The following is a 143,233-nucleotide window of genomic DNA, read 5'->3' as shown; positions in this document are numbered from 1 at the left end:
TTTGGCCTGACAGGGACGAGAAGTGTATTTTTTGGTAGAGTAACTAATTTAAGGTATTTTTATTTTCTCTTTTTTTATATTCTTTCTCATTCAATTATGAAAAAAATTAAGATATAAATATGAAATGAAATCTTTTGGTTAGATACATGTTGGACTTGGTTTATGTAAGTATAAAATATTTATGTACTTTTAAAATACTAATGTGATTGCAATTTTTTACATAATTTTGTTTTATATATAAATCAACATAAATAGAATTTGTTTTAGGAATAATAAACCTACTAGTACTAGTATTATTTTTATAATATTATTTTATTTAAAAATATATTTATTTTGGTTTTTAAATTTTTAATATTTGAATAAACCAAAAATATCGAATTAGCCAAAATTTTAAACCTGAATTGAAAAACTGTAAAAAAAATGAACTTAATCATAAATTAATTATAAATTTTGGTTTGGTTTAGTTTGATTCAGATCAAATATTCGGTTTTCGGTTGCTTTGCTCACCTCTAAGCTCAGTCCCTACAAGAAATTTTTTTTGCGTCGCCACTGCCTTTGCTAATGATACTCCACCCCTTCCATCATAAGCGAGTTACTTGTTTTTCGGGATGTCGCACAATAAGTGAGTTATTTCCATTTTAAGCAAACAATCATCACTCTTACGTACTTTATTTTCTCACCTTTATTTTTTGTGCTCCTCTACTTTTACATCTCTCATACTTTACATTCTATACTTTAACTCTTTAAATGGAGTACTAATTTCTTAAATCTTGTGCCCAAAAGAAGTGGATCTCTTATGGCCGAATGGAAGGAGTATTAAGTTACTCACTCCGTCTCAACTAAGTTTCATATTTCTCTTTGGGGGTTCCCAACAAAGTTGAGTCATTTCATTTTTTGACAAAAAACAAAACAACTCTTACTTTACTCCATCACCTACTTATTCTCTTTTATCTCTCATACTTTTTTCCTCTCTCCTATTTTATTCTACTATCATTTAATTCATTCAACACAATTTCTTAATTTACGTGTCCAAAAGAAGTGACCCAACTTAGTTGGTATGGACGGAATACTCCATCTATTTTTTAAAAATAGCAACTATTTCCATTTTTGAGTCGTTCCTTAAAAATAGAAACTTTAGAATCTTTCTATTTTAGGATATGGACTCCACAATACACTAACTCTAAATTCTCTACTTTTTCTCTTCCTCTCTCTTACTTTACTTATTTTTCTTTTCAGCTCTCTTACTTTACCAATTGTGCATTAAAGCTCATATCGTTTCAAATGTTTCTATTTATTGAATACGGAAGGAGTATTATACAATATAGCCCAACTGAAATCTTCAGGATCTTATTGGGTCAACCCTATACGGATCAAAACTCTAACGTATGGTTGTTCGTTTAATTTCGTGTGAATTCGTATTGAATTATTGTGTCGAATCAAAACTTTCCAGCCCTAAATTCAACCAAGTTGATTTGGTCTCAAGTAAGTTTTTTTTTTTTTTGGTAGAACGGAAGCTTTTTTTCATTTTAACCAACTGATGTATCTAATAAATAATTTTGAAGGAGGCAGAATTGTGAGTGAATGAACGAGGGTGAACAGACGAGAGGAATTGTTTTTTTTCACATTAATGGTAAAATTGTAATTTCAAAAATTAAACTTATAAAATCTAAAAACGACATTGTTTAAGGTCTTATTCTTCTTTAAAAAAAACCTTTCGAAATTAGAAGAATTTCAACTTCATTTATCTGTATAATGCCTCAGACATAATGATGTGGATCCATGTATTTTGTGATCCATTTCCCAAGGATTTACCCAATTTGTAAGTGATTGATCTAATATTTTTTTGTGAAGTAGATTTTCTATTGTTTCATTAAAGGCAACCCAACAAGAATTAAGGAAACTAAGATGATCAAAATAAGAAGTAACATTGGATAGAGTGGAAATTGTGATACATAGTCATTGATGAAGCAAGCTAAGGCACTTACAACATAACTAACATGCATCCATGGCTAAATCTTCAAGGGAACCACAAACCTCAAAGCATACCTCTACTTGATCCATGCTTGAACTAGCAATTGATGGAAATCTCATGCTTGAACTAGCAATTGATGGATTCAAGCAACCTAAATCTAGGAATTGGATAGAAACCCTCTCCAAGAGGAAACAAAGCTCTCAAGCATATAATTCAGCAAAAACCTAAGGAAAAGAAATGATATCAAGAGGTATTTATACTATGGGTCCAAAAATAGAAAGTTGGCCCACAAAATCTAAAAATCGGCATAATCGCCCGGTCGGGCGTTTTTCACATGCCAAAATGCCCGGCCCGGGCGTTTTCCCTGTCCCCGGGCGATTTTCACAAGCGAAACGCCCGGTCGGGCGTTTTTCCCGAAGCTCCCGGCCTTCTCTGCGCGACTTCCGTAAAACTGCCATAACTCCCTCATTCGGACTCCGATTGGGATGTGCAAGATACCCACGTGAAGCCGTTTCCAAGACGAAGACAATGGTGGTGGTTTCATAGCTTTCGGATGTCATCTCAATAGAACGATTTCCAGTTGAATCCAACTGTAGTTGAAATCCTTGACGCACGGCTTCCATGATCGTATCACATAATCTCAAGTTTTTCAACTTATATTGATTAAGGTGTTAATCATTCTTCCTTCTAGCATAAATTACTCATCTCTCGAGTCTTGTACAAAAATTTAATTTATTAATAAATTGTCAATCAATTAAAAAAATAAAATCAATAACTATTAAATCAATGGCATGAGCAAAGAAACACAATTAATTATATTTTTTAAGGAACAAAATTAATTAATTTTATAATGAAACGCGATTAATTATATTTTAATAAAAAATACCCAATATTGGTTAGGGGATTAGGCGGACCTCTAACCTGTGAATAAACTCAAAGTATGTCGTCCCAAACCACGATCCAAACCCAGAAGTGACTTGGATCCAACAACTATCCAAGCCCCACAAGTCGGGTACAACCATGATGTCAAAATCTAAACAATAACATCAATGTGCAAATGAATAAGGTAAGTAAAACAAGTCGCTAGGAAAGGCTATCAAAATAGTAATGTCAATCCACATCTCTGTGTCGGAAGAAGAAGTTAGGATACCTCAACTGATCCATCCTAACAATTACCTTCAGGTACCGAGTAGTAGAAATCGAATCACAAAAGGACATGACAGAGGTTTGGATAGGGGTGGATCGGTACGGTATACCGTATCAAGAACACCATACCGCATACCTTACCAAAAACTGCGGTATGACAAAATATCATATCGATACCATACCGAAGTTTCGGCATTTGTGGTAAACCGAAAATTCGGTATCGTTAATTTTTTATACTGTTACCTTACCGTTATTGCAGTATACCGTACTTTTACGGTATACCGAAGTCCAGTGCTGTATACCGTAGTACCGCTATGCAAAAAAAAATCTCTTTTATACACAAAATATTTAAAAGTAGTATTTTCGAAGATTTTTTCTTTTTAATTCTATTTTATATTCATATTAAATATAATGTAATATATATAATGTTTCAACATGTACCGATTTTTTGGTATGCACCGAGGATTCGGTATACCGTGGTATACCGATTCTATGTTATATACCAAATATGCGGTATATCACGGTATACCGCAGTATAGGAAAATTGATATCGTTATTGTACCAAAATCTTTCAGTATGATATTATAACGTACCGAAAATTGCGGTATACCGAAAAATCAGTATTTTCGGTACGATAAGTATGATATTTCGATGTTTCGGTATTTTTGTCCAGCCCTAGGTATGGGCCCCTCTCCCTACAAGGTAGTTGGCAACACAACTTCTATCTATGTGTAAGAATCGAATTTGAACCATAGAATGTCTAATATTCACAGAACCACACTATCCAGATGACAGTATAGAAACAAGACTCATAAGCTTCACCCCAAAGCTCGAAGCCACAACAAGAAAAGTACTGAAGGCCCTCAAATGACATCCATTAGATCCTCGAATGATGCCTCCACCACCAGCCTCTAGTATAGATGTAGAAAAGGCTCCATCTATGGTCAGCTTCATCCAAGGGGCATCGGGAGGATGCCCAGAACCACGAGCAAATACAAAACACGCATTCTGGAAGGTGAGGTAGACATAAAATTCACGGACAACAAGCATCTCCTATAGTGAATCGGGGTAAGTTTAGCAACCAGCACATAGGTGCGCAAATGATGTCCAACTTGCCAAATAACATGAGATCATAATGGAAAGGAAGGCCACTGTGCTTGTGGCCATTCCTCTCCGTCCAGAGGAACCAAAAGATCAAAAAGGGAACTAAAAAACTAATGTCCATGGCGAGAGCCCTTGGGAATGATATCCGCTAATAACTAGTCTAAGTGCAATATCAGTGCCAGTGAGAATCTGTGTGCGGGAAGATGAAAACTACGCACTGAAATACTCCCACACAGAAATTGCTGACTACCTCGAAATAAAGACATGACTCAAAGACTCGACAGAAAACGACTGGAAACACTGATGACTGTAGCTTAATATCAAGCAGATTCAATCTATTACACAACAGCATGCATAAGAACACTGAGATGGTTGGGTCACTCATCCATTCCAAATCAATCTAAAAATATGATACTTTGGCAGTCTCGTCCTGATTCTCTCCCATGTTGAGGTCACCGAGAACTCATTGTGGATGGTCAGACTCTAACGCATCACTCCGTTCACCCCACCTCGATCGGCGTTGTTCTAATTTGGCCAATCACATCGGCAAGAACATCAAACCTTAAACTCATATCATGCAACATATTATCATTCTATGCATTGTCATTCCAATATGATGCAACGGCCTGGGAAGGGGGAGGATCATTTCCCGGGATACACAAGCTCCGGATAGGGCGATCCCCAAGCCAAATGTGAAGCTGATTTTCCCCTCACCCGAGGACCAACAGATATAGTCATGCATGAATGGCCAAATACGACAAAGACAACACCAAACAGGGCTATCATAAGATAAACATGCAGATGAATGCAACTGTCAAGGAAAGATCCTACACGAAAGAAGCGACCACCAAAGCTTGAACCTAAAGGCCACCGCCATCTCACGAAATCGCCGAATCCCCATGCCCCCTCATCTACAAGAAAGCATATAATATCTTTCTACAAAATATCTTATGCGGATTCCTCTTCTCTCCAGTAGTACCCTAGAAATATCTTGCCATAATCCTCTCAAGCTCATCAAGGAGACCAACAAAAGGATTCATGACCTGGATTATGTGCAGAGGAATCGCAGCCAGCGTGCTCTTGATCAGAGTCAGGCGACCCCCAATAGCAAGGTGCTTATATGACCAACTGTGTATCCTGTCCAACATCATGCCGTAGCGGAAGTAAATGACCCCCACCAACATGGACGACGTGGACCTTTTTACGTTTGAGATAGTCCAAAAGATTAGACAGGTTCGAACCAAGCTCAACGACCAACCCCAAAGACCAATTGCCAAGTATAACTCCGAGGCCATGCCACGCGGTACATGGAATACGGTGCTCGGCGCGCGCGTGTGGGATCTACCGCCCATCTTAGTCCGCTATAATTATTACATGTAATAATTCATCTTACTATCTACGTCCCACAGAAATAGGTCATGTTTCATTTTTCGCCCGTCCTATAAGATAAGTCTATATCCATTTATGACAACATTTTTCACCTTCTATTTTACTTTATCATTTATAGGCCCCACCATCTTCTGCACAATTTCAACTATGGGACAGGGGGAGTATTAAATACATATATAATAAAGTTCTTTTGGTTTCTGATGTGGGATCGTTAAAAATTGGATTAATTAATCCCTATGATTTTTTCATAGCCCCTTTTACGCTTTATTATGACTAACTTTAATCTATTATTTCTCATTCACCAGGAATAGGATTTGAAAAAATGAATTTAACATGGCCATCTACTCCGAACAAAGATCGACGCTATATCATTCAATTTCAATAAATTAAATGTTTTGCCACATTTATTCATCATCAAAACCGTTTGACCAAGCATATGATTCCAACAAAAACAAATGCTAACAAAAAAAATGCATCGAACGAGAGTGGTACTCATATAAGATGCTCACATAAGGTATATAGCACATCGTTTTTCTTTATATTCGTTATGTGTTAAAAATAGTTGCATTATCATTGTAAACCAAAAGTAATTGTATAGTTTAACACTCCCTCCGCCCAATAGAAATAGACCATTAGAATTGGCATGAGTTTTAATATTTGATTGGTAAAGTAAGAGAGAAGGAGAAAAAGTAATTCAAATTGTGTAGTGGGTGGTAGGGTCCATAAGTGAAAAAGTAAAAGAGAATGAGAAAAATGTTGTCATAAATAGATATAGATTATTTTTATAGTATGGATGAAAAATAAAATATGATCTATTTCTATGAGACGAGATTAACTGATATCCATTGGACGTATGTTTTGAGAGATGTGATTTCTGCTGGAGTTGCAGTAGAAGAAAACCTATGTCGCCACCGAAAACGAACAGAGAGATGACATTAACAAAAAAGAAATATGATGGTGCAATTTTGGCTGCTTAATTCTTAACTACTCATAAAGAAGTAATAATGGTGCAGTTTTGATTGACTGCTTGATTCTTATTTTTAGTTTGGGATTGCATTCCTACTATACATGTGATGAAACAACTGACCCAAAGAGCCATTGCTAATATTTGTTGGCTGCTTAGATATTCTTTGGGATAATATATGCAAACTAATGTATTTTTCTTCAAATTAAAATATAATGATATAATTGATGAAATATCAATCTTCTCAATATGTCCATTCTTGGGGTAGTACTTGCATCGCATCAATTTTGTTTGGTGGCTCCACTTCATACTTTGTATGATTATTCCCCTGCCCTTCCGATCTCATCTTTTCATCTGCAAAGCTTCAATGTTATTCCATCCGTTCCATAATAAAAGTCACATTTCATTATTACCATAAATGGTAAATAGGTCACACATTCCACTAACTCGCTTCACTCCCATTTTATTATAAAATCAAAATATAAAAGTGGATCATATATTTCACTATAACCCACTGTTTTTTTCATTTCTTAAAACTCATGTCCCCACTAAATATAACTCTTATTATGGAACAAAGGCACTAAATTGTTTGCATTTTATATGTATCTAATAAGTAGAGTGATCATTCAAAGTGTTGATATGAATATTACCTCTAAGTGAAGAGTGACATGAAAATGCAGACGTGGATGGTGGGGTGGTGGAGTCTGTAAACCTCGCAAAGTGAAGCTTGAGAGCTTCGAGAACCCTCGTAGGAATCAGAACCGTTGATAGACCTGTTCAACACATGTAAGCATGTTTGACATTTTTGTTCATAGAATTTCATCATATAATATGTTTTAACAGATATATTTAGTGTATGACATCTGTTTGATAAGCATGGTCTAATAAATTATTACTATAAAATTACTATTGGGATTTGGAGAAGTTGCTTTCAGTTGTGGTTTCAAAATGTCATCAACAATAAAGTAAATGATATAAGGACATTTCATCCATACACCTAACAAAAACTATCAGTTATTCGAAAGTCCCCCTTTTCAATCAAAGTGAATTTAAGCCCTTAGTTGTCCTACTCAACATAATTGCTTGCCGATAATTATAATATCAACATTTCACGACTTTGTTATAAAAATATATAATTTCGATATCACATTCAAGTTTTTATTATATAAAATTCATTGTTGATTCTTTTATAAGAAATATTTGAAGAAGATATCTCACTTTCATTCCAAACCGTCAATTGTCTCGAAAAGAACATACTACTACTCTCTTTATAAAATAAATTATTGAGAAAATAAAAGAGTTAAAAAAATTAAGAATAAAATAGAAAAAAAAATCAACTAGAAAATCAAAGGACTCAATTGTCTTGGACGACTCAAAAAAAAGACTCAACTACTATGAAACGGAGTAAGTAGTAAAATGTAACAATACCTGATTTCTTATTTTGGTGAACCGAGTTGTTAGTCACTCGAGGCAAGAAGACACCGGTTCCAGATGGTGCATTTCTCGACCCGGGTCCACCAAGAAAGATGGCCTGCATGCCCGAACCACTATGCCCCTTTGTACCCGAACCACTTCTCCACCTGCCGTCTCGGTATCGACCATAATTTAGCTCGGGTTTTCGTGTCAACTCAGCTCCCTTAACTCTTCTTCCTCTCGAAACACCAATATGATCCCCAACTCCCGATTGATCCTTCAACTGAAAACACATAAACTAAAACATTATTACTAATTCACAACCACAAGCATATACTCCCTATTGCGTTTCATTTCTGCACTCTTTTTGGAAAATAATACTCCCTCCGTCCCACGTAATTTTACCCAGTATTCTATTTTGGACCGTCCCACATAATTTTACCCATTTCACTTTTACTATTTTTAGTAATGGACCTCATATTCCACTAATTCATTCCTACTCACATTTTATTATAAAACTAATACTTTAAAAGTAGGACCCACATCCCACCAACTACTTCAACTCACTTTTCATTACATTTCTTAAAATCCGTGCCGGGTCAAAGTGTGTAAAATTATGTGGGACGGAGGGAGTAATAAAAAGGTTAAAGTAGAGAAAAAGTAAAATAGGAGAGAGACTACTAGTATAGAAAATAATCTTTTCTATATTATTCTCTCTTAATTTACTTTTTTAATGTTAACTATTTATTATTATTTTTTCAAAACAAATGTAGAAAATGAAACACCTTCATTAACATTGAACGGAGGAAGTATATTTTGCTTATGATAATCAATCACCTTAGTAGTATGAACTTCGGCCTCTTCTTCTTGAAGCATGCACTCGGCCATTTGCCGACTCAACTCGGCAGCAAAATCGGCCTCATCGTCGATGTCAGAAGCAGACGAACTCGGACTCGGACTTGGACTCAGACTCCTCCATTGAGGCATAATGCTTTCCCGAGTTTCTTGCAACTTGAATAAATCAGCATACAATAAAGTTTTCCTCTCTTCAAAATCGAAACCCATATGATCTCAACTTGTTCGACTACTAAAAAGAGGAAATATTAATGAGGAAAGACGAGTACGTTTCGATGGAGTGGGAATAAGGATGTCACGTTCTATATATGTAGATTTTTGCATATGAACATATATAAATCGATATGTGATTTTTAATTAATTTGTGTGTATTTTATATTTTGTTGTTGGGTTGAGTGGTTGGACGTGTGTATATTAGGTCTAACCCAACTGCCAATTGTTGGAGCCTCAATATCTAAATCCAAGCTATTATTGAAATGGAACTACTCCTATTTAATACGTATTTGAATTATACTACTCCATGCTTTGCTGTCTTAACCAACCAAGGTTGATGTTCCTTTTATTAGTTGACATGATTGGAACAAATATTGTTCTCTTTTAGTTGAAATTTGTACGAAACTATTTTTAAATTAGTATTATAATATATTTTCAAATTCGAATCTCCCATAAATTAAAGTTGAACTCTTTCTTAGGATACTATTACCATCCCACAAAATTCAATTCTAGTTTTTACTTACTCCTTCCGTCCCTAAAAGGTATGAACATTTGGTTCGGCATGGTTTTAATGCATAATTGATAAAGTAAAAGAGATATAGAAGGAAAAGGTTAATAAAATATTGATAGTGGAGAATGAGTCTCACTTTATTAGAGAGCAAAGATTTTCAAAGTTAGAAAGTTGATATTTTTCAAAAACAGACTAAAAAGGAAATATTTCATATTTTTGAGAGTATAATATTTTGATTTGGGAAATGTTGGGTAGAGAAAATGGTTGTGGTTGTAGTTAGTTTGGGATGTTAGTGACCTACATGGTTGACCCTTTATTGTTCAACCGCCCAACAATGAGTTTTACTTAGGTTTTGGTTTGTCTTCTTATATATAGTGCGATTGCATTTATATTTTCGACGGAATATTAGGTGCTATTGTTTCAAGTTTCAACTTCTGTCCCTCTCATATTTGAACCTATTTTTTCTATCTTTTCTTCTCCATAATCTACGATATCTACCCTAAATGTTAAAACAAAAAAAAAATCAATAATAATTATAACCGTGATTTTGGAGACTTTAACTCCACAACCTACAAGGTGATTAGTTTAACTAACAATTCAATGACCATTAAATTAGTTATAAGATTTATTGCGTACATATCTATCTATCTTAACCTAGCTAGAGTTATAACTCAACTTGATTGCAATTAGTTATGTGTTCCGTGCATTTCTCTAGTAGTAAGCCTACTTTGTTTTTCTATTCATATATGATTAAGAATTGCATTCTTCTTCGTTTGGTAAATTCCCATGGCGTTAAGCTTGACAGTGTGTTTTCTTGGTCAACTGGCAAATTGTTTGGAGGAAAATGATGATATGATTGGATATTTTTAAATATATAAAACTACATAAGCATAGGTGTAGTAAATATCCATTGACTTGATAATGTGAACCTTATGAATCAAAGGCGCATAAGACTACCAAATATTTGTTCTTAAAATATTTTCTAGTAAACCAACACAACAATTCTACTCTTATCCCTTAAGTTATCCATTTTTTCTCCTCGTCTTTTTTATTTTACCAATTTTTGTATTAAAACTCAGGTCATTTTCAAAGTGCATATTTAAAAAAAAAAACAGAGAGAGAGTATATGATTAAGTTATCATATAAGATGTTTTAAACATTTTCTCTTATTCTTCTCTTAAAACCCAAATTTTGTAGCCAAGTTTGTTTATTCTTTATTTATTTATCCAATCTAAGCTTTTCTTAATCCTTTCACTTCTAGGAATTCGGTCTTCTATAGTGTCAATTTGGTATGGGCTAAACATAATTTTTCACAAATTCAATAATAGGAAAAAAAAAATTAAAAATGAAGAAGTTGGTTGATGCAGTAGTGGTTGACGCCGATGACGCCAAAAATGTCACTTGTGTTGGAATTACTTGAAATACATACTATACTTTCACCATGACATGCGAGAGATTGTGGTCATCTGACATCGTTTATAAGGTCAAATAGTCATTTTATTATATTTTTTATTTTTGGAATTTCGTTTTAAATAATGGCTTCGATTGTTTTACAATCAATAATTTTTGTTCCTTCATAGCTGATTCGTTTTCCATTTCAGAAAGTTGTTTTATAGTTGAGTCATTTCTGTATATGATATTTATCTTCCTAGCCTAAGTGAGACATATTCCTTTTGGTACATCATAATCTAAGTGAGACGTTTCCTTTTTTGGCAATTATTAACTCACTCCTCTTTCCTACTTTACCATTTTATATTTTACAATATCGTCTCTCTTATTTTATTCTTTCTTTCTCTTTCTTATTTTATCCTACCTCTTACTTTATTCAACCTACTATCAATAATTTAATTCACTAAACACAACTACCTAACTTCTTGTGTCAAAATAGAAACATCTCGTTTAGATTGGAAGGAAGGGAGTAATAATTAACTCACTTTTTCTTTCCCATTTCATTTTCTCTCTTAATTTATTTTCTCTACTCTATTCAATTTTCTTAATTAACTCATTTTTCCTTTACTAATGTATTTTCTTTCTTACTTTATCATCTCAACTTTATTCTCTTTTACTCCCTCCGTCCGCGAATAGGAGTCCCTTTTTTCATTTTTGTCCGTCCGTGAATAAGAGTCCCGGTTCACAATTACCATAAATGGTAGAGAGATCCCACATTCCACTAACTCATTCCACTCACATATCATTTAAAACTAATATATACAAGTGGGACTCATATTCCACTAACTTTCTTCCACTCACTTTTCTTAACATTTATTAAAACCCGTGCCGAAATGGAATGAGACTCCTACTCGCGGACGGAGGGAGTATTAAATAACTCGCTTTTTCCTGCATACTTCATTCTCTTTTACTTTATACTCCCTCCGTCCCACTTTAGGAGTCCCGGTTTACTACTTTTGGATGTCCCACTTTAGGAGTCCCGGTTGGAATATTCCATAATTGGTAATAGGCCCCACATTCCACTCACATTTTTCCACTCACATTTTATTATAAAACTAATATATAAAAGTAGGACCCACATTCAACTATCTTTTTTCACCAACTTTCTTTTATATTTTTTAAAACTCGTGTCGAACTCAACCGGGACTCCTAAAGTGGGACGGAGGGAGTATTTTTTATTACTTTATTTACTTGTTACATACGCACTTAACACAGGAAACATCTATTTCTTAATTTGCATGCTAAAATGAAATGCTATGAAGGAACAGGAGGAGTATTATTTATAAATTTCAAATTCAAGAAACTAGGATATATGTGTTTTCTCCATCACTTTCAATCATTCTTATGACATGGTCGCGGCATTGGAAGCATCTCTCATATTATGTGTGTCTGAGTATGATAGCGTTAGAAGGCAAGACAATGCAGCGACTGAAGCTGACAATATTTAGGGCATCCGCATCGCGGCTCGATGCCGTGTCGGTCTCGTCTCGACGAGACGAGCTGGCATCGAGACGGCGATGCGGCATGCATCTCGTCCCAAAGAGACGAACACTACACTCAACTATTCTTTTCTCTCCAATTGCTGAAAGAATGTCCGGCGATGGAAACTCCAGGGGCGGCGGCTCCGGCGGCAGCTCGCAGCGCTCCGGCGGGTTCGACTTGAACTTGTTTGACGATTGGGCGAGCATGTACAACTATTTGGGTACTCCCGGTTCGTCGCCCGGCACCCAAGGGCCAAGGCTCGACGATTCTGCCGGCGTACCAAACACCACATTTTGATGTGGATGCATACTATCGTCCCTCCCCCCCTAGAGGTACGGGAATCGCCGGAATTATCCCAAATTCTAGAGAATTTTACGGCTGAACGCACTTTGGAATATCGGCCGATAGGTGGAGGCTCCGCCAGGATCAGCGTCAATGCCGAGGAGGAAGAGGGCGACCACTAGATTGTGGGGGACGACACCCGTCATCCATACAGCCAAAAGGAGACGTTAGCTCTGTACGACGCTTGGATCAGCGTCTCGTACGATCCTATCATCGGGAATCAACAATCCCACTTGTGTTTCTGGAAAAAAGTCACCGAAGTTTACAACGCACGAAGGCCAAAGAAGACCTTTGCCCGCAACATGAAGATGCTCCGCAGTCATTGGGACCGATGCAACAAAGATGTCAAAAACTTTTGCGCGATATACAGGGCAGAAGAGGCGAATTACCAAAGCGGAAACAGTGGAGCCGACATTCTGAGAGCGGCGTTGCGGGTCTTCAAAGATGACGTCGGTAAAGATTTCAAGCATGTCGATGTTTGGTCGCAAGTCCACCACCTTGAAAGGTGGGCTGGCGGTGTCGACTCGGGCTCGAAACGCACAAAGCACACGACGCGTGGCCACCGTCTAGTGATGGCGGCGAAGGCAATGTTGGAACATATATACTAAAAAGCATTTTTCGAGTTTTTGAATTTGATAAATTGCTTGTATATTGTAAACACTCTTCATTTAATGAGAATAATAAATGTTTTCTTCACACTGTGTATTTTACTTTAATGGGTATTGACCGTATTTAATTATATATTAATTTATATAATTAAAACGCCGGAAAGTAAAATCAGTATAAGTCTTCTACATTGAAGGTTGGGTCGTGGAACAGGTCATCACAGTAGGTGGCCCAACCGGTACCTTGTAGAAGTAAAACTTTTTCACAACCTAGATAGGCTTTGGCTACCTATCGTGAAAGGTTGCAGTGTCCATCCGAAAGTCGTCTTTACCTTGAGAATGACTAGTGACACTGGTGTGGTATAGCATTGAATGGATCTAAAGTATAGACACGTCTTTGTTGCTATCTACTGTAAGACGATGTCTTGGAGATTTAATATTTCCTAATCTTTGTAATAATATAGGACACACGTTAGTTAATCATACGCTGCTTTGACTTATCAATAGGTGCGGGTTTTTCGTAACCCAATATTCCTGATATCTTGGGTAGTAGTAATTAATAACTAGAATGGTGTCAGTTTTATTATTACATTGAATCGTGTGCCTGCGCGGTTTGACTATATCCCCAAGAGGTGTTCGAGAGAAGTTCTATTATTCGGAAACCCGGCCGGTTTGGATTTAATCCAAGAATAAATAGAAAAGGAAAAGTATATTTTTAATATACATCTCGTACTAGACAAACTCTTGGAAATAAAGATATTAATTACTTTAAAGTCTATAGCAGACTACAAATTAATTAATGGATATAGAAAGTCTTAGACACGGGAAATAATATATTAAAGAGGTTAACCCGGATTGCTTGTAATCACGGATTGGATGGGCGGTCAATATTTCTTCTATAGTGGCACAAGAAATATTCCATTGGCCTTATATTAAATTATGGGTTATAATTTAATTAGTAAAGAAGGTCCAATTGGGGAGGCCCAATCCAAGCCCCATAGATCCCTAACCTAGCCCATCATAAACTCTATAAATAAGAATGTAAGGAGGAGACACATAATGTTATCACAAACCCTAGCCTCCACACTTGGCTTTCTTGTCTTCTCCTTCAAGATTCTTATAATTTCTAAGAGATTCCTCCCACAAGGAATTTAGATCTATAGAGTTAAGGGTCATAGGTTAGAAGATCTTTGGTCTTGCATTCACAATCAAGCGTCAAGATCTACACGTGGAGAAGTAGCAAACCACTTCGATTCTTTGGAGAATCATTGTTGTAAGTATTCAACAACATAATTTAAATTAAATTATGTGATTAATTACGCAATTATATATCTCTACATGTTCAAGCATGAAATTGAATCGACCCACATAATCACCTAAATAGATTCTTATGTGGATTTATTTGTTTTGCATTTTCCGCTGCGATTATCCCCAACAACTGGTATCAGAGCCATGCTTTTAGGCTCTGATTATGTGGGTTTAATCTTGTTTTTTCAAAATTACATGGATCAATGAAGAATATTTTAGATCTATAAGTGAATACTCTAGATCGGCTAAAGATCATTCTAGATCTATGAATTTTATTCAAGATTGATGAAGAATGTCTTGATCTACAAAAGAGTACTCCAAGATCTATAGAGCATATTCTAGATCTATTTTATATAGTTGTTAAATGGAATATTCTAGATCTATAAGAGTATTCTTGATTAAGAATATTGTAGATCTATGATAGTTTATTCTTGATCTATGTTTATTGTGTTCTACGTGTGTAGATCTACATGTTTGAAAAATGTGATGGATGATTGTTTTCATGCTTGCAATATTGCGTGATTGTTGAATCTTGTTGTTCTTCGTTTTATTGTAAACCCACGGGGGTTGACCATGGTAGATTAGGATTTGTTTTTCCCTTGTATATTTCTTTTGTAAACAAATGTAATAGTTAGAATACAAAGAAATGTAATACAATGGAGCAAACAAAACGAAGAACGGAACCGGCGACAATGACCTAGGCGGCTGGTGGCGACAGGCGGCGAGCAGCGGCTGGCGGCAGTCTTGGCGACGGCTTATAGCCGCACGCAGATCGAGACGGCGGCGGAGCAGTGGCTGACGGCTGGCAGAGGCTGGGCGGCGGCGGCTGGGCGCGCAGCCTTGGCGGCGGTCGAGACCCCTAGGGTTCGACCGCACGCAGATCGAGGCAGCGGCGGCTGGTGGCTGACGGCGCGGCAGCAGCTCCCGGTGCTCGGCGGCGGCAAGGCAGCCCGATGAAGACGACGGCGGCGCGGATCCCTAGAAGGCGGCGGCGGCTAGTTGTTTTTATTTTAGGGCAAAACCCTAATTAGGGTTTTAGATGGCCCGATTAATAGGCAAGGCCCAATGTGTGGTCTTGACCTAATTTTTATACCCTAGATATTTGTTTTATTCAAATGGGGTATATATATTTTTTTTAATCCCTTTTATCCGGAGTACCATGGTTCATGGAAAGGATAAATTGTGATTTATTTTAATTATTTGGTTTTAGACACTTAGTGGTTTAAAATCAAATGATTTATTTGGTTATGTGTGATGTGACAAAGTGTGCAAATTTATTTGCCTATGTGATTTACATCTTATGTGAGTTAAATAATTTTTTGCTTGCATGATAATCAAATGAAAACCATTTTAACAAAAAATGACTAAGCGATAATTACGAACAGTCATGTTGTATATGGTCTGTATTCAAATGTGAAGTAAATTATATAACATTTCGACCTTTCTTTAGAGGAGCTATGTTATTAGTAATATTTACAGATTTCATAAGATTTGAATAACTAAAATGGTTCTTTTAAATGAAAGGCATGTTTCTGAAGGAATATTGAGTCCAGTGGGAGCGATATTATCACGAAATGAGCATTATTTAAAAGATGTTAACCATGGTCTTAGAATCTTGTTGAGTGGCGTGCGACCTTTCTTTAGAGGAGTATTCAAAGCAAGATAAGATTCTTGAGGACTAGAATTATGGTACTAGCTTAGGCAATATTAGGCAGCCATGCCATTCTTATGGTCTCTGGACTATCTGTCGGTATTGTGACCAAGAATTTGTTTTTTAAAATCTAAATAATCCATGACATCCTTTTGGTGCTTGTTTATTTAGCGTTTTAATAGCATATGTGATTTTCGAATGTTTTATGGTTTTTACATTCCTTTATCATGTATGGTTGTGTGATGGATACCTTTTATTTTTCTCAGTCAATATCAATTATGTCGCTCATCTGTGATCTTGAAAGAAAACAAACTCGAGGGGCCTAACTATGTAGACTGGAAACGTAATTTGGACATTGTCCTTATCGCTGATGATTATAAGTTTGTGCTTGAAACCGATTGCCCTGCAAAACCTGCTGATAATGCTTCTGCGGAAGATAAGGCCGTGTACAATAAGTGGATTAAGGCAAATGAGATGGCGAAGTGCTATATTTTGGCTTCTATGTCAAATGTGCTTCAACATCAGCATCATTCCTACGAATCCACTTATGAGATCATGGAGAACCTTAGATCTCTTTTTGGGACTCAGAGTCGATCTGCTAGATCTCTAGCGATTAGGAGTCTCATGAATAAGACGATGAAGGAGGGCACGCCAGTCAGGGACCATGTCCTTGAAATGATGTGTCATCTCAATCAAATTGAGGTCTTGGGAGGATCGATTGATCCAGATTCTCAGGTGGACATAATACTCCAAAGTCTTCCGGCAAGCTTTCAACAGTTTAAAGTCAACTATGAGATGACTAAGCAAGACCTTAACTTGGCTGAGCTTCTAACTGAGCTTCAAAACGCTGAAGGCATTTATGCCCAAGCCAAGCAAGCTATGTTGGTTGACCGCGCCTCCAGTTCCAAAGTCACTAGACCTAGGAAGGATGGCAAGGCAGAGCAGGCTGCCAAGGGATTGAAGGCAAGGAAGGGCAAGAAGAAGGTTAAAGCAAGAAAAACTGGAAAGTGTTTCAAGTGTGGTGAAAAGGGACATTGGAAGCCTGATTGCCCCAAGAAGGGTAAAGGTCCAAATGGTCAAGGTAAACACCAAGCTCATGTTCTTGAAACTTACTTAGCAACTGTTTCTACCCATCAATGGGTAGTAGATACGGGAGCAACTGATCATGTATGTTTCGATCCCGCTTTGTTGCAGGATTCAAGGAAACTAAGTGAAGGGGAGATCATTGTCCATCTGGGGGATGCTACTAGAGTGGGAGCGATTGCAGTGGGAGCTGTTTATATTCGCTTTTCTAGTAGTAGAGTTTTGGTATTAAACAATGTTTTATTGATACCTTCGTTTAGAAGGAACTTGATTTCTGTTTCTAAACTGGTTTTTGATGGATATTCTATTTCTTTCAATGATGCTTGCATTATAAGGAGAGATGATTATTTTATCTGTCAAGGTATCATGGATAATAACTTGTATACGATACGCTCTACGCATCAAGTTGTTGAGTCGAATAACATATCTATTTCTCGCAAGAGAAAGACTTCACCACATGATATGAATGATATGTACGTATGGCATCTAAGGCTTGGGCATGCCAATCCGAGAAGGATCCAAAAGTTGGCGAGCCTTGGCTCAATTGAGGGACTAAGCTTAGACCCCTTTCCAACTTGTGAATCCTGCTTGGAAGGCAAGATGACCAAAAGATCCTTTAAGATCAAAGGAAATAGAGCCAAGGTAGTACTAGATCTCATTCACTCGGATGTGTGTGGTCCATTCCAAATTCAAACTAGGGGAGGCTATGTGTATTTCATCACCTTTATTGATGATTATTCAAGACTAGCCCAAGTCTATTTGATGCAACGCAAATTAGAATCTTTTGAAAAATTCAAACTATTCAAGGCATTTGCAGAAACGCGTCATAGTAAGACTATGAAAGCCTTACGATCTGATCGAGGAGGCGAGTATCTTAGTGATGAATTTTTGGGCTACTTAGCGGAAGCTGGGATTGAATCCCAACTGACTGCACCTGGCACTCCTCAACAAAATGGAGTTGCGGAAAGGAGAAATCGAACATTTCTTGAAATGGTTCGATCAATGATGTGTTATGCTCAGTTGCCAAAATTCCTTTGGGGGTTTGCGCTAGAAACAACGTGTTACACCCACAATAACTTACCTACAAAGTCAGCGCCCAAAACACCTCATGAGTTGTGGACTGGGCGTAAGCCCAACCTCGAACATCTCAAGATATGGGGTTGTCCGGCGCATGTGCTACTTAAAGATCCAAGTAAATTGGACTCTCGCACAGAGGTATGTTTGTTTGTGGGATATGCCAAAGGAACAAAAGGCTATGAATTCTATAGTCCTCAAGACAACAAAGTATTTGTAAGCACAAATGCAAAGTTCTTGGAAGAGGAGTATATTAAGAATCAAAAACCCAGAGGTGTAATCACTCTTGAAGAAATGAGAGATGATGACGTTCCAATTACACAAGAGAAAACTCCACAAGAAAATATTGCACCACGTAATACAACTTCTTCTACTCCTACGATTGTAGAGCCTCGTCGTAGTGGGAGGGTTTCAAAAGAACCGGAAAGGTGGATTGGTCTGGGAGAGTCTTCAGACTCAGCTTCCGGACATCTAGAACCTGACCCCTGGAACTACAAAGAAGCAATAAATGATTTCGATAGTGAAGTGCATTGGCCTAGTTCTTGGTCCTCGATGGTTTCGTATGTGAAATTGGAGTGTATTCCAACTGATCAGGAAGAGATTCCAGACCCAGCTGAGTCGTTGATACGACGACCGAGACCTGACTTCAAACAAATTTTCTCAACCCACTTCTACTGATTAGTATAGCGGAGGTAAGGGTCGAATCCCACGAGGATGGACACGTTTAGATAACTGTGGTGACTTTCCTGGGTGTTTGGTTAGCTACCACGCTTGGGTTGAGATTTACCTAGACAGGAAACAAAGGTAGTACTCTACTGACTAGTAGGCGGGAAAATAACAGACATGTGGGAGTGTTCGTGAAGGGGACAAGGTGTATCAGAGACATGTGGAAAGTAGACAGTTACTAAAAGAGGAAAGTTAGAAAACAAGTGTATCTGATGGCTGGGGGCTTTCTGACAAGTCTGGATAGTACCTCTGAAAAGTAGGGAACAAAAGTAAAAAGTAACTTAAAAGTAAAAGTGGTTCAAACTAAAGTTGATTTTGACGTTTTCTTCTTCACCAAGTATTGACAAAAATCATATGAACACAGACACCATAACTAAACTTCAGATTCATGAATTCAAACTCGAGATTCATTGATTAAAATGCTTAAACTTAAATTAAACGGTAACTGCAGCTTTTGCTTCTACTGACTGACATGCAAGGTGGTAATCACTACGCAGAAAAGAAACTCATGCACGAAAATTTGACTAACTTAGCTACAACTTCAAATCAACAACTTCCGAATAGAAAACACTTAGAAATTGAAAGCAATGACTAAATCTAACTTTCCTAGGCAGAATGAAGCAAACTCAAACCAAAGTGACATGCGAAATAGAAACTTCATAATGTAAAAGCTGGAAATTAACAAAGTACTTCAAAAGAGCAACAGCGATGAGTGTTTGCAGAATAACTAGCGATGAAAACAAGTAAACTTTAACTAAGAAAGCGATTAAGATTGTTTGTGCCACTCCGGGCGATGATACTACTATACTACTGCGACAACTGGCTGGAAAGGCGAACTGATGACTTCTCCGGCAGACTCTTGGACGTTAAGTGACCATGGCTGTGGCGAGGAACGAGAGGTAAGATAATGCTGAAGGATGGATCTTCTAGAGAGAATTCTACTAAGTGTGTTTTTCAAACTCCGAACTCCCCTTTCTCTCTCTCCAAATGGCTCCTTTTATAGGGAGGCTTGCCCTTGCTTTTAGGGTAGACTTCTCCCGCATCTTGACCTTTTTGCCCTTGTAAAATAATCATCCCAGCTATCCTCCTTCTCCATCTCGAGCCTTTTCTCTGGCATGCATTCTGGTCAGTATCACACCCTTCTAGTGCCCTTTTCACTTGCGTCACCCGAATCGCCACCCACTGGCTTGGATCCTTCAATCCTGCACACTTAAGCAACTGTTTTGCAGATAATACATGTAATTCACGACATACTGACCAGTAACCAAGGCTTAGAATACGACTTATCAAACTGCTCACACTTACCACATGCTTGTCCTCAAGCGTGAAGACAAACAAAAAGAAATAAGTCGAATTCGAGCCTGGTTACTCCCCCTGACCGACTCTACCTAGCTAGACTTAAGACTCTGACGCAAAAGAAAAGAAAACACTAACGACACAAACACATACACATATAGTTAACTTTAACACATAGAACATGCTATATTTTCAACCACCCTTCCCCTCGAGATCAGGTGCAATCCGGCCTTAGGCAGCCTTGAACTTCCGCCGCCCCCCTTTTCTTCCCCAGCCAGTATATCTGCTTGTCAAGATCACCCAATCCTAGGCCAAACACTGGGTTCACTCAGTCATTCATTCCTCACAGGGGATGTTAGGACTGTTTTCTCTCAATGCTAAACCACAGATGTTTCGGACTCAGATCTCAAATGCAGCTCCCGAAGGTCTTTAAGGCTTGTAATGGGGCTAGTGGCTTGTAGCGTTTGGGGTAGTTGTCCCTAAGGCTCTAAGGTTCAAAAGCTAACTACTTATTTTATGAGGGAGAACTGTGTGCATTCGGGCTTCTGGCTAGGGCTTCTTCTTTGGCTGGACAATTTCTAACATTGGCTTCCAACTGGTCAGTAGCTTCTTCGTGGCTTCGCCACCCTTATTCCTTCTTCTCCTTTCTCTTTTGTGGTCAAGTATCTGCGACCATTTTCTTCAATTTTTCTTTCTGTGACTTCGCCACCCTTATTCCTTCTTCTATTTTTTGGATCTGGAAACTTCAGATCGATTTTCTGCTTCTTTCTTTGTTTTTTTTCTTCTTTAGCTGGTTCCTTTTTGTATGTCCTCCTGGTCAGTTGTCTCCTTGCCTCATGCCTTGCACGCATACAGTTCCAGTGGCTGATGGTTTATTTTGGGGTATAAATCAGGCTAGAAAGTGGGGTTCTAAGGGTAGGTTTTTTTTTTCTTTTTCTCTTTTGTTTTTTTTTGGGGGGGGGGGGGTTTCCTACTGCCTTCAGGGTTTGCTACACGCGGTCACCTTGCCCTAGACATCATGTGGTAGCCTCTCTTCTTTTTTTTTCAGTATTTAGTGGAAAGTGGTTCCACCTTAGGCCTTTAACTCACCTTTTAAGAGGGCTTTCGTGTCTGACCTAAGGGTTGGGTTTTTCCTTCATACTCGCATCATCTATACTGACTAGGGGTTACTGGAGGGGTGGTTTCCGTTTTTCGGCATGTCTTATCTCCCTCAATTCCCTTCACCGTCAATTCGAGGCAGTTGAGTTTTAAGCCCATTCATAAAACATAGCACATAATTCCTAGACCTAAACAAACCTAAAAAAGAAACTAACATGTACTGACTCAAATAACACATATATACATGTCATACTGGCCATTTGCTCCCCCCTCTCACTTCACAAGTGTCTGCCCCAGATACGGGCCGTGAAGTGAAAAGTGGGAATGGCTAGTATGACGGACACACACTTATAACAAACACATATTATATCTAAAAACTTCTCACACTTAGACTATGCAATAGGCTAAGTGGGAGAGTTTCAGATATAAACATAGATGTACAAAATAAAAAAATAATTTACAAACATGATATATAACATATAAACTCCTCACACTTAGACTACGCAGTAGGCTAAGTGTGAGGTAACATGCTCACGACTAAACACAAAGAAAAAACATAATAACATATGCACCAAAGAAAGACATAATAACATAATAAAAGAAACACTAAAAAAATTAAAAAGAAAAACTAACTGGTCAGTTGGGGTGGTTCGATCAGATGTTCCTCCTGCTCCTTCGTGGTGCAGGGTTCTGTGCAGGTGGGTCCGTTGGTTCTTCCTCAGCAGGTCCGATTTGGTTGTCGTCATCCTCCTCTTGCTCGTCATCTTCCTCTTCCTCAGGTCCAGTGGTTCCAGCATCTTGTCCTCCATGTCCGCTTGGTCCAGCTTCATTGCTTGCTTTTCCTCTTGCCAACTCCTTTAGTACGCTCTCCATCAGTGCTGTCAGTTTCGCCATCTCCGCCCGCGATTGTCTGTTCTCCTCAGCCAGCTCAGTCACTGCCCGCTCCAGATTCTCTTGCCTCAGCCTCTGCGCTTGGTCGATCGGGGCAGCTTGCACCTCCTGGCCTTGTTGTGCCCTTCCCCCAGGGGCTTCTCCCATTGGGTAGAACTGGGGTACTCCTTCTCTATAATATACCAAGTTGGTGCGGACAGTGACTGAGCTGGCTGAGGAGAACAGACAATGGAGACAGGTCCTCTGCCTCTGTTATAATGATGTTGTTGCGCACGAAAGCTCCTAGGATGTTGCAGAGGGACAAGTTTCTGGCTGGGTAGGTGGCTATTAGATGGCATTGGTAGGCTGTCCAAAATCCCAAGTGTAGTTTTCTTCCACGCTTAGCACACCACACTAGGTACAATTCTGTCATGGACGTTCTGGCGGCTGAGTTACTCTGCCCCAGCAGGTTGTAGCCTAGGTAGAGCTGCACCAACCGTAGCATGGAATTGTTGAAGTGGGTTGATCTGGATTTTGTGGAGGCGAACTGGCCAGCATTGGGGTGGGTTAACTCCTCCCAGGCTTCCTGGGGCTCAAATTCTATATGACGCCTCGGTACCCCCCTCTCACGGCTTCTCCAGTCCGGCCCTATAGCCTCCTCCAGGCTACACATTCCCAATCTGACAGTCCACTCTATCAAACTCATCGACAGTTCACCACCGAATATCCTAAAGGAGATTGACACCTCGTCTAGGTCTGTGGTTACTTGGAACCTAAACGTGGTGAAAAACTCCTTCGCTAATCTCACGGATATCTCTGGGTCCCTATTATCTAACAGCCACTCAAAGCCCAATGCCTCTATACTGGCCAGGAAAGAATCACGAACAGACAACTCATCCAAAGAGGGTATATGGAGTACCTTTCCGCATTTGACTTGCTTGCTACTGTCATCCTTGTCGTCAAATGCATCTTGAAGCTTTTGGGTGTCGAAGTGCTTCATGTCCTCCATAAGCTCATCGGTGAGCGTTACCCTCCACCGCCGGTACACGATCCTTTCTACCGGAGGGTGGACTAGTTCACAGTGGTTGTCTGGGAGCTGCTGCTCGTGATAGTCTTCTCCTTCCAGAGAGATATCACTCTCTGAGTCAGAATCCTCGCTGGAAGTGTAGTCTGTGTCGCTTGATCTCTCTTTCTCTTCTGGCTCTCTGATCACTATGCTTGCATTGGCAGTGCGCTGCTTCTTCTTTACTTGTTTCTTCTTGACAGGGGCTTTCCCCTTCCTCTTCCTTTCTTGAATGTACTTAGTCTCTTCGACATCCATTGCCTCTACTTCCTTGTTGGTTTGTGTTGAAGTGTCCTCCTGGGCGGTAGGCTCGGCCACCATGCGGGTACTAGTATCACTTCTTGCTGCCTCCTCCCGACCTACTGACTCTGATGCGAGGTCCAGACCCTCAGCCACCTTATCAGTATTTTCCTCCTGGTCAGTCGGCGTTGTCGATACTGTCCCTGTTGCCAATTGGGTGTCTTCCTGGCTAGCATTCGAGGGCTCCTCCCCAGGTTTTGTAGGAGTAGTCTTCTCGGCATCACTCGAAATCTCCACTGCATCTGCGGCGGTGTTTGCTCCTGCCTTGTTGGACGTCCACTTTCCCAAACATCTTTGTGACACTCTTTGGGGTTTCTGCCTTTCCGCCTTGGGGTCGTTTTTCAACACTAGCCTCCTCTTTACTGGTTTGGGTTTAGTCACCACTGAGGCTTCCTCTTGAGGTGTTTCTGGGTCTCGTCTCTCCTCTTCAAGTTGTTCGGCTCTTTTCGGTTGTTCGTCTGTCTTCTCCTCTACTGACTGGTGGGCTACCCCTTCCGACCTTTTCGCTTTCTTTGTTGCTTCCTCCTTCCCTACTGCCTGGGATGCGAGGTCCAGTACCTCAGCCACCCCTTCAGGGTTCACCACGATTCGATCCCCTTTACCCAAAACCGCTTGAAATTCTTCCTTTGTCATTATCCCTTGCTTCCTGGCCGTTTCGTTCAGATCTATCTCCTCCTTCGCTGCATCGATATCTGCTTCAGTGGCCCTAATCTCCTCTACTTCATCCTTCTTGCTCTCGCTTGCCTTCCCTCCACCTTCCTTATCTTCCGTTTCTCCCCAGTTGGGATCTTGATAGGCGGAAAGAGGGCTGACGTCCAGCGGCTCTGTTTGGTGTGTGAGAGAAGGGTGGGAGGGTTCTGCTTGTGCAGCAATTGTTGGGGAAATATTTTCGGACGTCGGAATTAAGGTTTTTGGGGTGGTGGTGGGTGGATTTTCTGTGGTTATGGTTGGGGTAAGGTTTGATGTCGCCAGCACTCCTCCGGTTAAGCCAAATCCGGCTAGGGTTGCTGCCCAGTCTCTGTTGGGGTCCTGTTGGCTTAGAAACGCCGCCAATGCGTCTAAAGGAACCATCGCCGGAGTTTGTGTCGTCGGCGGTGGTTGTGCTTGTTGTGGGCTTGGCGGCCTTGATTCTGCTGCTGTCTGGGGTTCAGACGAGGCCCCGCCGGCGGTAGATGCTCGGTTGACGGTTGCTTTCTTCTTTGCCATGGCTGTGCCGGTGTGGTTTGCGGTAGTTTCTGTAGTGGGTGGTGGTTTTTCGGAGTGGGGGTGGTGGTTGTGAGAGAGAGAGTGCAGGTAAGGGTTTGTAAAGTGAAGGGGAGTAGGCGGTGGGGTGTTTTATAGAGGGGTGGGCAGTTGAGGGTTTTGACCGGTTGTAGGCGGTCGCTCAGTTGAGACGCTTCGTGTGGGAGGCGGTTGTGCTTGCTTACAGCCGATTGGACGTTGCTTGTCACGTCCTTGCTTCACGCGCCTCCCAGCCTCTGCACCCGCCTGCAAAGCTGCACAAACCCAATTTCAAACTTTACTCATTTCCCTCTCTCTCAATTAGCTAGAAATAGAAAAAGTAAATAAAAGGTTCTTTAATATAATTCAGAGTTTCACCTAAGTGGCATCCTTGTGGTCAGTACGAACTCCGAATTAATATTTAAGATCCGAAAAAAAATCTTTTTGTTGTTTTTCTTTCTTGATTTAAATTAAATTACCGAATATTTACAATATTTACATCATTACTAAGGGTATTTGAAGTTTTACCTGGTCAGTAAGTACATTACATATGACGTTAACCAGGTGGAACTTCAAATCCCTTTCCTACTGGTCATTTAGATGCTCTTAAAGTGTAGTGGAATTTCTTCCACTACACACACTTCTTCATTTTCCCTATATATTTTTAATCTATGTCCATTAACGACAAAAGGTTCAGAGTTAGGGATACTCCCTGAAATCTCGACCGCTCCATTGGCACGTAATGCAGTGATAATATAAGGTCCTGCCCATTTTGATTTGAGCTTCCCAGGCATCAGCTTCAATCTTGACTGGAAGAGTAGTACTTTCTGACCAACTTGGAGATCCTTGGTTCTTAGATTTTTGTCGTGCCACATCTTTGTTTTCTCCTTGTACCACATGGCTGAGTCGAATGACTCCAATCTGAGCTCTTCCAGCTCTTGCAGTTGCAGCTTCCTTTCCTCTTCACAGGCCTTAGCGTCCACATTAACCTGTTGTACTGCCCAGTATGCTCGGTGCTCAATTCCCACTGGCAAGTGACACATCTTCCCAAAGACGATGCGATAGGGGGACATCCCTATAGGAGTTTTGTATGCTGTCCGATATGCCCACAGAGCATCATCCAACCTTATGCTCCAATCTTTTCTGGAGGGGTTGACTGTCTTCTCTAAAATGCTCTTTATTTCCCTGTTTGAGATCTCCGCCTGTCCGTTGGCTTGGGGGTGGTAAGGACTGGATAGGCGGTGATGAACTTCGTACTTCTTCATCAATGCTTCGACTGTTCGGTTGCAGAAGTGAGTCCCTTGATCAGAGATAATTGCTCTTGGTATCCCAAACCGGCTGAATATATGACTCTTGAGGAACTTTGTGACTTCTTTAGATTCACAAGTGCTTGTGGCCTTGGCCTCTATCCATTTCGACACGTAGTCAACTGCCACTAAGATGTAGGAGTTTCCATAAGATGAGGGAAAAGGACCCATGAAGTCCATACCCCAGATGTCAAACACCTCACAAACTATCACTGGAACTTGCGGCATTTCATCCCTTGCGGAGATTCCACCGGTCAGTTGGCAACGGTCACAACCCTTGCAGAACTCGTATGCATCTCTATTCAGGGTTGGCCAGTAGAATCCGCTATCTAGCACTTTTCTGGCAGTCTTCCTAGGCCCGAAATGCCCTCCACATGCCAAGGAGTGGCAGTGCGTCAGTACATCCCGTTGCTCCCAGTCAGGAACACATCTTCTAATGACCTGGTCTGCTCCTGCCTTCCACAAGTATGGGTCGTCCCAGAAATAATACCTTGCTTCGCTCTTGATCTTCATCCTCTGAGCCTTTGTTATCTTTGGTACCATTGGCAGTTCCCCTGTTACTAAGTAGTTTGCCAAGTCCGCATACCAGGGTTCCTGTCCCACCTTCTCCTTACCCTTGGTTGTTGCGTCCTGACCAGTAAGTCTCATCACTTCTTCCCAATTGATCTTCCTTGCGGAGAAAATTACTTCGCATAAATGCTCTTCCGGGAATCGATCCCTTACATCTTCACTGTTCCCTTCTTGTATTATTCTGCTCAAGTGGTCCGCTACCTTGTTCTCGACTCCCTTCTTATCTTCTACCTCCCAGTCGAATTCTTGTAAAAGCAGCACCCATCTGATTAGTCGAGGCTTTGACGCCTTCTTCGCAATGAGATACTTGATCGCCGCATGATCAGTATAGACGACAACTCTGGATCCCAGTAGGTACTGCCTGAACTTCTTGAATGAATAGACAACCGCCAACATCTCCTTCTCGGTGGTGTCATAATTCCGTTGGGCTTGATTCAGGGTTTTTGACGCATAGAATATCACGTACCTTTTTCCGTCTATTTTCTGACCCAGCACGGCCCCCACTGCATAGTCACTAGCATCGCACATCACCTCGAAGGGGTGATCCCAGTCAGGAGCCTGAATGATTGGTGCAGAAATCAACTTTTCCTTAAGGAGGTTAAAAGCAGCCTTGCAATGCTCATCGAAGACGAATTCCACCTCGTTCTGGAGAAGCCTGGTGAGTGGTTGGGCAATCTTGGCGAAATCCTTGATGAATCTTCGATAAAATCCCGCATGGCCAAGGAAACCTCTTATTCCTTTCTGATCAGTAGGGAAAGGTAGTTTGGATATGACATCCACCTTAGCTTGATCCACCTGGATTCCTTTTTCCGACACCACGTGTCCTAGAAAAATTCCTTCTGTAACCATAAAATGGCATTTCTCAAAGTTCAAGACCAGACTCTTTGCTTGACACCTCCCTAGCACTACATCCAAATGTTGCAAGCACGAGTCGAAAGAGTCTCCATAGACAGTGAAATCATCCATAAAGATCTCTATACAGTCTTCAATCAAGTCCGAGAATATGCTCATCATGCACCGTTGGAAAGTACCGGGGGCGTTTCATAGGCCAAATGGCATACGCCTATACGCATAGGTTCCGAATGGGCACGTGAACGTGGTCTTATCCTGGTCCTCCGGGTTCACATAGATCTGAAAGTATCCACTGTATCCATCCAGAAAGCAGAAGTACTTCCTCCCAGTCAGTCGCTCCAGCATTTGATCGATGAATGGCAGGGGGAAGTGGTCCTTCCTGGTTGCAGCGTTCAGCTTCCGGTAATCTATACACATTCGCCAACCAGTAACTAGTCTGGTGGGCACTAGTTCATTCCTCTCATTCTTAATCACCTGGATCCCTGACTTCTTGGGGACCATATGGATTGGGCTAACCCATTCACTATCTGGCACCGAGTATATAATGCCCAGTGAGAGCAACTTCAAGATTTCCTTCAGTATCTCTTCTCGCATGTTGTTCACCTTTCTTTGAGAGTCCCTATGCACTTTAGCTCCATCCTCTAGCCTAATGTGGTGCATGCAGACGTCCGGGCTTATACCTACCAGGTCCGTAAGGCTCCATCCAATAGCCTTCTTGTTTTTGCTCAGCACGGTCAGTAGTCTTGCCTCTTGTTGTTCAGTCAACCCGTTGTTGATGATTATGGGGAATGAGTCTTCCTCCCTTAGGTAGGCATACTTAAGGTTTGCTGGAAATTTTTTCAACTCCACTTGCGGGGGTAGTGTGTCTGTAGGTAAAGGGTTCTTCTCTGAATCCTCCTCTTGTTCCTGTTCAGCATCTGATTTTTCCTCCCTACTGACTGGTACCACGGCCCCTACGGATCCTGCTAGCTCTGACTTCTGACATAATTCCATAATTGCTTCCTTGATCTCTTCGTCAGTCAACCCTCGACTACTGATCAGATCACACCATGCGGCTGCTTCCACATCAGCCTGGGCATACACATCCAAGGCTTGGAGCTTTTCCTGCAATAATTCGGTCTCAAGAAATTCTTGGACTAAGGGGTCAATTACATCAACATAACATAGATTTTCAGAATCTATTGGTCTCTTCATGGCTTCGTTGATGTCAAAGACAAACATCTCACCATTAAAGTCAATGCATATTGTCCCTTCGGCCATATCCACAATTGTCTTAGTTGTTCTTAAAAATGGTCTTCCTAACAATATCCCGCTAGACTCCCTGGCTTCTGGTTCACTCATTTTAATGACATAAAAATCAGCGGGATAAGTAAAGTTTTGTATCCTGACCAGCACATTTTCTAACACACCCTCAGGGTTAATACACGACCTATCAGCCAATTGGATTAACACCCTAGTATTCGACAATTTTACTCCCTTTAACCGATTATAAATGGATAACGGCATAACATTGATATATGCCCCTAAATCACACATTGCATGCTCGATTTTCACATCTCCAATCGTTATGGGTAGGGTAAACATACCTGGGTCGGCTCTCTTGGGTGGTAGCTTCTCCTGTACAATTGCTGACGCTATTCCCTCCACCATGATCTTTCCATCCTCCTGGGCTTTCCCGGCTATGAACTCCTTTATAAACTTCCCCAGGGGGGGCAGTCTCACGGCTTGGAGAAATGGTATGGTTACATCCAGCTTCCCAAAGATTGACATGAAATCCACAGGGTTTTCCTTCTTCCTCTTTGTCACAAACCGGTATGGAAACGATTTTTCTCCTTTAGCCTCTCCAGTCAATCCTTGTGGATTTCCCGTTTGAGCGTCCTGGGTTGGAGGATCCGATGTGGGCATTGCTCCTCCCAGTTGCGTTTCTCCCTCCTTTTCTTCCGCGGTAGGCTCCTTGTTTAGAAAAAACGGATCCCCCACCTGAGGCAGAGGCCTCTTGAGCTCTTCCGCTGGGATGACGTCGCTCAGCACCCCTTCTTCACTTGACTCCCCGACAGGGTTCTTGAGCTGAGGTCCATTATAGGCTGTCCTGGACCGCAGTGTAATTTTGCTCACATTTGCCTTCTCCGGTACATGGACTGTAGATGGGAGTTTCCCTGAGTTCCCCTTCATTTCGCCCACTGAGTTAGCGAGCTGGGCCAACTGCCTGTTCATCATATCCATATTTGCCCTATGCTCCTTCTGGGCACTTTGCATTCCTTGCATCGTTTCATTACTGGACTGCAAGTCATTTTTAATGCTTTGCTGCGAGGCAAGCATTTCTCCCATCATGTCCTCCACGGACCTCCTCGACCTGTTTGGGTGATGGAATTGGTTCGAGCTCTGATGCTGGTTATACTGAGGTGGTGGGTTTGACTGGTAGCCTGAGAAATTCTGTTGGTTTTGGTTCGGTGGGTACTGGTTATACTGGGCAGGAAGGTTATACTGGTCGTTGTTGTGCTGGTACTGACTTTGGTTTTGGTGGTGGGTGTTATGTTGAGGCCCTGGGTTAAATTGGTGCTGGTTCTGGTTTTGATTGTGGTTTTGGTTTTGGTAGTTTTGCTGATGGGGTGGCTCATAGGTAGGGTTCGGGTTTTGGTTCTGAGGATGCTGATTTCTTCCTACCCAGTTAGACTGGTAGTCAGGGTTTGTTGGGCCACGGTTGGGATATTGATTCGGTTGGGGGTTGGGTTGATTTGGAGCCTGATTTTGGTTCTGATTCTGATTTCCATCTCCCCATCGGAAATTTTGGTGGTCCCTCCACGGTGCATCTCTTTGTTTCCCCGGAATCCAATTGCCGTTGGAATTGTAGTAACCTGCGGCATTCGATTGCTCCACATCCGGCGAGTCGTGCGGCTGATCATACGGTAGTGCTGGGGCTTCCTGGCCTCCAGTTGGAGAAGGTGGTGGAGTGTTCTGTTTGATTGCAGTCAGCAGTTCCTTCTTTAATTCCTCCATCTTCAAGTCCATCCGTTCCTCCTGGTCAGTAGTCGAAGCACTCGCTACCCTTTCTCTGCTGTACCCATCTCTCGCGTTATCGTACGTCTTCTTCGCATTCAAAAACTTGCGTAGCACCTTTTTGGCTTCACTCACTCTCAACTGGGTGAAATCACCTCCAGACGATGAATTTGCCAGATCCTTGGTTTCTTTGTTCATCCCCTCATAGAAGGTGTGGTGCACCTCTATCTCCTTCATGCGATGGTTGGGGCATGACTCCAGAAGGCTCATGTACTTCTCCCAGTACTCGCTCAGGGTTTCATCATATTCTTGCCTTATGCACAATATTTTCCTCTTCAATGCACTTGTCTTCGAAGATGGGAAAAATTCGGCTAGGAATGCTGACTTGAAATCAGCCCATGTATTGATAGAGTCGGCTGGCAGGCGCATGAACCAAGTGTTGGCCTCTCCCTTCAGGACAAAAGGCAGGGCCTTCAGTCTGTAATCGTCCTCGCTCGCTCCTGCTGGCCGCCTTTGTGCCTTACAGATTTTGCAGAACTCATTTAAGAATTCGTATGGTCCCTCGTAGCTCTTCCCACAGTACGTCGGTAAGATTGCGATCACGTGGGGTTTCACATCACAGGCGGTCTGGCCTGGGGTGACCACTATGGCTTTTGGGGGATCTCCGTCGGCATGTGCGGTGAGTGTCGCGAGCTCGGGATCGTCCTCACCATGGTCAGCCATCCTCACTAGTGTCCTTACTGGTTGGGGTGGAAGCTCCGGGAGCTGGTACTCTAGCTCCTCTTTTTCTTCGTCGCTACTCGTGCCTAGGTCGGACAGTGCTGTCGACAGGCCAGAACGAGTGGTAACAAGTATTGTTCCTCTGGGAAGTATCCTTGGTCTCCACTGGCCAGGAGCCGAGCCACTTCTCATAAACTGAAAATAAAAAGAAAAGAAAAATTATAAACAGTATGTACACCAAAAAGATCACACACAATAACAGGTATGAACGCCATCCATCCCCGGCAACGGCGCCATTTTGAAGTGCATTGGCCTAGTTCTTGGTCCTCGATGGTTTCGTATGTGAAATTGGAGTGTATTTCAACTGATCAGGAAGAGATTCCCGACCCAGCTGAGTCGTTGATACGACGACCGAGACCAGATTTCAAACAAATTTCCTCAACCCACTTCTACTGATTAGTATAGCGGAGGTAAGGGTCAAATCCCACGAGGATGGACACGTTTAGATAACTGTGGTGACTTTCCTGGGTGTTTGGTTAGCTACCACTCTTGGGTTGAGATTTACCTAGACAGGAAACAAAGGTAGTACTCTACTGACTAGTAGGCGGGAAAATAACAGACATGTGGGAGTGTTCGTGAAAATAGGGGACAAGGTGTATCAGAGACATGTGGAAAGTAGACAGTTACTAAAAGAGGAAAGTTAGAAAACAAGTGTATCTGATGGCTGGGGGCTTTCTGACAAGTCTGGATAGTACCTCTGAAAAGTAGGGAACAAAAGTAAAAAGTAACTTAAAAGTAAAAGTGGTTCAAACTAAAGTTGATTTTGACGTTTTCTTCTTCACCAAGTATTGACAAAAATCATATGAACACAGACACCATAACTAAACTTCAGATTCATGAATTCAAACTCGAGATTCATTGATTAAAATGCTTAAACTTAAATTAAACGGTAACTGCAGCTTTTGCTTCTACTGACTGACATGCAAGGTGGTAATCACTACGCAGAAAAGAAACTCATGCACGAAAATTTGACTAACTTAGCTACAACTTCAAATCAACAACTTCCGAATAGAAAACACTTAGAAATTGAAAGCAATGACTAAATCTAACTTTCCTAGGCAGAATGAAGCAAACTCAAACCAAAGTGACATGCGAAATAGAAACTTCATAATGTAAAAGCTGGAAATTAACAAAGTACTTCAAAAGAGCAACAGCGATGAGTGTTTGCAGAATAACTAGCGATGAAAACAAGTAAACTTTAACTAAGAAAGCGATTAAGATTGTTTGTGCCACTCCGGGCGATGATACTACTATACTACTGCGACAACTGGCTGGAAAGGCGAACTGATGACTTCTCCGGCAGACTCTTGGACGTTAAGTGACCATGGCTGTGGCGAGGAACGAGAGGTAAGATAATGCTGAAGGATGGATCTTCTAGAGAGAATTCTACTAAGTGTGTTTTTCAAACTCCGAACTCCCCTTTCTCTCTCTCCAAATGGCTCCTTTTATAGGGAGGCTTGCCCTTGCTTTTAGGGTAGACTTCTCCCGCATCTTGACCTTTTTGCCCTTGTAAAATAATCATCCCAGCTATCCTCCTTCTCCATCTCGAGCCTTTTCTCTGGCATGCATTCTGGTCAGTATCGCACCCTTCTAGTGCCCTTTTCACTTGCGTCACCCGAATCGCCACCCACTGGCTTGGATCCTTCAATCCTGCACACTTAAGCAACTGTTTTGCAGATAATACATGTAATTCACGACATACTGACTAGTAACCAAGGCTTAGAATACGACTTATCAGATAGTCTCAACTGGATTGAGGCAATGGATTCCGAATTACAATCAATGGAGGATAAGGACGTTTACGACCTTGAAAACCTACCCGAAGGCTGCATTGCCATTGGGAGTAAGTGGGTATTCAAGCGTAAACGAGGTCCGGATGGAAAAGTTAAATTGTTCAAAGCTAGATTAGTGGCAAAGGGTTATACCCAAAGAGAAGGCATCGATTATGATGAGACCTTCTCACCCGTCGCTATGCTTAAATCAATTCGGATTCTCCTATCCATCGCAGCCTACATGGACTGGGAAGTTTGGCAAATGGATGTCAAGACCGCCTTCTTGCATGGTAGTCTTGAGGAAACCATTTACATGAAACAACCCGAGGGCTATGAAATTAAGGGCAAGGAGCACATGGTGTGGAAGCTTAAAAGATCCATTTATGGACTCAAGCAAGCATCCAGAGCATGGAACATGTGCTTCGATAAAACTGTTAAATCATTTGGTTTTGATCAGTGCCCAGAAGAGAGTTGCGTATATAAGAAAGTTGAAGGTGCAAATGTGGTGTTCTTGGTACTTTACGTGGGTGACATCTTACTAATTGGAAACAATAATAAGATGTTGTCGTCCGTAAGAAACTGGTTGTCTACCCAGTTTGAGATGAAGGACTTGGGAGATGCGGGACACATTCTAGGAATCAAAGTGATCAGAGATCGCAAGAAAAGAATGTTGTGCTTGTGTCAAGAATCCTACATCGATACTGTACTACAACGTTTTAGCATGGAAAATTCCAAGAAAGGTTTCGTTCCTTTCAGACATGGAATTCATCTATCAAAGGAGATGTGTCCTACGACACATACAGAGATAGAGGACATGAAAAAGGTTCCATATGCCTCGGCAGTTGGAAGTCTCATGTATCATATGTTGTGTACACGACCTGATATATGCTTTGCCGTAGGCATGGTGGCTAGGTATCAGTCGAACCCTGGCCAAGGACATTGGACTGCAGTAAAGAATATACTCAAGTACCTGAAGAGGACTAAAGAGTATGTTCTAGTTTACAAGGCATCTGATCTATGTCCGATGGGGTACACGGATTCAGATTTTCAATCTGATCGTGATTCGAGGAAGTCTACTTCTGGTTATGTGTTCACCTTGGGAGGTGGAGCCGTTATATGGAAGAGTGCAAAGCAGAAATGCATTGCGGACTCGACCATGGAAGCCGAGTATGTAGCTGCTTCTGAAGCTGCAAAAGAGGCTGTATGGCTCAAGAACTTCCTAAAGGAGTTGGGTGTGATTCAGAGTTTGCCCAAGAGCATCACGGTATATTGTGATAACTCTGGAGCTGTTGCAAACTCAAAGGAACCACGATCCCATAAGGCAAGCAAACACATTGAGAGGAGGTATCACATCATTCGGGAGATTGTACAGAGAGGTGACATACAAGTAGTCAAGATTGCAACAGAAAACAACCTTGCTGATCCTTTCACGAAAGCCCTCTCGGGTGGGACGTTTGATCGTCATATGGAAGGGATAGGTGTTAGATGCATTAAAGACTCAGACCTGCTTTCTCTATAAGTGGGAGAAATTGAAGAAAATTGACAGTAGTATACTCGAAAGCATGTTTTGAGTATAAGTGGGAGATTGTTGGAATATATATACTAAAAAGCATTTTTCGAGTTTTTGAATTTGATAAATTGCTTGTATATTGTAAACACTCTTCATTTAATGAGAATAATAAATGTTTTCTTCACACTGTGTATTTTAATTTAATGGGTATTGACCGTATTTAATTATATATTAATTTATATAATTAAAACGCCGGAAAGTAAAATCAGTCTAAGTCTTCTACATTGAAGGTTGGGTCGTGGAACAGGTCATCACAGTAGGTGGCCCAACCGGTACCTTGTAGAAGTAAAACTTTTTCACAACCTAGATAGGCTTTGGCTACCTATCGTGAAAGGTTGCAGTGTCCATCCAAAAGTCGTCTTTACCTTGAGAATGACTAGTGACACTGGTGTGGTATAGCATTGAATGGATCTAAACTATAGACACGTCTTTGTTGCTATCTACTGTAAGACGATGTCTTGGAGATTTAATATTTCCTAATCTTTGTAATAATATAGGACACACGTTATTTAATCATACGCTGCTTTGACTTATCAATAGGTGCGGGGTTTTCGTAACCCAATATTCCTGATATCTTGGGTAGTAGTAATTAATAACTAGAATGGTGTCAGTTTTATTATTACATTGAATCGTGTGCCTGCGCGGTTTGACTATATCCCCAAGAGGTGTTCGAGAGAAGTTCTATTATTCGGAAACCCGGCCGGTTTGGATTTAATCCAAGAATAAATAGAAAAGGAAAAGTATATTTTTAATATACATCTCGTACTAGACAAACTCTTGGAAATAAAGATATTAATTAATTTAAAGTCTATAGCAGACTACAAATTAATTAATGGATATAGAAAGTCTTAGACACGGGAAATAATATATTAAAGAGGTTAACCCGGATTGCTTGTAATCACGGATTGGATGGGCGGTCAATATTTCTTCTATAGTGGCACAAGAAATATTCCATTGGCCTTATATTAAATTATGGGTTATAATTTAATTAGTAAAGAAGGTCCAATTGGGGAGGCCCAATCCAAGCCCCATAGATCCCTAACCTAGCCCATCATAAACTCTATAAATAAGAATGTAAGGAGGAGACACATAATGTTATCACAAACCCTAGCCTCCACACTTGGCTTTCTTGTCTTCTCCTTCAAGATTCTTATAATTTCTAAGAGATTCCTCCCACAAGGAATTTAGATCTATAGAGTTAAGGGTCATAGGTTAGAAGATCTTTGGTCTTGCATTCACAATCAAGCGTCAAGATCTACACGTGGAGAAGTAGCAAGCCACTTCGATTCTTTGGAGAATCATTGTTGTAAGTATTCAACAACATAATTTAAATTAAATTATGTGATTAATTGCGCAATTATATGTCTCTACATGTTCAAGCATGAAATTGAATCGACCCACATAATCACCTAAATAGATTCTTATGTGGATTTATTTGTTTTGCATTTTCCGCTGCGATTATCCCCAACAGGCAACACCTCACAAGAGGGCACGCCAACCGATGATGCAAGGGGGTCTTCCGGTTCACGACGTCGGTCCCAAGGGACCAAGGCGGCGAAGGTGGCGAGAGCAAGGGGGAGGGGCCGCGGCGAGGCGGGCGAGGGCTCGGGCACGGGCACGGGCTTGAACACCCTAATATCCATGTACCTGGTCCCCACGATGGCTGACACTTCAAAAATGAGTCCTCCCCAATTTGAAGCCCATATGGACGGAATTGTGCATTTGAAAGCTCAACTTGGTATTCGGACTCCATCTAACTTGGGTGCACCGCCGACTTCGGGGGATGATTCGCCGGCGGAGTAGTTTTTATAATTTAATTTAGAGTATTTTAATTATTGTATTTTTAATTTTTTTTAGGATTTTAAATATGTATTTTTAATTTTTTTTAGGATTTTATATTATGTATTTTTTATTTTATTTAATGAAGTGTGTTTTTATTAATTGAATTTGTTGGAAATAAAAATAAAAAAATGAAATTGAATGAATAGTTAAGGGATGAGATGGTTAAGAGATGGAGGGATGCAGGTGTTGTCTCTTAGTTAAGAGATGAGTTGAAAAGTACAATGGGACCCATGAATAGTGAAGAGATGAGACGGTTAAAAGACGGATAAGAGACATGGATGCGAATGACCTTACTATCCCTTGGAGTTAGTAGGAACTCTAAATATATACTCCCTCCATCATAATCTAAGAGCATTTCCAAGGGAAAAGGTATATAGGAAAGGTATATCCTCTATATGTCTCCTCAAAAAGTGAAATATACCCTTCTAAAAAGAAACATACTCCAAAGGAAAAGGGTATATAGAAAGGTAAATGATTTTTTAAACATAAAATAATAGTACAAAATGCACTAAAAAAACATAAAGTGTGATACCTTCTCCCTTGGAGAAGAGTTTTTCATGAAAAAAGACAAATATGGTAGTTATAAGATTTTACCTCTCCATTAATAGAGAGGTAAAAATACCTCTTCAAAATAGGAAAAAGTATAATACCTTCTCAAATACCTCTCCCCTTGGAGAATGATTTTTTATAAAAAAAAAAGGTAAATATGGTAATTATATTAGTTTACCTCTCCATTTACTTCTCCCCTTGGAGATGCTCTAAGTGCAATATTCTCTACCCGGCACAAAATTTTATACTCCCTCCATTCTTTGTTAATAGAGACATTTTTTTCGGCACGAAGTTTAAGAATAGTGTGTTAAATGGATGGTGGAAAAAGTAAGAGAGAGTAAAGTAAGAGAAATGAAGAGAGAATAAAGTAAAAAGGAGAATTACTTTTTGCCACAAATAGAAATGACTCAATTAACTTGGAACTTCCAAAAATAGAAAAATGACTCTATTAACGTGGAATGGAGGGAGTATAATTTTGTTTCATAAGTTAAGTGATGAGAGAATAAAGTATTGATAATGATGTTTACATTTTCTGAATATGTCAATTAAAATAAGATATCAAAGAGAAAAATGTATTACTAAAACTACTATTCCCTTCGTCTTCCATTAATTGTCCACTTTTGCTATTTTCATCCCCCAATTAATTGTCCACTTTCACTTTTTACCATAAATAGTAACTAAGTCATACATTCCATTAATCTAATATACTCACATTTTATTATAATTATAATTATAATATATAAAAGTGAGACTAATATTTTACTAACTTTTTCAACTAACACTTCTTTATATTTCTTAAAACTCGTGCCGAAATCAAAGTGCATAATTATTAAGGGACTGAACGGAGTAGTATGATGCGGACGACATTCGTATGAATCGATCGCCCGAGTCCATTGAATCTGTGTTTAGTAGTATAATGAATAATGATGTAATTAATTTAAAAGCATAGAGAATTGGGAGTGAGGAATGTCACTAACAACGTTGTGACAAATAATTACTAAATCCCACCCTGGCTTCTCTCTTCCAACTCATTCCAATGCATTATTGACTCCCTCGACCACGAATAACGCCCATTGATTGCCACACTCAATCAACATCATTTCATAATTAAATAGTGAGAATATGAATTTTAATTAATTTGGTACACCCCATTCAAACATAAACACCTTCTCTTTTCCCCTTCGTTTACTCCGTTTCTTATTTCCTTTTTCGGTTTTAATCCCATTTTCGCTCGAGATCTCTCCTTCGCGGTAAGTCATCATAAATCTTCTCGATTCATACGCAAATATCTTGTAATTCTTCGATTCTTTTCCAGTTTTAGATGATTCGAAAGGGTTAGATCTGATTGCGCTCAAAATTAGGGTTCTTTTTATTCAGTCTGTTTTTTTATGGTGGTGTTTTTGCGTTTAGGCATGTGAGGGAGTAGAGACGGAGGATAATCGAAGAGAAAAATAGCAAGAGGTGATGGCGAGTAGAGTGGATCATGAGTACGATTACTTGTTCAAGATCGTGTTGATCGGCGACTCTGGAGTGGGGAAATCCAACATTCTTTCCCGTTTCACCAGAAATGAGTTTTGTTTGGAGTCGAAATCGACCATCGGAGTTGAATTTGCCACCAGAACTCTTCAGGTGAGTCATCAATTCTGTGTTTCACTGTTAATTGTGTACCTAATCTGATGCTATGTATCGATTGTGCCCTAACTGTTCTATGCTTTTTGTGATTTTATTTTGTATGATAATATTTGTTTCTTTACATTCTTTGACAATTTACTGCTTCAAAACCATGATTGTAAGCTTGTTGAAGTTTGGAGATATATATTTGGGCCTAGTTGCTAGGTTTGAATGTAGTATGATGATTTCGGAGTTGGAATGTTGCTTGAACATGTTTAATCGTGTGATTATCAAGGAGTTAGGCATTCTTGTATATTGTTAGTTACTTGGTGAATGGAGTCCAGATCTTCTCAAGATCATATAGGCATATACCTATTCGAATCAGTCATATAAATTGTTCCTTTTCATGATCTAATGTTGCTTTAGACAGTTGCTGATTATTAGTCATATAAATTGTTCCTTTTCATTATGTAATGTTGCTATGGACAGTTGCTGATTGTGAAGTCTTTTTCGTTTTGAATCTTCTTGGGAGCGATCATCCTCATATATTTTACAGTATCTGGATATCATTGTTGCCGTGATTGCAAAAAGGTGTTATTCTGTATCGAAAACTATGTCTTGAGACGAATCTGATGCATCTGTTTTGTATGGTATAGATAGAAGGGAAAACGGTGAAGGCCCAAATCTGGGACACCGCAGGCCAGGAAAGGTATCGGGCGATTACAAGTGCTTACTACAGAGGAGCCGTTGGCGCGCTCCTTGTCTACGACATAACCAAGAGGCAAACCTTTGACAACGTCCAAAGATGGCTTCGTGAGTTGAGAGATCATGCAGATTCTAACATTGTCATCATGATGACAGGGAACAAATCTGATCTCAATCATCTCAGAGCTGTTGCAGAGGAGGATGGCCAAACTTTGGCCGAGAAGGAAGGGCTCTCGTTCCTCGAGACCTCAGCGCTTGAGGCGCATAACATTGAGAAGGCGTTCCAGACTATTTTGTCGGAAATATACCACATTATTAGCAAAAAGGCACTGGCGGCACAGGAAGCTGCTGCTTCGACAGTGGTTCCTGGTCAGGGCACTACCATTAATGTCGGTGATTCGTCAGGAAACGTGAAGAGAGGAGGCTGCTGTTCTTCTTGAAATTTTCGGGAACTATGTCGATATAAAACTTTTGTTCTGTTTCTCTTTAAAAATTTGTTTCTTTTTCCAGAGGTCTTGTAGAATATACTGAAATGTGACGGTGAAAAGTCGGTATTCTTGCCTGAAAATGTCTCAGTTTTTTGGCCTATATTTGTTATGTCGGAATGATGAGCTACTGCTAATTTTTGTTGCCTTGAAATGACTTCATATTACATCCTACTACACTTCTTATTGTTGAATGTTGAGAACTGTCATAAATTTTAAATGATCATCTGTTGTAAATTAAATGAAATGCGCAGTTACTTCATCTGGTTTCAATTTTAAAAAAATGTTTTCCTGCAATAATGCATTGCAGAGAAGGAATACAGACATCAGTATATCACGCATGTTCAACTTGTATAGTAACATGAGATATTTTGTAGGTTCTTTCACAGTATTCCTTAATCTCATGAAGTATTCCTTGAGGGCTGACTTCAGCTCCAACCACAACATGACACGATAACACGTGCTTACCCGACGTGATGGCCCAGATGTGAAGATCATGAACGTCGCGAACTCCTGTGATTAGTTTGAGGCCATTTCCAAGACGAGCAACATCAATGTCAGACGGTGCTCTCTCCATCAGCACGTGAAATATATCCCTCAAAATGGTGAAGGTCGTGCTTAGAGCGAACGTGGTGAACAAAAGCGTGCAAATCAGATCAGCCACTAGCCATTTTGGTTTTATCCATATAAAAACACCGGCTACCATTGCAGCAACGGATTGTATGCAGTCACATATTATATGCAAGTATGCCCCTCGGATGTTGATGTTCAACATGTGACTGCTCCCATGAGGACTTGAGATGAGATTCGTACTTTCTTCATCTCCAGTTGTTGATTCCTCTTTCTCATGGCTATGGCTGTCATCCTTGCAGTTCTGGTGAGAATGGCCGTGATGAGAATGGTCGTGACCGAGCCATAGAACCATGATAACGTTAACCACCAAGCTGAAGGCAGCAATTACAAACATGAGTCGGCCATTCACTTCTGTCTGCTTCATAACTAGCCTTTTGATCGCTTCATAGATCAAAGATACAGACATGACCCATATTAGCTGCACTGATAGAAGTGCTCCAATAACTTCAACACGGTGGTATCCGAAGGAATGTTCTGGTGTTGCTGTCCAACCGGATACCCAGACCGTGAAGAGAGAAATGGAGAGTCCAGCAACATCAGATAGCAAGTGAGCCGCATCAGTAAGAATAGCCAGGCTGTTGGCTTTCAAACCTCCAACAGCCTCGATTACCATGACTATAAGGTAACAGACTATGAGCCCACAAAGTTTAATCGCTGCCTTTGACCGTTGTGCTGAATCTGACTGGCTGTAGCCGTGCTCTATGAACGGACATGTGCTGCTGCAGGAGAACTTGTGGACTAGAGGGAGATTAGTCATTTCTTGCCCAATGGCTACCCCCAAATCTATCTTGACTTGTGATGATTCAATTGAGTCCGAGTTCTCCTGTCCCATCTGCAAATGAGAATTCATCCAAGAAACATATCAACCATCAAACTACTTCCATAAAAGGACCAAACAACTAAGTCTATTCCTTGTGTGATTCCATACTACCAAATTTATCACCAGGGCAAAAAATGTAAAACTAAAATTAAAACAAAAAGGACATACAGCTACCAGATTTGCTAAGCATTCTGCATAAGCGAATACACTCGAATCTTTTACTATAAGTTACGTATTATCCAAAAAGCAGGTCATGTAGCTTCATCAGCCCTTTGCTATCAAATGCAAAAGTCTTACCTCAGCCTCTTTTCCTTGAGAATGAGATGGCTGCAATGCTGCTTGATCAAATTTCACAATTGCAGCCAAATTTGAAGATTAAGATACCTCGGAAAAGTTGAACCGGCCAACCTAATCAAATCAATACAATGCATAAGCTAACAAATGTAGAGCAGATTATAAGGAATCCGACACAGAATCACATAAATCAACCACACAAGCGCTCAATTGAATAGGCAAGCTATCCATCATACATAAATCAATCCGACAAATGCTCCAGATTATCGAGACACGGTTTCAACATCAAGTAAATAAAGGCTACCAATATATGATCAAACATAGATGAGCAAGGAAGCCTATAAAGATTAACAAAAAAAAAGTAAGCTACTAACAAACTCAAAGAAGTGCAAGTGCTCTATTTTATCACATAACTTATTCAGACAGGTACATGAATTCTTAAACAAACAAAAGTCATCAACACAACTGATTCAGACAAGTAATCATCAAAACAAACACTGATTAAGAATATCATCAACATGATCATACATACAATAGACAAAAAATTGATGCCAAAATCAGGCCTTTTAGGTTCTACAAAGAACTGAATTAGGGGTTATTTACAATGGACATCCCGACATCCTCAACAAAACAGAATCGCAAAAACTTCAGCAATCAGAAATGGAAAAAGGAACAAAATCACAAATATTTATAAAAAGAAAAAAAATCGCTGATTATTACGACTGACGAAATCGTTCAGAGAGAAGTCAATCAAGATCGCACCATTCGTTGAAAGAATGAGCGGAAAAAACAATGTTTATATAATCAATCAAAGGAATCAAGAAAAGAGCATTCACGTGATGCGACAAAAGTTGATATTAATACTTTATCTCCTCCCATTTGCAAGGACGAGACAAAGGGCGGCGACTGCTGAGCCTGAATCGGAGAAACTGAATGAAAGCAGAATATATGCATTTATTTATACTTTCCGAAATTCGATTTACATTCATTCAGGAGTTGTTCGTTTGTTGATTAGTCGTTGAATTTAATTTTACCTTCTCCTGGATTTCAATTTTATTTATTTTACGAAATGATTATTTATTTATTTATTTATTTTCATTCATTTATAAGTGTTTAATTTTCCCTCTGGTGACCAAACGTATTTCATTAAAACAATTATTTCAAAGGCACTGCTCTCTTCGTCCCTCAAAAATGTTACATTTGTGGAATAATATAGAAATTTAGGAGATTTTGTTATGTGTATTGAGTGGAGAGAGAAAATATACTTTTATATAATGATGTGAAAGAGAACTTTTTTCAAATGTGACATCTTTTGTGGGACAAACTAAAAAGAGAAATAAGATACTCCCTCCGTCCCAAGATAAGTGACCTACTTCTTTTGGGCACGAGATTTAAGAAATGATATTTAAATAAGTTAAAGTGGAGAGAGGAAAAAGTAGAGGAGAGAAGAGAGGATAAAGTAGGTGGAGAATAAAATAAGAGAGATGACTTTTTGCTAAAAATGGAAATAGGTCACTTATAGTGGGACACCCAAAAAGGAATACAAGTCACTTATCTTGGGACGGAGGGAGTATCTTTTATGAGACTGATGAAGTACTACATTTTTTAAACAATCAATTAAAATAGTATTACATCTGTCCCACAATAAGAGTTATTTTAGGTGTAAGCATGAGTTTAAGAAAGGTAAAGAATAATAGATTGAAAAAATTAGTGGAATATGAGTTCACTTTTTTATATTAATTTTATAATAAAAAAAAATTAATGATAAATAATGGCAGTGACATATAAAGTAAAATAAGTTGAGGCTAATTTTAGAGTTGGCTTATTGTTAGAAGAAGAAAAATATAGTGTGGAAGATTTTGAAGCTTATATTTGGGATCATGTAGCGGATGCTCTAATACACTAGTCCTTTCATCATGTAAAAATAAAAATAAGAACTTTTGAGGAACTGAGATTTATCGCGTAATTAATAAAATAAGAAAATAGTAGAAAGGAAAAAATTAAAGAATGAATCTTGTCGAGAAAAAATTCATCCATGTTATAATTTAAATGGATAGACTAAATAAAAATAATTCTTATTATTGGATGTACTGAATGTGTCTAGGCATGCCCCACCGATGCTTTAGAAATGATATCTTGGGATGGATTGAAACCTAAACAAATTGCTTTTGCCCTAAGGACCGAAGACTGTGTTGGTTGTAAGAGTTGCAAATCGGCATCTCCAATAGATTTTTTGAGTGTTCAGGTTTATTTGTAGCATGAAACAACTCGGAGGGGTATTAATTATAACTAAGGTACAAGGGGGCAGCAGCTTTAACCCGTCTCCACGATGATCCTGCTTCAATTGTGTATACGTGAAATCCGGATTCAGGATAGTGATAGACAACCTTATATTGTCCGCTTATTTTGCTCATTCCGAATCCAAAACTATCTCTCCTGTCACGGCGGTACGTAACACAGCATATTCATGGGTGATCGGATTACCTAGACAAAAATGATGACTATTCCATTTTTTTAGGAAAAGCAAAGCATTGGCAGATCCGTGTATTATTAAATCTTTATGGAAATCAAACTTGGTGATGGGTTCATGCCTGTCTTCCAATTTGAAAACATTGAGCCAATTTGAATTATAATTATGCAAGGTAACAGCTAGGGCAGGGGCGGATTTAGAAAGATGGTACTTAAGAAAATTAGCACTCTCAATCAATTCGAGCCATGGTTTGCAAACACATTTGCAAGCAGCAGTGCTTTCAATAGACAATCGCAATAGTATATCGGTCAAAATTTCTAATGGTAGATAGCTCATCAAACATTTTTGATGGATTTTTTTAGTCAGCCTATAATCAAAGAAAGAACAAACCTTGATAATATGCTCGCTTAAAATAAGTGAATATATTATATCCATATGTCAAATCAGTGATATTGAGAGTATGGCTGACTACAAAACAAATCTGAGATCCCAAATGCTTTTATATGAAAAATAAAACCCTAATTCTAATAACAAGCAAGCAAGCAAGCCTCTCTCCAATACAAAATCAGATATCCAACTGATTCTTGTAGATAAATACAGATGATAGAGATTACCTTGGACAAAAGTTGAATTTGGTGGAGAAAGATAGCAGCGCCTGCGGTAGATTGTAAAAATACTACTTCTTATTATTTCTTAAGGAATGTATTGCACCAAACCACGAAATTCCAACCTACTTAATGATATAAAATTACTTTACCATATTTTAATATTAACTTGTGAAAGAAGATGATGTACAACAAAATTACATTAAGCTTAACTAAGAATATAATTATTATCATAATAAATATTATACTAATACTTATTATATTTATAAGAGCATTTCCAAGGGAGAGGTAAAGAGAGATAGATAACTACCATATTTACATTTTCTTCATAAAAGTCCATGCTCCAATAAAAAGCATATTTAACTCTTCTTTCATTTTGAGAAGTATTTTTACCTCTTCTTGATATGATAGAAAAAATATAAAGTTAGTTATTTTGTCTTTTTTGTGAGAGTCCATTACTTTTTAAGAAGGTATAATAACCTTTTTAAGAATACCTAAAAGAACCTAGAAAGTAAGGATTTTAAAAAATTAAACTTAATTGTGTACAAGATTCATATTAGTACTTTCTAATTTAGATAAATTCAAAAAATTTAAGAATCAGATTATTTTATTCCGGTCAAATAAACAAACTCTAGTCATCTCGTGTTTTGCATTCTGACTCTCTTTTTGCAGAGGATTGATGATTTGGTTGATGGATCAAACGCTACACATCTTAGATCAACACTTTATACATGGGAAGAGAGACGAGAAGACATCTACGACATGCTCGATACTCTCTACAAATTCCCATTAGACCTTAAGCTACTTTTTATTAAGGATTATAGTAATTTAAATCACAAGGTTAGTTCAAATTCTAACTTCGAAAACTTATTCTAACTTTTCCAAATTGACCCGTCCGTGTATGGATCGATGTCTTGTGGTGATATTTTATTAAGAAAGGGGAAAAGAAAATTAAGAATTGAGAAATTTTGAGACTTCATTTTGTATACATATGAGACAATTGATCCAATTTTGATCAAATTTCATGATTTAAATGGAATTTATTTAAACCCTCTAAGTAATTGGTCGTGGTTTGATCTACAGACATGATCAAAGGGATGAGAATGAATACGAGGAAGAACGCAAACATTCTTTGTTGCCGAATCATAGGATTTATAATGCAGTTCTATGTTATAGACTTTACAAGCATTCTTAGAGATGTGGATTCATGATTTTCCGAACTGATCCTATGATGTATTTAAGGTTATACACGTGTGATCCTCCCTCTTTCTCTAATCTATCTTAGTGCATCAAGAGTTTGGACTCGATTGATAGGAATAACTACGATAACCGGATGCAGAGCCAAGAAACTACTCGCCTTGCCTATAGCCATGGGCGTACCCAAGTGTATTGAGGGAGGGGCTTAAACCCTCAATTAATTTTTAAATTTTTTTTCTATTAATTATTTTTATTTAGTGTAACTTATAATGACAAAACCCCTACAAATTATCTAAATTACTTTAAAACATACATTAAAACAAAATTTAGAAATCTCAGCCCCTATCGATAAATATTTCTGCATCTGACGCCTGCCACTGCCTGTAGCATTTGGGTAGATCCCGGCAGACAAAACCAACTATAGTCCATTATTTCTCTCATAGCAACCCACATTTTAGCTTTGTTTCCTTCATTAGATTTGATGTTGTTTATATATAAACGATTACAGTTAATATAAATCATAATGCATGAATATAACTTGCAATGATCATCATCATATTCCAAAATACAAAAGTCAGTATACAGACATGTTGTGTCAAGTTACAATCCTTTTCAAAAGGGGCATGGATTTATTTAATCAACCCGTCAGTGCAGAACATAAAGATCAAATGACCATATTCTTTAATAGCAAGAACAAAAATATGTAGTATTACAACACCCACTAAAAATGTTTAGGAAGTACTACAAGGGCATTAACAGTGGTGGCCATGTCTAATGAACTTGGCCCTCCCCTTAAAAACTTGGCCAATGCAATGATGCGTGATGACCCACTAGTCCCAAATTAAAATTAATTTTTTGCATTTTTTGTAGTACTTTTTAATTTAACTAAAATAAATTTTATTTGTTGATAATAATTAAAACAAAAAATGCATAATTTTAATTAAAAAAAAATAATAACAACATCTTCGTTGTATTATTATAAAGGAGAAAATTATACAATGAAAATTATTGATATCACAAAAACAACACCGAGAACCCATATCACGGTGCGTCTGCGCCCCCTCTACGGTTCCAGACTTGTTCAACAAAATCAGCATGCAGTATTGTATGTGATATTTCCCTCCACATATCGGTGAACTGCTGAATCAAGTATGTATTACTAAGTCTCCCCTCTACAAACTTTCCCATTATCTCAAAATGTGTTACGCAGTAAGAAAATGCCCAACGCCTTTGGCAAAATTTTTAAAAAAATGTCATATTACTTGATTTTTCAAAAACATATTTTCAGAGCATGTAGCACCTTTTGCATAATTAAAAAAAAAAAATTTTTGTCTCATTTAGATAAATGATTATTCGGAATCGTGAGCAGAAGCGGCTGAGTGCAGTGGCATTGTGATTAATTTAAGACAAAAGAGAGAGAGAGGTGAATAATCATCGATCGTTGTAACCCTAGATTTCAAATTCAATCAAACACCACCACCTCTGTTCCTCTCTCTCTCTCGACGTGCTGCTCCATTGCAAAATACTCCATCCATGCCAACGCAATTATTAGGCACCGGCACCGGCACCGGATTTACCGATTTTTCTTTCTCTTTGCATGAGGTTTAGTCCTCTCCGCCGTGGCAACGGAACGGGGGGGATTTTCACTTGTTTTTCCTTTTCCTACTTTTCATTTCCTCAATCTAGGGTTTGTCTGGGAGGGCTATGGAGCCCGCCGTGCTCGACGACATCATCAATCGCCTCTTGGAGTTCCGCAACGCCAGAACTGTGCGCCAGGTCCAGCTCTCTGAGAATCACATCCGTGCTCTCTGCTCCACCGCGCGCCAAATCTTCCTTTCCCAGCCTAATCTCCTCGAGCTCGAAGCGCCTATCAAGATCTGCGGTATACTTTCTTTTCATTCCCTTTTCACCTTCTCAAATAAATTTACAATTGTTGAATTTTTATGGACGATGTAGAATAACTAAACAAGTGTGAAAATGTTGATGATGCTACTCTGTGATTGGATATAAGTTTTTCATTTGCCAAGCTCATTAACTCGCTGTATATTGGAAGTAAAAGCTTCATTTGGAATTTCAGCTGTCGTATTATGCTGATCATTTCACATTTTAGAATTTCAATGCATTTTAAGACCCCAAAGTATGAAGAACGTGTTAGTGAGACAAGACACCTTTTGCAAGAAGTACCTACACACTTTAAAAAAAAATTTTCCCTCAGTCAACTGAATCTTTTGGCTATTTATGTTAGCTGACTCATTCTTTTTGGGAAAAAGTTAGATCCAGAGTTACTGGTATTGTTAGTAACTTAGTATGCTCACTTTTATTGCTAAAATTTAGGCAAGTTGAAGAGACTTTTTTTTTATCAAGAAAATTCTACTGGTTTAGCACAATGTAAAACATGCTTGTTGTTTGCAGTGGTGGAGCCAGGAATTCTATTTAGATAGGGAAAAAAATATATATGAGGAAATTGTGATGGTTTGAGAGGGAACGTACATAAGGAAATTTGATTTTATTTAGAAATTAAAGAACAAAATAGCATGTGTGAGCATTTTTCCCTTGTGGAATTTGGGGCTCAAGTAGCCTCCGCCCCTGCTTGTTTGTGGCATTAAGAAAATTTTGCTGGTTCTGTCTACTGTCCATGACTAACTTCCTCCTATGCGCCTTAGTAAGATTCTAGAGTTGTTGGCATAAAACTAGATTTTTATATTTCTGCATTGTGTAAATGTCTTTTATGTAGTGATATGGTGATAATGTTCTGCTACATATATGTGAGCCATCTCATCTAGCCATTCTATTCTTATATGAGCACTTCAATTTTTCATTCAACTTTCAAAAGTCTGTGATGACTTAGAATATATTCAATATTCTTTGAAATCTAAAAATTCTATGGATAAGAATGCAACAGTGCTGCTTGAGTAGGCATTCAATCTGTGTAGGAGTTATACAAGTTCATGATATTGGAATCCAAAAAGGCAAAAAAGCCCAAATGCCCAATCAAAATGTTATTATGCCACTTCTCCTGGTTATACAGAGATAACTAGCAGTTTTCTTAATAGAGGAAAGAGTGATAAAAGTGATGCAATCACCTTTGGCCCTTTGCATATCCTTCTAAGTAAACTTTGTCCAAAAAATTGAAGATTTCCTTATTGCACCCAAGTGAGAAAAGCATGCCTCTTATTTATGAGTTACCTCATCTTTGAGTTATGAATGTGACTCTTCTTGAGTCTTTATACGCTAGGTAGTTCAAACCTAATTACCCAATGCACATCCTTGCCATTTTTTTTGTCGGGTTGCTCTTTTCTTTTTCTTCTATTTCAACCAGCTTTTGAGCACTGCATACATATTATATGAAGTCAATTGTGGATAGTGCTCCTTTGCACTCATACCTGAGACTTAAATTAATAATCACTTCGTCTGCACAATCCTTTCCTTCTATTGGTAGATTACTGCTTACCTTCCTTGTGTTGGTATATAGCCTCGTAAACAGTGTTATTTCCCTGAATAGATAGTTTATTTGAATCCACTTATCACTATTTGCTATAAGTCAAGAACAGAAGCATGCTCCTTTGTTAATTGAGTTGGAGTCCTTTATTTGGTGTTTGTCGAAGTCTCAAATTTTTTTATTTACTCATTTCTTGTGGATTGCAGGTGATATTCACGGACAATATGGAGATCTTTTGAGGCTTTTTGAGTATGGTGGATTTCCTCCGGAGGCCAATTATCTGTTCTTAGGAGATTATGTTGATCGAGGCAAGCAGAGTTTAGAGACAATATGCCTTCTTCTTGCCTACAAGATCAAGTATCCAGAAAATTTCTTTCTCTTAAGAGGAAATCACGAATGCGCATCAATTAACAGGATATATGGATTCTATGATGAATGTAAACGCCGTTTTAATGTTAGGTTGTGGAAAGTTTTCACTGATTGTTTTAACTGCCTTCCTGTAGCGGCTCTTATAGACGATAAGATACTTTGCATGCATGGTGGTCTTTCTCCTGATCTAACAAACATGGATCAAATAAGAACTTTACCTCGTCCAACTGATATTCCTGAGTCTGGTCTGCTTTGTGATCTACTTTGGTCAGATCCTAGTAGAGAAGTTAAAGGTTGGGGTATGAATGACAGAGGAGTCTCATACACATTTGGTCAAAATAAAGTGACTGAATTTCTCACGCAACATGATATGGACCTCGTTTGCCGTGCCCATCAGGTATGGGTGCATTTTTTCTTTCTTTTAATACTCCATATTTCGATATAGCATCTGATGATATGATTTTTTTTTGAGCAGGTTGTAGAAGATGGTTATGAATTTTTTGCTGATAGGCAACTAGTAACCATATTTTCTGCACCCAACTACTGTGGCGAGTTCGACAATGCTGGAGCTATGATGAGTGTTGATGAGAGTTTGATGTGCTCATTTCAGATTCTGAAACCAACTGATAAAAAGCAGCTCTTGTGAAGCAAGTCCTCTTGTGGCTCTCGGAGATTATCCAGGTTGGTTTGATTTTCTTCTCTTCCTTCCATCTTGGATTTTTCGTTAAAGCAAGATAAGCAATTTTTTTGGTTCTCTGTATTTCTTTCGTGATATGCTATTCTTTTATTTTTGGATGGTTATCCTTTCCATGTTGAAATTGTTATGCAATATGGTCAATCTGAAAAGGACCATCATTTAGAAAAAAAATTAAATTCTTAATCTGGAGGGAGTTATGTTAATAAGAGCCGTTGTCACTTTTGCATATAAGTTGCCCTCTTTATATTTTTTAAATTGAAAATTGACCTTATGCTGGCATTTGATTTATGATTTTGGTGCCCTGTACCATGCATGTGCCTTCTCTCTTTCCCAGTTCATTCCTGTACTGTTTTTGCTACGCATCTCTAGTTCCGGACTTGCTCATTATTATAAATAAAAAGAAGACTTTATGTACCATCTTTTGTATCAGTCATTGGATTCCCAATGGTATAATCCCTATAGTGAACTAGTTGCATGTTCTGCCATATTTTAGCGAGATTTTAATTTTGCATCTCAAAATGACCCGGGACATTCTTTTAGCTGGTACATAATCCCAATGGTGTACTCCTTGCATGATCTGCAATAGTTTGGTAAATATTCCCTTCTGCATGCCTGGGTTCAAGGGCCTAATTGTATATATAGTATCTGGATCTTATTTTGTAAATAATATGCATTGTATTCCATAAAGGCTTGCTGGACCTGTTTGTGTTTCTAGTTTCTTGACTGTGGTGTAGTCCTAGAACATTACAGGTTTTAGATAATATCTTCAAACCCCTCCATTGGTTCTTGTATCCCTTTGTATTAATTATCTTGTAGAGACAATAGAAATTTACTTAAAAAGAAACTCCTTTGAATTTAAATTTTCTACTCCAGTTAAGTATTGTATCTGTAGCTGGCGTAGTTTAACAAACTATAGTGACCAGGACTATTATTCAAGTGTGATTCTTTTGAAAACACCATTTGTTCTCTGCCCCTTATTCTAGTAGTGTATTATCAGAGCTATGAAAGACAGTGAAGAATCAGTAAATGACGTACTCTTCATATTTAGCATATAATGGTTCTTTAGCCGCTTATCATTGGAGCTTAAAAGAGATCAATTGAGACTTGAGTGATGTTTGGTGTAATGTGATGTTTGTTATACTGGCGTAAAGTTTGTTTCAGCCTTGCAATTTGTTACAATCCTTGATATAACTGAATAGGGATTCATTGTTGATTAGTTACCTAAATTATGTATACTGGTTTCTTTCAACTTTGTAGAACTCGGAGACATGAACATGGTACTAAGGCACTGTGCAATGACAGAATGTTTAAGAATCTCGTTCATGTATTGTTTCTTGAGGTGGATACGGCCCTAAAGACTGATTCGGGGGAAACTATGATCTAACGGCCCCAAGTGCTGTATTTTTGTTTGGTCACCTCTTTCTAATATATTTCAGAACGCAATCTATGATTCGACTGTGTACATCCACTTGTCTGGTAAATTTTGATGCAAGTGTAGTTTTGTTGCTAAAATTCTGTGTTGCCTCATGATAATTATTTAGATTAATTTTTCATTTTCTTACTCAAATTTAGCATAGGAATTTTTCATTGTCATGTGTAAAAAAATTTAAAATTATGAACTAGTTATATTCATGTCATGGGTAGGAAACTTTACAATTATAAGGACTATATGAACCGGCTATATTTGACGTGTTAGAGCATCAGCAGTACTGTGATTTTAGGCGTGAGCATGCAAGATCAATGTCGGAGTACGACACTACAAGGCAATGAGCACGTATAGTTCAAACATTTGAGCTTACTTGAGCACGAGTTGAGTCGTTTCTCACGACACTTGATATTTATTACTCTCTTCGTCCGCTATCAGCGGTCTCAATTTACCACTTTACTTCGTTTGCGATTAGGAATCCCGGTTCACTTTTACTTTTACTATAAAAGTGAACAAATTCAGAAGTGAATCGGGACTCCTATCGTAGACGGAGTAAAATGGTAAACCAAGACTACTATTAATGGTTCTAGCCTTTTAAAATAATTATAGTTCTCATTTACAAATACTTCACTTGCCCCAGTTTAATTTTAGGCATGTCCAACTTCAAAAATTACGCTGCTTGTTGTACGTTGACATGCGATAAAAAACCAATATAATTTGGTCAATTTTGGTCCCCGTGATGGTTGCTGTAAAATTGAATTTCTTAAAGTGATGGTTGCTGTAAAATTGAATTTCTTAAAGAGCGAACGCCGACTATGTATTTCGTTATATTATCATTTTTTATTTATAATATTTGATATCTTTTGAAGTTCAACTTCAACTTAATATCATTTGAACTTATTTTTTTGGACAAATATAACCTTAAAACCATGAAGGTTCTCTTTTTCATTTTAAATACTACTTAATTTCTTTCCCTTTCATTCGTCTTCCCTTCTCTCTTCTTTCTCATCTCAATTGTCCTTGTCTAAGTCGATTCTTTCACCAATTTGAAGAATTCAAAGAATGAAAAGTAAGAACCCAAATTCACTTTTTCCTACCAATTTGAAGAATTTGATGCTTTGAGTTTTTCAAATTGGGTGTGTGAATCGACTTGGATAGGGACGATTAAGATATAAGATGGGGAAGAAGAAGGGAAAGAAGAAAGAAGGGAATGAAATTAGATATTTTAATGAAGAAAAGCAGAAGCTAGTTAAGGGTGCGCTGTGCAATATAAGCTATTCCTGGGGTGCATTTTGCAAATTAACCAAAAAAAATCTACATGTTCATATGTTTAGGGCCACAACAGAAGCCCACATAGAAACACAAATGTCCGAATGTTCCAAATCCAAACTCTCCATCCGACTCACCTCCGTGCACCCTCACGCCACCGCCTCTCCACCGCCTCCCTCGTCTCCACTTCAACCCTCACAGTTCCCACCTCCACCACCAGCAAAAACCACTCAATCCAGACCCTCTGCCGAAGGGGCAAACTCAAACAAGCAATCCAATTGCTATCCCACGAGGATAATCCCACCCAACTCACCTACGAGCTCCTCATCCAATCCTGCGCCCAAAATCACAGCTTATCCGACGCATTCACTGTTCACACCAGCCTCACCCAAGATGGCTTCGCTCAAGATCCTTTCTTGGGCACAAAGCTCATCAACATGTATGCGGAACTCGGCTCGGCCCCTCACGCCCGCCAAGTGTTCGATGAAATTACGGACCGAACGATTTATGTTTGGAACGCAATTTTTCGCGCTCTCGCTCTGTTGGGCGATGGAGAAGAGGCTCTGAGATTGTACAGGAGGATGAATTCGATCGGGATGCCCTCTGATCGGTTCACTTACACTTATATTCTCAAGGCGTGCGTTGTTTCGGGTTCCGAGCGCCCTCTGCGGGGAAAGGAGGTTCACGCGCAAGTTCTGCGTCGCGGATACGAGAGGCATCTCCATGTCATGACTACTTTAGTTGATATGTATGCGAAATTCGGGTGCGTGGAGAGTGCTAGGCTGGTTTTCGACTCGATGCCGGCGAAGAATCTAGTCTCGTGGAGCGCTATGATTGCGTGTTTTGCTAAGAATGCAAGGCCGTTGGAGGCGCTGGAGGTTTTCCGGGAGATGATGCGGGAGAGTGGCGATGACGTGCTGCCTAACTCGGTCACGTTGGTTAGTGTGATTCAGGCATGTGCAGCGCTGTCTGCTCTGGAGCAGGGGAAGTTAATACATGGCTATGTACTTAGGAAAGGGCTCGATTCGATCTTGCCGGTTATGAATGCCCTTGTCACTATGTATGCTAGATGCGGGGATGTTGAATTGGGGGATAATGTTTTCAATCAGATGGATAAGAGGGATGTTGTTTCTTGGAATTCCATGATTTCAGGTTATGCAGTTCACGGCCTCGGGTCAAGGGCGCTTGCGACGTTTCAGGAGATGGTGAAACGAGGCGTGTCGCCTACTGCAGTAACGTTCATCAGCTTGTTGGGAGCTTGCAGCCATTCTGGACTCGTTGACGAGGGAAAATCGTTGTTTGATTCGATGAGGAGAGAGCATGGGATTCGCCCTAGCGTGGAGCATTACGCTTGCGTTGTGGATCTTCTCGGCAGAGCGAATAGACTAGAGGAAGCGGCTCGGATCATAGCCGATATGCGGGATGAGCCAGGGGCGATGGTGTGGGGCGCTCTCCTCGGATCGTGCAGGATTCATTGCAACGTGGAACTCGCAGAAAGGGCGAGCAGGATGCTGTTTGAGCTTGAGCCCACAAACGCAGGGAACTACGTGCTTCTTGCTGAGATATACGCGGAGGCGAAGATGTGGGACGAGGTGAAGAGAGTGAAGAAGGAGTTGGAAGAGAAGGGGCTGCAGAAGGTACCGGGATGCTGCTGGATTGAATCGAAGAAAAGGGTGTACTCGATTAGGTCTGTGGACGAGGTGAATCCTCAAATCGAGCTGGTCCATGCTTTGGTGGTGAAGCTGTCGGAGGAGATGATGGAGCAGGGGTACGTGCCGGAGACGAAATCGGTGCTGTACGAGCTCGATACGGAGGAGAAGCAGCGGGTGCTGTTGGGGCACAGTGAGAAATTGGCAGTGGCGTTTGGTTTAATAAATTGCAGGAGAGGAGAGACGATAAGGATTAGCAAGAATCTGAGGCTGTGCGAAGATTGTCACTCGTTCACTAAGTTCATGTCCAAGTTTGCAGATCGAGAGATTATGGTTAGGGATATTAATCGGTTCCACCATTTCAGAGATGGGAAATGCTCGTGTGGGGATTATTGGTGATCAACTCATTCTTTTCTATATGTATTCAATCTACAATAGGTCGGACATAGAGGATGTGCTTTTTTGCTGCATAAGAGACTTGTGCTAACATCACTTTGCAAATATAGTGACATTGAGATATAAGTTGTCCAAGTGACTTGTACATTCGATACAAGTTGATTACTCATAGATGCATTGCAAATATAATACTTCATCGGCCTTAATTAAATTGAGTCTTATTCTTCTTGGTATGTTCCAATTTAAGTTAAATCATTTTAAAAAAAAAAAAAGTACTCCCTCCGTCCCACTTTAGGAGTCCCGGTTTACTACTTTTGGGTGTCTCATTTTAGAGTCCCGGTTGGAATATTCCATAATTGGTAATAGGTCCCACATTCCACTCATCTTTTTCCACTCACATTTTATTATAAAACTAATATATAAAAATAGGACTCACATTCCACTATCTTTTTTCACCAACTTTCTTTTATATTTCTGTAAACCCGTGCCGAACTCAACCTGAACTCCTAAAGTGAGACGGAGGGAGTAGAACATTCAATCACGTTTATTTTATTTGATTACTTATTTTACTATCTTTTTATCTTTCTTACTTTATTCATCTCTTCTATTTTTCAACACAATTTTTTAATATTTGAGCTTAAAAGTTTTGACTCAACATAGTTGGGACGGAGGGAGTAAATATTATTGGCTCATAACAAAATTCTCTTTAAAGTAAGAGTAAATATGCTTGATGGGGAGTGATCAATTGCTAACTCATCATTTAATTGCTAACTACAACTAATTTAAGACCATAGGAATTTAGAAAACTTATGGTCTATAATTTGCCACATGTAATTTTCATTTTTATTAATTAACTCAAAAAAGATTGAAAAAACTACTAAATTAGGGTTTTAGATGAAAATGTCAATATAGTGTTTCGTAAATATCAACATAATGCTTTGAGAATGTTAACACATTGCTTATATTGACATTTTACATGTATTATATTGACATATTTTACATACTATATTGACATTTGTGCTTTACGAAAAAATTAAAAAAATTTGAATTTTTTTTCAAATTTTGACATTGGAACAAGTGAGATCTCGTTAGAATCCTTATGAAATTATCTTTAATTTGATATATGTTGTGAAAAAAAATAATTTAAATCGAGAAAGTTATATGCGTTTTAAAGTTATGGAATATTTTTCAAAAGTTAGTTTCAACTAATTTATTGTAAATTGACCTTAATTCCTTCATTTACGTTTTTTATTGATCGTATTGACATGTCGGGGTTGATGATCTAGGTCTTTAATTTGAATATCTAATGACTATTATTTAATTATAGTTAACAATTAAGTATTGAGTTAGCAATATAACAATTCCTAAATCCATCCTCCCACTAAAGTTGACGTGTATATCCTTCTATTTTTAAAGAGGGTGGGTAGTTATTGCATTCCCACTTCAAAAGTTTGGAACAACTGACTTCGAAATATTTCTATATTTTAACGTGCTTATTGAGCTTTTTTATTTAAAAAAAGATGAAAAAGTGGTTAGGTGAAAAAAATATAAAAAATGGAGCCAGATCGAAGGACGAAGGTTCCGAATTGGACACCGTAGAACTCAGCAGTCGGCTGGCATGTCAACGGGAAGATCGGAAGTCGTCCAGCGGTCCATCAAATTAGACACATAGTGAACTTAGCATGAGCTGGTCACGCTTATACGATTTCATTCAATATTATTCTCTACAGTCCAGACTTATCATGATTCAAAGAGGATGATTTTCAACCATATAAATTATGGGTGGGTAAACGGTTTTCGATTATTCGGTAAACCGAGAATCGAACCAGAATCGGTCGGTTATCGGTTAACCGATAACTGAAACTTACGGTGTTCGGATCGGTATCGGTTATATGTTTTGCTTCAAGTCGGTTATCTGTTATAACCAATAACCGAAATTAAATTAATTTTAATTTCAATTATATATTTATTTAATACAAGAAGAAATTGTAATTTACTTTCAAACTTTGTCACAATGGAAGAAATTGTAATGTATATCTAAATTTTGTCAAAGTCTCGTATTGCAATGTCAAAAAAGTCCATTTTAATTTGTGTCACTATCAATTATAGTATTATACTTATAAATTTATATCTTAAAGTCAATAAAGCTCTTAAGCATTACTATTTTAAAAATAGAATATCCCTTCACTTATTATTGGAGGAGAGTTTTTAAACTATAGATCATGTAAAGTTTAAGTGTTTTAAAGTGCCTAAACAATTTATGTATTACTCGTAAATAGGTTTATAATAATAATAATAATAATAATAATAATAATAATAATAATAATAATAATAATAATAATAATAATAATAAAAGTAGATGAAAAGTTAAAAGTTAAAATCATAAACAATTTTTATTTCAATTATATTTTTAGTTAATAATAGAAGAAATTGTAATTTACTTTTAAACTTCGTCACAATAGAAAAATTTGTAATTTACTTCCAAATTTGGTCAAAGTCACATATTACAATGTCAAAAAAGTCTATTTTAATTTGTATCACTATTAGTTATACTTATACTATCTCAAATTTATAAATATTATAAATATTATTTTAAAAATAAGATCTCTCAAAGTCAATAAAGTGCTTAAGCATTACTACTATTTTAAAAATAGGATAATCCTTTACTTGTTATTGGAGAAAAGTTTTTAAATTTTAGATCATTTAAGGTTTAACTCTTTTAAAGTGCTTAAGCAATTTATTTATTATCTGTAAATAGAAATAATAATAATAGTAATAATAATATAGTATTAATAGTATTAAGTGGATAAAAATTAAAACCATAAACAATTTTAATTTTAATTCGGTTAGTTCGGTTATCACTGATAACCGACCGGTTCTAACTGAGTCGGTTAATAAAGTAACCGAACTTGAGATCGAGTCGATTCCGGTTAATTTTTTGATGAAATTTTGGGGTCGGTTAACCGACAAGTCGATTCGGTTATTAACCGAACCGACCGAATAACCACCCCTAGTATAAATACCCCATTGATGATCGATCATAACTTAACATAATTCATTATTCATGTCAAATACTCCATTCGTTCCACTAGAAATAAGACATTTTCTTTTATGACAGCATAACAACACCCTATCCCTCTTACTTTGTCATCTTTGCTGCTTTTTGTCTCTACTTTTTTCTCAATTCTGCTATATTCTTTCTTCATTTAACCACTAAACTACTACTTGAAAACATGTGCCCCCCCAAAAGTAATGTCACATGTAATGGAACGGAGAGAGTATCAAACACTCGATTCGTCCCAATTAAGTTGGAAAAATCTTTTTAGATACGAAGATTAAAAAATTATGTTGAATGAATTAAATAAAAATAAAATAAAATAAGAGAGAGGAATAAAGTAGGATCCATAGATAACTGGTCCGCAGGGAGCCTATTGCGAATGCTTTTAGTGTGGAAATTCTAATAAAGATACTTAATAACAATATAATAATAAAGTAAAGAGTTGCGTAGGGAAGGGTTGGGTTGTTTTATGGTCGAAGAAGAGCTGTGACTGTGACAGAAGTGAGCGCACTATATATACATACATTGATTAAATAAAGAGAAATCGTTTAAAGTAAGTTCGCCAACAATTATAACCCAAACAAGTAAGTCCATCGTTTACACCAAAAGCTAAACCCAAAAAAGAGAAGAAGTGAGTACTATTAGAGGTGGATCATTCATTAGGTTAGATCAATAACAAGTACAGTAACGTTGTCCGCACTCCTCCGCGCGAGAGCCAGCTTAGTTAGCAGCATGGACGCATCATTGCACGCCTTGTCCGAGCTGCCTTCCTTCCCCTTGAGGCACATCCTCGCCACACCACAGGCCGTGTCGTTGGACACCACATCCCACAGCCCATCGCTGGCTAGTATCAAGCACTCGTCCTCTTCGCTCCGCTCCGTTATCGTCACCTCCGGTTCACAGCTTACGTATGGCTTCAAATAATTATCACCTGCAATCACCACCTTCCCTTCGTTATTATTCATATCAAATACTCCTTTCGTCCCTAAAAATTTGTCACTTATTTCCATTTTTGTTCGCCCTCAAAAAATTGTGACCTTCACTTTCACTAAAATTTGTCACTTATTTCCATTATTTTTATTTGTGGACAGTGGACCGCATATTCCACTAACATTTTATTATAAAATTAATATATAAAAGTAGGACCGACATTTCATTAACTTTTTCAATTCACTTTTTATTGCATTTCTTAAAACTCATGCCAGATCAAATGGTGTGACAAATTATTAGATTAGAGAGTACTTAATTAGTCTAATAATAAATATCTCACTTTATTATCTTGGATTTAAAGAATTTATTTAATTTGATAAAATAATAAATAATGAAAAAGTGAATCTTATTTTTATGTTAATTAATTTAATAAAATTTGAATAAAAATGAAATTGGACCTTTATTAGCAAAGAGACGAAAAAAGAAAAACTAAAATTAAATTTAGTAAAGTTACCAATGGCCCTGGACATGGCAAGAACACCAAGAACCCGAGCCCCCTCCCAAAATATGACTCGGCCACCAGCGGCCTGTATCCGGTTCATCTCGTCCGGCCGGTCGGGCTACAATTAAGCACACACTTATTTAACTATTCCTTGAAACAAAATAGGAACCAAAAAAACTCACTTTGTGGTCGGTGGAGAGTGGAATAGCCTTGCCGCTCCGGCACAGCACTGCCCTCGAATCACCGCAATTGGCCACCACTATATTGCACGGACTGACCACAGCAACCACCGCCGTGGATCCCACTGCGTCGCACTCCGGCATCTGCAGCTCGCACCGGCAGCTCGCAGTCGCAACGTTCTCATTCCATGCAACCGCTTCTTTGTCCATGCGCGTGAAGCTTCGCTCCATCACGCACTTCCACCAGTTGCTACTGTCGCGATCTTCTCCGACGAGTAACTCTTCCTTCACCATCTCGTGCAATCTCTCCTTACATTTCGTAGCTACCTGAAGTTAACATTCAAATTATATAGCAGAAAGTGAATGGAAAAGTGAGTAGAATATTGATCCTCCTCCTTGTATATATTAATTTTAATTTTATAATAAAAAGTAAAAATATCAATTAATTAGAGAAAGACGAAAAAATATTAATTTTATAATAAAAAGTATAGATGGACGAAAAAAGAAATTAGGGAAAGAGTAATTAATTTACATGAGAGCATCCGTGGCCGTCGTAGACGCCGAAGTAGTGTAGGCCGGTGGAAAAATCGTCGTCGGAAAAATTCCGGCAAAAGGAAGGATGACTGGCGACGGCGTCCTCCATGTCTCGGCGGCGCCCACAAACGGAGGCGAATCCGAATTTGGGGAGAATATCATTTTTATTGTCGCAATGTTTAGGGGAGGAGGAGAGTGAGAGTTGGAGTTGGAGACGACGACGTTTAACGGTGGGGTCCACTCTGACGCGGCGGAGCTCCATCCTCCGTCTCCGAGCCGCTCTGCTGCTGGTCTCGCACGAACCCTCGCTCTCGCAACAGATCTCTGCCATCCCTTCGATTCAGAAGAGAGCATAAAAATGCAAATGCGAATAAGAAAGTAATTGGAACAGGAGGCGAATTGAAAGCGACTGGAACAATCAATGTGGTATTTTAATTTTATTTACCAAGTTGTTGGAAAATACTTGGAAAAGAAGAAAAGAAAATAGAAATAATAATTCATATTGAAAAAGAGGAAGCGCGGCGGAGAAGAAGAGTGGCGATGATGTTCCACCCGTCGGCTCGAGCTCAACGCGTGTACCAGCGCTGCTTTAGGTGCCGGAGAACGTGGACCAATGGGGGCCAACCACCGCAATGCTGGAGACCTTGCTTTTCACTACACACGTGGCCGCCCCTCCTTTGCTCTCCCGGACACGTTTCCAGTTTCCAACCCCCTCCAGCCTACGGAGTGATTATATTTCTAAGCTTGTTTCCCCCCTAAATTTCGATTTATTATATCATACTCTCTATGTCCCAGATTAAAAGTCACTTTTTGCCATAAAAATTCGTCCCAGTTTAAAAGTCATTTTTAAAATTTTTCATATTTAGTCATACAATTTTACCCCATTCTTCATCAAAATTACATAAAAATGTCATTATCTACATTAAAATAAATCAAAACAAAAATCAAAAGTCAAAGGGGACCCACCTTCAACCAACTCCATCATCTCACTTCATTTATTACACACTTTACTATCTCACTTCATTTATTACACACTCCACCATCTCACTTTATTTATTACACACTTCAACTCTTTCTTAAAACCCGAACCATAACAATAAGTGACTCTAAATGTGGGACGGAGGAAGTAATCATTACTCCTATTATATTAATTTATTTATTACACCTATAATACCTAATTACCCCTCTATTTAGCCTTACATAATTTATACTCCTTTAGTCCGCTATTATGAGTCTCATTTCTTGGCGATACGGATTTTAAGAAATGTTAAGAAAAATGGGTGAAGAAAACGTTAGTTGAATATTAGTCTCACTTATATATATTAGTTTTAAATAAATTGTGAGTGAAATAAGTTAGTGGAATGTGAGACCTATTATCATTTATGGTAAAAGTGAACCGAGACTCTTATTTCCGAACAGACTAAAATGGAAAAACAAAACTCTTATTCACCGACGATATACTCCCTCCATCCCATAAAAATAAGAATATTTTCCTTTTTGGTTCGTCCCATAATACTCCATTCGTCCCATTTTAAGAGTCTCATTTGAGTTCAACACTAATTTTAAGAAATAGAAAAGGAAAGTTGGTGAAAATGGATAGTGAAATGTGTCTCCTACTTATAAATATTAGTTTTATAATAAATTGTAAGTGTAAAAAAATTAGTGGAATGTGGAACCTATTACTACCATTTATGAAATATTTAAATCGAGACTCCTAAATTGAGATATCCAAAAATGATAAACTGAGACTCTAAAATGGGATGAAGAGTGTAGTATAATTATTTTAAACTACAATCTCAACATTTGATATATTTTGCTATTTTGAATTGTCGGCAATTGAAAGACAGTATTTATCTTTTTCTTTTCAATTTTTATAAATGGATTTATACACCATTAATTCATTATACTTATATTTTATTATACAATTAATATATAAAAATTAGATTCATATTCTACACATTTTTTTCCACATTTTTTTTTATAAAGTTTAGTGTCATTTTTCCGTGATAACCATATCTTATGTGATGTAATAACAAATATAATGTAGCTGGATTTTGTTGTTGGTAAGAAAAACTAAACAAGTACTTAAATTCGTAGTATATCAAGTTCAAAGGTTGTGGAAATTTTTTTTTTTTTTGAAATGTTTCCTGATATTAAACGCCAATATTTCTTATCTTTTTTGTCTGGTCCCAAATAAACGTTCAATTTCACTTTTATATTTTTTATACGTGGATCTCACATTTAATTTCATCTCATTTACATTTATTATAACACTAAGAATGAACTTCAAATTTGATTCTCAAATAATGCACTCTGCACATTTTAGGTCCTTATATTGCGAAAAGTCTCTTATTAGGATTCAATTCAAAATTTAACCTTTTATTCAAAATATATCCGTTACTCAACAGAATTATTCCCTTTTCTTTATATATTTTTTTACCTTCTAATAGTTCCTACATTCATCTTTAAGATAAGCACTAAGACCTCGATTGTAAATTCATAGAGATCTTGCCACGGAAAGGCTCGTCGAGGACTATTTTGCAAGCAACCGCGATTTATTTTTGCACATAGTGAATACATTGGCGGCTTGTAATGAATAATTTAAAAAACAATCACGCAACCTTGTAAGAAGTTCGGGCATCTCCAACAGATACTTACACACCGCATAGTCCACTAGCGGGGGTGCTTGAATTATCTTTAAGGGCATTCGTGAGGCCTTCGGTGTTTAATATTTTAGGTGTGCGGCCACCATTCTATGAACACCAATGTCGTTGAGAGTCGTCTCAATTCTGTCGAACAGAGGTATAACGATATTACAGTATGTCGTACCGTATTTTTGTATATTGCAGTAACAATATGGCAATGGTATATAAAATTTATCATAATGAATTTTTGGTATACCGAATAATTCGGTATAGTAGATGTATGATATTTTTATTATGCCACAATTTTCGGTATGAAAAGAAATATAGTACTCCCTCCGTTCCATAGTAATAGAGTCATTTTGTCATTTTGGTACGTTCCATAGTAATAGAGTCATTTCCCTTTTAAGTAAAAGTCAACACATATTTCCACACCTACTTTACTCTCTTTTACTTTTTTTTTTCTCTTCATCTCTCTACCTTTTTTTATTTTTTACTTTATTCTCCATTTACTTAACTCACCTAACACAATTTTTCTTAATCTTAATCTCCGTGCCGAAAAGAAACGTCTCCATTACTATGGGACGGAGGGGGTAGTATTATCGTTTTGGTGTACTGTACCGCCCCATTTCTAGCCAAAAGGGGTGTTTTAATTTAAGAAAAATATCCTCTTATTTGCGAATGATACAAGTTTTAGTGCGTAATTGATGAGTTAAGAAAGGAGAAAAATAGTTGAAATAGTGTAGTGGATGATAGGATCCATAAATGTTAAAATAAAAGAGAATGAGAAAATATAATTGAAATAGTGTATTTAAACAAAAAAATTCAACCTGTTTCAACGTGGCGGAAGGGAGTATAGTAAAACACACATTTTCTAAGAAATAAATGGAAGTTTGTTGATTGTATTGGCAATGAGATATGGTTGGTTAAAGAAGTAACTCTCTGGCGCCACAATCCCTTAATTTAACTTGGAGAGCATCCTCATCCACCTCATCCACATCGCAGCACTCTCTCCTCCCTCCATCCTGTTGCCAATCCAGCCTCTTCGAGGGCGAGAGGATCCGAATCACGGTGACATTATCAGCAGAACGGCCGCCGGGGCACCCAGGCAGGCCCCGCGGGGACGTTCTTCTGTAGGCGGTGACCCGACCCGGTCCTGGCGCCAAGAAGTATTGACGAGGCGCGTCGCAGGGGCCCGCGGAGACGGGGCGAGCATTGAACATGTACGGCGGCGAGGCGCCCTTCATCCATTGCGCGAAGGTCTCGCGAGGGCGGTAGAGATGGCTCGGAGGGAGAATGGTCTCATATAGCTCGACCGAGTATCCCCACGCGGCCGAGAGAGTCCAGTTGTATTTCTTCAGATAGCATATGCTCTGCTGCAGCAGTCGCGATTCGTCGACTGCTGCAGCTTGCATCAGCAGGTTTAGTGACTCGGCACGGTTGGTCGAGGGGAACAGCGGCTCCACTGCGTCCAGATGGTGGAGTGACACCAGAGGAGAGTGGGGGTGGGCTGATAGCAGCCCTGAGATGTCGCCTGTGAAATCAATCTGCAAACTCATACCACATCGGAGAATGAGGGAAGTTGAAAGATTTGCTAAGATGAATTAAAATACCTAGATATAATAACTATCATAAATTGATAACCGATAACTATGTCAACAAACCTATGTTATGGATGTCAACATAAGTCAACTATATTTAGTTGACATGTCTTCGTGTTGACATAATTATCAGATATCAATTTAAGATAGTTGTCAACCTAACAGGACCATCAATGTACCTGGTGGAAACCTGGCTCATGAGTGAGAGGGACTCCCAAATCAGCAATACAAAATTGGAGAATGAGATCACTTCCATAGAGAAATGGATATCTCTTGAGGCACAAATCCATGTTCTTAGCCATAGCCTTAGCCAGGGGATAGCTCAGGGCATATCCACCTCCACCAAATGCCATCCCAAATGAGTGAACAACATTGCACACAAAGCACTCTGAGTTCATCCCAACATAAAAATACTTGTTGTGATCATACTTTGACAAAACTCCAACCAAGTTGTCAACAAACAAAACTGTGTCATCATCTGTCATCACAAACCACCTAGCCTCCCCTCCCCGCTCCGCCTTGAACGTCTCCTCGATCACCCGGGCCATCCGTATCGCAGATGGAATACGGTGCCTGTTGTACTCCTTGTACCGCGAGTTGTCATCCGAGACACGGTAGGGAGGGTGCATTGCAGGCCATGGCAGGTGCTCCGTAGGGGGACGGTCCAAGAACACGAAGCCTCGGCTCACATTAGGTCTCCACCATGCTTGGATGTAATCTCTTTTGTCTCTCCACCTGTTTGATGAACTAGTAATCCCAAACACCAGATGGCTGACGTTTGTCGAAGAACGTGAATCGCTGCGTCTCCTCCATTTCGGTTGGCTTGACACCAGAATGTAGGTGGCACATACTAAACAAATCACTACATATTTGCATATGTTTTGGTTCAGTCCTCTGGCTCTAGGGAAAGAGAGATTGGAAGGCATCGAGGTAGAGAGTAGATGCTTTAAGTCTTTGGTTTAATTATTTGTTAGTATATATCTTCGTGCAACTTTGTTTGTATAGTGTTTGCTTCATGTGACAAGAGATGAGTGCACACACCATTAATGCTCATCTTAGTGAGACTCATGAGGAAAAACAAACCAATGTATTTTTCTTTACCTTTTGGCAACATGCTTTCCATGCTGTGGCGTGTGCCCCATTCTTGGCTTTTCACTCCATGGAAATCAAAATTAGACATAATTGCACTATTTACTTCCTCAAACCCATGTTAAATTCCAAGTATCCAAACGAAAATTCAACAAAAACAGTTGAGCAAACTTAATACTATAAGCTTTGATCCATGTAGACAAGAAAATCAGCTTCCCACTAAGCTCCTTAACCATCGTAGAAATATTAGAAATGTGGGAAAAACTGTTGAAATATAATTTCACCTGATTGAATTTCCAAACTGAATAGCTGCAAAGATCTGCTCAACCAAGTCATCTTAATAACATATCTAACAATTAATCAGAGAGTAACAAAGTATAATAGAGAAGGAAACTGCCAAGACCTTCATTAGTTTATCAATCAGCCCAAAAATCGAAAAAGTTAGATTGGCTAGGAGGGAGAACCTCAACACACTATATTCACAGAAAATAAAAGGGATAATCAGCTAAGATGTGGAATTGAAGATTTAATTTCATACAGCACAAGTCAAACATTACACAGTCATGCAATAAGATGCTTGATTTGCAGATATTCACGAAACAACAAACATATCCCCTGTACAGGGGAAGCCTTATATTTACCAGAAATGATAGCCGGAAAGCAGCATAAAACTTCACTCAAGATACTAGCTCAGGAAATCCTCAATTATCCATTTCAGCTGCCAGCAGTAAAGACAAATCACATTAAGCCAGTCTCAGAAGTACATTCACATGAAACCAAGCTATGTCTAGCACTAAAGAAAATTAATATGCGAACAATCCAATAAATAATTGTGCAAAATAGTTATATTTATAAAATGTAAAACATTTAATTATGGTAAATTTGATATAACTCAAATATAAACATGATCAAATATTAATATTTGAAATTTGTGCAAAATGAAACATATTTCAAGAAATTTTGAAGTTTCTAATTTATTTATCTATTAGTAGATTAATAAAAAAATAATATATAATTTGTATATTTAATACTCCTTCCGTCTTCAAAAAATAGACAACTTTGTAAATAACACCGATTTTAATGTATAATTGGTAAAGTAATAAAGAGATGGAACAAGTAAGAGAGAGAAAAGAAAAAGATAGCGGAAGTAGTGTTAGTGTATTGTAAGTCCACATTTATAATATAAATGAAGAGTAGAATTATTATTTGTTGAAAACTTTCTATATTATAAAAATAATCAATGAAGTGTTGAATTATGAGTCAAACATAGAATAATAGAAATTTTATTGGGTTTTAGGGCCAACCTATCAGCTCAAAAAACGCCAAAATGACAGACCCGGCCGGGTGGAATTAATCCAAATTCACCCGTCCGGGTGAAAGTTTCTGGACTCTCGCAAGCTTAAGCATGCCACCCGACCGGGTGGAATTATAGGGTAATAATTCACCCGGCCGCGTGAGATTTTCTGGACAGCGCAGTGTTCGTATAACGACCATAACTTCTTATAAGGAACTTCGATTGAGGCGTGCAAGATACCCACGTGAAGCTCTTTCGAACACTCTTCAGTAAATATTGTCTCAAACCAAGGCTGTTGCACATCCACATATTTTGAACCTTTTTCTACACATTATTAACAAAATAGTCAACATACCAACATAATAGAGAAATAGATATAAACACGCCTAATAATAGACGAAATATGCTCAAATTCATATGAAACCACCATCTAAAACCATGTAAAATCCAAGTATGTCACATTCAACTAACTTTTTCAACTCTCTTTTCTTCACATATCTTAAAACTCGTACCGACTCAGATGTGGGCGTCATTTGGTGGATGGAAGGAGTAGCTTTTATTACTCCTCTGTCCTACTTTGTCAGTCCTGGTTTACCATTTTTGGGTGCCCCATTTTAGGAGTTATGGTTGAAACATTCCATAAATGGTAATAAACCTTCCATTCCACAACTCTTTTTCCATTCATATTTTATTATAAAATTAATATATAAAAGTAGTACCCACATTCAACCATTATTCACCAGCTTTCCTTTATATTTTCTAAAACTCATGTCGAACACAAATGAGACTCCTAAAGTGGGATAGAAGGAGTATTTATTTAATAGGCAAATCGGACAGAATTTGACTTGTGACATGGGTACTGCTGAAATTGAGAGGTACATGTTCGATTGAGTTAGACATGGAGAAATGGTTCTCGGTTCTCGGTTAAGCTTGAACCGGAAAAATAAGGTTAGGGTTTGGTTTTGGTTAATAGGTTTTAGCTAATTTCGGTTCTCGGTTCTAACCGACAACCGAGAGGTTAGAACTGAATAACCAATATTTTTTTATATATTTAATTTTAAATTTCTTATATTGATTTTAGTTTTGTTATTAATTTCAGTTTTGAAAAGTAAAAAATAAATGAAAAAGTAAAAACTCTACCTATAGAAGTAGCCAATATGAATATTTTAGTATTTAAATTTGGTAGTGTATGTTTGTGATGATATTATGGTAACTATTATTAAAACCATCAATATTCTACCGATATGAATATATGATTACGATTTAGGAATTTTGTATTTAATGTTTAACAATTTGAAGTCTTAAATTTGAAGATTGAACATTATGGATCATATCCCAGCGCATGCAAACAATTTTTTTTTATTGTCTGTCACTTAATTTTAGTTCCTTTGGTAGAACCGAATAACCTGTCGGCCAGTACCGATCGGTTCCTCAAATAATCGAACCGACTTAAGGTTTGGTTTCGGTTCTTGAATTTGGAAAAAAAATGGATTCGGTTAACCGACTTATCGATTCGGTTCTAACCAAATCCCCACCCTAGATTGAGTTGTGATGAGCGGTGGCATATACATATACTGATATACATTCCATCATGGACGGATCTAATGTGCAAGGAGGAGGGGCAAATGCCCTCCTTCAAAATTTCATACCAATGTATAAATTCTATTATAGAAAAAAATTAATATTAGTTTCTTCTTTAAATGCCCCTCCTCAAACACTTTGAATATCCCCATATTTATTTTTGCCCCTTCAATGATCATTTTCTGGATCCATCCCTGCATTCCATGCGTTTGGAGTTGACAATACCATTCCATTTCTCTATACTACATATTGACACACTACATTTTGTGAAGCTAACATGTTAGATTGATATTTAAATATGACCTTTTCCAAGTACTCCCATCGTTTAATTTGGACGAATGTTATCTTATGGATGGGTCCTGCCCTTTCTATTCACCACAAGAATAGAATATCTACCAAATTTCCTTAGTAATACGACAATTATATTATAAAGGATCCAAATATCATTTTGTTCTCTATTTTTGAATGAAAAATCATAACTCTACCAGTATGTCAAATTATAAATTAAGATCTATATTGACTTTCTTCTTAATAATTATACTTCCTTACAAATTAAAACTACTACTCTCCCGTCTCAAAAAATCTGAACAATATGAGATTTTATATAGTACTACTGTATTGTTTTGTATGCTAAATAAAAAGAGAATAAAATATATAAACAAAAATAAATTAAGTATAATATTATTTTTATTTTAAAAATAAGTTATTTGTTACTTTAATATTATATGAAAAAAGAATAACGAGTCATCTTTGACAAAAGATCCTTGAAATGGCAATTCCAACTCAAATTGTCATGAATCCTTAATTTTGTAACATCACATTGATATCTTGTTGAAATATTGGTTTGCAATTTTAAATATCAAGTAAATGAAATTCCAACCGCAGTCTTAACCTTAAAGAATCTTTTAGCTTATTTTGTAGATGAAATAAAATCATAACTATAGTGTCAGTTGAAATGTCTGATTCTAATCTGTAACTAATTGATTTTCTTCCACTAAATAACAAATACTCCCCCCATCCCCAGATAATTCGATCCAATATTTCATTTCGAGCCGTCCCACATAATTTGTCCCACTTCACTTTTACCATTTTTGATAGTGGACTCCATATTCCACTAATTCATTTCTACTCACATTTTATTATAAAACTAATATTTTAAAAGTAGGACACATATCCCACCTTTTTCAACTTACTTTTCATTAGATTTCTTAAAACTCGTGTCAGGTCAAAGTGTCCTAAATTATCTGGGTTGGAGGGAGTAGTAAAATGGAATGTTTTAATTGAGACACTGAAAATATATTCACAATTTAGCATATATTTGGAATACTATTGTACCAAATTAAAATGTTAGGGGTATAAAATATTTTTTTTCGTATAAAAAAAAATCCAAACTAACATATTCAAAATCTGTTTCTTGTACAGTGTGTAAAAATGGCTCTAAACTGTGCTCCGCCATTGCTAAATCTCAAGCTCTGGAACAAGAACCAACAAGCCAATTTCTGCGTCGCCAAGAGATCAAATGCTGTCAGCGGCAGAAACGCTCTTCTCCGGGGTTCTCACAGTCGCTCAATTTTGGCTAATCATAACGGATTTAGAATGCATTTTGTGCGCCCTACTGCTAAACGCAACCTCACGAAGGTAACGAGACAGTTTTCTTTTACTTCGTTCCTAATTTTGGTCAATTGGAGTTGAATTCATTTAGAATCTTAGCTACGGAGTATAATTTTACTTTTGTTTATTTTTTTTTTGGCTGGAAGGTTGGAGCTTCTTCGGATGAAGCTCAATCATTGAATTCTGAGCAGGAGGACTTTGCTTGGTCTTCTGTTTTGTTACCGTAAGTCTTTCTATTTTTTATTTGTTTTCATTCTCTTGTAATTGAATATGTGAAGGTGTTATGTGTTCCAACTTCTAATCTAGGCAAACTTAGCACATTTGGTTTGAAGTTTAACTTAAATGTGTGTCTCTTCAGTGTGCGGAATAATGGAAAAAGAATTCTAAATAAGTTTTTTTTTTGTGTACCGGTTATCAAAAGAAGACTTTACTCTGTTTTGCAATTGAAATGGTTTACACGATTTAAATTATACATATAATTTGGGCTCAGTTGAGATTAACAATACTATGGTAGCATAAAACCTGCAACTTAGGATACTTAATGCACTGTAGCATATAACTATGATGGTTTTTAAGCTTGTTTTGGATTTAACAGGCAGTGCGACATTTGATGATTCTATGAAACTGTGGGAATATATATATTGTGCATACATTTCTTTTTTCTTTTTGTGATGGTTCGACTTTATTGTTAGATTTCTATTCCCTGCCTTGGGGGGTTTGTTATTTGGCTATGACATTGGTGCCACCTCTGGAGCTGCAATTTCGCTGCAGGTAACATTCGCTCTTTGCGCACTCTAAAGCTTGACGACTTATTGTTATTCTTATTTTGGTTTTACAGTCACCTGAGCTCAGTGGTACCAACTGGTTCAACCTTTCAGCTATTCAGCTTGGTTTAGTGGTATGCTTTAAGATTATATGGCACTCCTGGTATCTGTTGAGATGGCATATTTTTCATTGTTTCTTCTATTTTGTGTTTTGGCTTTTCGAATGAAGGTTAGCGGCTCCCTTTATGGTGCTCTTTTTGGTTCGCTCATTGTATATCCCCTGGCTGATTTCCTCGGTACTTTTTATTGAGTAACATTATTTTAGTTATTTATTTGAATATCATAAAAATGTAATCAGTCTTTTGGTTGAGTAAATCTAGGAAGGAATAGAGAACTTATCATTGCCTCCCTCCTTTATTTGAGTGGTGGTCTGTTGACCGCCTATGCTCCTGGCCTCGGAGTTCTCTTGATAGGACGATGCTTATATGGTCTTGGTATTGGCATGGTGAGCTTTCTAAGTTTTTTTCTTGAACGTACATGGAATCTATTTTCCATTTGTTAATCAAACAAAAATGGCAGGCAATGCATGGGGCTCCCCTTTATATTGCAGAGACATGTCCATCTCAGATTCGGGGCACTTTAATATCTCTAAAGGAGCTTTTCATAGTTCTCGGGATATTGGTAACAACCTTTTACCATTATCAATTATGATCGGCGGTGTATATTGTGTACATAAGCTAAATCTTGAAGAATGATCTTCAACGCAGTTAGGCTACTTTGTTGGTAGTTTCGAAATCAATGCTGTTGGAGGGTGGCGTTACATGTTTGGATTCAGTGCCCCAATCGCATTGGTCATGGGCCTAGGGATGTGGAGTCTCCCTCAATCTCCACGATGGTTGCTTCTTAGGGCTGTTCAAGGTAAAGCGTCCTTGCAAGAATACAAGGAAAAAGCTGTGCTTGCGCTGAATAAACTGAGAGGCCGATCAACTGATGATAAAGCATCTGAGAAACAAATTGAAGAAACCATTGTTTCCTTGAAAACTGCATACAGTGGTCAGGATTCAGAAGGAAGTTTTCTTGAGGTTTTTCAGGGCCCAAGTCTGAAAGCCTTCATAATTGGTGGAGGATTGGTCCTTTTTCAGCAGGTTTAATGGCATGCTTCCAGTACATATCTAAGCTGTTGTCTGAGTATAATTTCTCATGATGCGTATTCTGTAAAATTTATCAGATTACTGGGCAACCAAGTGTTTTGTACTATGCAGGTCCAATTCTTCAGGTACTCCACTTCTATTGGTTTGAACTGATCTCTATTTTCTCATATCTTCCATAATTATTGGATGTTCTTTTTGAGATATTGGTTTGTGAAATCTGTCATTTGTCCTAAGACTGCTGGATTTGCTGCTGCTGCTGATGCGACAAAACTCTCAGTTGTTGTGGGGGTATTTAAGGTACGCGTAAGCAAAATGATTTTCACATGGTAACCTTTTTTTATTTGCCTTTATCAAATAAACTTCCCATCGTAGGTAACCGAGTCTAACCGGTGTCTTCTTCTTTTTGCAGTTGCTCATGACTGGAGTAGCTGTCCTGAAGGTTGATGATCTAGGAAGAAGACCCCTGTTAATAGGAGGGGTTGGTGGACTTGTATGTAACTTGCTATCATTGTTGATTTTGTAAACGACTAAACAGTCATACTACAAATGGATTTCAAGTGATTATAGTTATAGTTGGTAATATGAAGTGAACTATATTTAACTTTTACGCCCTATCACATTGATCACAGGCTTTGTCTCTGCTGCTGCTTTCTGCCTACTACAAATTCTTAGGAGGGTATCCTCTGCTCGCTGTAGCTGCATTGCTTCTCTACGTCGGTTGCTATCAGGTGATTGTGTTGCATGTGGATGGTGCTTAAGCTTAACACTGAAATATGATCGTCTCAACCATGTACAACAAACCACTAATTTGTTGTTGGTTGGAATCCCAGATATCATTTGGACCTATCAGTTGGCTTATGGTGTCCGAGATATTCCCTAGTCGGACAAGAGGAAAGGGTACCAGCCTTGCAGTACTAACGAATTTTGGTTCAAACGCTATAGTAACCTTTGCATTCTCCCCGTTGAAGGTACTGAGAGCACTCCCATCCTTATGAATTTAAGTGCATTGCTTTCTAGAATTCAAATTTTATCTGGGAAGGAGATGATATTGTAAAAAGAATAACATGTGCAATTCTGCAGGAGTTACTTGGAGCTGAAAATCTGTTCCTTCTATTTGGAGCAATCGCTATCCTCTCGCTAGCATTTGTCATAGTCTATGTTCCTGAGACCAAAGGGTTGAGCTTGGAAGAAATTGAATCCAAACTGTCGGAGTGAAAATCTTTAATTTGGCAGCTGTGGCTATCATTGCAGGTTTCGGTTCCTTGACGTTTTTATATAAATGCGTACATATTACTTCCTATGTTGACATTTTAGACTCGCCACTATACTCTTTTATTGAGTTGAACTAAATATTCTGCAAGTGATGTAATGCAACCTTTGATGAGATTAGTTAATAAATAAATATCATTTTGTTTAGTATGTTGTTTAGAAATTTAACTCTTCAGAAGGAGAATATGATATCAATTTACAAATCTAGATCAGAAACTGAAAGGCACACAAAAATTGTTAACTAATGGGAAGGAAATGAAAGTATTCGAAATTTACAGCCAACGCCGGAAAGAACTATGTGACCATTAACTTGAATGTGAGATTGTTTAGTGATTATTGCTCAAATGTTGAATAGTCTAAGTATTTCTTTTGTTGAATCGGAATCACTAATTATCAGCAGAAAATATTTAATTACTATGCAAATTTCTGATACAGTAAAACCCCAAAAAGTAAATGCAGGAAGACAGTAAGATACTAAGTTGGTGAGGAGCAATGTATTGATAGCATACTCTCATCTTACCATTATCAGTTTTCTGCAATTATGGATGAGCTTTTGACATGCAGAAGCATGCATGTTACTAGTATTCTGATACGGTCAGGAAATGGAAAGTTTACAAGAGGGGAGAAAGGGAAGTGGTCTGGCCAAGCTCCAACAGCTAGAGGAATTCTCGAGAGAAGTTGTTAGCAAGAATATCTCCATTAGTTAGGCTGTTATTTCAGTTTCCTATTTTTAAGTATTTTGAATTTCGTAATTTGAATTCATAGTTATAGAGTAGTCTATAAATAGGGAGAAGCGAAGAGAGGAAACGATCTCTGAAGCAGATCATATTTTGGACGACTCGGTCGTAGGCCTCCTTGTGAGGATTGTGTTTCTTTTCCCATTCATTTTCAGAAATAATATTCTTGAGTCCTCTTCCCTTCAATCAGTGTTTACATTCTAGCACATCTCGTGCTAAATCAAATTGAGTGGCCTTTACTCCTAACAATTGGTGCGGTGAACGTGGACTCGGACGGACTCGCGACTGGAGGAGTTGGAGAAGGCAACGGAAGATCTGGCGAACAGCAAGACGGTGTTGGAAGCAGCGGTCGAGGAACTTAATGCCCAGTTCCGCCGCGCCGACGAACAAGCGACCGCCATGCTCACGGAGATGCGTGCAGGGTTCGCTGCACTCAAACTGCAGAGCAAGACAGTACCTGAGGACGACGCAACATCAGCAACTCCGGAGACCAATTCGGCAACAATAGGTGCCACATCAGCATTCCCCATGCCCACTTTTGATGGCACAGAGGCCCTTGCGTGGCTAGCAAGGGCAGAGCAATATTTTCTGATCTCGGAGACTTCACTCGAGAAACGGGTGGGCGTCGCCATGGTGGCACTGGCGGGCCCAGCCCTTCCCTGGTACCAGCTGCTGCGGAAACGGATTCCCGACCTCACTTGGGCCCGGTTCGCACGGGAGTTAATGAAACGTTTCGGGGGGAATGGAGCCCTGGACGAATACAAGGCTTTAGCGGCTGTACGACACACAGGTTCTCTCGCTGAATATGTAGCAGCTTTCGAAGCACGTCTCGCACAAGTTCCGAATATATCATGCCATCAATATTTGGGGTTCTTTATGGCAGCCCTTCGCCCTGAGGTCCGCCTCCAGATGAAGGCCGCCAAGATCACTTCCTACGAGGATGCCGTCGAACTAGCTTTGGACATCGACATGCTGGCAACAGCCCAACCTTCGCGGTCAGCGCCGGCCCTCTCCCACAATCCGATGCCTGCCTACACAGGTCAACCGGGACGCTCATTCTCGAAGGGGCACTCGCACTCCCCCTCTCAATTTTCTTCCACCGGTTCCTCCCGCCCAGTTTCCAAACGTTTCCGAAACGTGTCGCCGGAGGAATATCGGAAGCATATCGCGGCTGGTACCTGTGTCAAGTGCGGCCTAAAGTTTGGGCCAACCCACAGATGTCCTCCTAAGACCATCAATGTTCTTATCTGCGAGGACAACGACGGAACCGAGGATGACAATGAGTTCGACGACACGGAGGAAGTGGATGCAAAAGTGGAGTTGCAGCTGTCCGAATTATCTCTAAATGGGCTTGATACATCCAATACCATGAAGCTATTTGGGGAGATCAGTTCATGGAAAATTAAGGTGATGGTGGATACTGGCGCCAGCCACTGTTTTATTTCTGAGCAGCTCGCGCAGCAGCTGCAGTTTCCCGTCACTCCCACGGCGCCATATTCAGTTATTTTGGGAAATGGGACCACTCGCCGAGCAGCAGGGATTTGTCGCGGAGTTCCGCTGGTCTTGGAAAAGGAAATGTTTGCGGTATCATGCTACATTTTTCCACTCCGGAATATAGATATTATCTTGGGAGTACCATGGCTCGCGTCCCTCGGTAATGTGATGGCTAACTGGCAGAATTCCTCTATGATTTTTGCAGTAGACGGCCGTACAGTTTCCATTAAAGGTGACCCAACTCTTATGCGGCGTGCGTGTTCAACGCAGGATCCTTGGATGAAGAGGACTGTTGCTGGGTCCTCCGATATGTCGAAACAGAGACGACGCCCGTCCTATTCGGGATTGACGACGCATTGCCACCAGATGCCCGATCCCAGCTGCTGCAGCTCGTGTCGGAATTTCCATCTATCACGCAGTCAGCAGGCTGCCTGCCCCCCAGCCGTAGCGTGGACCACCAAATTCCACTATTACCAGGTAAGGAACCGGTATCAGTCAGGCCATATCGTTATAATCACTTGCAGAAAGATAAGATGGAAAAATTAGTCGCCGAGATGCTTGAGTCGGGAGTAATACAGCCGAGCACCAGCCCCTAGTTCAGCCCGGTGCTGCTCGTCCGCAAGAAGGATGGCTCGTGGCGATTTTGCGTCAATTATAGGGAATTGAACAAGCGTACTGTTCCAGATAAGTACCCCATTCTGATAATTCAGGAGTTACTAGACGAATTGCATGGCGCGCGTTGGTTCAGCAAAATTGACTTAAAGGCGGGTTATCACCAGATCCGCGTGGTTGCCGCGGATATCCATAAGACAGCGTTCCGCACGCATTCGGGCCATTACGAGTTTCTCGTCATGCCCTTCGGCCTAACCAACGCCCCAGCCACTTTTCAGAGCTTGATGAACGATATATTCCTGCCATCCTTGCGCAAGTTCGTCCTGGATTTCTTTGACGACATCTTGATTTACAGCAAATCGTGGGAGGCCCATTGTAACAGCCCGACATTTCTAGGGTATAATAAATGCGGCGACTGCTACTTAGGCGAACTTAAAAGCAACAAGAACAGAGACTAGGGTTTCAATTAAAGAGATTTACCGAGTATTTAAAGAAGATCAAGACAATAAGTCAACGGCTAACTTACGAGAATCAAGAATAAATATATATAATAGACTAAGCTCAAAAGTCAAAGGTTTTAATGTAACTCCAACAAAACGCCACAATTCACCCTATTCTAACTCGAAGAAAATAAGTTTAAAACAACCAAAGATAATAGTTTCAAATATTCAGCGGAAGCATTTCCAAGAGGAAGCGAAGCCATGTATGAAGACACGACTACACTAAAAAAAACCCAACCATCCATATTATTCGATTCAATCTTCTCAACACCACCGACCGCCCATCGCCGCTCAACCTGCACATAGGGAAAACACATGCAGGGCTGAGTATTTTAAACATACTCAGTGGACTCATGCCAAAACATTTTATAGTTATGCCACCCTTACCAAAGTGAACTCGAGGTTTTGCATTTATTTAAAGATAAGCATCGAGTATCACAAAATATATAATGGACTGGCAAGTCAAACAATACCTCCCATTTTCTCATCATTTCCACAATCACAATCACAATCATTCCATAGTGCGACGAAAGTGTGGCCACACTTTTCGCCCACGAGACCGGCCGACTAGTAAGGACGGCTCCCGATCCCACCGTGTACACAGCCTGGTAGGGTTTGCGGCCCTACTCAGACCCGAATTCGTTTATATAGCCACTGTAGCCTAATGGAGCGTACTCACAATCTAGGCATCAGGCACTCACAATATCTAAAATAATTTATAGGCATGACATAACAGTTCAGTCCACCCTTATTTCTCCAACATCATAAATTTGCATATAGAAGAGTTTAAGAATAAAGCCCACCTCGATTTCCTTCGAGTTCAACAAAAAATGCACTTCTTCTTGACACCGGGAACGCGAACTATCACCTTTAGTTCATATTTTTCAAATAAGTCTCAAATCATGGATTTAAAATTATGCATGATCTCACGTTTCCTTTTTCCCTTCGATTATTTTCAAAATCAACAATCAAAATCAAAGTACGATTATCGTATCGTTTTTATTCACACAACAACTCCAGATTTATCATCAAATCGTGTCACGCATGAGTGTTCCCACACTACACATGCACACACGCAACACACATGTGCACGCCTAACGAGGCGTGCACACACACACACACACACGGTCACAAACTCACACACACTTTCATGCATCCAATTTCACCGATTAAAATCCCCCTTCACTCGTTCTAAATGCATGTGGACTCAAGAACACCGATTAATCGGTAGAGGAAGAAAAGATTAATTATAGAAGTACCTTTTCTTGCAAAACAAACGGTAGAAACAAGTAGAATCTTGATTCTTCAATGATTTCTTGAATTGCAGCTTCAATTCTTCTCCAAAAGATGAAGAATTAATGGAGAAAGTAGAAGAAAAAATTTGAGAGAGTGGGGAGAGAGAGATGTCGAGACTGAGGGAGAGTGGGGGACGGTATTTGGGGTCTAGGGTTTCGGTCTTCTCTCTTATTTATAGAGTACAAGATATAATATCTTTAATTAAATAAATTAAAGATTTAGGAGAGATCTAGGGGGTTAGGCGTTAAAATAGTTGAGAAATAGGGGGTTTTCGAATTTCAAGCTATTTTAATAGCTTTTGATTTAAATTTGAATATTTCACGGAGTAGAATAAAATATCACGGAGCAAGAATAAAATAAAAATACTCTCCCAATAAATAGGAAAAGTGGCGTGTAGTTTGCCTTTCACAAAAGGGATTTATTTGAATATCCTAATTTAATTAGGATATTGTAGGATCTCCTTAGATTTGGCAAGATATGCTAGGATATTTGAATTTATTTATGGAAGAGAATAAACAAGGGATCAAATAAAATAATCCCTTCTCCCATAAAATAGGAGATTTCGAAAATCTCCTTTAGAAATAATATAGGGGCCGAAAATTTCATCAATAAATAGGAATATTCGTACTTTGGATTTAATTCGGATAATTATCCCAAGCAATAATTAAATCCAAGAAAAATAGGATTTCTTTCCCATAAATTGGAGAGGGTCGAAAATTTCCACATACTTAAATAATGCTCCTATTAAATTCTCACTCATCCCTTAGGATATTATTTCACCACAATTATTTTTCCCACATCAAAATATCCACATTTTCGAAAATCATCTCCACTTCACATTTTCAAGTGACTTTGACCATTCCACGGCCACGTCATATTTTCCACAATATTGACTATTCAATAGCCACGTCACATATTCCACCAGTTGACCATTCAACTCAATCTCAACTCAAAATCGCAATTAGGTCACAAGAATATTGCAATAAATCACTCATCATTTAATTTCACATATCATAGCATTAAAAGCATTTAATGCAAAAATTTCCACGTCACAAAAATTAGGGTTCGAAAAAAGCGGGGCGTTACACCCATCTACTCCATCTACGTCATGTATTCCAGGCTTTACAGGCCCACTCCCTCGTCGTGAATTCCAAGAAGTGCCTCTTTGGCCAGACGAGCGTGGAGTACCTTGGCCATATCGTCTCTCACGAAGGGGTGAAGATGGATCCAACGAAGGTCTCGGCCGTCTTACGATGGCCCACTCCTTCCACCTTGAAGAGCATTCGCGGTTTTCTTGGCTTGACGGGCTACTACCGCCGATTCATCAGGGATTACGGCAAGATCGCAGCTCCTCTCACAGCCCTTTTGCGGAAGCCGCAGTCACCTCCCTCCAAACAGCCGTGGCTGTGGCCAACGGAAGCAGCCAGGGCGTTCGAAGCACTTAAAAAGGCGCTGACTTCGGCGCCTCTCCTCCGTATGCCGGATTTCACAAAGGAGTTCATCATTGAATGCGATGCCTCGGGTTGCGGGTTGGGCGCGGTTCTAATGCAGGAGCGCCAACCCGTCGCTTACTTCAGCAAGACACTTTCACCCCGATGGCTCGCCAAGTCTGCTTACGAGAAGGAGCTCATGGCTTTAGTGCTCGCAATTCACCATTGGCGCCCTTATTTACTTGGTCGCCGCTTTGTAGTTCACACGGATCAGCGGAGCCTCCGCCAACTCTTAGCCCACCCTCTCGCAACACCGGCACAGCAAAATTGGGCTGCCAAGCTGTTGGGATACGATTTTTCAATCGTATACAAAGAGGGCCGACTGAACAAGGCCGCCGACGCCCTCTCACGTCGTGACAAGGCCCTCCTCGAGCTGTCGGCTGTATCGCGAGCTACCTGGCCGGAGTGGACTTCAGTGCAGTCCTCCATCGCAGCTGACCCGACATTGGCCAAGATTAAAACCGAGTTGGAGGCTGGCCGTCCCTCTTCCCCCCACTATGAGCTGGTTCATGGGACTCTATTTTACAAAGGCCGAATTGTCGTTCCCTCCCAGTCACCTTGGATTCAGAAACTCATTGCTGAGTTTCATGTCACACCAACCGGGGGCCATAGCGGAGCATATCGCACATATCGCAGGATTGCTGCAAATGTATATTGGCGGGAATGATGCGTCACGTCACCGCTTTCGTCGCTGCCTGCGCGACATGCCAACGCCATAAGGCCGAAACCAAAGCCCCGGCGGGTCTCTTACAACCTTTGCCAATTCCGGAACGAGTTTGGGAGGATAATAGTTGGACTTCGTTTCCGGACTGCCCAAGGCTGGTGATTTCGACTGCATTTTCGTCGTCATCGACCGGCTGTCCAAGTATGCACATTTCATCGGGTTGCGCCACCCGTTCTCGGCTCGCCAGGTGGCTGATGCATTTACGGCTGAGGTCATCCGCCTCCACGGCATACCTTGTTCGATTGTCTCCGATCGAGATCCCCTGTTCCTAGGCTCGTTTTGGAAGGAACTCTTCCGTGCCACGAGAACTAAGCTGAAAATGAGCTCGGCCTATCACGCGGAGACGGACGGCCAAACGGAGGTGTTGAACCGTTGCCTCCAAACTTACCTACGTTGTTTCTCGTCGGATAGGCCGAAGCAATGGCACAAGAGGCTCCCTTGGGCTGAGTACTGTTACAACACCAGCACCCATTCGCCAGCGGGTACTACTCCTTTTGCGGTGGTTTACGGCCGGCCACCCCCTACAATCCAGGCCTTTCTACCCGGGGAGGTCAAAGCACAGGCGGTGGTGGACACACTCCGCTCTCGCGACGAAGCATTGGAGCTGCTGCGCCACCACCTACAACGAGCCCAACAACGGATGACTATCACCGCTAATAAGCACCGCCGCGATGTCCATTTTAGTGTGGGCGACTCGGTTTATCTCAAGTTCCGACCGCATCGCCAATCTACTCTATTCTCCGCATGCAACAGGAAGCTGGCGCCTCGTTTTTCCGGCCCTTTCCGGGTCGCGGCGCGAATCGGCGAGTCAGCTTACCGGTTGGACCTTCCAGACTTAGCTCGCACCCACCCGGTCTTTCATGTGTCCTTGCTCAAGCGGGCCATCGGGGACGAGGTGGCGGACCAGACCCTGCCAGAAGGATTGATCAATCCCGAACCCCCTTTCCTCCCGGAAAGCGTGCTGGACCGTAGGGTGATCGAGCGGGAGGGGCAACAGGTGAACCAAGTGTTACTCAAATGGGAAGGGCTGGACAACTAAGAGGCGACTTGGATGGATGAGGCAGATGTTTGTGGCCAATTTCCTTTCTTCAGCCTTGTGGACAAGGCTGTTTCGACGGGGGAGGCAGTTGATACGGTCAGGAAATGGAAAGTTTACAAGAGGGGAGAAAGGGAAGTGGTCTGGCCAAACTCCAACAGCTAGAGGAATTCTCGAGAGAAGTTGTTAGCAAGAATATCTCCATTAGTTAGGCTGTTATTTCAGTTTCCTATTTTTAAGTATTTTGAATTTCGTAATTTGAATTCATAGTTATAGAGTAGTCTATAAATAGGGAGAAGCGAAGAGAGGAAACGATCTCTGAAGCAGATCATATTTTGGACGACTCGGTCGTAGGCCTCCTTGTGAGGATTGTGTTTCTTTTCCCATTCATTTTCAGAAATAATATTCTTGAGTCCTCTTCCCTTCAATCAGTGTTTACATTCTAGCACATCTCGTGCTAAATCAAATTGAGTGGCCTTTACTCCTAACATATTCACATGTCAAGAAATGTAGACAAGCTCCAAAATTCATCCAAAATGGCTGGGCTCTTTTCTGCATTTTCTTATCAGTATTACAAACTAGTGGGAGCAAGGCTCTACACCTCAGCCTAAACACAGGAGGGATAAAACAAGTTATATGAAAGCAAAAGTAATTTGCTAAATGCTGTTCTTCTCGGTGGGTGTATTAACAAGGCACTCCAAAAGCATATCGTGTCATTTGCTGCATACGAATCTTCAATTGGCTTGCAGAATCTTACCATTGGTTTCTTCCTCATAATCTGTGACAATACACATCAATGAACAAGTTATATGTAGCTACTTTGAATTCATTAGAAATTCTTGATGTATTTTCCGTTTCCCTAGGCTAAATATTAAGGTTATAGCAGGGTACTGTAACTCCTAGAAATGATATACTCATATTGACTCTGTATTGCTGGAGTATAAGAATGAATTGAAATAGTAGATCACCTTCATGAGTATTGGTGGACACTGGGATGATAGGTGAGTTGGTACTGTCAATGAAAACTTTGGTAGAACGAACATGTACTGAAGGCACGCGGTTCAGTTGAGCATTCGCTGGAACGATTGAAGTGTCAGCAGCAGCAGGAGACAGACTTGCAGGTTTTTCTGCATAAGTTGAAGCAGCAGGTTTCAGTTGAACAACTGTTGGAGTGTTTGAAGTGTCGACAGCAGCAGCAGATGGGCTTGCAGATTTATCTGCATGGATTGAATCCAGAAGGTTCGGTTCAGCAATTGTTTTAACTTCTGAGGAGGCAGAGGCATCAGAAAACAATCCTGCAGATGTTTCTGTTGAGTTGGAGGTCTCCTCCTGCCTGAACAATGAAGTGACAGCCTCTTTAACCTTATCCACAACACCCGTCTCTCCAGTGCTTTTCCTAGGACTGATGCCCTCTGTTATAGCCTGTGAGAGTGCTTTTTCATCTTCTCCAGGCTCCAGCTTGTTCAAGAAATACTCCTTCACAGAAACTCCTCTTTCGTGTGTTTGATGCTTCATGGTTGGCGCCCTATGACTCTCAGAGATGACAGGATCTGCCCTCGGGTGCTGCCTTGCCGTCTCCTTCAGACAGTTGGGTGCTGCTTCTGACTCGTACACTGGATTCAGAAAAGCAGATAATGTTAGTTAGCAATTAGGGTGAGCATAACTGAAACGTGACCAAAAAATCAGTTCTGGTTCGTTTCGGTTCGAAATTCAGAAACTTTTCTTTTTGGACTGTTTACATTTAAACTTTGCACATGCAGGTATAAATCCATGATATCAAGATTCAGAAATAGGGTTGATTGATTAGCTACTTGGAGCGCCAAGGTACTCGGGATCATAGGCTTGTTCATGATCCAAGTCATCTTCCATCGTAGAGCCCCGAGTAGGTGTCATGTGGCCGTAGTCATGGTTGTGATCGTAATCGTGGTGGTGGCTCTGGCCGTGGTTTTGGTAGAGGCTCTGGCTTTGGCTCTGGCTCTGGTTGTAGTTGTGGTGAAAGTTTTGGAAGTAGCTGTGGTTGTAGTCGTGGCTGTGGTCGTTGTCGTGGAACTCGAATCCATTCTTGCGGCGGCCACTGATGCTGTTCCTCCACTTCTTGGCTGTGTCTTTAACCAAAGAGAGAACAGACTTCTTGGTGTCGCCGGCAGTGCAGTAGCTGGGGCAGACTTCATGATCATGACATGATCTACCGCGGGGCGACATCTTTGACCAGTATGCTTCTTCATCTATATTAACATTATTTCATTTCAACATTCTCAAACAAAATATGTATAATAGGCATATTTTATTTAAATAAAATACCTCTTAGGAGCTGCTCAAAAGTGGGGGGCGCTTGAGATTTAGGGCTGCTCTCTGAAAATTTCTTTATCCTCTCAAGCTGAGCCATTTTTATGTGCAGTTGAAATGAAATGAGAAAAATATATATACCAACCCTTTTTCTAAGGCATGTAATTCGGCTTCTTCAATGGACTATAATATAAATCTAAATTCTGCCTTTGGCTATTGCAATTTACTAATATGCGACTCCTTGTAATTATACTTTAAATAGTAATTTGACTGGGTCCTGCTCTACATTCTCTACCCTGCTTCATTTCTTTTATTGTTATTTCATATTCAACCACAATTTTATTCATATTATGGTTTTTTAGTTCTGACTGGAATACTTATGAAGGTTCCATAGTAACTCAGCCGAGTGAAGGCTTAGCAATATCATGTCTCACTCGACCGAGTAGGTTTTGGCACCCACATTGACTCGACCGAGTGGAGGCTTCTGCCCTCAGTGGATTCCATTCGTACTTGGCCGAGTGGATTTTACCCCTTAGGTGACTTGATCGAGTCGATTATTTTGGAGGATCAGGTAGTTGTTCACATTTGGACGAGTGAGACTTGTACCTGGTATCATTTAGCCGAGTGACACCTTCTGGCTATGCTATTTACGTTCTCGGCCCCTCGTCCTCGTTTTACTCCCTCCCTTCTTCCTTGGACCTCAATGACTCTCGATGTCGGCACAACACTTGATGCTAAATACCTGAGTTCATATCATTCCCTTATTCTTTTGAAAGATTTGCCCTCATATTACGATCCGGCACACCTACACAAACGAGCGAATCCAAATCAAATATCCTAGTATTATAGGGTTGTCAAGGGTGTCATGCTCTCTAATGCTTAGTTTGCATATCATAGCTACCAAACATGTGACCCCATTAATAATATGATCATCACGGTCGTACAACAACAAGAAGGTCGAAGTTTTTTTACCACTAGAAATAAGAAGGTTAAGATCACACAATATGACATCAATGAAGTAAAAGATGTAGAAGTCAAAACCTACACATAAAGCATGTTCAAACTCAACATCACAATTCACAAGTAAAGGAATAGGAGACTATATTCCTTCTAACACAAAGGTATATCCCAACTTGTTCCAACATGAAACTCAAAGCTGTAATATCCCATGAAAATAGGTACTGCACATCATCATCCCAACTAATGTTCATTTCAAACCAATGCTCTATCAGTCCAAGATAAAGACACAAGATTTGTAAAGATAAAATTCTACGCCTTCAATCACAAAAAATTCCAAAATAAATCCATTGGAGGTAAAATCATTATAAAATGATCATAGAACATGTCAACCCCATTGAATGGTTTAATAGATGTGTGATAGATACAAAGCATAGGCCAAGGCATCAAGTTATCAACCCATTTGTTATTGATGAACCCAAAATGTCTACCAATATGATCAAGCAAATCAAGTTCCTCCACTTCTCTAGAACACATTCATCCTATCATGTAAAAATGGCATTCCTTCACTCACATGGGCATCCTCAAAAGGCATTATATGATCATCTAGGCTATAATGTCTCAAAAAAGGGGTCCTTATAGCATGCAAAATGATTGAACTCTCAAAGAAAAATATCCACGTTCAAAGAAAAATCACATAATCATTGATGTTAGAATTTTTCAAGAAGGAAAACACAAACTGTGCAACACTAGAATTAGCCTTCACAAGCACAAACAATGAATCCTCTTTATTACCGAACTCACACAGCAAGGGACCATCAACATTGGTGCTCTTCACATTCAAACTTTCATGCTCAACAAACAAGAGTAGGTTCAACATTGAATTTATCAAATAGGTATGACACAACTCCTATCAACTTAGGTGTGCTATCAACAAAAACCTAACTAGGGGATGTCAATCGGACTAACCCACTCGGATTGTGAGATATGAATTTTTCAGGTTATAAAATTTCAATCCTAACCCTTCAGTTTTGTGCTAACCCACCAGATTATTCGGACCAAAAAACCTGGCAATAGTTAAAGAGGAAGTCTCAAATTACTCGTAATTTTGGTTGGACGGGCAATCAGTATTATGTCTTCAGTGGATGACAATAATATTTAAGTTTGGGCTTAAATTAAATTAAGTTTAAATTAATTGGTAAGCTTAAACTATGACCCAAATACAATCCTCCATAGATCCCTGATTTGATCCAAAATGCAACCGGTAAAATAAGAGAGATAAGGAGAATGTTAGTTAAAGTAGTGTTAGTGGATAATGGGATCCACGTATTATTAGTGTTTAATGAGTTGTAACGGTGGGCCACAGTTGTAAATAAATTGATGTATATGGATAATGAGTTGGGGTCAAATTTTCATAAATGGAAATGCCCATATTTTTATGGGATGGACGAAAATGAAAAGTGCATATATTTTTATGGGACGGAGAGAGTATAAAAGGGGACAAGCTCTCTCTGTCAAGCTGAGATTTTTGAAAATTTAGGGTTTGACCCTAGGAGTTCTTCTGTCTTCGATTCTTTTCTAGTTCCTGAGGTGTTGACAAGCTTAGTACACATGAAGGTCAATTCCGAGTTGAGGGAACAGATCAGAAGATCCGTGGTCAAGATCAAGATCAAATATTGAAGTAAAGTGGTGATTGAATACCGTTCCTAAATTCCTACGGTACGCTTTATGTGAAAGTTACATATTTTGATTATTTATGTGATTACATGTTTTAATTGCATATGTTTATGTATCAATTATATGTATATATGATCATGTTTATGGTTTTTCGAAGATACTAGCATTTCATCCATGTTTAAATGTAAGTCAAACAATCATTTAGAATAGATTTTCCGCTGCAAATCCAACCATTTATGTCTTGTATGTAGGGGTGTTGAAACGATACCCCGCGGGTACCCGCACCCAATTTCGGCCGAAAAGTTACTCCTGATACCCGTGCCACAGTGAGTCGGGTATTACTCGATACCCGAGTGGTATCACACACCCAACACCGCGAGTATCGGACTCGGAATTTTTTTTTTCAAATCTTCTTTTTTATAATTATTTGTATATTTTTAGCACACTTCTACTCACTTCTATATATGATTTCACATAAACTTTTATATATGATATTTTCGGATGATTTTTTTTAAGTACTACTTGCTGACTTAGAACTTTATTTTTATTAATTTAATTTTGTTAAGAATTGAGATGAAGCCATGTGATCTGTCTTAATCTATTTCTAAATTTTAAACCTTTCATATTATTATGCACATACATGCATTTATTTTTAACACCGACCATAACTAAAAGCAAATGTATGAAAAACGCAAACTGCAAAACTACCATGGTGCATGATAGAGGGAGGTGAATAAGAATAATCAGATTCTTGCTTGGTTTAATTTAGAGGACAAGAGCGTGTAATATGTATCCATGCTTAATCCGCATGAATTTTTGAATTGGATAAATATGCTGATAAGGAAGAAAAACCTTCTTTCAATCAAACAATGATTTTAATCGATTCGTTTTAATGATTTTACAAAAATAAATATTTGTTGGAATACTGCCTAACTACCAATTCTCATTTTTAATTAAAACTCGAAACTATCAAAGAATATTTTTATTCAATTATATTAGTATATAATGAAAATTGGGAAAAGATGTTGGCACAACAATCAATTACTATAATCTAAACAGAAACAGAAGTAAATTGTTTTGGATTGCCAGTACATTTATTTAGTTTATAACCGTCATTTTGTTTAGGTGTGATGATTATTACCTTATGTACTGCCTCCAATTCAATTAACCAACAAAAATCCACCTTACTCGAGAAGTGGTATCTTCATCGTAGTTTATTTATTTGTGTAATTGTGTTACTTAAAAATACAATATTGTGCATATGCCTTACTCGCCTAAAGTGTACATTCAACTGAATTAAATTCAGCTTTATAATTTTAATTATATGAATGTATTCAGAATTCGCCTAAATAAACCCACAGATTAATCGTATCGCTAACACAAATGAATAATACATCAATTGAGTTGGAAAAAAAAATGTTACACAAATTTCACGAAATCAGCAATAAACTATACCAATACCCTATCAAAGTTGGGATGAAGATCCATTTGCCCTTCAAATCAGAACTCAACTGAATTGTTAAAGGCAGTTTTCCAATATCATTTCTCTAATATAACCCATATAACAGAACAATGATAAGACAAAAATAAAAAAAACCACAATCATTCAACTATTAACTCAACTAATAGCACAGGCATCAAAATAAGATAGTCCCTTAAACCAGGTGTGCTCATGCTCCATAAACAAACTCTATGTTCTTCATTCACTAAGGCCACAAAAAAGAATTAACAACTTTCACTACATTAACATATCTGTATAAAACATTGTCTGAGCAACATTCTTCTTCATTTAGACCATGTAATAGGATCTACCAGGCAAAAAATACAAACCAACAGCAGTACTATATTTTGGTCGTCAAAGAGATTTGCATGCAAAATCATGAAAAAGGCAACCGAAGACGACTTGATTTCTGTTTAATGTAAGATTTATCCTAGAGAAGTTGGTATTAATACTTGACTCTCAGAAACCAAACTCATAAACCCATGCTTGTCAAAGAAACACACAATTATCAGTACAGCAAGTTAAAGAAAAACTAACAACTTCTGCATGAAGCCGGCCGGACTAATTTGACTGTAAGCTTTTAGCTTCACTGCACCCACAAAAACTCGTCCCATTTCACTCTGGTGGGCAGAGACCAAATGCCATAAGTCGTTGCTCTTCCAAAGGATCAGGTGCAATAAATCAAGGCTTTCTGTTCTTGAATTATAACAAAGCTTCGCAAAATCTGAATGTATGCTATAAAATCACACATAAAAGTTAGGTGGCTACACAATGATCTTCAAGTATAAAAATAAAGCAGAGTAACTTCAAGTATATTCAAGAAAAAAGCTTATTGTTCCGACAATCATTTATCTCATTTTTGAAACTACATTGATTTACATTTTTGAAGTAGGTTCAGCAGTCAAAGAGGCCTAGAAATGTCAAAAGAGGACGGTATAATTTCATGTGTATAATATTTTTAGCTAAACTGTAACATTTTAGTGACTCCTTGCTTTTAAATTTATTCAAGTACATGGGTGCAAAACCTGAAAACTCAAATATTCAGGTCAATGCAGATAATTACGATAAAATCTCAAAGGATTTCAATCAAAGATCTCTTTGTTTGTTCAAATTGATCTGAATGATAGCACAGTGAAAAAAGCATCAGATAAGAGGACAATAAGATGTCTAGACTTCAACGACATCTGCATATCTAATTGGATGAAGGAGGATGCCTAGACTTCAAAATATATATTCCCCAACACCCGAAAGGGGAATAAGGGGATAATAAGATGGAGAAGTATCAAACGCGATCACAACAAAACTCTAAATTGCTACCGTGACTGCTAAAAGGAATTTAAAGCCATTATAGGAGGACCAAATACTACATTACATGATCGTGGAATATCTTACATTTCTTAAGAGAAGTACAGGAAATGGAAAACATAACTTAAGGTAAAGATTGATGAGGATGACCTGAGATTGTAACTCAGATAATTTCAATTGCAAACGAGATGTCCACAAAGCTCAAAGGGGTATTACACAGAAATTCTCCCAGAGAGAGGGATCTAAGACTATGTTCCAAAATAGAAACAAGATCGACTATATTTAGGCAGATAAAAGATCTATACCTGCAAGCTCAGGGCATCATGGACTTTAAGACTAGTTGATGAGAATCATTTCACTGAAAGCATAAACAATCCATGTATGAAATCCTAATTAACAGTATAGATCAATAATTTCATTTATCATATTCCTGACTCCAGCAATGTACCCCCTCCGTCCCTTAGAAATAGGTCGAATTTCCTTTTTTCATCCATCCCATACATTTAGTCTATATCCATTTATGGAAACTCTTTCTCCTTCACTTTTACTTTATCATTTATGAGTCCCACTATCCACTACTTCCTCCGTCCCCCAATAATTGACACCATTCCTTTTTTAATCCACTTTTCACTACATTTCGTAACACTCGTGCCAAGTCAACCGGTGCCAATTAATGGGGGACGGAGGGATTACATTATTTCAACTACTTTTTCTCCTTCTCCCTTATTTTACCAATTACGTATTGAAACCCGTGCCATCTCCAATCAGCCTATTTCTATAGGACGGAGGGAGTATAAAATAAGAATAAACAAGGATTATACAGTGGCATCCAGTACTTTTGAAATGCTATAGGTTTCTTCTTTTGGAACAACCTTGATTTTGGGTCTTCAAAGAAGGAAGCTATACACTACATTAACAAGTTCCTATTAGTAATTAGTAAGCATAAGACAAAAACTCATCTAACAAATTGAGAAAAATCTACTGAATCAGCAAAAGAAGATGAGAATCAACAATGCACAAAACAATTATGAATAGGCAGTAATCCAAAGAATACAAGAGAAGAAGAACTCACTAGCTTTATTCTCAGACTAACAATTGCTATTATTTTGAGCCATGTGATGCTGTGAATAACCATTATACTTATGGGCAGACCAGTCCCTCTGCTGCTGCTGCATCATATTCATACCATTACCACCACCATACTGCTGATAGTGTCCATGGTAGCCGTGTAGCATTCCCATCATCTGCGGCGGCGGCATGGGAATTGGCATCCCCACACTGCTTCCGTTACCAACACTGCTATGACTTCCGTTCGGACCATGGCTGGAGGACTCATTGAGGCTCTGCGGGGGAAGCGGCGTGGAAGCGAAGAGATGATCGGAAGGGGAAGGCCCCTCGTTGGAAAGCCCCTGCATCCTCTTCACATACAGCCTATATTTCTGCAGATGGCTGGCGACATTCTCGCGAGTCAAACCCTCGACGTTCATCAGCTGCATAATCGTCTTCGGCACGGCGTTCTTCAGCCCTAGGTGCGCCACCACGTCCACGAACCGCTTGTGCAGCTGCGGGGTCCACACGAGGCGCGGGCGCTTCAGCGTCTTGGCGGCGGCGTCTTCGTCGGGGCGGGGCTTCTTCAGGTCGGATCCGTCGTCGGCGGGCGGGTTGAAATTGGAGGAGCGGAGGGAGGAGAGCGTGGTGCGGGAGGCGCGGGCGACGTCGACGGCGGTGCGGGGAGGGTCGAGGGAGATTCGGAAGGCGGAGGCTAATTCGAGTGGGATCAAGGACTGAGATAAGGGGGTGAGATCGGCGGCGGAGGGGAGGCCGGCCTCCCAGTCGGAGACGGTGGATTCGTCAAGCTTTACTTCCTCGCCCATGGAATTAGGGATTTGAATCACATCAATAACAAGTTTGATTGATTTTGATTTGGATTTGGATTTGGGTTTGTGAGAGAGATGAAGATTGGATTAAGGGAGAAGGGAAGAGAGGCGGTGGGTGTGGGGTTGGGGCGGATTTAAATAAGTGGTTTTGGGGAGGAAAAAGTGCAAATTCAGATTCCAAATGGAGTGCCACGCTGGAGATATTTATTCATCTTCTGCTAAATATCTTCTTCTTTCTAAATCAAATTCCACCTTTTTACTGGCGTCCACCTTAAACCTCCTTTTAGGGTAATTTTTGAAAGATTATTTGATGATTAAAACACAGATTCCTGGTTTAGTGATCAAAGAGGTTAGATTCCAACCTTTTCTTTTTCTTGTTTTCCACAATAAAAATCTTACCTTTAACTGATTTTATTTTGAAATTGGCTAAATATGGAATAATTTTTTTTTTCATAAGGATTCATCTCGATCATCAATTCATTATATCTGTCTGAGTATATGTTCGTAAAAAATGCTCTATCCGTCTCATTTAAGATGATAAGTTTTCCTTTTTAGTTTGTCCCAACTAATATGACACTTTTTTTTTTTTGAAAACTTTCTCTCTCCAATTAATACACTCAACCAACTTCTATATAAAGTATTCATCTTTCTTTCTCTCTCTATTTTAATACTTACACCCACATTTTCTATCTCCAATTAAACACATTAACCAATAACTCTTAAAATCTCGTGTCGACCAAGAAATGCGTGGTACTTGCACCCAAGTATTTTTGTACTAATAATAGAAAGTTAATCTTAATTAATTAATTAATTAATTACTTTGTCTACATTTTAAATTTCTCTACCTTACATTACCCACTTTAATAAATTCTCTCTCATATTTTATTAATTTTGCATTAAAAGTTGTTCATCTATTATCTATAATGATACTGTTTTTAATAGACAGATGGAGTTTAATTTTTTAGTACTGTTATTCTTTATAATTATACCTTATTTTTAAAAGAATACAGATTCACTTCGTCATGCATATTGATGCAATTTAAACTATGAGTGATGATTTAGAGACATAATGTTTTCAAGATATAATACCCTTATGTCAAATTGACATAAGCCAAATTATAATATGGACTAATATACCCTTATTTTAAATTAAATAATAATTGAATAAATAAATATATATCTTTTAATCATAAAAGGAAAGGCATATCAAACTACTATCTTTTATCAAAATATAGCTCAATCAAATATTATCAAAGTCACACTCATATCAAATTATACTCTTTTACGTAATACACTCAATCAAAAATAAGGATTTACAACGGCAGAAATATCTTCACTCCTCCATCCGTCGACCAGCCTCCACCGTCTCCGTCGACCAGCCTCCACCGTCTAGCCCTCCGCGTCGCAGGTTGCGGCATCTTCAGCCTTGTTCATCCAAATCATTGGTGCCACGATATAATAACACATCAAAGGTACCGCCCCTATGCTCTTATTTATATGTGTTTTAGGCTTCGTATACATGTTCATGGTCAAGCATTTCTACGTTCATGGTTAAGCCCTTACCCAAATGTCTATTTTAATAATTTTTCTATAAACAAAATTTTCTCAATTTTGGAAAATTGAGTTCAGCCCTTACCAAGTTAGTGTTATGGAAAATTAAATGGATATAAATTGGAGTATAACAAAGGACTGAGTTGAAATTTCTCAAGTTGCAGAGAAAGCAGCCATAGTTGGTTTCGATGTCTAGAGAAGACGAAGATAGAGTACTTGTTAATCACAATTAATAATATTATATTATTATTACTTAGACTATTATTAAATGGAACTTGTTTGGGTTTTGGTACTACTCTCATTGTCACTAGTGTCGATGTGAGTAGAAGAAATAAATTTTATTTCAAATTATAATTCTTTAATTTCTTTCCTATCGGCATTGGAACCTCTTTTTTGGCCGCTGATTTTATCCTTGATTTCAATTTTCTAATGCTTCTTTTCTTCTCTTTTTTAGCCGTTGATTTTATCCTTGATAACATATTTGCATTTACTCCATTGTTGGCTTAGGTGCGAGTTCGATCAGATCCTGTGTTCGGGTATGATGAACGAGATGTATGAGGAAATTTTTGGCGACAATCATGAGTTATCGGAAGATGATAACAACAATGGTGAAGAAGAATATGATGTGACAGTGGAAGAGGAAGGTAACAACAATGGTGAAGAAGGAGATGATGTGATAGAAGAAGAGGACGAAAATAACAACAGAGAAGAAGAAGCTATTGTGATCCTAGATCCTAGATTCAAATTGTAAATAGTACTCCATTAGTATACATATGTTATATAGTACTGAATTAATACTTGTATCATCTAATGAAAGGATAATAGTCATTTGCATCAAATTATTTTATCAGTATTAAATAATTACTAAAATTCCGAATCATAAAAATGATTGCATGCATGTAATACTTAATTTCTTAGTGTAATTGTTCAACGAAATAGTAATAGTCACTCACATCAACTTTTTTTTTGTATAATAATGTTTAAAATTCTAAATTGTAAAATATTACTCCAGTAGTATACATATGTTATATAGTACTGAATTAATACTTGTATCATCTAATGAAAGGATACTAGTCATTTGCGTCAAATTATTTTATCAGTATTAAATAATTACTAAAATTCTGAATCATAAAAATGATTGCATGTATAAATTTCGAATCTTTATTTGATGCTATAAGAATTCAAGCAATTAAATTGATTTATTAATTTTATAAATATAAATTCTAGATTCAATAATGTTTTGTAATAATAAACTTAAGATTGAGTATCAAATCTATTTAGTACCTATAAGTTTAGAATTTAAAAAATTTAATTGTATAATGTATTATTTAAAATAAAGTTTAAATTCATTAAATTAGAATAAATTCAATATACGATGCAATCGAGATATTAGGTTGAGAGATTGGAGATTAATGTGAGATTAGAGAGATTATTTGCTTAAATCATGTCATCCATATAAATGCACACAACTTTTCTAAGCAAATAATTTTTAAATATAAATAAATGTTTTTATATGCACAAGGGTAGTATGGTATATGTACAAAACATTTATTTAAATAAAAATATAAAACAATTTAAAATGACTACTTTAACCTCGTTATGTCTCCAAAACATTATTGTTAAACTATATACAAATCAGTCTTATTCATAGTGAAGATTCATTTCTTGCACGTGATTACACGTCTCTGTAGTTATAAATGTTGATTCTGTTTTCCATATATACGGATTTATGTTATTAATACATATGGATTCTTTTACAACCACATGTAGTCTGATGTAGATTAAGCAAAATCATTGTACATATTCATGTTTATACATGCTACCATCATTTTGTATTTTAACATGTTGTTTCAGTTCGACATACTTACATGTTCATTAATATATATATGTGTAAAGATTTTGTGTACATCTAATTATACTGCTACCTATGACCTATTATAACATGTACTTTCTTTGTCCCATTAGAAATGAAACTTTTTTTTATTGTCTCAACAAAAATGAAACGTTTCCTAAAATAGAAACAATTCTATGTTTACCTTTTTATTTGCTCTTACTTTAGTCACTATTCATTAACTCACAAAACAACATTACATGTGTGATGGTGTCCTCTAATGAAACCTTTCTAAAAAATCAGCTGAAATTCTTACAAATTTGAAAATGTATATCGATTATAGTATGACCTAATTCAACAATGGGATTGGATAAAAATCGTGAGAAGGGCGAATAGCAAGGATGTCCGTCGAAGACGAAACCCTACATTAAATTATGCATATGGTTTGGGTTGAGCTTCAAACTTTTAGGTGTGCATCGCCTGCCGCTCACTCCTCCTGCCATATCATCATGCCCTTCCCACAGTCTAGCCACTGTCCTAGCCAAGCAACAGTCTAGCAATAGCATAGCCAATGACCTCTCGAGAAAAAATAAAAACACCAAAAATAATAACAACGAAATGAATTGGAGAGAAAAATGAAATGAAAATAGGATAATTTAGAAAAAATTAAAAAAATAAATAAACAAATCGGCAGCCGATTGTTCGTCAACACAATAGTGGACTAGCGATCGGCTAACGCCCATTGTCCGCGGCCGATCTCTCGGTCGTCTCCCGCTCGTCCGTCGCGTTAGCCGGTGACAATAGTGGACAAGCGCCTGCCCTAGCCGCTAGGCAGCGGCTTGGGCGGGCGCTAGTACACTATTGTGGATGCTCTTACTCCTATTTTACATCACACAATTTTATAATCATCGTTAAACCTTACTTACATGGATTAAGCACAAAAATAGCGACATTTGAGATGGCATGGAAACTAATACATAATTGGCAAAGTAAGAGAGATGAGAAGAATGATAGTTAAAATAGAGTTAGTTGATAGTAGGACTCACATTATTATTACTGTTTAATGGTATACCGTCGACCATAGTGGTGTAAGTTGTATATAAATTGATGTATATGGGTAATGAGTTGAAAAGAATCTCTCATAACTGAAAATAGACTATTTTTATGGGACGGACGAAAGTGTCCCTATTTTTCATGGGACGGATAGAGTATTAATTAATTAAATTAAAGGGTGAGATCTTCTATCACAAAATGGAATTTTCCTTGTTAATTTTCATTTTTCTAGTGAATTTACAATTCAATTATGAGAAAATGAGAAAGAACTATTTAGGTGGTGGCTTGGAAGCAAGAGAGCCAGAGCAGACGGGGAGATTTTGCTTGGCGGACAAGATGGGCTTAATATTTTCACATCTGGTGGTGATGGTTGCGGGCTTATTTCCAATGTATTTGAGATCAATGGCCCCGATCCTGATATTGTCACAGGGCTTAGCTTTGCTACATGTGAAGATAAGCCCCTCTGAGGTGGTAGTGGTACCCTTGATGTTCATGATCTCAACCTTGCTAATCTTGATCAAGGAAGGTTTATCCAAGGAACATAGGTTCCATGGGCAGTATTGCTGATCAAAGATGACGGGTTTTCTGACATTGACCATGGTGAGGTTGATGAAACGAATGTCCGAGATTGAGAGTGTGGCTAGGGCGGAGGGCCATGTCTTGATCCTTACCCCGTTGCCAGTGTTGGTAAAGGTGCACCCCTGCACGGTTATCCTTTTCACGTCTTTCTCATGCACATTCCCTCCTAAACTACCAATGCTAATGCCATGCCCTGGTCCGCATTTCACGTTCTTGATGAGCACGTCAGTAAGGTCATCCCCCATGGAGATGCAGTCGTCGCCGGTCTTGATTACGGAGTTGATGACCCTTATGCTGTTGCCTCGGGCTATGTGGATGCCGTCGGTGTTAGGGCTGTTGACGTGGAAGTTCTTGCTGTCATTGGTGGTGATGTCCTGGATGATGGAGTTATTGATGAAGTTCAAGCTCAGGTATCAGGTTGATGGGGAGCTTCGAGCAGTTCTTGATTTTGTTGCAGTTCCAGGCTTGTTGGCCCTGCCCGTCGAGTACACCGCCGCCAGAGATGGTCAGGAAGTTGACGTGGTTGATGGTGACCCATTCATAGGTCTTCACAGGGAGTTTGGTTGGGTCCGCGTAGACTTTGAGGTTGCCTTTGATCTCTAGGTTGATGGGGGCCTTGTTCGGCCCGAGCATGCGAGCTTGGCTTAGTATCCAATCACCTCTTGGGATCAGGATCTGGCTTGTCGTTGTTGATGCTACCGCGTTCTTCCATGCTTTAACCAATGCCTACACATTTATGTCTATAATTAGGAATAATAATTATTTAAATTATGATGTTTAACCAAATTCTATTGAATTAATTACCTCACTAATGTCTGCACCCGGCTTCGCTCCGTATTTTGTGATGTCGAACACCGTCAAAGAATTTGCCTTCAATAGTAGCCGCAAAACTATTAACACTGATAATATTATTTTTTTATTCATAATGGACGGGTGAATATTTTTTTTCTTTGTTTTGTTTTGTTTTGATTTCACATTATATTCCTCACGAATTTATAATGGAGAGTAGAGTCTTATTCTAATGCTTATAGCATCCTAATTCAAAATTAAGACTAAATCTCCACTATTAGATTTTAAAATGAGTGGATGAGATTAAAGCTCACAAATCTCAATAAATAGTAGACAAAATATCAACAAAAGGGTAATATCGTCATTATGTTATCATATGATAATTTTCGTGGGTGTTTTTTTATATCAACATTGTGTATTACAAATATCAACAATATGATATAAGAATATCAACATTAGTACAAAAAAATATCAACACATATTTATTGAGATTTTTACATGGTTTTATTGAGATTTTTTGATGTATTTGTTGATAAAAATCTGGGTATTAACATTTACGAAAACTAAAATAAAAAATATCAAATTTCATCATCCGAACGTCGTCGGAACATATGTAATTGAGATCTCGTTGGAATCCTTATTAAATTATCTTTAATTTGATATATTTTTTGCGAAAAAATAATTTAAATTAAGAGAGTTACGTAAATTTAAAGATTTGAGATGATTTTGAGGAGAGAGAAAGTAGTTAGTTATAATTACTACATATAGGATTTGACATTAATACTCTTTTAATTTAATTAATAATTATTTAAATTTAAAATATATTACACTTGGCATTATATTAATCACAAGATCTTCTAATCTAATTCTTGAAAATTGGTCTCAATTTGGGATTAGTAATTAGTTAGACGAGTATATCCAATATTTGGATAGTTGAATGTATTTGTAATTTGTCAACTTTACATAAGAGTTGGAACCTTACCACATTTCTTTAGTGATTACCATTAGTCAATTACTATATTTTTAAGTTGGAATCTTATTACATCTATTACTGAATTATTTTTGACTTATCAGTAATAGGATTTATTACATCAATGTTTTGTCTTTCCTTCCATAGGAAAATGAATATTTATATGTATAGTGTATTCAAAAAAGGATCGAAATTAGTATTTAATCATTGATAATCAATGCTTTGAGTTTTGACGTTTTTTATTAACCTAAATGAACAGTTTTTACTTTTTTATAATAAAAAATGTATCAATATATTTTCATATGTAGCTATCGTGACCCAAATCCTCTAAATTACTAGCCAAAATGAGAACATCTAGTCATTAAACTGATTAGAAAATTAATGCCAAGCATAATTATAAATAATATGGTCATTCAATCTTGTAATCGAGCCAAATCACGTATGGATTGCAGTGGAACAGCCGCATACGCGGCTTGGACGGGGCGGTGGCGGCGGTCGCGCGGCGGTCTATTGTGAGCCGCCGAGGCCGCCGTGGCGGTCAAAAACGTTTTTTTTTTGGACATTTTCTTAATTTGTTTTGTGATGACTAGACGGATAAATTTTTTTATGGATATGCTTACTAGGCGTACAAGTTTTTGTAGCCGTGGCGTGGCTGTTCTGCCTTATTGTGGACAATCTTACCTTTTGAAACTGGCTAAATATGGAATATTTTTTTGTACAAATTCATTTTTTTTTTGTTAATACTGATTCATCTCGATCATTAATTTAGTATATCCATCTGATTATATGTTCATAAAAAATAGTATCATTTTTTTTAAATTTTTGTTCATCCACTCAATTATTTTTGTATTAATAATAGAAAGTTAATCATAATTAATTAATCACTTTGTCTATATTTTCAATTTCTCTATCTTACATTATCCACTTTAATAAATTCTCTCTCATATTTTATTAATTTTGCATTAAAAGTTGTTCATCCATTATTCACGATTTTGGATAAAAATATTTAACTTTTTGAAAAATAGCTCCATTACATACGAAATTCGTATCGATCCGGTTCTTTTTTTTGCGGTGCCATCATTTTCCGGCGGTCAACCGTTAACTAGTGTTTTGTTGGCCGAATTAGCCATTTTTTATGAGTGTAGCTAATTCTTTTTTATTATTTTTAAATTTTTTTGAAATATTTGTAAAATAGAAAACCCTTAAATAAAATCATGAAAAACATGAATCAAAATCAAAAAAATTTATTCTCCCTCTCTTTCATTTCTTCTTCCCCACACCACCAAGAACCTAATTTTCTTTCTCTGCAACTTGGTCCAAAACACGTCAGATTCGTCAAATATGGAGAGGTTGCGATGTTGCAAGAGTTCTGGTGAATGTGCCTATCGACAAGACGAAGCCGCCACCGTTAACCTAAGTTGTCGTTTTCGACGAAGCAATTGAATTTCGATATTGAATTTAGATTTTTGAATTTTGAATTTTGATTCTTCATTGTAATTCCTTGAATCAATGTCCCTAAATTTCAACAATGTTGAAATGCATATTAGGTTTTGAAACTGGATTTAAAACATCCGCATAACATTATGGACAACTATTTCGTCGAAGATGAAGCAGAAAAATAGAACAAAATACCGTCAAACTAGTCTAATATATTCATTATCAATATCTAATACGTCCTGAACATTTGCAATTCTAAGCATGACCAATGCTGATTGATGTCAAAAAAACCCTATAGAAAATAACTATCTACCATAAAAAATCAAGAACCCACCATCCAAAAACCAGTACCCACCATTAAAAATAAGTAGCCAACAACAAAAACAAGTATTTAGAGTAATATGAACTAGGGTTCACCGTCCTCCTCCTTGCTTCATGTTCTTCCTACGGGACTTCAACGCCGGCAACCATCATCGCCGCTTCCACTTCCACGCCGTCGAAACTAGGGTTCGGAGACGGTACTTCTTCCATTTGCTTCGGAGGAGGAGAAATCAAACCGTTAGAATCATGCTCTAATTGACCTTCACTGATAAGGCCAATTTCATGCATCGGTTATGGGTTAAATTATGTGATTTCTAGGAACTAACACACGTTTTTAAGTTTTGGTGCTTAGAGAATCTGCCAGGTCAAGGAAACGGATGAAAAATCTACCAAGCAGAGGAAACCGAAGGAAAATGGAGCGAAGAAGCCAGCTTGCAACCTGACCCAGGGGATTACAGGAGCAAAGGCAGGAGCAGCTGTGAGCAAAAAACATGTTTTTGAAGGATTTTCTAGAAAGGGCAAAATTGACAAATCATCAAAGGAGAGTACCCTAGAAGTCCGAGCCTCAACTATAAATAGAGACATCTATCATGAAGAGAGGCAGCTCGCCACATTTTACTTTCGCTCTTAGCTCACTTCACACACATATCTCTCTGCACACTTGGCATCAATGGGGTAATTCTGGGTATTCATGGTGGTCTAGTTTAGTTTCAGAGGTGTAACACCGTCCTTACGAAGGGCGAAGATACAATTGCTTTAATTTCCGTTGTTTTGCTCGTCGTGAACTTCTTTGTTCGAAGCTCGACGTCTGATATTTCTATGTTGACTTTTAATCTCGTAGCTATAAAAGTTTTTGTTTTCTGTTTAGCTGTTTCTGATGTCTGATTGTTGGTATTTACTGATTTGGATGCTTTTTGCAATTGACGTTTGATTTGGAGTTGAGATAGGGTTGATCGAAGTTGATCTATTGTTGAATCGGTTGAATCTGAATTGAGGAGTTATGGATCTGAATGTAGTGGTTTTTCTTTTGGTAGATCGGTGTTGAATTGTAGTTTGGAGTTGTGGATCTGAGACGTGATGTTTTGATTCTGCATGGTTATGAATGTTTACTGTTGCTGTCTTATTTTGCTCGGCCTAGTAGTTTAGATCTAGCAGTTTTATGCGTAATCGTAATGTTTGAGGTTGGATATGAGATTGCTCTGCTTTTCTACGTTTGATACTCTGTTTCGTTTGATCTTAGCTTACTGAAGAAGATGAAGTCGGAAGGTAGTTAGATTTTGGCCGTTCTTTACTTTTTGCAGCTTTTCTGTCATCGTAACCAATTCTGGAAATTGTCCCCACTGCATGTTCGCATATTGTTTAGCTGTTTTCGGAAAACCGTTTACCTGACCTAGTAGTTTAGTTGTTCAGTTTCTTCTAGTTAAATTTCATTTCCGAGACCCATGCATGCGTACGTACCTTTACTAGTTTCCTAGGTGCAGTAGATAGTTTAGTAACTTTAAATTCCTCTGAGTCTAGTAGTTAAACAAACTTAACCCATGAGTTGCGTGGCAGAAGCCAACCCCTTCCAAATCCTCTGAACACTTGCTAACACCTCCATATCTGTGGGATCGATCCTTACTACCCTATACTAGCCAATAGAGTAGAATGGGTTAAGGTTTTGATAGTGATTGAGAGAGTCCCAACGACATATTTAGATAGTTTTAAGATATGCTAGGCCTAGCGGTTGAGCCTGCACACATGCATTTGTACAATCATCTCAAAAAGTCTATTCATTCACCTTCGTTTTCAGGCGGATGACGGTTGGACTTCCTCTTCTTCGAATACGCCGCTTTCACACTGACAAGTCTGCCGCTGGATGAGAAGTAAGGATTCGGATAGTTCCAACTCACCTCCAACAACAGTTACTCGATTTTGGTCAGAATAGAACGATAGATTTAGGGTTTGTCGTTGAGAACGACGAGCGAAAAGAGAGAAAAGAAATTGGTTGGTTTGATTTCGTGGAGATCAAAAGTTGCGTGATTTGTTCTTTTTGTTTGATTGAGTTTTTAATGAAATTTGATATAAGAAAATTTAATTTTTTTAACAAAATAATTAGAAAATAATTAGGCCTAATCAAGTCAACAAAACACTAATTGACGGTTGACCGTCGGAAATTGATGGCACCGTAAAAAAAGGACCGGATCGACACGAATTTCATATATAATGGAGTCGTTCTAAAAAGTGAATGTTTTGGACTAAAATCAAGTTTCGGCATATATTTAGGACCAAAATAACCTTTACTCTACTTAAATTAACCTACTTTGAATCACAATATCTTCATTTTCAATAAATAGTCCCTACCTGGGATTGAATGATTGAACTGGGGCCACAATCTTGGTAATAATACTAATTGTACTTGGAATGATTGTAGTAACATTTAGGGCGTGTTTGATAAGTTAGTAATACCAAGATAGAGATTCATGTATGTGTATTTCTAATTGTTTGATATCATAGTTAAGTTTAACTCAAAGCCCAATATAAGACAAGGGCCCTACCCAATCTTACCAAAATTATAACTTTAACCATGTTTATGTAACCCACCAATTTGTCAAGTTAAGTCATGTTATTTATTATATAATACTCCCTCCGTCCACGATTAAATGTCCCGTTTCTAAAGGGCGCGGGTTTTAAGAAAGTGTTTGAGTGTGTAATAAATGGAGTGTGATAGTGGAATTTGGGACCCACTTGATTGCAGTTTTGAATTAAAGTGTAGAATCTGTTTTTTTTTTTTTTTAAGTTTCATTTAAAATTTTCATTATTCATAATTTTCATTATTCCTAGTTTTCAACAATAAATAAAAATGAGAACACAAAATTCATAAACAAAGCCTTCCATTCCATAACCTGCGAAAATTGTTTCAAATATAAAGGGGGAATATGAAAATTTCAATTTCCCTCTTAGACATTTTAGAGGGAAATTTGAAATAAATTTTGGACTTTCAAACTCCCTATAAATACATTAACAATGTGCATTTAACACAACTCCTACCAACCTCCAAACTCAAAAAACTCCCAAAAAAAGTAGCATTACATTCAAATTAGCATTTCCCTCAGAAAAATTTCATCTCAGCCAAGGCAGTCACAGGTCCTAACCAGCAATATGAAGAACTTGGTGGTGCAGTTCCTCCTCAAGCACAGCCACGCAGGAGTGCTAAGAAGAGGTGCTGTTATGGAGGCAGCGGGGGAGTTTAGCATCAACAGAAAGACAATATACAGGCTGTGGAAGGTAGCAAAAGATCAGACGCAGCGAGGGGAACCTGCAATCATGGAAGAAAAGCTTAAAGGATATCAACATGCAGATAAGTTAAATCTTGATGAAGATAAGGTCAGAAATCTATCAACACTTCAAAGGTCTTCAATTGGAAACATGGCATGTAATTTGTGTGTCAGCAAGACCACAATTCATAACTGGATTAAGCAAGACAAACTAAGGCCTCATTCAAATGCTATCAAACCTGCCTTGACTGAGCTTAATAAATTAGCTAGGTTGAAATGGTGTCTTACTCAACTTCAGCCATCCATAACTCAAGGAAAAGTTCAATTTCATGGCATGCACAATATAGTCCATATTGATGAAAAATGGTTCTATATGACCAAGACATCAGACAGGTATTACCTCTTGCCGGATGAAGATGAGCCATATAGGTCATGCAAGTTAAAGAGGTACATCACCAAGGTGATGTTCATGTGTGTTGTTTCTAGGCCACAGTTTGACAGTGTAGTGAGGGGCAGCCCACATATGATGGTAAAGTGGGAATATTTCCCTAAACTGAAGATGTTCCAGCTCAAAGGAAATCAAAGAATAGAGATAGAGGGACCTTGGAAACAAAGCCAATTACAACACTGAACAAGGAAGTGATGAGGGGCTGCATCATCCACAAGGTATGCAATTTTTTCATACTATCAGATGTTACCAACTTAGTATAGATCATCATTTAATTCATTAAGTGTTTTTCATGGCAGATCATACCTGCAATTAAGGCCAAGTGGCCTGATTGGGCAAGTAAGGAGATATACATACAGCAAGACAATGCTACACCGCACATAACTGCCAAAGATCCAGAATTTCAGGCTATTGCCAACTCAGATGGATTTAAAATCCATCTGATTTGTCAACCACCAAATTCACCTGACACTAACATATTAGACCTAGGATTTTTTAGGGCTATACAGTCACTGCAGCATGAGAAACCATGCAAGAATGTGGATGAACTGGTGGAAAATGTATGCAAGGCTTATGAAGAGCTGACACCACAGACCCTCAACAGAGTTTTCCTCTCCTTGCAGGCTTGCCTTACCCAGATCCTACAATTCAGAGGGGACAACAGCTACAAAGTTCCACACATGAACAAGGATAGGCTTGAAAGAACAGGGGGACTACCTAATGTGCTAGAAGTGGATGAAGATCTTGTGAGAGAAGTGCTGGAGTACTTACGATAGCCAGAGAACAATGATGGTTCATGGTATGACATTGGACCTCTAACTGATGCATTTGGCTTCTAGGATTGTGGCTGTGTTTTTGGTTTTTTGATCAGGCCCTAAGGTTTTTGGAATAGGTGGTCTGATGTTTTTGCTTTTTTGGTGTATATAAATAGTGCAAAGATCATGTAATGCACATTTTCAGCTTTTGAATGTAAGGCAGGACAGGGACACAACTAACAGAATCCATAATACTTTTCACTCAGAAAAATTCCATCATAGGGCAGGAAATCAAGCCTCCAAACCTTGCAAAGGGGTGGCTTGACACAACTTAAGCACAACCAATAGAATAAACCACCAACAATATGAGCCAACACAATATGATCACCATAGAAAGATTCCACACCAAATCAGTGAACATAGAAGTAAGCAACACTTTTTCCTTAAATAAATTTCATCATAGGGTAGTAAATCAAGCCTCCAAACCTTACATAGGGGTGGCTTGACACAACTTAAGCACAACCAACAGAATCAACCACCAACAATATCAGCCAACACAATATGATCACCATAAACAGATTCCACACCAAATCAGTGAACAAAGAAGTAAGCAACACTTTTCCCTCAGAAAAATTTCATCATAGGGCAGTACATCAAGCCTCCAAACCTTGCAAAGGGGTGGCTTGACACAACTTAAGAACAACCAACAGAGCCAACCACCAACAACAACAGAAGCCACGCAAAATCAGTGAAAATCATCACAAAAATTTCATCATAGGGCAGGCTTAAGCAACAATAATGGAACAACACAGGCTCTCAGACAATATTTCATCATAGGGCATGCTTATTGGACAATAATCGAACACCACAAGCAAACAATACAGCCTATCATAAAAATTTCATCATATTGTTGTGATTAAACCTCCAAACCCTAAATTGAGGGTGGAAAAATCACATAAACAACAAACACCTCGGAAACCCACAAACCCCCAAACTCAAACAGCCTCCAAACCCTAAATAGGGGGTGGCCAAATCACAGAAAACCAAAGTCAGTACAAACTCACATTTCAGAGTAGATCGGCCATGCCATGCAATAGCATGACCAAAAACTCCTTGAACCACTCCTCCTCCGAGATACGCCTCTTCCTCCGTGGATTTGGAAGTGGCGTTTCAGGTGCTTCAACTTCGAAACCCTCAGAAATGGCTTCGAGATCCGGAGTTTCAGGGAGCAGCGAGGACTGGGATTCCATCCACGAATCCAATTCGAGCTCAGGGGTTTCGAGAACCATGGTCTCCTGTGAATCAGTCTTCTCCCACGAGTATGTGGGGATTGTGACGGTATGAGTGGCAATAGGAGCCGAGATCGTTCCCTCCGAGGTGTTAAAGATCCACTCTAGAGGAGGAGACCACAGAGGAAGAGGCGGCGAGGGGTTAGGGTTTCCGATTGATTCTCGGATAGAGAGAGGGGTTAGGGTTTCCGGAGGCGTGCGATCTATCTAGTCAAAGAGAGGAGGAGGAGGAGGTATTCGACAGCGAGATGGAGGCGGCGGCGGGTTAGAGAACTAGGGTTCTGCGTGAGAGAGCGAGAGAGAGAATAAAAGTAGAAGAGGAGAAATGATTGAAGGGAGTGAGAAGGTGGGAGGAGATGTAAAAGTAATGGCATGGGTGTAAATAGAGTAAGAAAATGAGGGTATGAATAATGTCCAAAAATAGTAAGGAGAACCGGGACTCTTATTCGTGGACGGACGAAAATGGAGAAACGAGACATTTAATCGTGGACGGAGGGAGTACAAATTTAGATAATTTCTGTTCTATCAAACAACAACAAAAAAAATCATATCTTTGCATATCTTAACCTGAAACACCCGTATATTTCTTATCTTAGTTTACATATCTTCTCATATCCCATCTTTTTTATCAAACGAGTCCTTAAAGTTTAAACAAACATTTATGAGGTGAATTTCTCAACATCTCATTATATGATAAGTATATTAAAGGCTATACATAATTTCTACACTATATAATCACTTATCAATTCTAAGATTGTTACAAAGGTGACCCAGTTCAGGCCTCGCATCCATCCAAGTTGTGAATTTCATCTCACTGGCTGACGTGCTGTACAAATAGGATCTAAACGCGATCAGGAAGAGGTATCGCTTGCGGTGCACACACAAAGCAACATTAGATCTTAGATCCTAAAGCTCATTATTGCAAATGGAAAGCATACTGCAAATGGAAGACTAGTAGAATATCGATATGTCATGGTGCCTATGTAGCATAGCCGGACCTCAGAGCTTTATGTAATGGGAAAGAGGGAGTATATGTAGGATGTTGACTCGGACACAACCTTGTTTATTGTTTCGAAACCATTATGCACAAAGTTGAAAGAGTCCAAGATTAGTAAATCAAATTCGAAGACAGTAAAGGTCTCAATCACAACACCACAGATAGTTGTCAAGTAGGTCGGCCCGGCCAGGCCCATGTTTGAGGCGGGCTGGGATTGTATTAATTTTGCTAGGCTAGCCCGGCCCAAGCCCACTTGACATGTGGGCCTGGGCCGGGTTAGCTTTGTTTAAATTTTTGGCTTATGCATTTGAAAGATATGCTAAATATAATATATGTAAAAATAAAATATATAATTTTTATTTATATCTTATATACACTAAATCTAAACTTATATAATTTTTTTAAGTTTATTTACTGACTTTGTGTAAACATCATTTTTTATGTTCTTTATTCTATCTAAAAGTAAGTGCATAACTAAATGAATAGCCAATATGGTTAGTTTTATTAATATATGCTGACATATAAGTTGATGTTGTATTTTTAAAACTACAAGTATATGAACTAATTAACAAATTTAAAGAATTCTATAATTATTCATTAAATATTAAGGTTTGAATACGTAATATTCTTAATGATAAACTTCAAACCATCTTTTTTACATCTTGGATGCAAAAATATAAGAAAAAAATTTGGATGTAGTCAAGATTGAATATTGCAAACATGATTTGGTTGGAAACTTGTGTAGATATTAGACTGTTATTGTTTGAGCCCATCCGGAGACATCCAACAAATTGGAATGATATAGAAAAAATTAATATCTCATGCACAAGATGACATGCATAAATAGAAAATATACTATTATTATTGATTAATCACATAACTACATTAAAAAAACTAATTATATATGTTTTAGGGGTTTGTGGTGTTACAACCCCAAAAGCCAGAGACCAAGGCCATGTTTGGTTGCCAAGATTCTGTCCAGGAATGTAATCTGATTCCTTAAATTTTAAATCCATGTGTTTGTTTTGGTTTTTAATCAAACTGGAAAAGTAATCAGAATCCGAGAACAAGGAAAGTTAGTACAACTTTCCAGGATTCTGAATCCGAACTTTTCTTAGGTATTCTTTTTTCCAGTTTTAGGATTCTTACACATTTAAGCAATATAGACTATATAGTATAGTTTTTTATTATTATTATTATTATTATTATTATTATTATTATTATTATTATTATTATTATTATTATAAAGGCCATGTTTTACTTTTGCATATAAATAAATAAAATTCAAATAAAGCCCTGTCTGGCCCGGCCTAGCCCAAATGGGCCTAGGCTGGGCCAAGCTTAGCAAAATTAATAAAAGCCTAGCCCAACCAGCGCGGCTCAGACATGGGCCTGGGCCGGGCTGGGCCAAAATATAGGCGGGCCTCAGCGGTCCTAGCTCGAGCCGATCTGGCCCAGCCCACTTGACAACTCTAGGTGAATACCATTTTTTCCAATGGTGAAAATAAGGGCAAGATGGGTGGATGTCATTTGGAGGGCAGTTTTGCGAACATTGAAAGCTGGATATTCTCAAAATCGTTTACGCACACAACATCTCATCAATTATTTTGCAGTTAATATTTGAAGTTGAAGATTTAGAGGATGAGAGTTTGGTTGGAAGATGGAAGTTGTTGTCGTTAATATCATATACGTCATTATTGTTGTACAGAGTAAAACTTTAATCTCGCATAAAATACCAGAACTTATTACAAAATCTCATACATAGTACCCATGTCAATTTGAAATAGCATATGGAGTACCTTTGTAAATTCGAAAGACTGCAAAAGGTGGCTAAATGAAGATGGCAATAAATTTAGGGATTGCCAAAAATGCCCTTCAGAAGCTAGAAGCTAGGGGTATTGATTATGTTAAATGATATGGTTGTATGACGATTTTTTTATCAGAGGTGTGTGATGTTAAATGATATGGTTGTATGACGATTTTTTTATTAGAGGTGTGTGATGTTACAATCACAAAAGCCATGGAATAAAATGTGTAGTTCACTAATTCTTTTTCTGTTCTAAGATATTCACTTCCATGATGAACGGACTTCTTCATGGAATATTCACTTCCATGATGAACGGAATATTCACTTCCATTGATTTAAAAGGATAAAAATCGTAGATGGGATATTCACTTCCATGATGAACGGACTTCTTCATCCACCAAAATTAGTGACTATCTGCAAAATAAAGTGATAGGAATCAGGAAAGTGCATTCACCTTATAGTCCAACTAACAGTGCAAGAACACCAACTCAATTTTTACTAAAATTGGAATTCCTAATTCCAATAAGATCAAGAGCCACAATCATTCTCCAAGTAACATGGATGTTGCATACTTGCATATGACATAGCTAGATCAACAAATATCGATAACATTGTGAGCATCTCAGCATTTCATCAACCTCCAAATGTAGTCGAAACCTAGCTCTATCTGAAGACTGCTTTCCTTTTTATAGTGTTAGCAAAGAGATAAAGATATAACTGGTTGTATGTCCTTGTTCCGCGATGGTGCTAAGCCTGGACACCAACATATCCCGACATATGAGAAGGCTAAAAGAGTAGGTTTTGGATTCGACCAATCCAGTCGAGGTTAGGATCCTATTTCAGTGACAAACCATTGATGTCTTGTAAGTGACGCCTAGTCTTGAAACAATTCAATTTACTTGAGAAAATCCAGTTGATTATAAGCAGTTTACATGATGTGAAGTAATTATATATGATATGTACATGTAGAGAATTTATCTACAAATTAATTCGTTCAGAATTCAAATCAAACAAGCTTCAACAACTTAGGGTGTCTCCAACGGCGCCCTTCCCACTCGCCCGTCGGCGACGTCCGACCGGACGGGCGCCATAGTGGGCGGGAAGGGCGCCCACGCCCGTCCCGAGTGCCCCTGCAATGGCCTCGCCCCTCCCGTCGACGGGCGAGTGGGACGGGCGCCAATGTGGCGAAGGTCGCCCGTCCCGGTCGGACGTCCGACATTTTATTTTTTTATTATTTTTTAATAAATAATAAACTCTATAAATAGGGCTCCCCCAACTTCATTTCATTCACACCACTTGTGTTGACAAGTTTCTCTCTCTCTACAAATTTCATTTCTACTACAATGGAGTACAATAGAAATTCCCCCACCACGAGCGGAGGGAACACACCCTTGATTCCCATCGGCGCAGAGGGAAATTTTGCGGGGATGAATCCCAGATGGCGGGGATGGGCGGTATGCCGACGATGACTCCCCAAATGTTCTACAATATGTACACTTGGATGAGTCAAATGGGTCAGATGATGCCGGGGGCAGCGGGTATGCCGGCAAATATGTCGGGGATGGGTGGGACTGCGGGGATGGGCGGTATGCCGCCAAATATGGCGGGGATGGGTGTGACTATGCCAGGGGCAGCGGGTGATGTGAGCCTCGCTGGCTCGCGGAACTCTCGCGACACCTCTCCGAACGAATTAGCCTCTCGCCTTCGCCACAGCTCGCTATACTTGTAATAAATCGAAAATAATGAATCTGCCATGACATTCCTCCGGTTTAAGATGGATATTTGTGCAATAATTACAATATGGTGGATGTGAACTCGACGTGAAGATGGTGGTGGGAGTGGAATGAATGACGCCACAATCGAATATGAACGTTCGATTGATAAGTCGATAAATGCCTTGAATAAACGAGCACTTTGCTACAAGAAAATTCAAGACGAAGAAGAAGAATCAAAGACTCTAATTCGTTGAAGAAGAAGAAGAAAATTCAAGACGAAGAAGAAGAATCCCAGAAAGTGGCCTGGTTGGCATTGCCTCAATTCGTTGCATCTGAACAGGAACATTCTCTTCCACATTTGAGCGTTTTAATGCAGCATCAGTTGGTTCTTGTTCATCTTTACATTGCTGTCCCCTTGCTGATAGGGCTAAAACAAAAGTGATGGTGGTCTCTTGTTCTGGCGTAGCTTCTTCTTCGAAGGCTTTCTTCGAATCACTACTGTCTGGTACGATGAAGGGCTGCAACTCTTTATCTACCTTTTCCACGGCGGCAACTTTCTCTTGCTTCAATTCACGATGTTGTCTCAATAGCTCCGCATAGGCCTTTTCAACACGTAACTCGATCTTTGGCTCTAGTCGACGCATTACTTTGTCAAGCAAATCATCATCAGTTTCGCAAGATGGAAAATTTTCCAACCTATTCATTGAGGAGTCCGTAGACGCCTTCGACAAAGGGGTTGGTGCACAGGCTAATTGATGGTATCGCGTGGCTCTGATACCACCTGATGTGAGCCTCGCTGGCTCGCGGAACTCTCGCGACACCTCTCCGAACGAATTAGCCTCTCGCCTTCGCCACAGCTCGCTATACTTGTAATAAATCGAAAATAATGAATCTGCCATGACATTCCTCCGGTTTAAGATGGATATTTGTGCAATAATTACAATATGGTGGATGTGAACTCGACGTGAAGATGGTGGTGGGAGTGGAATGAATGACGCCACAATCGAATATGAACGTTCGATTGATAAGTCGATAAATGCCTTGAATAAACGAGCACTTTGCTACAAGAAAATTCAAGACGAAGAAGAAGAATCAAAGACTCTAACTCACAAAATATTATTCATCACAAAAAAACTCGTCCCTTCCTTCCGTAAACCACACGCCTTTTATAGGCAAACTATTGAATATCAAATCTAATAAATCTCCTAATGAGATAACTACTACTAATTAAATAATCTAAGCTAACTCCTAATTCTAATATTTAAATAAACCGAAAACTAATATATCTACTAAGGTGAATCTTCCTATTCTATCCCCAACATAAATTAAGGAATAAAATATACACAAAATATCTTATAAATCTCCCTAATGTAAATTATAGGAGATACACTTTAACTATGCTATAATTGAGATAGAATTAATCTTAATTAGTTTAACTATTCTTATCTACTCCTAAATAATAGTAATCTCCAACTTCATTCTCTTGTTTCATCCAACTCAAGACTTCGGGCCAAGCTAAGTTTCTACTTCTCGTGCGTAGCTTCGGGATCGAAACGAGGATCACATCATACTCTCCCTCTTCAAAAGGATTCGACCTCGAATCCTCGAAATCCTCATATTTCCTTGCAATTACGAGATCCATAGTAACTCCTGTGAATAATGAATGTATCCTCTTCTTTCCTTGCCCAATGTATTTCATAATAAGCCAATCCATCAATTTATCTTGTTTGGGCCTTCTCGCACACAGACCATGTATGCAAAATTTGAGCCGCCAAAACTGTATCAATCGTCTATGCTCTTTGGATTTTCTACGATACTTGACCTGCGATATTTGCCACCTGATCAACTTGTGAGGGCGTGAATTGCTTGGAGGACCTTGCGTAAGTTTCCTCGCTTCTCTTGTTGAATTTTCGTTCAGATAGAGGCTGGGAATCCCAGAAAGTGGCCTGGTTGGCATTGCCTCAATTCGTTGCATCTGAACAGGAACATTCTCTTCCACATTTGAGCGTTTTAATGCAGCATCAGTTGGTTCTTGTTCATCTTTACATTGCTGTCCCCTTGCTGATAGGGCTAAAACAAAAGTGATGGTGGTCTCCGGTTCTGGCGTAGCTTCTTCTTCGAAGGCTTTCTTCGAATCACTACTGTCTGGTACGATGAAGGGCTGCAACTCTTTATCTACCTTTTCCACGGCGGCAACTTTCTCTTGCTTCAATTCACGATGTTGTCTCAATAGCTCCGCATAGGCCTTTTCAACACGTAACTCGATCTTTGGCTCTAGTCGACGCATTACTTTGTCAAGCAAATCATCATCAGTTTCGCAAGATGGAAAATTTTCCAACCTATTCATTGAGGAGTCCGTAGACGCCTTCGACAAAGGGGTTGGTGCACAGGCTAATTGATGGTATCGCGTGGCTCTGATACCACCTGATGTGAGCCTCGCTGGCTCGCGGAACTCTCGCGACACCTCTCCGAACGAATTAGCCTCTCGCCTTCGCCACAGCTCGCTATACTTGTAATAAATCGAAAATAATGAATCTGCCATGACATTCCTCCGGTTTAAGATGGATATTTGTGCAATAATTACAATATGGTGGATGTGAACTCGACGTGAAGATGGTGGTGGGAGTGGAATGAATGACGCCACAATCGAATATGAACGTTCGATTGATAAGTCGATAAATGCCTTGAATAAACGAGCACTTTGCTACAAGAAAATTCAAGACGAAGAAGAAGAATCAAAGACTCTAACTCACAAAATATTATTCATCACAAAAAAACTCGTCCCTTCCTTCCGTAAACCACACGCCTTTTATAGGCAAACTATTGAATATCAAATCTAATAAATCTCCTAATGAGATAACTACTACTAATTAAATAATCTAAGCTAACTCCTAATTCTAATATTTAAATAAACCGAAAACTAATATATCTACTAAGGTGAATCTTCCTATTCTATCCCCAACATAAATTAAGGAATAAAATATACACAAAATATCTTATAAATCTCCCTAATGTAAATTATAGGAGATACACTTTAACTATGCTATAATTGAGATAGAATTAATCTTAATTAGTTTAACTATTCTTATCTACTCCTAAATAATAGTAATCTCCAACTTCATTCTCTTGTTTCATCCAACTCAAGACTTCGGGCCAAGCTAAGTTTCTACTTCTCGTGCGTAGCTTCGGGATCGAAACGAGGATCACATCATACTCTCCCTCTTCAAAAGGATTCGACCTCGAATCCTCGAAATCCTCATATTTCCTTGCAATTACGAGATCCATAGTAACTCCTGTGAATAATGAATGTATCCTCTTCTTTCCTTGCCCAATGTATTTCATAATAAGCCAATCCATCAATTTATCTTGTTTGGGCCTTCTCGCACACAGACCATGTATGCAAAATTTGAGCCGCCAAAACTGTATCAATCGTCTATGCTCTTTGGATTTTCTACGATACTTGACCTGCGATATTTGCCACCTGATCAACTTGTGAGGGCGTGAATTGCTTGGAGGACCTTGCGTAAGTTTCCTCGCTTCTCTTGTTGAATTTTCGTTCAGATAGAGGCTGGGAATCCCAGAAAGTGGCCTGGTTGGCATTGCCTCAATTCGTTGCATCTGAACAGGAACATTCTCTTCCACATTTGAGCGTTTTAATGCAGCATCAGTTGGTTCTTGTTCATCTTTACATTGCTGTCCCCTTGCTGATAGGGCTAAAACAAAAGTGATGGTGGTCTCCGGTTCTGGCGTAGCTTCTTCTTCGAAGGCTTTCTTCGAATCACTACTGTCTGGTACGATGAAGGGCTGCAACTCTTTATCTACCTTTTCCACGGCGGCAACTTTCTCTTGCTTCAATTCACGATGTTGTCTCAATAGCTCCGCATAGGCCTTTTCAACACGTAACTCGATCTTTGGCTCTAGTCGACGCATTACTTTGTCAAGCAAATCATCATCAGTTTCGCAAGATGGAAAATTTTCCAACCTATTCATTGAGGAGTCCGTAGACGCCTTCGACAAAGGGGTTGGTGCACAGGCTAATTGATGGTATCGCGTGGCTCTGATACCACCTGATGTGAGCCTCGCTGGCTCGCGGAACTCTCGCGACACCTCTCCGAACGAATTAGCCTCTCGCCTTCGCCACAGCTCGCTATACTTGTAATAAATCGAAAATAATGAATCTGCCATGACATTCCTCCGGTTTAAGATGGATATTTGTGCAATAATTACAATATGGTGGATGTGAACTCGACGTGAAGATGGTGGTGGGAGTGGAATGAATGACGCCACAATCGAATATGAACGTTCGATTGATAAGTCGATAAATGCCTTGAATAAACGAGCACTTTGCTACAAGAAAATTCAAGACGAAGAAGAAGAATCAAAGACTCTAACTCACAAAATATTATTCATCACAAAAAAACTCGTCCCTTCCTTCCGTAAACCACACGCCTTTTATAGGCAAACTATTGAATATCAAATCTAATAAATCTCCTAATGAGATAACTACTACTAATTAAATAATCTAAGCTAACTCCTAATTCTAATATTTAAATAAACCGAAAACTAATATATCTACTAAGGTGAATCTTCCTATTCTATCCCCAACATAAATTAAGGAATAAAATATACACAAAATATCTTATAAATCTCCCTAATGTAAATTATAGGAGATACACTTTAACTATGCTATAATTGAGATAGAATTAATCTTAATTAGTTTAACTATTCTTATCTACTCCTAAATAATAGTAATCTCCAACTTCATTCTCTTGTTTCATCCAACTCAAGACTTCGGGCCAAGCTAAGTTTCTTCTTCTCGTGCGTAGCTTCGGGATCGAAACGAGGATCACATCATACTCTCCCTCTTCAAAAGGATTCGACCTCGAATCCTCGAAATCCTCATATTTCCTTGCAATTACGAGATCCATAGTAACTCCTGTGAATAATGAATGTATCCTCTTCTTTCCTTGCCCAATGTATTTCATAATAAGCCAATCCATCAATTTATCTTGTTTGGGCCTTCTCGCACACAGACCATGTATGCAAAATTTGAGCCGCCAAAACTGTATCAATCGTCTATGCTCTTTGGATTTTCTACGATACTTGACCTGCGATATTTGCCACCTGATCAACTTGTGAGGGCGTGAATTGCTTGGAGGACCTTGCGTAAGTTTCCTCGCTTCTCTTGTTGAATTTTCGTTCAGATAGAGGCTGGGAATCCCAGAAAGTGGCCTGGTTGGCATTGCCTCAATTCGTTGCATCTGAACAGGAACATTCTCTTCCACATTTGAGCGTTTTAATGCAGCATCAGTTGGTTCTTGTTCATCTTTACATTGCTGTCCCCTTGCTGATAGGGCTAAAACAAAAGTGATGGTGGTCTCCGGTTCTGGCGTAGCTTCTTCTTCGAAGGCTTTCTTCGAATCACTACTGTCTGGTACGATGAAGGGCTGCAACTCTTTATCTACCTTTTCCACGGCGGCAACTTTCTCTTGCTTCAATTCACGATGTTGTCTCAATAGCTCCGCATAGGCCTTTTCAACACGTAACTCGATCTTTGGCTCTAGTCGACGCATTACTTTGTCAAGCAAATCATCATCAGTTTCGCAAGATGGAAAATTTTCCAACCTATTCATTGAGGAGTCCGTAGACGCCTTCGACAAAGGGGTTGGTGCACAGGCTAATTGATGGTATCGCGTGGCTCTGATACCACCTGATGTGAGCCTCGCTGGCTCGCGGAACTCTCGCGACACCTCTCCGAACGAATTAGCCTCTCGCCTTCGCCACAGCTCGCTATACTTGTAATAAATCGAAAATAATGAATCTGCCATGACATTCCTCCGGTTTAAGATGGATATTTGTGCAATAATTACAATATGGTGGATGTGAACTCGACGTGAAGATGGTGGTGGGAGTGGAATGAATGACGCCACAATCGAATATGAACGTTCGATTGATAAGTCGATAAATGCCTTGAATAAACGAGCACTTTGCTACAAGAAAATTCAAGACGAAGAAGAAGAATCAAAGACTCTAACTCACAAAATATTATTCATCACAAAAAAACTCGTCCCTTCCTTCCGTAAACCACACGCCTTTTATAGGCAAACTATTGAATATCAAATCTAATAAATCTCCTAATGAGATAACTACTACTAATTAAATAATCTAAGCTAACTCCTAATTCTAATATTTAAATAAACCGAAAACTAATATATCTACTAAGGTGAATCTTCCTATTCTATCCCCAACATAAATTAAGGAATAAAATATACACAAAATATCTTATAAATCTCCCTAATGTAAATTATAGGAGATACACTTTAACTATGCTATAATTGAGATAGAATTAATCTTAATTAGTTTAACTATTCTTATCTACTCCTAAATAATAGTAATCTCCAACTTCATTCTCTTGTTTCATCCAACTCAAGACTTCGGGCCAAGCTAAGTTTCTTCTTCTCGTGCGTAGCTTCGGGATCGAAACGAGGATCACATCATACTCTCCCTCTTCAAAAGGATTCGACCTCGAATCCTCGAAATCCTCATATTTCCTTGCAATTACGAGATCCATAGTAACTCCTGTGAATAATGAATGTATCCTCTTCTTTCCTTGCCCAATGTATTTCATAATAAGCCAATCCATCAATTTATCTTGTTTGGGCCTTCTCGCACACAGACCATGTATGCAAAATTTGAGCCGCCAAAACTGTATCAATCGTCTATGCTCTTTGGATTTTCTACGATACTTGACCTGCGATATTTGCCACCTGATCAACTTGTGAGGGCGTGAATTGCTTGGAGGACCTTGCGTAAGTTTCCTCGCTTCTCTTGTTGAATTTTCGTTCAGATAGAGGCTGGGAATCCCAGAAAGTGGCCTGGTTGGCATTGCCTCAATTCGTTGCATCTGAACAGGAACATTCTCTTCCACATTTGAGCGTTTTAATGCAGCATCAGTTGGTTCTTGTTCATCTTTACATTGCTGTCCCCTTGCTGATAGGGCTAAAACAAAAGTGATGGTGGTCTCCGGTTCTGGCGTAGCTTCTTCTTCGAAGGCTTTCTTCGAATCACTACTGTCTGGTACGATGAAGGGCTGCAACTCTTTATCTACCTTTTCCACGGCGGCAACTTTCTCTTGCTTCAATTCACGATGTTGTCTCAATAGCTCCGCATAGGCCTTTTCAACACGTAACTCGATCTTTGGCTCTAGTCGACGCATTACTTTGTCAAGCAAATCATCATCAGTTTCGCAAGATGGAAAATTTTCCAACCTATTCATTGAGGAGTCCGTAGACGCCTTCGACAAAGGGGTTGGTGCACAGGCTAATTGATGGTATCGCGTGGCTCTGATACCACCTGATGTGAGCCTCGCTGGCTCGCGGAACTCTCGCGACACCTCTCCGAACGAATTAGCCTCTCGCCTTCGCCACAGCTCGCTATACTTGTAATAAATCGAAAATAATGAATCTGCCATGACATTCCTCCGGTTTAAGATGGATATTTGTGCAATAATTACAATATGGTGGATGTGAACTCGACGTGAAGATGGTGGTGGGAGTGGAATGAATGACGCCACAATCGAATATGAACGTTCGATTGATAAGTCGATAAATGCCTTGAATAAACGAGCACTTTGCTACAAGAAAATTCAAGACGAAGAAGAAGAATCAAAGACTCTAACTCACAAAATATTATTCATCACAAAAAAACTCGTCCCTTCCTTCCGTAAACCACACGCCTTTTATAGGCAAACTATTGAATATCAAATCTAATAAATCTCCTAATGAGATAACTACTACTAATTAAATAATCTAAGCTAACTCCTAATTCTAATATTTAAATAAACCGAAAACTAATATATCTACTAAGGTGAATCTTCCTATTCTATCCCCAACATAAATTAAGGAATAAAATATACACAAAATATCTTATAAATCTCCCTAATGTAAATTATAGGAGATACACTTTAACTATGCTATAATTGAGATAGAATTAATCTTAATTAGTTTAACTATTCTTATCTACTCCTAAATAATAGTAATCTCCAACTTCATTCTCTTGTTTCATCCAACTCAAGACTTCGGGCCAAGCTAAGTTTCTTCTTCTCGTGCGTAGCTTCGGGATCGAAACGAGGATCACATCATACTCTCCCTCTTCAAAAGGATTCGACCTCGAATCCTCGAAATCCTCATATTTCCTTGCAATTACGAGATCCATAGTAACTCCTGTGAATAATGAATGTATCCTCTTCTTTCCTTGCCCAATGTATTTCATAATAAGCCAATCCATCAATTTATCTTGTTTGGGCCTTCTCGCACACAGACCATGTATGCAAAATTTGAGCCGCCAAAACTGTATCAATCGTCTATGCTCTTTGGATTTTCTACGATACTTGACCTGCGATATTTGCCACCTGATCAACTTGTGAGGGCGTGAATTGCTTGGAGGACCTTGCGTAAGTTTCCTCGCTTCTCTTGTTGAATTTTCGTTCAGATAGAGGCTGGGAATCCCAGAAAGTGGCCTGGTTGGCATTGCCTCAATTCGTTGCATCTGAACAGGAACATTCTCTTCCACATTTGAGCGTTTTAATGCAGCATCAGTTGGTTCTTGTTCATCTTTACATTGCTGTCCCCTTGCTGATAGGGCTAAAACAAAAGTGATGGTGGTCTCCGGTTCTGGCGTAGCTTCTTCTTCGAAGGCTTTCTTCGAATCACTACTGTCTGGTACGATGAAGGGCTGCAACTCTTTATCTACCTTTTCCACGGCGGCAACTTTCTCTTGCTTCAATTCACGATGTTGTCTCAATAGCTCCGCATAGGCCTTTTCAACACGTAACTCGATCTTTGGCTCTAGTCGACGCATTACTTTGTCAAGCAAATCATCATCAGTTTCGCAAGATGGAAAATTTTCCAACCTATTCATTGAGGAGTCCGTAGACGCCTTCGACAAAGGGGTTGGTGCACAGGCTAATTGATGGTATCGCGTGGCTCTGATACCACCTGATGTGAGCCTCGCTGGCTCGCGGAACTCTCGCGACACCTCTCCGAACGAATTAGCCTCTCGCCTTCGCCACAGCTCGCTATACTTGTAATAAATCGAAAATAATGAATCTGCCATGACATTCCTCCGGTTTAAGATGGATATTTGTGCAATAATTACAATATGGTGGATGTGAACTCGACGTGAAGATGGTGGTGGGAGTGGAATGAATGACGCCACAATCGAATATGAACGTTCGATTGATAAGTCGATAAATGCCTTGAATAAACGAGCACTTTGCTACAAGAAAATTCAAGACGAAGAAGAAGAATCAAAGACTCTAACTCACAAAATATTATTCATCACAAAAAAACTCGTCCCTTCCTTCCGTAAACCACACGCCTTTTATAGGCAAACTATTGAATATCAAATCTAATAAATCTCCTAATGAGATAACTACTACTAATTAAATAATCAAAGCTAACTCCTAATTCTAATATTTAAATAAACCGAAAACTAATATATCTACTAAGGTGAATCTTCCTATTCTATCCCCAACATAAATTAAGGAATAAAATATACACAAAATATCTTATAAATCTCCCTAATGTAAATTATAGGAGATACACTTTAACTATGCTATAATTGAGATAGAATTAATCTTAATTAGTTTAACTATTCTTATCTACTCCTAAATAATAGTAATCTCCAACTTCATTCTCTTGTTTCATCCAACTCAAGACTTCGGGCCAAGCTAAGTTTCTTCTTCTCGTGCGTAGCTTCGGGATCGAAACGAGGATCACATCATACTCTCCCTCTTCAAAAGGATTCGACCTCGAATCCTCGAAATCCTCATATTTCCTTGCAATTACGAGATCCATAGTAACTCCTGTGAATAATGAATGTATCCTCTTCTTTCCTTGCCCAATGTATTTCATAATAAGCCAATCCATCAATTTATCTTGTTTGGGCCTTCTCGCACACAGACCATGTATGCAAAATTTGAGCCGCCAAAACTGTATCAATCGTCTATGCTCTTTGGATTTTCTACGATACTTGACCTGCGATATTTGCCACCTGATCAACTTGTGAGGGCGTGAATTGCTTGGAGGACCTTGCGTAAGTTTCCTCGCTTCTCTTGTTGAATTTTCGTTCAGATAGAGGCTGGGAATCCCAGAAAGTGGCCTGGTTGGCATTGCCTCAATTCGTTGCATCTGAACAGGAACATTCTCTTCCACATTTGAGCGTTTTAATGCAGCATCAGTTGGTTCTTGTTCATCTTTACATTGCTGTCCCCTTGCTGATAGGGCTAAAACAAAAGTGATGGTGGTCTCCGGTTCTGGCGTAGCTTCTTCTTCGAAGGCTTTCTTCGAATCACTACTGTCTGGTACGATGAAGGGCTGCAACTCTTTATCTACCTTTTCCACGGCGGCAACTTTCTCTTGCTTCAATTCACGATGTTGTCTCAATAGCTCCGCATAGGCCTTTTCAACACGTAACTCGATCTTTGGCTCTAGTCGACGCATTACTTTGTCAAGCAAATCATCATCAGTTTCGCAAGATGGAAAATTTTCCAACCTATTCATTGAGGAGTCCGTAGACGCCTTCGACAAAGGGGTTGGTGCACAGGCTAATTGATGGTATCGCGTGGCTCTGATACCACCTGATGTGAGCCTCGCTGGCTCGCGGAACTCTCGCGACACCTCTCCGAACGAATTAGCCTCTCGCCTTCGCCACAGCTCGCTATACTTGTAATAAATCGAAAATAATGAATCTGCCATGACATTCCTCCGGTTTAAGATGGATATTTGTGCAATAATTACAATATGGTGGATGTGAACTCGACGTGAAGATGGTGGTGGGAGTGGAATGAATGACGCCACAATCGAATATGAACGTTCGATTGATAAGTCGATAAATGCCTTGAATAAACGAGCACTTTGCTACAAGAAAATTCAAGACGAAGAAGAAGAATCAAAGACTCTAACTCACAAAATATTATTCATCACAAAAAAACTCGTCCCTTCCTTCCGTAAACCACACGCCTTTTATAGGCAAACTATTGAATATCAAATCTAATAAATCTCCTAATGAGATAACTACTACTAATTAAATAATCTAAGCTAACTCCTAATTCTAATATTTAAATAAACCGAAAACTAATATATCTACTAAGGTGAATCTTCCTATTCTATCCCCAACATAAATTAAGGAATAAAATATACACAAAATATCTTATAAATCTCCCTAATGTAAATTATAGGAGATACACTTTAACTATGCTATAATTGAGATAGAATTAATCTTAATTAGTTTAACTATTCTTATCTACTCCTAAATAATAGTAATCTCCAACTTCATTCTCTTGTTTCATCCAACTCAAGACTTCGGGCCAAGCTAAGTTTCTTCTTCTCGTGCGTAGCTTCGGGATCGAAACGAGGATCACATCATACTCTCCCTCTTCAAAAGGATTCGACCTCGAATCCTCGAAATCCTCATATTTCCTTGCAATTACGAGATCCATAGTAACTCCTGTGAATAATGAATGTATCCTCTTCTTTCCTTGCCCAATGTATTTCATAATAAGCCAATCCATCAATTTATCTTGTTTGGGCCTTCTCGCACACAGACCATGTATGCAAAATTTGAGCCGCCAAAACTGTATCAATCGTCTATGCTCTTTGGATTTTCTACGATACTTGACCTGCGATATTTGCCACCTGATCAACTTGTGAGGGCGTGAATTGCTTGGAGGACCTTGCGTAAGTTTCCTCGCTTCTCTTGTTGAATTTTCGTTCAGATAGAGGCTGGGAATCCCAGAAAGTGGCCTGGTTGGCATTGCCTCAATTCGTTGCATCTGAACAGGAACATTCTCTTCCACATTTGAGCGTTTTAATGCAGCATCAGTTGGTTCTTGTTCATCTTTACATTGCTGTCCCCTTGCTGATAGGGCTAAAACAAAAGTGATGGTGGTCTCCGGTTCTGGCGTAGCTTCTTCTTCGAAGGCTTTCTTCGAATCACTACTGTCTGGTACGATGAAGGGCTGCAACTCTTTATCTACCTTTTCCACGGCGGCAACTTTCTCTTGCTTCAATTCACGATGTTGTCTCAATAGCTCCGCATAGGCCTTTTCAACACGTAACTCGATCTTTGGCTCTAGTCGACGCATTACTTTGTCAAGCAAATCATCATCAGTTTCGCAAGATGGAAAATTTTCCAACCTATTCATTGAGGAGTCCGTAGACGCCTTCGACAAAGGGGTTGGTGCACAGGCTAATTGATGGTATCGCGTGGCTCTGATACCACCTGATGTGAGCCTCGCTGGCTCGCGGAACTCTCGCGACACCTCTCCGAACGAATTAGCCTCTCGCCTTCGCCACAGCTCGCTATACTTGTAATAAATCGAAAATAATGAATCTGCCATGACATTCCTCCGGTTTAAGATGGATATTTGTGCAATAATTACAATATGGTGGATGTGAACTCGACGTGAAGATGGTGGTGGGAGTGGAATGAATGACGCCACAATCGAATATGAACGTTCGATTGATAAGTCGATAAATGCCTTGAATAAACGAGCACTTTGCTACAAGAAAATTCAAGACGAAGAAGAAGAATCAAAGACTCTAACTCACAAAATATTATTCATCACAAAAAAACTCGTCCCTTCCTTCCGTAAACCACACGCCTTTTATAGGCAAACTATTGAATATCAAATCTAATAAATCTCCTAATGAGATAACTACTACTAATTAAATAATCTAAGCTAACTCCTAATTCTAATATTTAAATAAACCGAAAACTAATATATCTACTAAGGTGAATCTTCCTATTCTATCCCCAACATAAATTAAGGAATAAAATATACACAAAATATCTTATAAATCTCCCTAATGTAAATTATAGGAGATACACTTTAACTATGCTATAATTGAGATAGAATTAATCTTAATTAGTTTAACTATTCTTATCTACTCCTAAATAATAGTAATCTCCAACTTCATTCTCTTGTTTCATCCAACTCAAGACTTCGGGCCAAGCTAAGTTTCTTCTTCTCGTGCGTAGCTTCGGGATCGAAACGAGGATCACATCATACTCTCCCTCTTCAAAAGGATTCGACCTCGAATCCTCGAAATCCTCATATTTCCTTGCAATTACGAGATCCATAGTAACTCCTGTGAATAATGAATGTATCCTCTTCTTTCCTTGCCCAATGTATTTCATAATAAGCCAATCCATCAATTTATCTTGTTTGGGCCTTCTCGCACACAGACCATGTATGCAAAATTTGAGCCGCCAAAACTGTATCAATCGTCTATGCTCTTTGGATTTTCTACGATACTTGACCTGCGATATTTGCCACCTGATCAACTTGTGAGGGCGTGAATTGCTTGGAGGACCTTGCGTAAGTTTCCTCGCTTCTCTTGTTGAATTTTCGTTCAGATAGAGGCTGGGAATCCCAGAAAGTGGCCTGGTTGGCATTGCCTCAATTCGTTGCATCTGAACAGGAACATTCTCTTCCACATTTGAGCGTTTTAATGCAGCATCAGTTGGTTCTTGTTCATCTTTACATTGCTGTCCCCTTGCTGATAGGGCTAAAACAAAAGTGATGGTGGTCTCCGGTTCTGGCGTAGCTTCTTCTTCGAAGGCTTTCTTCGAATCACTACTGTCTGGTACGATGAAGGGCTGCAACTCTTTATCTACCTTTTCCACGGCGGCAACTTTCTCTTGCTTCAATTCACGATGTTGTCTCAATAGCTCCGCATAGGCCTTTTCAACACGTAACTCGATCTTTGGCTCTAGTCGACGCATTACTTTGTCAAGCAAATCATCATCAGTTTCGCAAGATGGAAAATTTTCCAACCTATTCATTGAGGAGTCCGTAGACGCCTTCGACAAAGGGGTTGGTGCACAGGCTAATTGATGGTATCGCGTGGCTCTGATACCACCTGATGTGAGCCTCGCTGGCTCGCGGAACTCTCGCGACACCTCTCCGAACGAATTAGCCTCTCGCCTTCGCCACAGCTCGCTATACTTGTAATAAATCGAAAATAATGAATCTGCCATGACATTCCTCCGGTTTAAGATGGATATTTGTGCAATAATTACAATATGGTGGATGTGAACTCGACGTGAAGATGGTGGTGGGAGTGGAATGAATGACGCCACAATCGAATATGAACGTTCGATTGATAAGTCGATAAATGCCTTGAATAAACGAGCACTTTGCTACAAGAAAATTCAAGACGAAGAAGAAGAATCAAAGACTCTAACTCACAAAATATTATTCATCACAAAAAAACTCGTCCCTTCCTTCCGTAAACCACACGCCTTTTATAGGCAAACTATTGAATATCAAATCTAATAAATCTCCTAATGAGATAACTACTACTAATTAAATAATCTAAGCTAACTCCTAATTCTAATATTTAAATAAACCGAAAACTAATATATCTACTAAGGTGAATCTTCCTATTCTATCCCCAACATAAATTAAGGAATAAAATATACACAAAATATCTTATAAATCTCCCTAATGTAAATTATAGGAGATACACTTTAACTATGCTATAATTGAGATAGAATTAATCTTAATTAGTTTAACTATTCTTATCTACTCCTAAATAATAGTAATCTCCAACTTCATTCTCTTGTTTCATCCAACTCAAGACTTCGGGCCAAGCTAAGTTTCTTCTTCTCGTGCGTAGCTTCGGGATCGAAACGAGGATCACATCATACTCTCCCTCTTCAAAAGGATTCGACCTCGAATCCTCGAAATCCTCATATTTCCTTGCAATTACGAGATCCATAGTAACTCCTGTGAATAATGAATGTATCCTCTTCTTTCCTTGCCCAATGTATTTCATAATAAGCCAATCCATCAATTTATCTTGTTTGGGCCTTCTCGCACACAGACCATGTATGCAAAATTTGAGCCGCCAAAACTGTATCAATCGTCTATGCTCTTTGGATTTTCTACGATACTTGACCTGCGATATTTGCCACCTGATCAACTTGTGAGGGCGTGAATTGCTTGGAGGACCTTGCGTAAGTTTCCTCGCTTCTCTTGTTGAATTTTCGTTCAGATAGAGGCTGGGAATCCCAGAAAGTGGCCTGGTTGGCATTGCCTCAATTCGTTGCATCTGAACAGGAACATTCTCTTCCACATTTGAGCGTTTTAATGCAGCATCAGTTGGTTCTTGTTCATCTTTACATTGCTGTCCCCTTGCTGATAGGGCTAAAACAAAAGTGATGGTGGTCTCCGGTTCTGGCGTAGCTTCTTCTTCGAAGGCTTTCTTCGAATCACTACTGTCTGGTACGATGAAGGGCTGCAACTCTTTATCTACCTTTTCCACGGCGGCAACTTTCTCTTGCTTCAATTCACGATGTTGTCTCAATAGCTCCGCATAGGCCTTTTCAACACGTAACTCGATCTTTGGCTCTAGTCGACGCATTACTTTGTCAAGCAAATCATCATCAGTTTCGCAAGATGGAAAATTTTCCAACCTATTCATTGAGGAGTCCGTAGACGCCTTCGACAAAGGGGTTGGTGCACAGGCTAATTGATGGTATCGCGTGGCTCTGATACCACCTGATGTGAGCCTCGCTGGCTCGCGGAACTCTCGCGACACCTCTCCGAACGAATTAGCCTCTCGCCTTCGCCACAGCTCGCTATACTTGTAATAAATCGAAAATAATGAATCTGCCATGACATTCCTCCGGTTTAAGATGGATATTTGTGCAATAATTACAATATGGTGGATGTGAACTCGACGTGAAGATGGTGGTGGGAGTGGAATGAATGACGCCACAATCGAATATGAACGTTCGATTGATAAGTCGATAAATGCCTTGAATAAACGAGCACTTTGCTACAAGAAAATTCAAGACGAAGAAGAAGAATCAAAGACTCTAACTCACAAAATATTATTCATCACAAAAAAACTCGTCCCTTCCTTCCGTAAACCACACGCCTTTTATAGGCAAACTATTGAATATCAAATCTAATAAATCTCCTAATGAGATAACTACTACTAATTAAATAATCTAAGCTAACTCCTAATTCTAATATTTAAATAAACCGAAAACTAATATATCTACTAAGGTGAATCTTCCTATTCTATCCCCAACATAAATTAAGGAATAAAATATACACAAAATATCTTATAAATCTCCCTAATGTAAATTATAGGAGATACACTTTAACTATGCTATAATTGAGATAGAATTAATCTTAATTAGTTTAACTATTCTTATCTACTCCTAAATAATAGTAATCTCCAACTTCATTCTCTTGTTTCATCCAACTCAAGACTTCGGGCCAAGCTAAGTTTCTTCTTCTCGTGCGTAGCTTCGGGATCGAAACGAGGATCACATCATACTCTCCCTCTTCAAAAGGATTCGACCTCGAATCCTCGAAATCCTCATATTTCCTTGCAATTACGAGATCCATAGTAACTCCTGTGAATAATGAATGTATCCTCTTCTTTCCTTGCCCAATGTATTTCATAATAAGCCAATCCATCAATTTATCTTGTTTGGGCCTTCTCGCACACAGACCATGTATGCAAAATTTGAGCCGCCAAAACTGTATCAATCGTCTATGCTCTTTGGATTTTCTACGATACTTGACCTGCGATATTTGCCACCTGATCAACTTGTGAGGGCGTGAATTGCTTGGAGGACCTTGCGTAAGTTTCCTCGCTTCTCTTGTTGAATTTTCGTTCAGATAGAGGCTGGGAATCCCAGAAAGTGGCCTGGTTGGCATTGCCTCAATTCGTTGCATCTGAACAGGAACATTCTCTTCCACATTTGAGCGTTTTAATGCAGCATCAGTTGGTTCTTGTTCATCTTTACATTGCTGTCCCCTTGCTGATAGGGCTAAAACAAAAGTGATGGTGGTCTCCGGTTCTGGCGTAGCTTCTTCTTCGAAGGCTTTCTTCGAATCACTACTGTCTGGTACGATGAAGGGCTGCAACTCTTTATCTACCTTTTCCACGGCGGCAACTTTCTCTTGCTTCAATTCACGATGTTGTCTCAATAGCTCCGCATAGGCCTTTTCAACACGTAACTCGATCTTTGGCTCTAGTCGACGCATTACTTTGTCAAGCAAATCATCATCAGTTTCGCAAGATGGAAAATTTTCCAACCTATTCATTGAGGAGTCCGTAGACGCCTTCGACAAAGGGGTTGGTGCACAGGCTAATTGATGGTATCGCGTGGCTCTGATACCACCTGATGTGAGCCTCGCTGGCTCGCGGAACTCTCGCGACACCTCTCCGAACGAATTAGCCTCTCGCCTTCGCCACAGCTCGCTATACTTGTAATAAATCGAAAATAATGAATCTGCCATGACATTCCTCCGGTTTAAGATGGATATTTGTGCAATAATTACAATATGGTGGATGTGAACTCGACGTGAAGATGGTGGTGGGAGTGGAATGAATGACGCCACAATCGAATATGAACGTTCGATTGATAAGTCGATAAATGCCTTGAATAAACGAGCACTTTGCTACAAGAAAATTCAAGACGAAGAAGAAGAATCAAAGACTCTAACTCACAAAATATTATTCATCACAAAAAAACTCGTCCCTTCCTTCCGTAAACCACACGCCTTTTATAGGCAAACTATTGAATATCAAATCTAATAAATCTCCTAATGAGATAACTACTACTAATTAAATAATCAAAGCTAACTCCTAATTCTAATATTTAAATAAACCGAAAACTAATATATCTACTAAGGTGAATCTTCCTATTCTATCCCCAACATAAATTAAGGAATAAAATATACACAAAATATCTTATAAATCTCCCTAATGTAAATTATAGGAGATACACTTTAACTATGCTATAATTGAGATAGAATTAATCTTAATTAGTTTAACTATTCTTATCTACTCCTAAATAATAGTAATCTCCAACTTCATTCTCTTGTTTCATCCAACTCAAGACTTCGGGCCAAGCTAAGTTTCTTCTTCTCGTGCGTAGCTTCGGGATCGAAACGAGGATCACATCATACTCTCCCTCTTCAAAAGGATTCGACCTCGAATCCTCGAAATCCTCATATTTCCTTGCAATTACGAGATCCATAGTAACTCCTGTGAATAATGAATGTATCCTCTTCTTTCCTTGCCCAATGTATTTCATAATAAGCCAATCCATCAATTTATCTTGTTTGGGCCTTCTCGCACACAGACCATGTATGCAAAATTTGAGCCGCCAAAACTGTATCAATCGTCTATGCTCTTTGGATTTTCTACGATACTTGACCTGCGATATTTGCCACCTGATCAACTTGTGAGGGCGTGAATTGCTTGGAGGACCTTGCGTAAGTTTCCTCGCTTCTCTTGTTGAATTTTCGTTCAGATAGAGGCTGGGAATCCCAGAAAGTGGCCTGGTTGGCATTGCCTCAATTCGTTGCATCTGAACAGGAACATTCTCTTCCACATTTGAGCGTTTTAATGCAGCATCAGTTGGTTCTTGTTCATCTTTACATTGCTGTCCCCTTGCTGATAGGGCTAAAACAAAAGTGATGGTGGTCTCCGGTTCTGGCGTAGCTTCTTCTTCGAAGGCTTTCTTCGAATCACTACTGTCTGGTACGATGAAGGGCTGCAACTCTTTATCTACCTTTTCCACGGCGGCAACTTTCTCTTGCTTCAATTCACGATGTTGTCTCAATAGCTCCGCATAGGCCTTTTCAACACGTAACTCGATCTTTGGCTCTAGTCGACGCATTACTTTGTCAAGCAAATCATCATCAGTTTCGCAAGATGGAAAATTTTCCAACCTATTCATTGAGGAGTCCGTAGACGCCTTCGACAAAGGGGTTGGTGCACAGGCTAATTGATGGTATCGCGTGGCTCTGATACCACCTGATGTGAGCCTCGCTGGCTCGCGGAACTCTCGCGACACCTCTCCGAACGAATTAGCCTCTCGCCTTCGCCACAGCTCGCTATACTTGTAATAAATCGAAAATAATGAATCTGCCATGACATTCCTCCGGTTTAAGATGGATATTTGTGCAATAATTACAATATGGTGGATGTGAACTCGACGTGAAGATGGTGGTGGGAGTGGAATGAATGACGCCACAATCGAATATGAACGTTCGATTGATAAGTCGATAAATGCCTTGAATAAACGAGCACTTTGCTACAAGAAAATTCAAGACGAAGAAGAAGAATCAAAGACTCTAACTCACAAAATATTATTCATCACAAAAAAACTCGTCCCTTCCTTCCGTAAACCACACGCCTTTTATAGGCAAACTATTGAATATCAAATCTAATAAATCTCCTAATGAGATAACTACTACTAATTAAATAATCAAAGCTAACTCCTAATTCTAATATTTAAATAAACCGAAAACTAATATATCTACTAAGGTGAATCTTCCTATTCTATCCCCAACATAAATTAAGGAATAAAATATACACAAAATATCTTATAAATCTCCCTAATGTAAATTATAGGAGATACACTTTAACTATGCTATAATTGAGATAGAATTAATCTTAATTAGTTTAACTATTCTTATCTACTCCTAAATAATAGTAATCTCCAACTTCATTCTCTTGTTTCATCCAACTCAAGACTTCGGGCCAAGCTAAGTTTCTTCTTCTCGTGCGTAGCTTCGGGATCGAAACGAGGATCACATCATACTCTCCCTCTTCAAAAGGATTCGACCTCGAATCCTCGAAATCCTCATATTTCCTTGCAATTACGAGATCCATAGTAACTCCTGTGAATAATGAATGTATCCTCTTCTTTCCTTGCCCAATGTATTTCATAATAAGCCAATCCATCAATTTATCTTGTTTGGGCCTTCTCGCACACAGACCATGTATGCAAAATTTGAGCCGCCAAAACTGTATCAATCGTCTATGCTCTTTGGATTTTCTACGATACTTGACCTGCGATATTTGCCACCTGATCAACTTGTGAGGGCGTGAATTGCTTGGAGGACCTTGCGTAAGTTTCCTCGCTTCTCTTGTTGAATTTTCGTTCAGATAGAGGCTGGGAATCCCAGAAAGTGGCCTGGTTGGCATTGCCTCAATTCGTTGCATCTGAACAGGAACATTCTCTTCCACATTTGAGCGTTTTAATGCAGCATCAGTTGGTTCTTGTTCATCTTTACATTGCTGTCCCCTTGCTGATAGGGCTAAAACAAAAGTGATGGTGGTCTCCGGTTCTGGCGTAGCTTCTTCTTCGAAGGCTTTCTTCGAATCACTACTGTCTGGTACGATGAAGGGCTGCAACTCTTTATCTACCTTTTCCACGGCGGCAACTTTCTCTTGCTTCAATTCACGATGTTGTCTCAATAGCTCCGCATAGGCCTTTTCAACACGTAACTCGATCTTTGGCTCTAGTCGACGCATTACTTTGTCAAGCAAATCATCATCAGTTTCGCAAGATGGAAAATTTTCCAACCTATTCATTGAGGAGTCCGTAGACGCCTTCGACAAAGGGGTTGGTGCACAGGCTAATTGATGGTATCGCGTGGCTCTGATACCACCTGATGTGAGCCTCGCTGGCTCGCGGAACTCTCGCGACACCTCTCCGAACGAATTAGCCTCTCGCCTTCGCCACAGCTCGCTATACTTGTAATAAATCGAAAATAATGAATCTGCCATGACATTCCTCCGGTTTAAGATGGATATTTGTGCAATAATTACAATATGGTGGATGTGAACTCGACGTGAAGATGGTGGTGGGAGTGGAATGAATGACGCCACAATCGAATATGAACGTTCGATTGATAAGTCGATAAATGCCTTGAATAAACGAGCACTTTGCTACAAGAAAATTCAAGACGAAGAAGAAGAATCAAAGACTCTAACTCACAAAATATTATTCATCACAAAAAAACTCGTCCCTTCCTTCCGTAAACCACACGCCTTTTATAGGCAAACTATTGAATATCAAATCTAATAAATCTCCTAATGAGATAACTACTACTAATTAAATAATCTAAGCTAACTCCTAATTCTAATATTTAAATAAACCGAAAACTAATATATCTACTAAGGTGAATCTTCCTATTCTATCCCCAACATAAATTAAGGAATAAAATATACACAAAATATCTTATAAATCTCCCTAATGTAAATTATAGGAGATACACTTTAACTATGCTATAATTGAGATAGAATTAATCTTAATTAGTTTAACTATTCTTATCTACTCCTAAATAATAGTAATCTCCAACTTCATTCTCTTGTTTCATCCAACTCAAGACTTCGGGCCAAGCTAAGTTTCTTCTTCTCGTGCGTAGCTTCGGGATCGAAACGAGGATCACATCATACTCTCCCTCTTCAAAAGGATTCGACCTCGAATCCTCGAAATCCTCATATTTCCTTGCAATTACGAGATCCATAGTAACTCCTGTGAATAATGAATGTATCCTCTTCTTTCCTTGCCCAATGTATTTCATAATAAGCCAATCCATCAATTTATCTTGTTTGGGCCTTCTCGCACACAGACCATGTATGCAAAATTTGAGCCGCCAAAACTGTATCAATCGTCTATGCTCTTTGGATTTTCTACGATACTTGACCTGCGATATTTGCCACCTGATCAACTTGTGAGGGCGTGAATTGCTTGGAGGACCTTGCGTAAGTTTCCTCGCTTCTCTTGTTGAATTTTCGTTCAGATAGAGGCTGGGAATCCCAGAAAGTGGCCTGGTTGGCATTGCCTCAATTCGTTGCATCTGAACAGGAACATTCTCTTCCACATTTGAGCGTTTTAATGCAGCATCAGTTGGTTCTTGTTCATCTTTACATTGCTGTCCCCTTGCTGATAGGGCTAAAACAAAAGTGATGGTGGTCTCCGGTTCTGGCGTAGCTTCTTCTTCGAAGGCTTTCTTCGAATCACTACTGTCTGGTACGATGAAGGGCTGCAACTCTTTATCTACCTTTTCCACGGCGGCAACTTTCTCTTGCTTCAATTCACGATGTTGTCTCAATAGCTCCGCATAGGCCTTTTCAACACGTAACTCGATCTTTGGCTCTAGTCGACGCATTACTTTGTCAAGCAAATCATCATCAGTTTCGCAAGATGGAAAATTTTCCAACCTATTCATTGAGGAGTCCGTAGACGCCTTCGACAAAGGGGTTGGTGCACAGGCTAATTGATGGTATCGCGTGGCTCTGATACCACCTGATGTGAGCCTCGCTGGCTCGCGGAACTCTCGCGACACCTCTCCGAACGAATTAGCCTCTCGCCTTCGCCACAGCTCGCTATACTTGTAATAAATCGAAAATAATGAATCTGCCATGACATTCCTCCGGTTTAAGATGGATATTTGTGCAATAATTACAATATGGTGGATGTGAACTCGACGTGAAGATGGTGGTGGGAGTGGAATGAATGACGCCACAATCGAATATGAACGTTCGATTGATAAGTCGATAAATGCCTTGAATAAACGAGCACTTTGCTACAAGAAAATTCAAGACGAAGAAGAAGAATCAAAGACTCTAACTCACAAAATATTATTCATCACAAAAAAACTCGTCCCTTCCTTCCGTAAACCACACGCCTTTTATAGGCAAACTATTGAATATCAAATCTAATAAATCTCCTAATGAGATAACTACTACTAATTAAATAATCAAAGCTAACTCCTAATTCTAATATTTAAATAAACCGAAAACTAATATATCTACTAAGGTGAATCTTCCTATTCTATCCCCAACATAAATTAAGGAATAAAATATACACAAAATATCTTATAAATCTCCCTAATGTAAATTATAGGAGATACACTTTAACTATGCTATAATTGAGATAGAATTAATCTTAATTAGTTTAACTATTCTTATCTACTCCTAAATAATAGTAATCTCCAACTTCATTCTCTTGTTTCATCCAACTCAAGACTTCGGGCCAAGCTAAGTTTCTTCTTCTCGTGCGTAGCTTCGGGATCGAAACGAGGATCACATCATACTCTCCCTCTTCAAAAGGATTCGACCTCGAATCCTCGAAATCCTCATATTTCCTTGCAATTACGAGATCCATAGTAACTCCTGTGAATAATGAATGTATCCTCTTCTTTCCTTGCCCAATGTATTTCATAATAAGCCAATCCATCAATTTATCTTGTTTGGGCCTTCTCGCACACAGACCATGTATGCAAAATTTGAGCCGCCAAAACTGTATCAATCGTCTATGCTCTTTGGATTTTCTACGATACTTGACCTGCGATATTTGCCACCTGATCAACTTGTGAGGGCGTGAATTGCTTGGAGGACCTTGCGTAAGTTTCCTCGCTTCTCTTGTTGAATTTTCGTTCAGATAGAGGCTGGGAATCCCAGAAAGTGGCCTGGTTGGCATTGCCTCAATTCGTTGCATCTGAACAGGAACATTCTCTTCCACATTTGAGCGTTTTAATGCAGCATCAGTTGGTTCTTGTTCATCTTTACATTGCTGTCCCCTTGCTGATAGGGCTAAAACAAAAGTGATGGTGGTCTCCGGTTCTGGCGTAGCTTCTTCTTCGAAGGCTTTCTTCGAATCACTACTGTCTGGTACGATGAAGGGCTGCAACTCTTTATCTACCTTTTCCACGGCGGCAACTTTCTCTTGCTTCAATTCACGATGTTGTCTCAATAGCTCCGCATAGGCCTTTTCAACACGTAACTCGATCTTTGGCTCTAGTCGACGCATTACTTTGTCAAGCAAATCATCATCAGTTTCGCAAGATGGAAAATTTTCCAACCTATTCATTGAGGAGTCCGTAGACGCCTTCGACAAAGGGGTTGGTGCACAGGCTAATTGATGGTATCGCGTGGCTCTGATACCACCTGATGTGAGCCTCGCTGGCTCGCGGAACTCTCGCGACACCTCTCCGAACGAATTAGCCTCTCGCCTTCGCCACAGCTCGCTATACTTGTAATAAATCGAAAATAATGAATCTGCCATGACATTCCTCCGGTTTAAGATGGATATTTGTGCAATAATTACAATATGGTGGATGTGAACTCGACGTGAAGATGGTGGTGGGAGTGGAATGAATGACGCCACAATCGAATATGAACGTTCGATTGATAAGTCGATAAATGCCTTGAATAAACGAGCACTTTGCTACAAGAAAATTCAAGACGAAGAAGAAGAATCAAAGACTCTAACTCACAAAATATTATTCATCACAAAAAAACTCGTCCCTTCCTTCCGTAAACCACACGCCTTTTATAGGCAAACTATTGAATATCAAATCTAATAAATCTCCTAATGAGATAACTACTACTAATTAAATAATCTAAGCTAACTCCTAATTCTAATATTTAAATAAACCGAAAACTAATATATCTACTAAGGTGAATCTTCCTATTCTATCCCCAACATAAATTAAGGAATAAAATATACACAAAATATCTTATAAATCTCCCTAATGTAAATTATAGGAGATACACTTTAACTATGCTATAATTGAGATAGAATTAATCTTAATTAGTTTAACTATTCTTATCTACTCCTAAATAATAGTAATCTCCAACTTCATTCTCTTGTTTCATCCAACTCAAGACTTCGGGCCAAGCTAAGTTTCTACTTCTCGTGCGTAGCTTCGGGATCGAAACGAGGATCACATCATACTCTCCCTCTTCAAAAGGATTCGACCTCGAATCCTCGAAATCCTCATATTTCCTTGCAATTACGAGATCCATAGTAACTCCTGTGAATAATGAATGTATCCTCTTCTTTCCTTGCCCAATGTATTTCATAATAAGCCAATCCATCAATTTATCTTGTTTGGGCCTTCTCGCACACAGACCATGTATGCAAAATTTGAGCCGCCAAAACTGTATCAATCGTCTATGCTCTTTGGATTTTCTACGATACTTGACCTGCGATATTTGCCACCTGATCAACTTGTGAGGGCGTGAATTGCTTGGAGGACCTTGCGTAAGTTTCCTCGCTTCTCTTGTTGAATTTTCGTTCAGATAGAGGCTGGGAATCCCAGAAAGTGGCCTGGTTGGCATTGCCTCAATTCGTTGCATCTGAACAGGAACATTCTCTTCCACATTTGAGCGTTTTAATGCAGCATCAGTTGGTTCTTGTTCATCTTTACATTGTTGTCCCCTTGCTGATAGGGCTAAAACAAAAGTGATGGTGGTCTCCGGTTCTGGCGTAGCTTCTTCTTCGAAGGCTTTCTTCGAATCACTACTGTCTGGTACGATGAAGGGCTGCAACTCTTTATCTACCTTTTCCACGGCGGCAACTTTCTCTTGCTTCAATTCACGATGTTGTCTCAATAGCTCCGCATAGGCCTTTTCAACACGTAACTCGATCTTTGGCTCTAGTCGACGCATTACTTTGTCAAGCAAATCATCATCAGTTTCGCAAGATGGAAAATTTTCCAACCTATTCATTGAGGAGTCCGTAGACGCCTTCGACAAAGGGGTTGGTGCACAGGCTAATTGATGGTATCGCGTGGCTCTGATACCACCTGATGTGAGCCTCGCTGGCTCGCGGAACTCTCGCGACACCTCTCCGAACGAATTAGCCTCTCGCCTTCGCCACAGCTCGCTATACTTGTAATAAATCGAAAATAATGAATCTGCCATGACATTCCTCCGGTTTAAGATGGATATTTGTGCAATAATTACAATATGGTGGATGTGAACTCGACGTGAAGATGGTGGTGGGAGTGGAATGAATGACGCCACAATCGAATATGAACGTTCGATTGATAAGTCGATAAATGCCTTGAATAAACGAGCACTTTGCTACAAGAAAATTCAAGACGAAGAAGAAGAATCAAAGACTCTAACTCACAAAATATTATTCATCACAAAAAAACTCGTCCCTTCCTTCCGTAAACCACACGCCTTTTATAGGCAAACTATTGAATATCAAATCTAATAAATCTCCTAATGAGATAACTACTACTAATTAAATAATCTAAGCTAACTCCTAATTCTAATATTTAAATAAACCGAAAACTAATATATCTACTAAGGTGAATCTTCCTATTCTATCCCCAACATAAATTAAGGAATAAAATATACACAAAATATCTTATAAATCTCCCTAATGTATATTATAGGAGATACACTTTAACTATGCTATAATTGAGATAGAATTAATCTTAATTAGTTTAACTATTCTTATCTACTCCTAAATAATAGTAATCTCCAACTTCATTCTCTTGTTTCATCCAACTCAAGACTTCGGGCCAAGCTAAGTTTTTTCTTCTCGTGCGTAGCTTCGGGATCGAAACGAGGATCACATCATACTCTCCCTCTTCAAAAGGATTCGACCTCGAATCCTCGAAATCCTCATATTTCCTTGCAATTACGAGATCCATAGTAACTCCTGTGAATAATGAATGTATCCTCTTCTTTCCTTGCCCAATGTATTTCATAATAAGCCAATCCATCAATTTATCTTGTTTGGGCCTTCTCGCACACAGACCATGTATGCAAAATTTGAGCCGCCAAAACTGTATCAATCGTCTATGCTCTTTGGATTTTCTACGATACTTGACCTGCGATATTTGCCACCTGATCAACTTGTGAGGGCGTGAATTTGACCAGTGGGAGGCCTTTCTCGTGGTCAAGGATTCGCAAAAATTTGTGATTGGTGTCGAATCGGGCTGGAAGCGGACGAAGATCAACTCTTTCGGTGAGTACAGCAGCAGTGCTGGTTCGCACGAGCTCCCCGAAGCCGAGGAAGTGGCCCCGCTACCACGAACAGACACTCGCCGTCGTCGTCGCCCGATGGGGCAACAGGCTGCGCAGCGGATGGCGAGGGGAAGCGGCAGCGGCAGCGGGTCCTACGAGGTCGAATCGGAGGTCCCAGGAGGAGAAGAGGACGACAGCCTCGCCCGCGCGCAGCAAACGAAGACCCTGATGCAGATCACTTTGAAGTGGTATAACACGCACGATCCAGTCTTGAGAAGGCTGTGCAAGGAGATGGTCGACCGATGTCGGCGCGATTTAGGGATGCCAGCCATTGATGATGATGGCGTCGAGATCGGGGGCGGGGACGAGGACGAGGAGTGAAAGCCGAGGGGGTTATGTAATTTTATTTTTAAACTATGTTTTTTTTTAAAATTATGTAATTTTTTTTAATTATGTAATTCTGTTTTGTAATGTAATTTTCGTATTTCCCGTTCGTATTCGTGTCAAATTTTATTTCCATGAATTTAAATTTTAATTGTGAATTAATTTAATTGTGGGAAGGGCTAGTGGGAGGGGCGAGTGGGAAGGGCTAGTGATATGGCAGTGGAATGGGAGGGGCTAGTGCTGACGTGGCATGGGAAGGGCGAGTGGGAGGGCCGCCGCCGGAGACACCCTTAATACAGCTATGATTTTCATAGTTAGTGACAAAACTCATTTCACCAGTAAATGGTAGGGGAAGTCTAGAACATAAAACAGATCATAGATTCTTATAAACAATGCAACTATCTCTGACCTAAAATCAAATTGCACTACATCCGCTACGAAAATAAAATCGAGATTCATAAATAAACAGACGACTTTACAATTAAACAAATTCTAGGGTTTGAAAAGGCACAAACTTACTCTTTCTGTGCCTCTGAACAAATGGAGATTTCGCCGCCTCCTCCTCTGAAAAGAAAACGCACAAATCATGAATAAAACAGATGATAAAAATTGGGGAGAAATGGGGATTTGGGTAATACCTGTGAGGCTGAGGGACATCTTAGTGACAATGGTGGCAGTGACTCCGAATCCGACTAGGAATGGCCAGCAGCGGTTCCATTCTCTCTTGAAGAACACCGGCGATCAAATTTCCTCATTTTCTCTCTCTCTAGAGATGAAATGCGACGGAGGTATGGTGATGAAATCGGCTTGCTTGGCTTCTGTGGGCTTGGCCCATTTTTGTATTTTATCCCAAAGTTTATAATGCATACAAATTAAAATATTGCATAGCGATTCGAACCTAAGGAATTTGGGTAAGCATCAATCCTTTACCACTATCATTGTCACTATGGCAATGTTTGATTTTTCAGATAAAATAATAAGAGTACAATATATAATTTAGAATTGAATTGTAAATTTATTTTAATTGAAAAGGCTTAGTTATGAAATTCATTTAAGATTGAGTTATAAGATTGAATCTCATGAATCAAACACACCGTAAATTTCTTCACAGTAAGTACATATTGGAGCTTTGAATTCCAAGTCATTATAATGTCAATTCACAATTGTAATCAAACCAAATAACATAGCATTTTTTAATATATTTATAGGGTGCTGTTAATTAATTTTGATTTTTTTCGTTTTAACCGAACCACTAAATTATTTATTCTTTGTCATTCTATTTTATAAATAAGTACTCATTCCGTTCCAAAGAAGATTACAGTAGGGGTGGAAAGAATTTTTTTTACCAATTTTGATGCGTGGGAGGGATGGAATACCATTAAGAATGTGCAATTTACCATTTATTGATGAAACATTTTTGTACGTATTCAGCAATTATTATCCCCTAATTCCACAATTTTGTTTCTTGGGTTATATTGAATGAACAGTGCTGGCTTTTCGAAGAATCAATTCAGTTACTCCTCTCTCTGCCTTCGCCGGCGGCGGGCAACGCCATTTCGTGGTATCATTCGTAAGAGCATCCACTATAGGTGGATGCTTTTTGGTGGACAACTTTTTTTTGTCCATAACCCCATTTTATTTGTCCACGGCCACAAAAAAAAGTGTTCGCAGCAATAACGGACACTTTTTGGTGGACAAATTTCACTTTATTTTATTTGTTGTTATTTTAATTCAATTACAATTAAAATTATCGGACTATAAATAATTAGAGAACGAGATAATAATAAAATTAAAAAGTTCGATGAGACCAAATATTCGTTGTATTCATAGATACCGGAAAACTACACAACGAACATTTAAAAAAAAACATACAAAAACAAATAAAAACACAGCCACCATCTACTCGGTGGCGGAGTCGGAATCCTCTGCCTCATCTTCGTCGCCCACTCCCTCCGGCGTCGCCCCTGGACCAGTCAGCCCCAGATCCTCTCTGGTCCTACACATTAGCTCATAGTATATCGCCTTGGTGATCGGGTCGGTGGCCGACTCGTAGAAACGGCAGTTATCTTGCAGTTGTTTCATCAACTGCACATTCAGGTTCCTGTTCAAGACCACATGGGCCCCATGGTCCACGGACTGAGCTCCAGAAGGCGCCTGCGCGCCTCGCAATCCAGACGCGGCCGCTGAGTAGCGGGAGGAACCTGCAGATATTCGGGCGATGCGGATACTGGCCTTCTGCCCTGGAGGGCGTGAGCGCCTGGTGTGTGTATCAGAGGGCTCCTCCGCTTGGGCGTCGTTGAGGTCGATTGATTGTCCGCCGCTACTGCTGCTGTAGTTCCCGGCTCTGTTGCGTCTATTGCGCTTCGCCGCGTGACCCCCTGTCTCCTCTGCACAGATGGCCTTGAATTTCGGGTAGTTCTCGAGAACGAGAAACTCCTCCCAGTGGTTGAACCTAGGCTTATATAGCGCGTTGTATTGGGACACAGACAGAGCCTTCACGTCGGCTTCGTTGCGGCCACTCTCATCGTTGAGAAGGTTGTTGCCGTAGATGCCCGCGAACTTCTTGGTGGGTGTCAGAATCCTCCCAAACTTTTTCCGGAGCTGTTCCGCGTCATGCGGTTTGGCGCCTCTCGGCTTGAACTCATTGTAGGTCAACAAGACGCGCTTCAAAAAGCCCATCTCGGTCTGATCGGTGCCAACACAGGGGTCTGATGTGACGGCATCCCATGCCCTCGTCACAGCAATCGACTCGTCTTTGGTGTAGTGCCCGCCCCGACTTGTTACCGCCGACTCGCGACCGCCGCTGCCGCTGCCATCCCCGTCGCCATCGCCGCCGCCTCTTCCCCCACCGCCGTCGCCGCCGCCCCTCCCCCACCGCCGTTGCCGCCGCCCCTCCCACCACCACCGTTGCCGCCCCTCCCACCACCACCGTTGCCGCCGCCTCTCCCACCACCGCCGCCGCCGGAAGATCTCGTCGGCGAGGTCTCCGGTAGGCCCGGACTCATCAGCCCCATCATCTGCTCCAGTGTGAACCTATCGAAATCAGATAACGGAGTCTGGGTGGGCTGGAAAGAGTGAGAAGGGGTATCCGGCCGCGGATGGTTGGGCGAGTCCATAGTGGGTCGATAATCTCCAAATGCCGAACGACCCAAATTCCTCTGATGAGAAGATTGACCCCGATATTAGCTTTGTTGTCACGGCGAGGATGTCGGTGACCACGACTGGAATGGAGGGGGACTGGGACTCGATCCCCACAGCTGAGATGGCTGGGAAGAAGGATAGTATCCGTATCCCGATTCTTCCGTGCCGGGTGAATCTTCGTCTCTCCCGTGCATTTGGTAAAATCTAGGGTTGTGAAATTGGGGGTGGAGTGAAAATGGGCGTGGAGTGGAAAATAAATTGGTGGAGTATTTAAATAAGCCAAAAAAATGAATTAAAATTCGAATTTAAAAAAAAAAAAAAAACAAAACAAAAATCCGGCGACCGCCGCGGCGGTGCTGCCGCGCAATAGATAGGCGCGGCGGCCGCCGCGATTCTCTCTCATGCGGCCCGTCCTCGCCGCAAAGCCGGCGATGCCCCTTCCGCCCCAAGAGTTTCGTCCGCCCACGGGGAGGACGCCTTCCCTCCTATAGATCGCCGCGGCTAAGCCGCCTCCGGGGCGGCCGGCGCGCCGGCCCTATAGTGGTTGCTCTAAGATCTCATCCTACGCCTTCCATTAATGTCCCTATATGTGATTGGTGAGTTCCGAACAGAAAAAGGGCATTTTAGGTAAAACGTGTTTTAGTCAAAGGAATGGCAGTTGAGTGGTTGAGTGATACACGATAGATTGAGATTGATAATGCGTTTGAGCCTGATTGATAATGCGTTTGAATGGAGAAGGCGAGAGAGTTTCTGGAGAAATACACCACCGGCGAAGCAGCCGATGAGGTGTCGCGGCTCCGCTTGCCTCCCCACCGACCCCTCGCCGAGTCCAGCTTCTACGAGTGCTTCGGCGGCAGAGGCGTCCGCCTCCACGTGCTCCGCCCGGATTTAATCTCATCCTCTTTCAGAGTGCCTCCCCGTCTCCTCGTAAGCTTGAATCTCCATTTTCATGTTTCCTGGAAATCGGAATTGGAATTGAATGTCAACAACAACTCGCAGGGTGGAGATGGCAACCTAACTATGGGTGCGATCAGCACTCTAGTTGATCTTTTAGGAGCTGCGGTGGCGTACCAGGGTGATGATTCCTGGAATCTATCAGCTGACATTTCAATCTCCTTTATCTCGCCTGCCAAACTGGATGTAATTGCTTCTCTCAATTTCAATTTCCCCTATGAAATTGGTCGCATTAATTCATTGAGGAGGAGAAGCATTGTTTGCTGTGATAATCGCTCATGTTAATTACTTTTCTCAGATAGATGTGATTTCATTTTCCCCTATGAAATTGGTCGCATTAATTCATTCAGGAGGAGAAGCATTGTTTGCTGTGATAATCACTCATGTTAGTTGCTTGTCTCGGATGGATGTGATTTTCATTTTCCCCTATGAAATTGGTTGCATTGATTGATTGTTACCTTTAATTATAACCGCGCTTCTGGCCTGCCTGCAATATCTTGTGTTTGGAATGGTAGTGGTGGTGCTTGGTTGCTACAAAAACTCATCAAATCCAACATTGTGTCATTTGAGAGTGGAGTTTCTATATGTGTAGAGGATATTAATTCAACTTGTAGTGAAATCATTATCCAAGTTATGGCTTTGCTAACACGTACCTTTCTGATTGAAAGCTACTAAGTTTTTAGATTCCACAAGTTGAGTAGGAGATAATGGATCCACTTTTTAGTTTCTACATCCAAAATACGGAATTATCCTCAGCGAATAATGGTAGAATTAAGGGAAGAAAAAATCCCCAATACACCTTTTCTCCTTGCCTACCCCTCATCATGTTTGGCCTTCCGGAACTGTAGTTTCGTAAGCTTTATAAGAACCACATTCAAAGCTTTGTATCAACTGTCCAGTGTCCAAGGATGCAAGAAGATGATGGGTTGCAAAATTGTCATAACTGCTTGCAAATTTAAAGTGCATATGTGCCAAGAGAAGTAGGGCTAGGTAGACAATTTTCATATTTGACCGAGTTAGGTTGAAGATAGATCAGAGGAAATATATATGGATTAAAAGTTGGAAATTAGTTTGATTGTATAATCAAATGAGAAGGTAAGGTTGATCTATTTAATAAATATCTTTAGCATTGCATGGCAAGTGAACTTCTAGCTTTAAATTTGTCTGTCCTTGCTTTGCCAGATTGGCGAATTCAAGTTGGTAGAAGAGTCATTCTTCTTATCTATCAATAATCAAAGGTATAGAAAGGGAATAATGCTAGTTGAAAAGTAGAAACAAGACCTGTTGAAAACCAGAAATAGGTTTGGAGGTTGGGAGGTTTATTTATTTGCATGGGTAGTGAATAGGGTCCTTCAAATGAAATCACAACCTTACAGTTTGCTAACCACTGTTATACATATCTAGAAGATGTTTGCTCAAAGATCATTAGATAGGTTTTAGACAGGTTTTAGCATGTAAGGATAGTTGTTGCAGAGATGGACTGTAAGAGATTTGCGATAATGTAAAAATTTAAAGGAGGTGATGGCATTGTAGCAGTGGAATTTTGGGTCGAACAAAGTTTGGTGGGTGCAGGAACAGGAAATATGAGGTTTGGGGTAGGTTGGTGCAATGTGTTTGATTTGCTGCTCAGTGTTTCACTTCTAGTATTTTGCCATGACATGTGTTCTTGAGTTTGCTTCAGATATCAGAGTAGCTGCTTTTACTGAGCATCCTACTAATATATTGATAGTTCTTACTTCTTATTCGTCTTCCTTGGCAGGATGAACTGGAGATTTTGGCAAGGTGTTTAGGACGACGAGGTGGCTACTCGGGAACGCACGTGCTCATACGAAACAAAATAACTGGAGCAGTTGTTGCTGAAGGCCGACATTCATTATTTGATGCTCGCAGCAATTTGTGAAGACGCTCTTGCATTCACATGCTTGCTCTTATATAGTTATATACTCAAACTTTCCAAATTTACATAATGCTATAATAAATGGAATTTTAAGGGGTGTTCAGTTTGCAAGATTGTATCTCGATATTAAATATGTAGTGTTTTTGGTTAATGAGATTCAATCCAACGACTCAATCCTAGATGGATAATCATAGGATAATTAGTCACAGTTAATCACCTTCAATTAAAATAATTTATAACTCAATCCTAGATTATATCTTAGATAATATTATTTTATTTAGAAATTTGAATACCACCTAAATGTATAAGTTGCATATTC

At 39.2% G+C, this 143,233-nt stretch overlaps 10 protein-coding genes and 6 pseudogenes across 23 annotated transcripts; 8 read left to right on the top strand and 8 right to left on the bottom strand.

Annotated features, from left to right (window-relative positions):
• Positions 1-6,525: 6,525 nt before the first annotated feature.
• On the bottom strand, positions 6,526-9,161 carry LOC125185176 (uncharacterized). Its single transcript, XM_048081673.2, has 4 exons — positions 8,826-9,161; positions 8,004-8,271; positions 7,226-7,348; positions 6,526-6,929 (listed from the first exon to the last, which is right to left on the bottom strand). Exons 1-4 carry the CDS (start codon positions 9,051-9,053, stop codon positions 6,820-6,822), a joined length of 729 nt encoding a protein of 242 aa, XP_047937630.1. The 5' UTR covers positions 9,054-9,161; the 3' UTR covers positions 6,526-6,819.
• A 25,105-nt stretch (positions 9,162-34,266) lies between these two features.
• Positions 34,267-34,932, top strand: LOC148933351 (secreted RxLR effector protein 161 pseudogene; annotated as a pseudogene).
• Positions 34,933-38,462: 3,530 nt separating this feature from the next.
• Positions 38,463-40,349, top strand: LOC125221562 (ras-related protein Rab11C). Its single transcript, XM_048123698.2, has 3 exons — positions 38,463-38,624; positions 38,785-39,003; positions 39,642-40,349. Exons 2-3 carry the CDS (start codon positions 38,839-38,841, stop codon positions 40,128-40,130), a joined length of 654 nt encoding a protein of 217 aa, XP_047979655.1. The 5' UTR covers positions 38,463-38,624; positions 38,785-38,838; the 3' UTR covers positions 40,131-40,349.
• An 80-nt stretch (positions 40,350-40,429) lies between these two features.
• Positions 40,430-42,918, bottom strand: LOC125221561 (metal tolerance protein B pseudogene; annotated as a pseudogene). 5 transcript variants are annotated; one of them, XR_016134385.1, is made up of 3 exons: positions 42,787-42,918; positions 41,926-42,036; positions 40,430-41,640 (listed from the first exon to the last, which is right to left on the bottom strand). The product of XR_016134385.1 is annotated as a metal tolerance protein B pseudogene, transcript variant X1 (transcript). The 5 variants fall into 5 exon arrangements; XR_016134387.1 differs by having other exon boundaries at positions 42,759-42,884; XR_016134388.1 differs by lacking the exon at positions 42,787-42,918 and adding an exon at positions 42,643-42,743.
• A 4,636-nt stretch (positions 42,919-47,554) lies between these two features.
• On the top strand, positions 47,555-52,252 carry LOC125222515 (serine/threonine-protein phosphatase PP1 isozyme 2-like). The gene is made up of 4 exons (XM_048125176.2): positions 47,555-48,076; positions 49,840-50,399; positions 50,478-50,683; positions 51,957-52,252. Exons 1-3 carry the CDS (start codon positions 47,899-47,901, stop codon positions 50,646-50,648), a joined length of 909 nt encoding a protein of 302 aa, XP_047981133.1. The 5' UTR covers positions 47,555-47,898; the 3' UTR covers positions 50,649-50,683; positions 51,957-52,252.
• Positions 52,253-53,466: 1,214 nt separating this feature from the next.
• CRR2 (Tetratricopeptide repeat (TPR)-like superfamily protein) lies at positions 53,467-55,664 on the top strand. The gene has a single exon (XM_048127390.2). The coding sequence runs from the start codon at positions 53,499-53,501 to the stop codon at positions 55,440-55,442; it is 1,944 nt and encodes a 647-aa protein (XP_047983347.1). The 5' UTR covers positions 53,467-53,498; the 3' UTR covers positions 55,443-55,664.
• Positions 55,665-59,044: 3,380 nt separating this feature from the next.
• Positions 59,045-61,167, bottom strand: LOC125219225 (putative protein phosphatase 2C 24). Of its 2 annotated transcripts, XM_048121139.2 has the most exons (5): positions 61,088-61,167; positions 60,641-60,975; positions 60,112-60,435; positions 59,942-60,047; positions 59,045-59,428 (listed from the first exon to the last, which is right to left on the bottom strand). In XM_048121139.2, the coding sequence occupies exons 2-5, from the start codon at positions 60,971-60,973 to the stop codon at positions 59,157-59,159; spliced, it is 1,035 nt and encodes a 344-aa protein (XP_047977096.1). In that variant the 5' UTR covers positions 60,974-60,975; positions 61,088-61,167; the 3' UTR covers positions 59,045-59,156. The 2 variants fall into 2 exon arrangements, with proteins under 2 accessions (XP_047977096.1, XP_047977095.1); XM_048121138.2 differs by lacking the exon at positions 61,088-61,167 and having other exon boundaries at positions 60,641-61,081.
• Positions 61,168-64,076: 2,909 nt separating this feature from the next.
• Positions 64,077-66,741, bottom strand: LOC125219793 (uncharacterized). Of its 3 annotated transcripts, XM_048121860.2 has the most exons (4): positions 66,616-66,725; positions 65,987-66,033; positions 65,065-65,747; positions 64,077-64,831 (listed from the first exon to the last, which is right to left on the bottom strand). In XM_048121860.2, exons 1-4 carry the CDS (start codon positions 66,639-66,641, stop codon positions 64,211-64,213), a joined length of 1,377 nt encoding a protein of 458 aa, XP_047977817.2. In that variant the 5' UTR covers positions 66,642-66,725; the 3' UTR covers positions 64,077-64,210. The 3 variants fall into 3 exon arrangements, with proteins under 3 accessions (XP_047977817.2, XP_088923421.1, XP_088923422.1); XM_089067295.1 differs by having other exon boundaries at positions 65,987-66,741; XM_089067296.1 differs by lacking the exon at positions 65,987-66,033 and having other exon boundaries at positions 66,616-66,734.
• Positions 66,742-70,238: 3,497 nt separating this feature from the next.
• Positions 70,239-73,791, top strand: LOC125217991 (Major facilitator superfamily protein). The gene is made up of 14 exons (XM_048119578.2): positions 70,239-70,487; positions 70,607-70,683; positions 71,153-71,231; positions 71,299-71,358; positions 71,454-71,520; positions 71,605-71,729; positions 71,804-71,905; positions 71,992-72,369; positions 72,453-72,500; positions 72,610-72,672; positions 72,785-72,865; positions 73,005-73,103; positions 73,206-73,343; positions 73,456-73,791. The coding sequence occupies exons 1-14, from the start codon at positions 70,281-70,283 to the stop codon at positions 73,588-73,590; spliced, it is 1,659 nt and encodes a 552-aa protein (XP_047975535.1). The 5' UTR covers positions 70,239-70,280; the 3' UTR covers positions 73,591-73,791.
• A 1,001-nt stretch (positions 73,792-74,792) lies between these two features.
• LOC125221112 (uncharacterized) lies at positions 74,793-76,866 on the top strand (annotated as a pseudogene).
• A 5,531-nt stretch (positions 76,867-82,397) lies between these two features.
• On the bottom strand, positions 82,398-83,919 carry LOC125221114 (uncharacterized). Its single transcript, XM_089066238.1, has 4 exons — positions 83,835-83,919; positions 83,564-83,758; positions 83,345-83,428; positions 82,398-83,146 (listed from the first exon to the last, which is right to left on the bottom strand). The coding sequence occupies exons 1-4, from the start codon at positions 83,917-83,919 to the stop codon at positions 82,398-82,400; spliced, it is 1,113 nt and encodes a 370-aa protein (XP_088922364.1).
• Positions 83,920-87,837: 3,918 nt separating this feature from the next.
• On the bottom strand, positions 87,838-91,259 carry LOC125223025 (transcription factor PCL1-like). 5 transcript variants are annotated; one of them, XR_016135074.1, is made up of 4 exons: positions 90,332-91,259; positions 90,081-90,166; positions 89,565-89,617; positions 87,838-88,689 (listed from the first exon to the last, which is right to left on the bottom strand). XR_016135074.1 is itself a non-coding variant. In XM_048125974.2 (2 exons), the coding sequence occupies exon 1, from the start codon at positions 91,131-91,133 to the stop codon at positions 90,348-90,350; it is 786 nt and encodes a 261-aa protein (XP_047981931.1). In that variant the 5' UTR covers positions 91,134-91,258; the 3' UTR covers positions 87,838-88,689; positions 90,332-90,347. The 5 variants fall into 5 exon arrangements, 1 of the variants encoding a protein (XP_047981931.1); XR_007176652.2 differs by having other exon boundaries at positions 90,096-90,166; XR_007176653.2 differs by having other exon boundaries at positions 90,132-90,166.
• A 4,581-nt stretch (positions 91,260-95,840) lies between these two features.
• On the bottom strand, positions 95,841-97,074 carry LOC125221115 (polygalacturonase-like; annotated as a pseudogene).
• Positions 97,075-102,523: 5,449 nt separating this feature from the next.
• LOC125224470 (ATP synthase small subunit 6-A, mitochondrial-like) lies at positions 102,524-137,805 on the bottom strand (annotated as a pseudogene). Its single transcript, XR_016134532.1, has 3 exons — positions 137,561-137,805; positions 137,442-137,486; positions 102,524-102,965 (listed from the first exon to the last, which is right to left on the bottom strand). The product of XR_016134532.1 is annotated as an ATP synthase small subunit 6-A, mitochondrial-like (transcript).
• Positions 102,974-104,253, top strand: LOC148933350 (uncharacterized; annotated as a pseudogene).
• A 2,944-nt stretch (positions 137,806-140,749) lies between the features above and the next one.
• Positions 140,750-143,025, top strand: LOC125219615 (uncharacterized). The gene is made up of 3 exons (XM_048121636.2): positions 140,750-140,990; positions 141,063-141,203; positions 142,777-143,025. Exons 1-3 carry the CDS (start codon positions 140,793-140,795, stop codon positions 142,915-142,917), a joined length of 480 nt encoding a protein of 159 aa, XP_047977593.1. The 5' UTR covers positions 140,750-140,792; the 3' UTR covers positions 142,918-143,025.
• Positions 143,026-143,233: the final 208 nt, after the last annotated feature.

This window comes from Salvia hispanica, chromosome 1 (genome assembly GCF_029641045.1).
Source record: "Salvia hispanica isolate PSC_SH4W2 chromosome 1, Shi_PSC_v1, whole genome shotgun sequence".
NCBI lineage: Eukaryota > Viridiplantae > Streptophyta > Magnoliopsida > Lamiales > Lamiaceae > Salvia > Salvia hispanica.
Note: the sequence above shows the minus strand (reverse complement) of the source record. Positions and strands in the feature narration are given on the sequence as shown.

What these genes read in the sequence shown, in the direction of transcription:
- LOC125185176 (XM_048081673.2), bottom strand. Translation starts at nt 9,053, where the DNA reads ATGGGTTTCGATTTTGAAGAGAGGAAAACTTTATTGTATGCTGATTTA. An exon ending in CCGAAGTTCATACTACTAAG is followed by an intron (nt 8,272 to 8,825) that starts GTGATTGATTAT and finishes ATGTGTTTTCAG; the next exon opens with TTGAAGGATCAATCGGGAGT. An exon ending in TCACCAAAATAAGAAATCAG is followed by an intron (nt 7,349 to 8,003) that starts GTATTGTTACAT and finishes TGTGTTGAACAG; the next exon opens with GTCTATCAACGGTTCTGATT.
- LOC125221562 (XM_048123698.2), top strand. Translation starts at nt 38,839, where the DNA reads ATGGCGAGTAGAGTGGATCATGAGTACGATTACTTGTTCAAGATCGTG. An exon ending in TTGCCACCAGAACTCTTCAG is followed by an intron (nt 39,004 to 39,641) that starts GTGAGTCATCAA and finishes TGTATGGTATAG; the next exon opens with ATAGAAGGGAAAACGGTGAA.
- LOC125222515 (XM_048125176.2), top strand. Translation starts at nt 47,899, where the DNA reads ATGGAGCCCGCCGTGCTCGACGACATCATCAATCGCCTCTTGGAGTTC. An exon ending in AGCGCCTATCAAGATCTGCG is followed by an intron (nt 48,077 to 49,839) that starts GTATACTTTCTT and finishes TGTGGATTGCAG; the next exon opens with GTGATATTCACGGACAATAT. An exon ending in TCGTTTGCCGTGCCCATCAG is followed by an intron (nt 50,400 to 50,477) that starts GTATGGGTGCAT and finishes TTTTTTGAGCAG; the next exon opens with GTTGTAGAAGATGGTTATGA.
- CRR2 (XM_048127390.2), top strand. Translation starts at nt 53,499, where the DNA reads ATGTTCCAAATCCAAACTCTCCATCCGACTCACCTCCGTGCACCCTCA.
- LOC125219225 (XM_048121139.2), bottom strand. Translation starts at nt 60,973, where the DNA reads ATGGCAGAGATCTGTTGCGAGAGCGAGGGTTCGTGCGAGACCAGCAGC. An exon ending in ACGGCCACGGATGCTCTCAT is followed by an intron (nt 60,436 to 60,640) that starts GTAAATTAATTA and finishes TGTTAACTTCAG; the next exon opens with GTAGCTACGAAATGTAAGGA. An exon ending in TGCCATGTCCAGGGCCATTG is followed by an intron (nt 59,429 to 59,941) that starts GTAACTTTACTA and finishes TGGTGATTGCAG; the next exon opens with GTGATAATTATTTGAAGCCA.
- LOC125219793 (XM_089067295.1), bottom strand. Translation starts at nt 66,065, where the DNA reads ATGTCTAATTTTGATTTCCATGGAGTGAAAAGCCAAGAATGGGGCACA. An exon ending in GGAAAGCATGTTGCCAAAAG is followed by an intron (nt 65,748 to 65,986) that starts GTAAAGAAAAAT and finishes GCAAATATGTAG; the next exon opens with TGATTTGTTTAGTATGTGCC. An exon ending in ATGAGCCAGGTTTCCACCAG is followed by an intron (nt 64,832 to 65,064) that starts GTACATTGATGG and finishes ATGAGTTTGCAG; the next exon opens with ATTGATTTCACAGGCGACAT.
- LOC125217991 (XM_048119578.2), top strand. Translation starts at nt 70,281, where the DNA reads ATGGCTCTAAACTGTGCTCCGCCATTGCTAAATCTCAAGCTCTGGAAC. An exon ending in CTAAACGCAACCTCACGAAG is followed by an intron (nt 70,488 to 70,606) that starts GTAACGAGACAG and finishes TTTGGCTGGAAG; the next exon opens with GTTGGAGCTTCTTCGGATGA. An exon ending in TTGTTGTGGGGGTATTTAAG is followed by an intron (nt 72,673 to 72,784) that starts GTACGCGTAAGC and finishes TTCTTTTTGCAG; the next exon opens with TTGCTCATGACTGGAGTAGC.
- LOC125221114 (XM_089066238.1), bottom strand. Translation starts at nt 83,919, where the DNA reads ATGGCTCAGCTTGAGAGGATAAAGAAATTTTCAGAGAGCAGCCCTAAA. An exon ending in TTTTGAGCAGCTCCTAAGAG is followed by an intron (nt 83,759 to 83,834) that starts GTATTTTATTTA and finishes ATGTTAATATAG; the next exon opens with ATGAAGAAGCATACTGGTCA. An exon ending in CGAGTACCTTGGCGCTCCAA is followed by an intron (nt 83,147 to 83,344) that starts GTAGCTAATCAA and finishes TTCTGAATCCAG; the next exon opens with TGTACGAGTCAGAAGCAGCA.
- LOC125223025 (XM_048125974.2), bottom strand. Translation starts at nt 91,133, where the DNA reads ATGGGCGAGGAAGTAAAGCTTGACGAATCCACCGTCTCCGACTGGGAG.
- LOC125219615 (XM_048121636.2), top strand. Translation starts at nt 140,793, where the DNA reads ATGGAGAAGGCGAGAGAGTTTCTGGAGAAATACACCACCGGCGAAGCA. An exon ending in GAGTGCCTCCCCGTCTCCTC is followed by an intron (nt 140,991 to 141,062) that starts GTAAGCTTGAAT and finishes AACAACTCGCAG; the next exon opens with GGTGGAGATGGCAACCTAAC. An exon ending in TCTCGCCTGCCAAACTGGAT is followed by an intron (nt 141,204 to 142,776) that starts GTAATTGCTTCT and finishes CTTCCTTGGCAG; the next exon opens with GATGAACTGGAGATTTTGGC.